This window comes from Lithobates pipiens, unplaced genomic scaffold (assembly GCF_037356315.1).
Source record: "Lithobates pipiens isolate NorthernLeopardFrog02 unplaced genomic scaffold, aLitPip1_a1.2 Scaffold_24, whole genome shotgun sequence".
In the NCBI taxonomy this organism is placed as follows: Eukaryota; Metazoa; Chordata; class Amphibia; order Anura; family Ranidae; genus Lithobates; species Lithobates pipiens.
The window spans coordinates 15,970,664-16,114,842 of NW_027507786.1; the positions used below are offsets into that span (position 1 = coordinate 15,970,664).

General features: G+C 46.0%; 3 protein-coding genes across 3 annotated transcripts; all 3 read left to right on the forward strand.

The window, feature by feature from the left end:
- The first annotated feature begins 13,037 nt into the window (after positions 1-13,037).
- Positions 13,038-54,264, forward strand: LOC143929682 (natural cytotoxicity triggering receptor 3 ligand 1-like). The gene is made up of 7 exons (XM_077453625.1): positions 13,038-13,183; positions 28,710-29,072; positions 31,926-32,258; positions 35,351-35,458; positions 41,498-42,356; positions 51,771-52,124; positions 52,743-54,264. The coding sequence occupies exons 1-5, from the start codon at positions 13,126-13,128 to the stop codon at positions 41,932-41,934; spliced, it is 1,299 nt and encodes a 432-aa protein (XP_077309751.1). The 5' UTR covers positions 13,038-13,125; the 3' UTR covers positions 41,935-42,356; positions 51,771-52,124; positions 52,743-54,264.
- A 23,608-nt stretch (positions 54,265-77,872) lies between these two features.
- LOC143929683 (vomeronasal type-2 receptor 26-like) lies at positions 77,873-115,210 on the forward strand. Its single transcript, XM_077453626.1, has 4 exons — positions 77,873-79,273; positions 108,631-108,843; positions 113,777-113,900; positions 114,114-115,210. The coding sequence occupies exons 1-4, from the start codon at positions 78,536-78,538 to the stop codon at positions 115,019-115,021; spliced, it is 1,983 nt and encodes a 660-aa protein (XP_077309752.1). The 5' UTR covers positions 77,873-78,535; the 3' UTR covers positions 115,022-115,210.
- Positions 115,211-137,297: 22,087 nt separating this feature from the next.
- LOC143929575 (vomeronasal type-2 receptor 26-like) lies at positions 137,298-143,132 on the forward strand. Its single transcript, XM_077453455.1, has 2 exons — positions 137,298-137,652; positions 142,230-143,132. The coding sequence occupies exons 1-2, from the start codon at positions 137,365-137,367 to the stop codon at positions 143,130-143,132; spliced, it is 1,191 nt and encodes a 396-aa protein (XP_077309581.1). The 5' UTR covers positions 137,298-137,364.
- The last annotated feature ends 1,047 nt before the right edge of the window (positions 143,133-144,179 follow it).

Consider the following 144,179-nt stretch of genomic DNA (forward strand, 5'->3'; position numbering starts at 1 on the left):
GATCCACCATTTCCCACCTTAAATTGCTTCGGTGAAGCAAGCACTCCAAACCCTATTTCACATTGAGAAATTGGACAGTATCACCCAACATTCTACATCACTAAAATGCTTTATTGACAGAAGGCATCGCTTCATGGAACTTTCTTTCTTCTCCAGAAGAGATCTCTTTTTACATGACTCCCTTCCGCTATACGGAATGGTACCTACTAGGGATGAGCTTCAAGGTCGAGTCAAACCCATGTTTGACTCGAACATCAGCTGTTCGACCGCTCGCCGAATTGCGAACGTTCGTGCCAAATTCGAGTGGCGCGTCACGGCCCATAATTCACTCACAGTGCATTGCTGGCTGATGATTGGCCAAGCATGCACTATAGGCCAATCACAGCGCCATCTGTACAGCGAGCCGTAATTGGCCAAAGCCAGGGTGGCTTTGGCCAATTATGGCTCAGGGGGTTTAGTACACGCCCCGTACTATATAAGGCCACCTGGAAGTCGGCCTTATGTATTGTGTTCCAGCGTGCTGATAGAGAGGGAGAGAGATAGGCAGTGGGATTTCATTTCATTTGAGTGAGATATAGCAGGCAGGAGGCGAGTCAGTTAGCTGCAGTCAGTGTATTGTGTATATATATGCATCCTGGGTGTTGTATATGTATATATATATATATATATATATATATATATATATATACACTGTATTCAGTTTAGCTAGATTCGTTCCTGTGTACTGTGTTCTTTGCACAGTGTGCACCTAAAGCTACCCCAATTGCTGGTGTTCTTCTGATCCTATACCATAGGCAGGCAGCTGCAGTAATTACAGTTGGTGTACTGTGTCCTCTGCACAGTGTGCACCTAAAGCTACCCCAATTGCTGGTGTTCTTCTGATCCTATACCGCAGACAGCTGCAGTAAATACAGTTGGTGTACTGTGCACTCTGCACAGTGTGCACCTAAAGCTACCCCAATTGCCGGTGTTCTTCTGATCCTATACCATAGGCAGGCAGCTGCAGTAATTAAAGTTAGTGTACATTGTGTCCTGTGCACAGTGTACACCTAAAGCTACCCCAATTTCTAGTGTTCTTCTGATCCTATACCACAGGCAGGCAGCTGCAGTAATTGCAGTTGGTGTACTGTGTCCTTTGCACAGTGTGCACCTAAAGCTACCCCAATTGCTGGTGTTCTTCTGATCCTATACCACAAGCAGGTGTTCTGTTGAATGCTGTCCCCCGTCCGATAGTGTCTACCGTGTACTGCGCTTGCTCAGTACGGAGGACAAGGAGATGGCGAAAGTCTCCGAAGATGAGCGTCACCTGCGCACTGAGTCCAGGTTCAAGCCCCATCATCCAAGTGGACATAGAGTTAGAATAAAAAATTGCAGCACGAAGCGAGCCCATGCCCGAAGCAAGCCCACGAGGGGCCCTGTTACTAAGTGCTGTATTGCATCATCTACCGTATGTCCACTTGTATGGTGGGGCTTGAGCCTGGACTCAGGGCAGAAGGTACTAGCATGTGCGCAGGCGACATTCATCTTCTGAGACTTTTGGGGTCTCCTTGCCCTCCGTACTGCACAAGCTCTGCGCCTGCGCAGTATGGGGCGGACACTATCCGATGGGGGGACACAGGCAGCTGCAGTAATTACAGTTGGGGTATTATGTACTCTGCACAGTGTGCACTTAAAGCTACCCCAATTGCTGGTGTTCTTCTGATCCTATACCACAGGCAGCTGCAGTAATTACAGTTGGTGTACTGTGTACTTTGCACAGTGTGCACTTAAAGCTACCCCAATTGCTGGTGCTTTTACATAGTTAGTAAGGTTGAATAAAGACACCAGTCCATCCAGTTCAACCTGAATAAGTGTCTACAATTGTCCCTATCCCTGTACATTGCACACTCACATCAGTCCCTACCCTCAAGGAGCCCACAAGCCAAGGTCCCCATTCATATACTAGGGCCAATTTTGGACAGAAGTCAATTAACCTACCTGCATGTCTTTGGAGTGTGGGAGGAAACTGGAGTACCTGAAGGAAACCCCATGCAGGCACAGGGAGAACAGGCAAGTAGTGTCATGATTGGGATTTGAACCAGCAACCCTATTTACTGCTAGGTGAGAGTGCTAACCACTACACCACTGTGTCGTCCCCATTGCTGGGGCTCTTCTGGTCCTATACCACAGGCAGGCAGCTGCAGTAATTACAGTTGGTGTACTGTGTAATCTGCACAGTGTGCACTTAAAGCTATCCCAATTGCTGGTGTTCTTCTGATCCTATACCATAGGCAGGCAGCTGCAGTAATTACTAAGTGCTGTACGAAATCATGTACCGTAGGTCCACTTGTATGGTGGGGCTTGAACCTGGACTCAGGGCAGAAGGTACTAGCATGTGCGCAGGCGCAGTTCATCTTCGTAAACTTTCGGAGTCTCCTTGTCCTCCGTAATGCGCAAGCACTGTGCCTGCGCAGTATGGGGCGGACACTATCCGATGGGGGGACGGTTTTTGGCAGAACATAGGTAGCTGCAGTAATTACAGTTGGTGTACTGTGTACGCTGCACAGTGTGCACTTAAAGCTACCTGAAGACAATTGCTGGTGTTCTCATACTAATAATACTATCAGCAGGCAGTTGATTCTGCTAGCTGCAGTATAATCAGTATATATGCCCAAGCAGGACAGCAATCTGGCAGTCATGTTCCCCCAGATGCAGCATACTGCCAGGTTTGCTCCAGTGATGAGGAGGGAGGGGATGATGAGGTCACTGACTCCACGTGGGTGCCTGATAGAAGGGAGGAGGAGGAGGAGGAGAAGGGACATCTCCAATGAGGCAGGATGCCCTCCAGGGGCCAGCTTAAGGGCAGCACACTGACTGCATTATACCACAGAGCTCCGCATTTGCAGGGCGCGGCTGTCTCTGCGCTTTATTCCAGTAGTTCTTTGGTGTGGGCCTTTTTTGAGACAAGTACATCAGGTCGCACCGCTGCTATTTGCAACATATGTCTCAAGCGTATATATCGTGTGGCCAAAACATCAGCCGCTTGGGCACCACATGCTTGACCAGACATATGTCGACCTGCCATGCAGTTCATTGGCAAGCATACCTAAAAGACCCACACCAAAGAACAAAGCGGACCTCTCCTTGCTCCTCATCAGCTGGGATCTCCAACCCCACTATACCTTCAGTCCTCTCTGAAACCTGCACTGAGAGGAATGAAGGTGTAGAGTTAGGTGTGTCACAACCAAGTACTTGTGGGCAATCAGCTATCGGTACACCGATGTCAGATTGTACCAGGCAAATTTGCCCCAGCTGCTTCACCGCCGAAAGAAGTTCACTCCCAGCCATCGACATGCCCAGAGGTTCAATGCTAGCTTGGCTAAATTGCTAGCACTTCAACTGCTGCCTTTTCAGTTGGTAGACTCTGCCCCCTTCCGTGAGTTTGTGTAATGTGCGAGTTCCCAAGCGCAATTTTCTCTCAATGAAGGGGATTCCAGCTCTCTATCGGCATGTTGAAGGCAATGTCTTGGCCTCGATGGACAGGGCGGTCAGCGGTAAGGTGCATATTACTGCTGACTCATGGTCCAGCAGCCATGGACAGGGACATTACCTTTCTTTCACAGCACATTGGGTGACTCTGCTGGCAGCTGGGAAGGATACAGGACAAGGTGCAATAATGTTGGAGGTTGTTCCACCACCAAGCCTCCAAAATGCTTCTACTTGTGATTCTGACACACCTCTCTCCTCCACCCCCTCCTCTTCTTCTTCTGCGTGGAATAATGGACAGGGCACTTGAGGCAGAACAGAGGCAGGAAGAGGAGGACTTCCTTACCTCTCACCTCTTACCTTTATCCAGACAGTGTTCCTGCTGGCCTGCCAATCACACAGGAAGAGGAGGAAGAGGAGGATTGTGTCAGCATGGAGGTGGAGCCTGGCACTCAGTATCAGCAGCAGTCTTTAAGGGATCCTTTACACTCCCAAGAAACACATGGACTTGTACGTGGCTGGGAGGAGGTGACTGCGGATCATGTTGTCCTTAGTGACCCAGAGGACTCCGGACCGAATGCCTCAGCTAACCTACACTGCATGGCCTCCCTGATCCTGCAAAGCCTGCAGAAGGATCATGGTATTCGTTGGATCAAGGAGGGGGATCATTACTGTCTGGCAAGTCAACCCTCCTTGATCCACGGTACAAGGGTAAGGTTGCGGACCTTATCTTTCCACCGCAGAGGGAGCAGAGGATAAGACATCTCCGGGAGACCTTGCAGAAAGGTCTGTGCAGTGCATTCCCAGATACTGGGAGGTTACAAATTCCTGTTCCTGGACAACGTGTTGCTGAAGCTTCGATCAGTCAAAGAAGGAGCGGTGGAGAAGGTGGCCATCTGACCGATGCATTCAGACAATATTTTAATCCGCAGCCCCAAGGTATGATAGGTTCCAGAAACCATCGCCAGCATCTGTTTTACATGGTGCAGGAATACCTAGGGGCAAGATCAGACTTGGACACCTTTCCCACCAAAAATCATCTGGGTTACTGGGTCTTGAGGATGGATCACTGGCCAGAGCTTGCACAGTATGCAATTGAGCTACTGGCCTGTCTTGCATCCAGCATTCTTTCGGAACACTCATTCAGTGCTGCTGGAGGCTTTGTAACCGATCACAGGGTGCGCCTGTCCACCGACTCGGTTGATCGACTGACCTTCATAAAAATGAATCAGTCTTGGATCACCACCAGCTACCAAGCACCTGATGCTGATGTAACCGAATAATTTTCCCTTCAAGACTGCCTATGCTGATGCTGAGTGACTATCCTGTTATGCTGAGTGACTATCCTCTTCCTCCTCAATGATCATGCTGATAGCTTGTAAGAACATTTTTGATTCTGGGCACCGCCACCAGTGGCTAAGGCCAATTTTTCAGCCCCTGTTTAACAGGGGCCTATAATTACAATTTTTGATGCAATACTTTGCAGCAGGGCTCATTCCTGCGCTCCAACTAGAGATTCTGTGAGGTGTTGCAGTGTTGTGGCACCAGCACCAGTGCATAATGCCCAATTTTTCTTCCCCTGTTCAACAGGGACATGTAATTACAATTCTTGATTTAATATTTCACAGCAGAGTCCATTCCTGCGCCCACCTAGTGTAACTGTGAGGGCTTACAGTGTTGTGGCACCAGCACCACCATAGGCCCAATTTTTCTACCACTGTTCAACAATGGCATGTAATTACAATTCTTGATATAATAGTTCATAGCAGGGCATTCCAGCGCCCACCAAGAGTAACTGTGAGGGCTTACAGTGTAGGAAGGGAAATTCTCTCCTGTAAGAGTTGATATGGGAAAAACGTGTCTCCTCTCCACTGATGCTTTATCACCAATCGTTGTTTCACTAAAAAACCCAAATTTTCAAAAAACATTTGTCATTGGGACAGAGAGTGAGGTGCACAGACAGCAATACAAATGTTACAGGGGTGATAACCCTTCCCTATGTTTTCCAAAAAGCTTAAAAATAGATTTTTTTGTCTGGAGCTACACTTTAAAAATGTACCAGTTCAAAATTACAAACAGATTCTACTTAACACACCAAACCTACACAGTCCCTGCCTGTATACTGCTGTTCTGAGTATATAGGGCCTGGGGGCCCCTTTCCTTTTTTTTTATTTGGGTGCAGGGTTCCTCTTAATATCCATACAAGACCCAAAGGGTCTGGTAATGGACTGGGGGGTACCCATGCCGTTTGTCTCACTGATTTTCATCCATATTGCCGGGACCAGACATTAAAATCGCAAGCAGTTTTAAATGACTTTTATTTCTTTACAAATGTCATTTTGTGCAGGGACTGTTCTAAGCACAAAATGACATTTTGTGCAGGGACAGTTCTAAGCACAGGAAACGCGCCACTTTACAGGCACACTATAGAACCCCCCCAGGTACGATATTTAAATTAATATTTTACTTATTTTTTTTTTACTTTAAGCATTATTAACCACTTGTTGCCCGCCATATAGCAGAATGATGGCGGCAAAGTGGTTTCAATATCCTGACTAGGCGTCATATGACGTCCTTGGGATATTAAGCTGCTGTGCGCCCCCGGGGGCGAGCATCGTGGCGATCGTTGTTGCGGTTTGTGTCAGTCTGACACTCCGCAAAACACTGATCTAGGTAAAGAGTCTCTGACAGAGACTCTTTACCACGTGATAAACCACGTCCAATCACTGCTGATCACGATGTAGATAGGAAGAGCCGTGATCGGCTTTTACTCACTCGCGTTTGACAGATGCGAATAGAGGAGAGCCAATCGGCAGCTCTCCTGACGGGGGGGGGGGGTCTGTGCTGATTGTTTATCAGCGCAGCCCCCCTTGGATCCTGCCCAGGACCAATATAATGCCGCCCAGGACCACCAGGGACGCCACCACACTGGATGCCACCACACTGGACCACCAGGAATGCCCCCTAGACCCCCAGTGCCCAATCAGCTGCCAATCAGTGAGCACTGACAATGCCTACCACTGCCAGTGCCACCAAGGATGCCAATCAGTGCCTCATATCAGTGCCGTGTATCAGTGCCCATCAGTGCCACGTATCAATGCCTACCTGTGCCCAGCAGTGCCGCCTATCAGTGCCCAGAAGTACTGCCTATCAGTGCCACCCATAAGTACCCATCTTTTTATCCTTTCAGTGCCCATCAGTATTGCCTATTAGTGCCTATCAGTGCCCACCAGTGCCCACCTGTGCCACCCATGAGTGCCTACCAGTGCTGCCGGTCAATGCCCATCAGTGCTGCATATCAGTGCCAGTCGTCGGTGCCCGTCAATGCCCACTCATTGGTGCCCCCTCATCGTGCCAACTTATCAGTGCCCATCAATGTCGCCTTATCAGTGCCCATCAGTGAAAGAGAAAACCGCAGAGGTGATCTAATACCACCAAAAGACATCTCTATTTATGGGAACAAAATTATAAAATTTTAGTTTGGGTACTGTGTAGCATGACTGCGCAATTGTCATTCAAAGTGCGCTCAAAATTGTCCTGGGCAGGAAGGTGTATAAGTGCCCGGTATTGAAGTGGTTAAAATCACTGCTCCCAAAAAAACTGCAGTTTTTACAACTTTTTTTTGCATTGATCCATGTCCCCTGGAGCAGGACCTGGGTCCCCAAATCCTTTTTAGGACAGTAACTTGCCTATTAGCCATTAAAATTAGCACTTTTGATTTCAAACGTTCGAGTCCCATAGACTTCAATAGGGTTCTAAAGTTCGTGCAAATTTTCGGTCTTTTCGTAGGTTCTGGTGCGAACCGAATCGGGGAGTGTTCGGCTCATCCCTAGTACCTGCATGCAGACCTTGCCAATACACTAGGCAAACTTTCGGATCCAGGACACCTCCAACTCTTTCACCCCCCATATTCCCTTCCCTAGGATTTCACCCCCTCTATGTGATCAAGTAGTACCTTATTATATGTGAAATGTTCTTTATTTCTTCATAACTTTATTAATCTTTCTGCCCGATTCCGGTTGGAATGTTCACTGGCTTCCACTCCTTAGGTCACCTCTTTGATAGAATTATTGGTTAGTTACTATGTTACTAGTTATCATATAAATGTTTGTAGGCTCCAAGCCATGCAGTTCTATCTTGATTACTTTGCCGTACTATGCATTGGCGGCTGGTGCTCAAAATTTGGGGGGGGGGGGGGCAAACACACTGAAAACATTTTGAAAAAAAAAACATCAATTGCAGCCACTGTGCCATCAAACGCAGCCACTGTGCCCATCAAACGCAGCCACTGTGCCATCAAATGCAGCCACTGTGCCCATTAAATGCAGCCACTGTGCCCATCAAACGCAGCCAATGTGCCATCAAATGCAGCCACTGTGCCCATCAAACACAGCCACTGTGCCATCAAACGCAGACACTGTGCCATCAAATGCAGCCACTGTGCCCATTAAATGCAGCCACTGTGCCCATCAAACGCAGCCACTGTGCCATCAAATGCAGCCACTGTGCCCATCAAACACAGCCACTGTGCCATCAAACGCAGCCACTGTGCCAAATGCTTCCACTGTGCCATCAAACTCAGGGATTGTGCCAAACGCTGCCACTGTGCTATCAAACACAGCCACTATGCCATCAAACGCTGCCAATGTGCCATAAAACGCTGCCACTGTGACATGAAATGCAGCTACTGTGCCAAACGCTGCCACTGTGCCCATCAAGCGCTGCCACTGTGCCCATCAAACGCAGCCACTGTGCCCAACAACATCGCCACTGTGCCCATCAAATGCTGCCAGTGTGCTCATCATATGCTGCCAATGTGCCCATCAAATGCTGCCAGTGTGCCCAACTGCCCATCATATGCTGCCATGTGCCCATCAGTGGCAGCTGGTGGTTTTTATTTTGGGGGATGGCAAACAACCCCCCCACAGCACCTCAAATCCCCCCACCCCCCTCACTGTCTGCCGGTTCACCGGCACTTACCCAATCTAGGCGGCGGGCACATCGGGGATCGGCGGGCACATGCGGCAGTATTGGAGATCGGGGCAGCGGCAGACATCAGGCTGTGGCAGGCATTGGCTCCTGTGTCTTCTACACCTCGCTTCTACCAGGCGTCTCCTTCCCTCCTCCTAGGTGTCCAATAGTATCGCCGGTCCTTTCAGCCAATCCGCTTCCCTATTGGCTGGGAGGAGGATCAGTGTTGCAACAGCGTATATTCATTTGCTGCTGCAACACACCTGGGTGGGCTCCAGATGCAATGTTCTGTGCCCCGAGCCCACCCCAATTTGAAGTCAATGGCTCTAATCAGGTGCTTCAAAAAATGAAAGGAGCCGGGCGCATGGATAGGGAGGGTGGCGGTGGTGGATAGGGGAGGAGGTGCCCGTGTGCCCACAATGAATGGGCGGTCCCTGGCTTTTAGAAAGTATATAAAGTTTTGGGGTTTAGAGCAGCCATTCTCAACCAGGGTTCCTCCAGAAGTGGCTAGGGCTTCCTTGATCTGTGGCTGATTTACCTCCTGTTTGATTGTGCCTACATACTTCTGAGCCAATTCCACTTGGAGGAGCCAGTGGTATGACACCATTGATCTTTATAGCTCTCTGTAAGAGGGCCATTCTTACCACCACTGTAAAAAAGGGCATCGTTCTCACTGACCCCCAATGAATGGGTTTTATCAGGGGTTCCCCGAGACCTGAAAATAATTTTATGGGTTTCCCTGGGGTAAAAAGGTTTGGAAAGGCTGGTTTAGAGTGATTTTGTATGCACAAAATGTGGAGGAAAAAAAAAGCACCAGCAAAGAAAAAGTTAAACGATTTCCTGCCAAGAGACAGAAGTGGAAGAACAAGTTTGAAGCTTCAATAACAACAAATGTTTCATATCTTGTTGTAACTGATTATTAAACCTCCTGTGTTCCCAATGTTTAACTCTTCAAGCTTCTCTTCAGGCCAATTTTGACACTTCTCACTAGGGATGAGCTCGGTGTTCGACTCAAACATCGGCCATTCGTCTGTTTGGCGAATTCAGAACTTTGTGGACCGTTCGCACCAAATTCGTGTGGCACGAACGGCCCACAACGCACTACACCATCGCAGTGCATTGCTGGCTCATGATTGGCCAATCATGCACTGTCACCCTGCATGCTTAGCCAATCACAGCGCCGGCAGCGAGGAGAGCCATAATTGGCCACAGGCAGGATGCCCGTGGCCAATTATAGCTCAGGGGGTTTAGTACACGCCCCACACTATATAAGGCCGCCGGCAGCGTGCAGGGAAAGAGCAAGATAGGCAGGGACGGTGTGTTCTTTTCTCAGCATCTGCAGGAGTTAAAGTGGGTGTTGTGTGCCTCCAGCACAGTATACACCTGAAGATACCCTTTATTGCTGTTGTTCTCTAATAAAGGCATCTGCAGGAGTTAGTGGGTGTTGTGTGCCTCCAGCACAGTATACACCTGTATCTACCCTTTATTGCTGGTGTTCTCTAATACAGGCATCTGCAGGAGTTAGTGGGTGTTGTGTGCCTCCAGCACAGTATACACCTGCATCTACCCTTTATTTCTGGTGTTCTCTAATACAGGCACCTGCAGGAGTTAGTGAGTGTTGTGTGCCTCCAGCACAGCACAGTATACACCTGTATCTACCCTTTTTTGCTGGTGTTCTCTAATAAAGGCATCTGTAGGAGTTAGTGGGTGTTGTGTGCCTCCAGCACAGTATACACCTGTATCTGCCCTTTATTGCTGTTGTTCTCTAATAAAGGCATCTGTAGGAGTTAGTGGGTGTTGTGTGCCTACAGCACAGTATACACCTGTATCTACACTTTTTGCTGGTGTTCTCTAATACAGGCACCTGCAGGAGTTAGTGGGTGTTGTGTGCCTCCAGCACAGCACAGTATACACCTGTATCTACCCTTTATTGCTGGTGTTCTATAATACAGGCATCTGCAGGAGTTAAAGTGGGTGTTGTGTGCCTCCAGCACAGTATACACCTGAAGATACCCCATATTGCTGGTGTTGTCTGTTGCATATCTTGCATATTAGCCTTTAAAATTAGCACTTTTGATTTCGAACGTTCGAGTCCCATAGACTTTAATAGGGTTCTAGAGTTCGTATGAATTTTCGGTCCGTTCGAAGGTTCTGGTGCAAACCGAACTGGGGGGGGGGGGGGGGGGGGGTGTTCGGCTCATTCATACTTCTCACTTTCATGTAAAAATCTGCATTTTTTTTTTTACTAGAAAATTTGTTAGAACCCTCAAACATAACGAACCCGATCATTTACTGTATTTTCTGAAAGCAAAGGCCCTGGAGATTAAAATGGTCGCTGTTGCAATTTTTTATGTCATACAATATTTTTGTCACGGTTCATGAAAAAATTTCAGGAAAAAATAAAATTTAATTCATTTTAGTCCACAAAAACACTAAATAATACACAATTTTTTGATTAAAATATAAAACATAATGTACCGCCAAGTAAATATATACCTAATATGTCATGCTTTAAAAAGTTTGCATGCCTATGGAACAGTTGCGGCTGCTCAATTAGGGGAGCAAGGGCGCCACCGTCCTATCCATGCTCCCAGTTGTGTGATAAAAGCGAATAATTATTCACTATTGTCACACTGATTCTTCTCCCAGTCAATCAGGAAGCAGGTCTTGATACTCGTTTCCTGATTGGCCGAGAGGAGGGAGGAGACACACGGCTACCGTGATAGCGAGGAGGAGGCGCAGGAGAAGCCACCATCCATCACCCAGAGGGAAGCGCTGCCCAGGCCATAGATGGGGTAAGTGCAGGGCCCACCAACCACCTGGCGGGGGGGGGTTGTGATTGATCCGACCGACCCAATAGGGGGGTTGTGGAGAGCCCAACCGACGGGGGGGGGGGGGGGGGGGGTGGCGGCAAACAATTCAATCAAATCAGTTGCTGCTAGTGTGCCCCATCAATTGCTGCCAGTGTGCCCCATTTGGCGCTACTATGCCCATCGATTGATGCGAGTGTGCCCCATAAGTGTGCATTGCCCAGGAGTCAGGAATTACCTGTCCATGCTCCTAGATGTCTCCGGTCCTCTATCAGACGTCCAATCACAGCGCCTGTTTCAGCCAATCAGGTGACAGGTAACCAGACTCAAGCACCTGATTGGCTGAGATTCGCTTTTACTAACACAACACTGAGTAAACAGTGAACGCACAGCATTGCGCCCACTGTTTACCATTTTGGACGCCTATTAGAGCCCACAGCTCTAATCAGGCGCTTCCAAAATGTAAAAAAAAAAATGCTGTAATTCAGGGGGCTCTAATAGGCGTCCAAAATGGTAAACAGTGGGCGCAATGCTGTGTGCTCGCTGCTTACTCAGTGTTGTGTTAGGAAGCGAATAAATCGCTTTCCTAACACTGACCCGCCTCTCAGCCAATCAGGTGCTTGGGTCTGGTTACCTGTCACCTGATTGGCTGAAACAACAGGCGCTGTGATTGGATGCCTGATAGAGAGGACTGGAGACATCGAGGAGTGTGGACAGGTAAGTCCCGACTCCTGGGCGATGCGCACTGATGGGGCACAGTAGCAGCAATCGATGGGCACAGTAGCGGCAAATGGGGCACACTGGCAGCAATTGATGGGCACACTGGCGGCAATTGATGGGGCACACTAACAGCAACTGATGGGCACAGAGGCAGCAATTGATGGGTACAGTGGCGGTGTTTGATGGGCACAGTGGTGGAAATTTATGGGTACAGTGGCTGCATTTGATGGCACAGTGACTGTGTTTGATGGGCACAATGGCGGCACTTGATGGGCACAGTTGCTGTGTTTGATGGGCACAATGGCGGCACTTGATGGGCACAGTTGCTGTGTTTGATGGGCACAGTGGCTGGAATTGATGTTTTTTTTTAGTTTGTTTGTGCCCACCCCCCCCCCCCCAAATTTTGAGCACCAGCCGCCACTGCTGTGGAATGGAAACAGACTACAAAAACTTGGATGGTGTAGTGGGTAGCACTGTTGCCTAGCAGTAAAAAGGGTCTTTGGTTCAAATGCCAACCACGACACTACCTACCTGGAGTTTGCATGCTCTACCTGTGCCTGTGTGGGTTTCCTCCGGGTACTCCAGTTTCCTGCCACACTCCAAAGACATGCTGGGAGGTTAATTGGCTTTTGTTTAAAATTGGCCCTAGTATATGCATATGAGTTGTGGACCTTGGGTTGTGGGCTTCTTGAGGGTAGGGACCAATGTGGGTGTGCCATGTATGTGTGGACTGCTGTGTAAATTGAGGGCGCTATATAAATACCTTAAATAAAAATAATAATATAATAGATTAGCATCTTAATGAGATACAATGTACAGGGACAGGGAGATTTGCAGACACACACCCGCACTCACTCAGGTTGAACTGGATGGACTGGTGTCTTTATTCAACCTTACTGACTATGTAAATGAAATGATACCAGTTTAGAGTTACACGGGAGGTCTGGTGCTGGAATTATTGCTCTCGCTCTGATGTTCACTGCAATACCTCACATGTGTGGTGCGATCGCCTTTTACATAGGCGGAGTTACTCTTTATATCCAAGAATGTTGTACTGGGAAGTGATTAACACGCTGCCTGTAAAGTGAAAGTGTAAGAAAGTTCATGTAGGGTCACTCCCTTCTTCTGTCTTCAGAGAAGACCCAACCCGGGTGGAGCAATGAGGAGCCGGTGGAGGGCTCCGAAAATTGTCTTCTTTCTTCTCCTCCTCGGATCAGGTGAGTGTCCCTCTTCTGTATATAATGTCATTGTACCCGAGGATACATTACAGAGCCCTACAATGGAGGTTCTCCGGAAATAGACCTTACCTATGTCTAGGAGAACAGCCCCTCCCCCACCAGCACTGCATATATAAAAGGTTGAAGGGTATGCACTCTCCACCAATCATCTTCTCTTATTTGCTCCCTTTTGGTCCGGCAAACATTCCATTGTGTTCCATTCCAAACATTCCATTGAAGTGTTTTGTTAGTTCTGTGTGATGACTGCAAAGAAAACTGAAAGATGACTGCCAGAAATGTGATCAGCTGACAACTTCTTGATTACCTTCTGTCTGAGGACTACAGAGCCCCTTCTATCTGAGGACTACAGAACCCATTCTATCTGAGGACTACAGAACACTTTCTATCTGAGGACTACAGAACACTTTCTATCCATGTTATTAGGAAAAGGACACGGGGGCTGAATTAATAACAGATATGAAAATAAAAAACTGCTATAGATTGAAAGGGTAACTCACTTTTGGAAAAATAATAATAATAATAATATTGCATATACAATTGTGACACAAGTTATATTGGAATTATTATTACATTTATATATATATATATACACACACATATATACATATACACACATACATATATATATATATATATATAATGTAATATAATAAATCACAGATATATCTATCTATCTATCTATCTATCTATCTATCTATCTATCTATCTATCTATCTATCTATCTATATATATATTATTACGTTATTATTATTACATATATATATATATATATATATATATATATATATATATATATATATATATATATATATATATATATGTATGTATGTATGTATGTATATGTATATGTATATGTATATATATATATACATATACACATATACACATAGATAGATAGATATATGTGTGATTTATTATATTACATTATATATATATATATATATATATATATATATATATATATATATATATATATATATATATATATATATATATATATATATATATCTATATCTATATCTATATCTATATCTATATCTATATCTATATCTATCTATCTATATATATATATATATATATATATATATATATATATATATATATATATATATATATATATATATATATATATATATATATATATATATATATTTCTTGATCATGCATCACGGGACACAGAGCTTCATTACATAGTGGGTTATATAGGCACCTCTGGTGATTGGACACTGGCTAAACCCAATTAAGGAGAATTCCTCCCCTATATAACCCCTCCCATATGGGAGGCACCTCAGTTTTTTCGCCAGTGTCTAAGGTGGTTGGTCACGTAAAAAACATGTGCTATGAAGGAAGCTCTATGCAGGTCCCTGCAGGTGGTCTAAGGGCTATGATAACCGAATCCATATCCCCGGCCGATATATGACTCCCAAGATGATATGGTACCCGGGCCTCGTCATCCGAAGAAACGAGGTTTTGCCTGTAAGTCCTCTCCTTTTGGAAGACTGGGCTCTGGGAAAACCAGACTTTGTGTACTATTTAAACAGTGGCACGAAAGTTTCTGGCAGAGTCTTTTACAAGGTCCAGGTAAGAGGTTCCTCTGAGAAGGAACCCAAAAAATCCTGAAGGTTGGCACAACTCTGCCCGCCGTGATGGGTGAAGGCTGGAATCTGTCTGTTTCAGCACTTCCTGCGGCGGGGACAGGTAAGAGAAGTTAATCCTATATAAATAATATATTATGGATTTCTTCATGTGAGTAGTTGAATGTCTTACCTGGTTTCCGCCACTAGAGGGAGTAAGAGCAGCCTGATGCATACTTACATGCCTTTTCAGTATACACTCTCAGTGAAGCCAGTCTTCGGATGGCTCACATCCTCCGCTGCAGACTCTGCCACAATAAAGGTAAAAAAGAGGTCCCATGTAGTCTGGGGGCTCTTCGCAGCTCAGTAGGTGGTCCTCTTCCCCCCTCGGATGTTGTCAGTCCTCGTGCATGGCGCTTTGCTGAGCAGGCGCCAAAGTGGCAATTTTAAAAGCCCAGAACGCCAGGGGGCTGTACGTGGATGACACAGAGTTGTGGGCAGTAAGCATCCTAAGGGATTTGATCCAGGCAAACCTAAGACACGTACTCAGCATCAGGTTGTGCAATTTAAGCATATATTTTTATTGTGAGACTTGTAGCACAACAGTGATTGCGCTTTTGTACTAGTACCTCTGCTTTGTAGCTTAGGACTATATCTCCTCGTAAGAGGGTCACAGGGGGAGGTAACAAGGGCATTGGTAAATCACCGCCTAGGTCTAGGGGTCCTAAAGATGCCTGTAGATTACCATCCCCCCTGCAAGACTGGAGCCAGCCTCACAGGATGAGTCAGTGCCCCTGTTAGGTTTTGCAGCCCCGGTATATGTCACTAAAGACCCCCTTAAGGCTACATTGGAGGGTTTTGAAGGGAGAATTATGAATTGTATTGCAGCTTCCCTGAAAAAATAGCAGAAAAAGGGGTAGATCCCCTTCCTCTGCTGAAATTCCTCTTTCAGATGACACCTCTGACAATGAGGAGAGATCCCTATCATGGGATAGGGACAGGGGTGGAATGACCATTGGGCCACTCGGGCACTGCCCCGAGGGCCCCATGCCACTAGGGGGCCCCATCAGGGTTGTCAGCCTCAGTAAACCAGGAAGAGTATGCCAAAATTTGTGGGGTTTTTTTACATCTGTTACTGAAATGTTCCTTACTGACATCCTTTTGGTCTAAAAACCCTGAGATTATAGCTGCCCCAACTCTCCAGTACCTTCTCAGCCAATAGAAACATGTCTGTGTATGCTGTGTGATTGTATACTGTGTGTGTGTGTGTTTGTGTCTACTGTGTGGCCCCATAATCTCTGATTGCCTGGGGGCCCCATAATCTCCTATTGCCCGGGGGCCCCATGAGTTGTCAGTCCGCCCCTGGATAGGGATCAAGAGCAGTCGGATGAGGAAGAGGAGAGAGTCCCCTCCTCCCAGGCACTCAGAAAACAGGTGCAGTATTATACTGAATTGGTGCGTACCACTTTCAGAATGCCTGCTGCTGAGGCCGCTACATCTTCTGTTTATTCCCTGGGGGTCAGGAAAATCCCACAGACTGCCTTTTCCTTTCCAATTCATCCCTTAATGGATAAATTGTTGTATGAGGATTGGGGACATCCCGATAAACTGTTTTCTCCTCTTAAAAGATTTTCTATGCTTTATCCTCTGGAGGAAAGTTTCACCAAGAAATGGGGGGTCCCATCTGTCGATGCGGCTGTTTCTTGTGTGAATAGAAACCTGACCTGTCCATTGGATAATGCTCAGGTAATTAAGGATCTAACTGATAAGAAGCTGGAAACGTTATTGAAAGCCTCCTTTTCCATCGCTGGCGCTGTAGAGCAACCTACAGTCGCAGCCGTGGGGTTGTGTCAGTTCCTCAAGGAACAGGTTAAGCAGATGCTTGGCCTCCTTCCCAGTGAGGAAGTGGAGAATTATGCAGAAATTCCTCAAATTCTGTGTTTTATGATTGATGCGATTTTGTATTCTGTCCAACAAGCATCTCGTTTGTCTCTCCTGTTGGTACACATGCGAAGAGCCCTATGGCTAAAAAATTGGGCAGCTGCGTTTTCGTGTAAAAAATATTTGACTGGGTTCCCGTTTAAAGGGGAACGCTTATTTGGGGAGGAATTGGATAAATTCCTCCAAAAGATTACAGGGGGTAAATCTACTCTCCTACCAATCAAAAAGAGCAAACGTCCATCATTTAGGCGTTCTCTTTCTCCCGGAGCATCAAGCTCTAAGCAGTGGTGATGGCCTTCCCAACCTCCCTCTACAGGAAAGGCTCAAGGCCGGGCCCAGGGGCAGAAGAAGACTTGGGGGCGAAAGCCTGCCAAGCAGAGCCCAAAAGCTTCCTTGTGAAGGGCGCCCCCACTCAGCCGAGTGGGGGGAAGGCTCCTGCAGTTTGCAGAAGCCTGGCGAGAAGAGATTCGGGACAAGTGGGTAACCTTCTCAATATCTCTGGACTAGAGTTCCAGGAGATTCCACCATCTCGCTTCCTAAGGTCAAGGATCCCCAAGGATCCAGTAAAGCAAAGACTGCTACTTCTGGCCTTAGATCACTTACTATCCCAGGGGGTGATAGTGGAAGTGGACCCAAAAGATCAGGGTTCAGGTTTTTACTCAAATCTCTTCACCGTTCCAAAGCCAAATGGAGATGTCAGACCTATCCTGGATCTGAAGGATCTGAACCAGTTTTTGCACATCTGGTCTTTCCGAATGCAGTCAATACACTCTGTGGTCTCCTCCCTACAAGGGGGAGAGTTTATGGCATCAATAGATATCAAGGATGCATATCTCCATGTGCCAATATTTCCTGCACACCAAAAGTATCTAAGGTTTGTGGTAGATCAGCGCCATTTTCAATTTGTGGCCCTGTCTTTTGGTCTCGCTACAGCTCCTCGAATCTTCACAAAGATTCTAGACCCTCTCTTGGCAAACCTAAGAGCTCAGGGTATAAGCGTGATAGCTTATCTAGATGATTTGCTACTCATAGAGCAAACAGTTGCGCTCTTGAACCACAGTGTTATCAAAACATTAGAACACCTGAAACACCAAGTTGGATTATAAACCTAGAAAAGTCATGTCTGCAGCCTGCTACCAGGTTGGAGTATCTGGGCATGATCATCGACACCGCTCAGGGCAGGGTGTTTCTACCAAGGCCAAAGGCCATGGCTATAGGGGGTCTGGTGCGCCTAATACTGGGCAGAAGGACTTCCCCCATTCGGCTGTGTATGAGACTGTTAGGGAAAATGGTCGCCTCCTTCGAGGCTGTTCCATTTGCCCAGTTTCACTCAAGGCCTTTGCAAAGATGCATCCTTGCGGCTTGGAACAAGAAGACCCAGGCCTTGGACCTTCCTATGTGTCTATCCCCAGGGATATGCAGGAGTCTCGTTTGGTGGTTACAGACCAAGAATCTGCTGAAAGGCAAATCTTTTCTTCCCCTTCCATGGAAGATTGTAACTACAGATGCCAGCCTGACAGGCTGGGGAGCAGTGTTGGAAGAAGTATGCACGCAGGGGAAATGGTCTGCGACCGAAAAACTACTGCCCATAAATATTCTGGAAATTTTGGTAGTTTATATGGCCCTCATGAATTGGTCCTTCAGACTACAGGGTCACCCTGTTTGAATACAGTCCGACAATGCCACAGCTGTGACTTATATCAGTCACCAGGGTGGCACCAGAAGTCTGGTTGCACAAAGAGAGGTGAATCGCATACTTGCTTGGGCAGAGAGGCATGTTCCATGCCTTTCTGCAGTCTTCATTCCAGGAGTGGAAAATTGGGCTCTACACCCCAACATATTTCAGATCATATGTCGCAGGTGGGGCACTCCAGACGTAGATCTGTTTGAGTCCAGATTCAACAGAAAGCTGGACAAGTTTGTGTCACGGACAAGAGATGCACTTGCTCAGGGGTCAGATGCTCTGACAATTGCCTGGGATCGGTACAATCTAATTTATGCCTTCCCACCATACCCGCTTCTATCACGGTTCCTGGGAAGAGTCAAGAAGGAAACAAAGTCGGTTCTTTTGGTAGCCCTGGCTTCGCCCAGGCAACATTGGTACACAGAGATCATGAAGTTGGCAGTAGGCAGGCCTTGCATCCTTCCTCTCCGGCCAGATCTGCTCTCGCAGGGTCCAATTTACCATCCTGCTTTACACAGTCTGAATTTGGCTGCTGAGACTCACATTCTGAGAGACCGTGGACTCTCTGAATCAGTCCTTTCTACTCTGGTCAATGCCAGAAAGCCGACCTACAGGCTTATTTACTACAAAATCTGGAGGGCATGTTTCCTGGTGTGAACCCAGGAAATGGCATCCTAGAAAGCATGTCGTTAGCAGGATCTTGGCTTTCCTCCAGTCAGGCCTAGAAATGAATTTGGCCATAAGCACTATCAAGGTGCAGATTTCGGCCTTGTCAGTGTTTTTCCAGAAGCCACTTGCATCGCATTCCCTGGTGCGGGCTTTCATCCAGGGGGCCATGCGGATAAGGCCGCCAGTCAAACCTCTGGTATGCCCTTGGGATCTGAATTTGGTTCTCTCGGCATTGCAGGGACAATCATTTGAACCATTGCATCTGGCTTCATTAGTTCTTTTGACTAAATAATTTGTTTTCTTGATAGCCATATCCTCGGCTAGAAGAGTGTCAGAACTAGCAGCTCTCTCCAGCAAGGGAACGTATCTAATTATTCATAAGGACCGGGTGGTTATGCGTCCCAACAGGTCCTTTCTGCCTAAGGTGGTTTCAGGATTCCATTTGAATCAAGATGTAATCCTACCATCCTTTTTTCTGGACCCTCAGTCCGCAGAAGAAGAGTCTTTGCACACTCTAGATGTAGTAAGGGAAATCAGTATCTATCTTCAGGCAACTGCTCAGATAAGAAAAACTGATTGCTTGCTTATTTTGCCGGAAGGCCCGAGGAAGGGCCAGGCGGCATCAAAATCCACTCTCTCAAGGTGGATTAGACAGATTATTTCTCAGGCCTATAGTGTAAGGGGAAGATTCCTCCTTTTCAAGTGAAAGCGCACTCTACTAGGGCTGTTAGTGCTTCTTGGGCAGTGCATCACCAGGCCTCCCTGGCTCAGATCTGTAAGGCTGCAACTTGGTCATCAGTCCACACATTCACCAGATTCTATCAGGTGGATGTCAGAGGGCAAGAGGATACCGCATTTTGGCGCAGTGTACTGCAGGCTGCAGTTTAGATCCTCTGGTCCATGGCGGTCTATAATTCTGATCTGTGTCTCCCTCCCCTCAAACTGAGCATTGCTATGGGACATCCCACTACGTAATGAAGCTCCTGTGTCCCGTGATGTATGATCAAGAAAATAGGATTTTTATATACAGCTTACCTGTAAAATCCTTTTCTTGAGAGTACATCATGGGACACAGAGCTCCCGCCCTTCTTGGGTTTTACGTGGTTTCTTATTGCTTTGCTACAAAACTGAGGTGCCTCCCATATGGGAGGGGTTATATAGGGGAGGAATTCTCCTTAATTGGGGTTAGCCAGTGTCCAATCACCAGAGGTGCCTATATAACCCACTATGTAATGAAGCTCCTGTGTCCCGTGATGTACTCTCAAGAAAATGGGATTTTTATATACAGCTTACCTGTAAAATCCTTTTCTTGAGAGTACATCACGGGACACAGGAGCTTCATTACATAGTGGGTTATATAGGCACCTCTGGTGATTGGACACTGGTTGACCCAATTAAAGAGAATTCCTCCCCTATATAACCCCTCCCATTTGGGAGGCACCTCAGTTTTGTAGCAAAGCAATAAGAAACCACGTAAAACCCAAGAGGGGCGGGAGCCCTGTGTCCCGTAATGTACTCTCAAGAAAAGGATTTTACAGGTAAGCTGTATATAAAAATCCCATTTTCTTGAGAGTACATCACGGGACACAGGAGCTTCATTACATAGTGGGATGTCCCATAGCAATGCTCAGGTTGAGGGGAGGGAGACACAGATCATAAATCTAGACCGCCAGGGACCTGAGGACCTAAACTGCAGCCTGCAGTACACTGCGCCCGAAGGCGATATCCTCTTGTCCTCTGACATCCACCTGATAGAATCTGGTGAATGTGTGGACTGATGACCAAGTCGCAACCTTACAGATCTGAGCCAGGGAGGCCTGGTGATGCACTGCCCAAGAAGCACTGACAGCCCTAGTAGAGTGCGCTTTCACCTGAAAAGGAGGAATCTTCCCCTTTAAGTCATAGGCCTGAGAAATGACCTGTCTGATCCACCTTGAGAGAGTGGACTTTGACGCTGCCTGACCCCTTCCAGGGCCTTCTGGCAGAATAAATAAACAGTCAGTTTTTCTTATCTGAGCAGTAGCTTGAAGATAAAGACTGATTGCTCTAACCACATCTAAAGTGTGTAAGGATTCTTCCTCTGTGGACTGAGGATTTGGAAAAAAGGATGGTAGGATTATATCCTGATTCAGGTGGAAACCTGAAACCACCTTAGGTAGAAAGGACCTGTTGGGACGCATAACCACAACCACTCGGTCCTTATGGATAATTAAATAGGGATCTTTACAGGAAAGAGCTGCCAATTCTGATACCCTTCTAGCCGTGGATATGGCTACTAGGAAAACCAGCTTCTTTGTCAAGAGAGCTAAAGAAGCCAGATGCAGAGGTTCAAATGGTTGGGCTTCTAAGGCCGAGAGAACCAAATTCAGATCCCAAGGGCATACCGGAGGTTTGACTGGCGGTTTTATCCGCATAGCCCCCTGGATAAAAGCCCGTACTAGGGAATGTGATGCAAGCGGTCTTTGAAAAAAGACCGATAGGGCCGAAATCTGCACCTTGATGGTGCTTATGGCCAAATTCATTTCAAGGCCTGATTGGAGAAAGGCCAAGATTCTGCTAATGACATACCTTCTAGGATGCCATCTCCTGGGTTCACACCAGGAAACATATGTCCTCCAGATCTTGTAATAGATACGCCTGGAGGCCGGCTTTCTGGCATTGACCAGAGTGGAAAGGACTGGCCCCGAAAGACCACAGCCTCTCAAAATGTGGGTCTCAGCAGCCAGACCGTCAAATTCAGACTGCGTAAAGCAGGATGGTAAATTGGACCCTGTGAGAGCAGATCTGGCCGCAGAGGGAGGGTCCATGGCCTGCCCACTGCCAACTTCATGATTTCTGCGAACCATGGTCGCCTGGGCCAAGCCGAGGCGACTAGAAGGACCGACTTCGCCTCCCTCTTGACCCTTCCCAGGAACCGCGATAGCAGCGGGCTCGGGGGGAAGGCATAGATCAGATTGTACTGATCCCAGGGAACCGTCAGAGCATCTGACCCCTGAGCAAGTGCATCTCTTGTCCTTGACACAAAGTTGTCCAGTTTTCTGTTGAATCTGGACGCAAACAGATCCACGTCTGGTGTGCCCCACTTGTAACATATGCCTCGAAACACATTGGGGTGCAGAGCCCATTCTCCTGGGCACAACTGCTGGCGGCTGAGATAATCCGCCTGCCAATTCTCCACTCCTGGGATGAAGACTGCAGAGAGGCACGGAACATGCTCTTCTGCCCAGACAAGTATGCGATTCACCTCCTTTTGGGCCACCAGACTTCTGGTACCGCCCTGGTGATTGATATAAGCCACTGCGGTGGCATTGTCGGACTGAATCCGAACTGGGAAACCTCGCAGTCTGTGAGACCACTCTCTGAGTGCCATGTAAACTGCCCGAATCTCCAAGATATTTATGGGCAGCAGACTTTCGGTCGCAGACCATTTTCCCTGCGAGCATGTTCCCTGCAACACGGCTCCCCAGCCTGTCAGGCTGGCATCCGTTGTGACAATCTTCCATGAGAGGGGAAGAAAAGTTTTGCCTTTCAGCAAATTTTTGGTCTGTAACCACCAGACAAGACTTTTGCGTGTCCCGGGGGGATAAACGCATAGGAAGATCCAGGGATTGGGGCTTCCTGTTCCAAATCACAAGGATGCATCTTTGCAGGGGCCTTGAGTGGAACTCGGCAAATGGGACGGCCTCGAATGAGGCGACCATCTTTCCCAACAGCCTCATACATAGGCGAATAGAGGAAGATCTTCTGCCCAGAATCAGGCGCACCAGATCTCCAATGGCCAAGGCCTTTGGCCCTGGAAGGAACACCCTGCCCTGAGCGGTGTCGATAATCAGACCCAGGTAATCCAACCTGGTGGTCGGTTGCAAAGACGACTTTTCTAGGTTTATAATCCAACCTAGGCGGCCCAGATGTTCTAGCGTTTTGGTGACGCTGCGACTTAGGCACGTTGTAGTTCTCTCCACGAGAAGCAAGTCGTCTAGGTAAGCCATGACGGCTATGCCCTGAACTCTTAAGATTGCTAAGAGAGGGTCTAGAATCTTCGTGAAGACTCGGGGGGCCGTGGCTAGGCCGAACGGCAGGGCCACAAATTGAAAATGGCGCTGCTCTACCGCGAACCTTAGAAACTTCTGGTGTGCGGGAAATATTGGCACATGGAGATATGCATCTTTGATATCTATTGATGCCAGGAATTCTCCTCCCTGCAGGGAGGAAACCACAGTGCGTATAGACTGCATCCGGAAGGTCTGGATGTGTAGAAACCGGTTTAAGTCTCTCAGATCCAAGATAGGTCTGACACTTCCGTTTGGTTTTGGAACGGTGAAGAAATTCGAATAAAAACCTGAACCCTGATCTTTCGGGCTCACTTCTACTATCACACCCTGGGATAGTAACTGATCTAAGGCCAGAAATAGCGGTTTCTGCTTTATCGGATCTTTGGGGATCCTTGACCTTAGAAAACGAGAAGGTGGAATCTCCTGAAACTCTAGCCTGTAGCCCAGAGATACTAAAGAGATCACCCATTTGTCCTGAATCTCCTCCCGCCAGGTGCCTCTTGACCCTTCCCAGGAACCGCGATAGCAGCGGGCTCGGGGGGAAGGCATAGATCAGATTGTACTGATCCCAGGGAACCGTCAGAGCATCTGACCCCTGAGCAAGTGCATCTCTTGTCCTTGACACAAAGTTGTCCAGTTTTCAGTATAATACTGCACTTGCTTTCTGAGTGCCTGGGAGGAGGGGACTGACTCCTCTTCCTCTGACTCATCCGACTGCTCATGATCCCTATCCAAAGATAGGGATCTCTCCTCATTTTCAGAACAACTGTCCGAGAGAGGGATTTCAGCAGAGGGAGGGGATCTACCCCTTTTCTTGCTATCTTTTAGGGAGGCAGAAATAAAATTCATTATCCTCCCTTCAAAACCCTCCAATGTAGCCCTAAGGGAGTCCTCAGTGACATAGACCGGGGCTGCGACATTAGGAGAGGCTGCAAAGCCTGAAAGGGGCACTGACTCGTCTTGAGATGCAGGCTCCACTCTTGCAGAGGGGGACGGTAATTTGCATGCACTTTTGGAACCCCTGGACCTAGGCTGTGACTTGCCAGTGCTTTTATTACCTGCCCCTGAAACCCTCTTACGAGGAGACATAGTACTGAGCTACAAAGCAGAGGTACTAGTACAAATGCAACTTGTTGTGCTTAAAGTCTCACAATAAATCAATATATGCTTAACTGCACAACCTGATGCTGAGTAGGTGTCTTAAGGTTTGCCTGGATCCAATTCCCACGGATGCTTACAGCCCACAGCTCCTGTGTCTCCAGTTACAGTCCCCTGACGCTCTGGGCTTTTTAAAACGGCCGTTTGGCGCCTGCACTATAGCATTGAGCACACTAATCGTGCACAGCTGGCAACCACACCCCCCCCCCCCCCTCCTCCATTAAGCCGGGAGCGCGCCCGGCGCGCGTGCACGAGGACCGCGGGATCCGGGGGGGGAAGGAGAACCCAAAGGGAGCAACGTGGGACCCCTGGACTTGCATGGGACCCCTTTTTACCTTAACTTGTGGCAGGAACTGTAAGGGAGACGTGAGTAGCTGGAGAACCAGGCATTTCACTGAGCGTGTTTGTATTGAAAGGCATGTAAGTATGCATCAGGCTGCTCTTACTCCATCTAGTGGTGGAAACCAGGTAAGACATACAACTACTCACAATGAAGAAATCCATTCATATATAAAAAATATATAGGATGACTTCCCTTACCTGTCCCCGCCGCAGGAATTGCTGATCTCAGACCAATTCCAGCCTTCACCCATCACAGCGGGTATTGTTAGCCAACCTTCAGGCGTATCTGGGGTTCTTACGAAAAGATCCTCCTACCTGGGCCATGTAAAAAGCTCTGCCAGAAACTTACGGGCGCCCTGAGTCAACAGTACCCCAAGTCTGGTTGTCCCAGAGCCCAGTCTTCCAATGGAGAGGACTTACAGGCAGAACCTCGTTTCTTCGGCAGATGAGGCCCGGGTACCATGCCATCTTGGGAGTCAAATATTGGCCCGAGGTATGGATCCGGTTTGATGTAGCCCTTCGGCCCTCGCCGGGACCCGCATAGAGCTAAGTTTTACGTGACCATCGACCAGACACTGGCGAAAAAACTGAGGTGCCTCCCAAATGGGAGGGGTTATATAGGGGAGGAATTCTCTTTAATTGGGTCAACCAGTGTCCAATCACCAGAGGTGCCTATATAACCCACTATGTAATGAAGCTCCTGTGTCCCGTGATGTACTCTCAAGAAAAGGATTTTACAGGTAAGCTGTATATAAAAATCCTATTATGATTTATATATATATATATATATATATATATATATATATATATATATATATACACACACACACATAGATACATATACACACGCACACACATACATTTTATATTTATATATATATATATATATATATATATATTTATATATATATATATATATATATATATATATATATATATATATATATATATATATATATATATATATATATATATATATATATAGCTCTGACTTCTGAAGGAGCGGCTGAATTTATTGGGCTTACCGTTACCTTCTTCACCTTGTGCGTGTCTAGGGGGTTCCCGAGGTAGTTGGCCCAAGAACTGCGGAGACTGACGCCAGATCCACTTGAAGGGATTTTTATTTGCAAAAAGTAGTTAACAATACAGTCTCCCAGCATAGGATTAGAGGGTTTAGGTGGAAAGTCCAGGTACTCTTATTGTCAAATTCAGTATGGAACAAAATCTCTTAGTTCAGTAACTCCAGAGAATAGCCATTCACAACTGGATCTTCACCCTAATTGGATAGTCCTTCTCTCACCAGGCCTGGTAGCCAACAAGGTGTTTGAGTTAGGAACAAGTCTCTGCCACCGGCTTTGCTATAGAACACGTGAGGGAAACTTGAAAGCTTGTAGAACACTCGTGTGGTACCAGTATCTTGCAGCCAATCCGGCGATACCGCACGAGATGGGATTCGCTTAGGTCGTTCAGCTTGTCCAGGCTCTTGTTGAGAAGCCAACCCTTGCGTGGCCTTCTCCCGAAGAGTCCTCCCCTGTATACCTTCACAGTTGCTGGGCCTCTCCACTAACCAAAATGGCACCGGACCACCTCTGAATCCTTCTTTCAGTTTCCTTGCCTCGGGCTAGCCAGCCCTGAGAAGTAAAGTCGGGTGGATCCACACCCCAGGCCATGGAAGTCATGGGGCCTGGTCAGGAAGACCAGGAACATGCAGTCAGAACATACTTCTGGACCGGAACCCCCGAAACATGTGACATCTGCACCTTAAGTACCCTCTCCCAGCAGAGTGACAGCGCCATCCATTGCCAGGCAGAACACCCTGCAGTCCAGCCAGACTGATGCCGAGGTAAAAATTTAGAACAATTAAACCCAAACCAAAAACTGCGGTTTAAAGGTGAAATGAAAATTGAAAAAAAACACATAACGCGTGCTCTTCAGGAGCCGGCGCTACATATATATATTTATTATTATTATTACATATATATATATTATTATGTTATTATTATTACATTTATATTATTATTAACCACTTCAGCCCATTTCCCCCCCCCCCCCCCCCCCCCCATGACCAGGCCAATTTTTTTACGACACGGCACTGCACTTTAACTGACAATTGCGCGGTCATACGACGCTGTACCTGAATAAAATGTATGTCCTTTTTTTCCCCACAAATAGAGCTTTCTTTTGGTGGTATTTGAACACCTCTGTGGTTTTTATTTAAAAAACAGTTTTAAAAAAAAAAACAATATTTTTTACTTTCTGCTATAAAACATATCCATTAAAAAAAATAGAAAAAAATCTAATTTGTTAATCAATTTAGCCCAATATGTATTCTGCTACATACATAGTTTTGGTAAATAAAAAAATAAATAAAAAAGCGTATTATTGATTGGTTTGCGCAAAAATGATAGCATCTTCAATCTATGGGATATATTTATTTATTTATTTTATTTTTTTTATTTTTATATTTTACTAGTAATGGCGGCGATCAGTGACTTATAGTGGACTGCGATTTTGCAGTGGACATTCTGACATTAACTTACACTTTGTGGGAACCAGTGACACTAATACAGTGATCAGTGCTAAAATGATGCACTAATAACACTGGCTGGGAAGGGGTTTAACATCAGGGGAGATCAAAGGGTTAAATGTGTGCCTAGCCAGTGGTTTCTTACTGTGGGGCAGGGGCTTTTACTAGGGGAAGTCACGATCCATGTCTCTGCTTTGTAGGAACACAGGATCCCTGCCTTCCCTAATGACAGAATGACAATCTGCACTTTGTTTACTGAGTGATCGGCAGGTCCCGGCGGGCATTTGGGCCTGCCATACCCACCCATGGTTTCCCACTGTGAATAATCACAGTGAGAGCGAGCCTCCACTTGTCTGATGAAGGGACCCTTGCTGTATTTTTTATCATTTATATTGTGACCATGGAATAAAGCTTTGGACCCTTTCGAGGAATCCTTGGTGTGCTGATAACTTTTTTTCACTTTGAGCCCCCCGGCGGCACGCAGTGGCACCCACTACCCCAAAGTCCAGGATCCGTATATTTAAGTGATCCTGGACACTCACTACCCCGTAGTCCAAGATCACGTACCGTATATATAAATGATCCTGCACACCCACTACCTCAAATCCAGGATCACTTACCGTATATTTAGGTGATCCCGCACATCCACTACCCCGAAGTCCAGGATCCGTATATTTAAGTGATCCTGCACATCCACTATCCCGAAGTCCAGGATCGCGTACCGTATATTTAAGTGATCCTGCACACCCACTACTCTGAATTCCCGGATCACGCACCGTATATTTAAGTGATCCTGCATATCCACTACCCCAAAGTCCAGGATCACGTACCGTATATTTAAGTGATCCTGCACACTCACTACCCCGAAGTCCAAGATCACGTACCATATATTTAGGTGATCCTGCACACCCACTACTCTAAAGTCCAGGATCACGTACCGTATATTTACGTGATCCTGCACACCCACTACTCTGAAGTCCAGGATCACATACCGTATATATAAATTACCCTGCACACCCACTACCCCAAAGTCCAGGATCACGTACCATATATTTAAGTGATCCTGCACACCCGCTACCCCAAAGTCCAGGATCACGTACCATATATTTAAGTGATCCTGAACACCCACTACCCCGAAGTCCAAGATCACGTACCATATATATATAAATGATCCTGCACACCCGCTACCCCGAAGTCCAGGATCACGTACCATATATTTAAGTGATCCTGCACACCCACTACCCCAAAGTCCAGGATCACTTCCCGTATATATATAAGTGACCCTGCACACCCACTACCCAGAAGTCCAGGATAACGTACCGTATATTCAAGTGATCCTGCACACCCACTACCCCGAAGTCCAGGATCACATACCGTATATATAAGGGATCCTGCACACACTAGCCACCAGGTAGCAGTAAAACTGCTATAAGGCGGTTGGCGGTTGGCATGCGGTGAACTGAATATTCTGAATAATAAAGCATTGCCTGTTTTCACATACTGACGATTATAGAAGTCCTCTCTAATTGCCTTGACTCATATTGATGGTATTTTTTAGCTGATTCTCAGGTTCAGAAGTTGAGAGTCACGGGGAAAGATTCTCCCGTTAAAGGCCTTGTTGGAGAAGATGTCACCCTCCCGTGTCTGCTGTCTGGTGTCCGAACTCCGCTGAATTTATTAGTGGTTCGAGTTCTCTGGAAACTGAAGTCACCCGATGGAGCCGAGCGCCAGGTTTATCACTTTGAAAGTTTCAAGCACAGTCCATCCAGGTCCGGATCCCACATGGCGGACAGCGACCTTGTACAAGGCAACTTCAGCCTCTACATTCCTCATGTTCAGATCAGCGATGATGGAGACTATATCTGCTCTGTGCTCGTCTCTCCCGATGATGGTTCAGCCAAATTTCCTCTACATGTATCAGGTATGCCATGATAATAACGGTCCAAACACCTATAGCTTTGGATCTGGAAGTAACGTAAAGCTTGACAAATAACATATCTGTAGTGACCTAAAGGGAAACGTATAATCAGAGCCTTGGCCTACTTCCAGTAGAATTGTCTCACTTCATGTACCCTCAAAGCATTCCTCAACCCTACATTTAGCTAAAAACCCAAACCTAGAAATCAGCACAAGGGCATAACTTACAGTGAGTATGATGTGTCCCTTGTGTTGATTCTTTTTGGTTTAGGGGAAATCTTACTCTGTCTTAACCACCCAGCTCCCTCTAACCCAGGGGTCTCAAACTGGCGGCCCTCCAGCTGTTGCCAAACTACAAGTCCCATGAGGCATTGCAAGGCTGACCATTACAAGCATGATTCCCACAGACAGAGGTATGATGGGACTTGTAGTTTCACAGCAACTGGAGGGCCGCTATTTTCCGACAACTTTGTCCCACCGTGTGTATGCAACACCAGTTTCGGACAAAATCCGTTGGACAAAATCCGATGGATTTTGTTGTCAGAATGTCCGACCGTGTGTACAAGGGCTTACACTGTTCAGAGGTGTCATTCATAAAACCTTGCTTAGTTCTGTGATTCTGTGATTTGTCACAGGTACAGCTCTGCACTTTCTCCGATATCTTTTTTGAGAACTGGTGCCCAAAACTGAACTGCATATTCCAGATGAGGTCTTGCTAATGATTTGTACATCTACTAATGATTGTAGATCATCTACTCACAATGCCGCAGTATCATTGGTTGCCTCCTTCTGATCTCCACCGGGCCTCTCCAGTGAAGGAGACATAGACTCACAATTCCACAGGAGAGCTGGACGCTTCTCCCCCAACTTCCTCTTGGTACTCTTCAGTTAACTCTAGAGACCCAAACAGACACCAGGACCAGACCTTGCAAATAGGCCCGTCTCAGCTTAAGCTTCAGCTCGGACCTTGATGACTCCTGAATGGCACCTCCAGCAGCCTGCTACAGGGTCACCTCTGGCAGGACTAGACCCAGGAACCTGTGTCTCTTCCACCAGGACTCATGGGTATTTATGTGCTCTCCAACCACCTGCTGGGCACACATCCCCAGGGATTGGCTGTACCCTCCATAAGCATTTAGTCTGCCTCCCATGTTCTTCCTTCAACTATAATTCTAGAATCCTCTAAAATACAGGGGGAAGCAATCAAAGCAGCTGACTATGAGGTACTGAGCAGGCTAAAGCAATCAACCCCAGCTCATAAACAAAAATTTGTCAACCAAACTAAATTTGTCTAACAGCCTGCACTAACTAGAAGGGTGCTACATCTGTATAATGCATTACTCACTGCTTGGTGAGATCAGGACCAATGGACATCGATTTATTATTGATTGTCTAGGTTCTGAAATACAATGTATGGAGACAACTGCATTGTCCCTTTACAGTGTAGCACCCTCTGGTGTGTGCTAGGTGTTTGTGTAAGACTGTTAGGGTGTGTCAATTTATATAGTACCCCATTGCTGATGTCAGTGCGAAGAATAGCTCCCCATCAATGGTGTCAGTGGGAGGAATAGTGCCCCATCAATGGTATCAGTGGGAGGAATAGTGCCACATCATTGGTGTCAGTGGGAGAAATAGTGCCCCATCAATGATGTCGGTGGAAGGAATAGTGCCCCATCATTTGTCAGAGGGAGGAATAGTGCCCCATCAATGGTGTCAGTGAGAGGAATAGTGCCCCATCAATAGTGTCAGTGGGAGGAATAGTGCCCCATCATTGGTGTCAGTGGGAGGAATAGTGTCCCATCATTGGTGTCAGTGGGATGAATAGTGCCCCAATGTTGGTATCAGTGGGAGGAATAGTGCTCCATCATTGGTGTCAGTGGGAGGAATAGTGCCCCAATGTTGGTATCAGTTGGAGGAATAGTGCCCCATCATTAGTGGGAAAAATAGTGTCTTGTATCAGTGAGAGGAACACTGCCCTGAGGGCCAGATAAAAGCAAGCAAAGGGCTGCATCCGACCCCAGGGCCACAGTTTGGAGACCACTGGTCTAGAGAGTTGTAAAATCTTCTAGAGATAGATGGGGGAAGCTAGGAGGAGCTGTTTGAAATATTTATGAGGGCCTCAGCCAATCCCCAGTAAAGGGCTGGCAAGGGGCAGGCCATCTCATAAATAGGCATGAGTCATGCCAAAAAGGGGAAGATGGAGTGCTGAGGAGGCTGTCGTGACCCTCAAGGGTGACCCCTAGGCTGGGGGGGGGTGACCTTGGGTCAATGCTCAAGTGCTGGAAGGATCCTGCCATAGTCCTTCCTGGATGCATGGGAGCCAGGAGAGAGGACAGCAGGAGCAGGTCTGCACTACCGGGAGATCTCCTGAGAGTCAGCCGGGTGGGGTGATGAGGGTCAGTCTAGAGGACTGTGGAGAAAAGTTAGCATGGAGGGCTAGTGAAAGGGGCAGCTGAGGCCAGTTGGGTTGGCAGTGCCACAAGAGGTGGTTCTGGCATCAGTAGCTACAGGAGGAAATCTGCAGGCTGTTTCTTTGTATTTTCTACTACATTACAAGGGGCCTCCGGTCCCGGCCTGTAATGGACTATCGATCAAACATCTGACTGAGAGCGGTCAGATATTTAAACAGTGATTCAGCTGGGGTCTGCAAGTAAGAGCGTGCTGGAGGAAGAGGTTGTAAACTTTAAATAGACTGTATATAGAGACTGTATATAGAGACTGTATCCCAACTGTGGCTCCTTAGAGGGTGCCCTACAAAAGTGTTGTGCAATACCGTATATTAGCTGTATAAGTACACGGAGGTAACTTTTCTGCTACATCAATAACACTTTTGTATCATCTTTTCTTTTTTATGCAGTTAAACCTCAGACTGCACTGCCACGTTTCGTGTCAATTGATCTCAGCCACGAGAATTCTCTGACAGTTAGTTGTGACGCCAGCATGTTTTATCCAGAAACGATCACGATCCGGTGGGTTAAGTACAGTAGGAGTTCCGGCACCAATTCATCCCTGGACAGAGACACGTGTGCCAGATTGCCATCCAGGAACAGCGATGGGACATTTAATGTGACGAGTACAGTGATTGTGAGTCCATCCAGCATTGGTGAAGATGGAGATAAATACTTCTGTGTTGTCAGCCACCGATCCCTGGATGAGAAAACGGCTCTCACTTTTATTCTGAGTGTATCAGGTAATTATTATTGGAATGAAACCGCGGCTCCAAGAAAACCTGTTCTACACAAATGCTCCCCCACCCCCTTCCTTGAGATCACCCACTGTACGTTATTATTTATGTATACATCTACCTCCTTCAGATGTCTCCAGGCTGGCCATGTGATGTGCGGGGTCCTTTTTCTCTTTTGATCTCCTTCTGCCAGTGGCGGATGGTGCTCAAAATTGTTTGGGGGCCGCAAACAAACTGAAAAATACTGAACCCCCCCCCATCAAACGCAGCCACTGTCCCCATCAAACGCAACTGTTGTGCCCATCATATCCAGCCATTGTGCCCATCATATCCAGCCATTGTGCCCATCAAATGCAGCCACGTATGCCCATCAAATGCAGCTACATATGCCCACTATATGCAGCCACTTGTGCCCACTGACCCCCCCCTACTTGCGGGGTTTGCAGCTCTGGCAGCACCCCTCTACCCCTTCCCTCGTGGCTCTGGCACCCCCCCCCCATGCGGCTCTGACGGAGCCGAGGGGACTTATCGCAGCACTACAGCAGCTACTCTCAGAGCAGCAGCGACCTCCACTCCTCCTCCTAAGGGCTAGGCATCCAATAGGGTGACCTGGCGCTTTGACCAATCAGGAAGACGGTCTGACGTCCTGCCTCCTGATTGGCGGGGAGGAAGGTTAGTGTGAAAATAGCAAAAATGTATTCGCTATCGTCACACAATTTGGTGGGATCAGGGCACACTCTTTGCGCCCTGAGCCTGCCCTATTTTGAAGCCTAATAGAGCCTCTGGCTCTAATCAGGTGCTTCAAAAAGTACCACCCCCTCCCACCCCCACCATAGGAATCCATCTGTCTGGCATCCTGAAAGGGGCTGGGTGCATGGATGGGGGGGCAGCACCTGTGTGCCCACAGTGCATGGGCCGCCACTGCCTTCTGCTATGGGTGGTCCTCAATGATGCAGAGAGCAGGGGTGATGTAATGACACCAGTGCTACTCTCTGTTATTACATTGTGAGAAAGGCGTTTAATGGGGGTGGATCTATGACACTCTGCACTCATGGAATGTCCTCAGTCTTCCAGGTTAAATGGCACAGGGTGTCAGGAGGAGGTGAATGAGGACATCTAGTGGCAAAAACTGATTACAGCAGGAGGACAGTGATAAGTAGATGTATTGAAGCCAGAGCTGCTTTTTTATTTAATTTTTACCACTTCCCCCCGGTAGACGTCATATGACATCATTTAATTTGCGTGAAGATATCTCGATGATGCCTGAAGCTACAGGCATCATCCAGATATCCTTTTTTTTATAGCCAGCGATTCCCTACAATGTAAAAGTCATCATAGTGGCTTGATTGCTTTTATGGTCCCTCCTGCCCCCCTCCGGTGCATCTCTGGTCTCTCCCGTGCGATCAGGGAGCAGGAGAATGAATCCATCGGTGGCAGCGGTTTTACCATAGAACTGATCATGGACCAAATGCTCCCCAGCTGAGAAAGTCTCCATGACCCTCTGAGGCTGTAAGCAACCCCATGAGATCATCACTTCCAGATCTGGCAGATGTAAACGCTGCCACCATTTTTTTGTTGGAAAGCCTGAGATCGATTTTAGTTTTTATTTTATTTTTTTATCTCAGGCTTTCCAGCATAGAGGAGAGATGTGGGGACTTATAGACACAAGATCTCTCTGTAAAGAGGGCCTGCCATGCCCTATTTCCTATTACAAGGGATGTTTACAAGTGTCGAATTTGGGTGTAAGACCAGAATGGGAATGACTTATTTGTCATCTGGGAAAAATGAATGAATGAATAATTGAGTGAATGACTTGTATAGCGCTGCAAATGCAAACTGAATCGCCTCAAGGCGCTTGGTCCGTCCTGTGTTGACTTGCTTCTTAGAAGAGGTGGGTCTTGAGTTTTTTTCTGAAGGCCCGATGGTTTTCTTCCATGCGGATGGTCGTGGGTAGAGTGTTCCATAGCCGTGGTCCTTGGACTGCGAATATTTGTTCTCCCTTTGATTTGTATCAGGATTTGGGGATGAGGAGGCAATTTTGGTTAGTTGATCGGAGGTTGCGATTGGGTGTGTAGTGTTTTATTTTCTTGCATAGGTATTGAGGGGGGTTTCCTTGTGTGCATTTGTGGGTGAGGCAGAGGGTCTTGAATGTGATCCGATCCTTTACCGTTAGCCAATGTAGGGTCCTCAGGGATGGGGAGATGGATTCCCAGAGTTTTTTTCCTGTAACTAGTCTTGCTGCCGTGTTTTGGATGGCTTGTAGGCGTGCAATCTGGTATCTAGGTAGTCCTATGTAGAGGAAGTTTGCATAGTCGAGTTGCAGATTGATGATTGTTCCAACTACTACTGCTTTCTCCTCTTCTGGAATGAAGGGGATGAGTCTACGTAGCAGGAGGAGAAGATGGTGGGATCCTTTGACTACTGATCCTATTTGTGCATCTATAGTCATCTCTGAGTTGAGGATGACTCCGAGACTTTAGGCTTTGGTGCTTAGGGAGATGGTCTGTCCAAGGATGGTGGGTGGTGTCCATGGGGATCTTAGTTTTTTGTATTTCGGTTCGTAAGAAGCTCTGTTTTCGATCCATTAAGTTTGAGGGAGCTGGTGGTCATCCAGTCATCTATCAACGTGAGGCATTTTTCTAGTTACTTATATTGGTCTTTTTGTCCGGTGATACGGAAGTAGAGTTGAGTGTCGTCAGCGTATGAAAGTGATTGCAAAATTATGAAAAAAATTGTTCTGCGCGGATAGCGAGATAGGGGGCAGACGTTTAGGAGAAAGGAGGAGGACATACCTTGGTGGGAAGTCCAGATTGTGGCAAATCAGTGTCGGGGGATCTGGGATAGAGGAGAAAATGGAGAAATTCTTACTACAGACAGTCCTTCCCTCAGACTTTATTGAGGATTGTAGCATGGCAATACAATTGTTGTGATTTATACAACGGGGTTATAACCTGTGGTGGCAGAGATGCTCGGCTGTTATAATTTGACAAAAAAAAAGTTATAAATGCTGTAAAATGTTTTTTGTCAATATATGCAGTGATGTCGTCTGTGGCTTTCCATGCATAAGATGACGTGTCAATTATGTTTTTCTTTTATAGAAACTAAAATGACAGTAGGAACCATGATAGCTATCGTCATCATCGTCATCTTATCAATTCCACTGATGCTACTTTCTCTGATATTATACATGCGGAGGCTCAAAAAAGGTAAGTTACTTGTGTTGGGAACCCCGAATCTGATAAAAAGTGTAATGCCGCGTACACACGACCGGACTTTCCCATGGAAAATGTGCGATCGGAGGCTTGTTGTTGGAAATTCCAACCGTCTGCGGGCTCCAGCTGACTTTTTCCATCGGAATTTCTGACACACAAAGTTTGAGAGCTGGATCTAAAAAAATTTCCGACAACAAGCAGAAGAGCAGTGCTGGTTATTGAACTTCATTTTTCTCGGCTCGTCGTACGTGTTGTACATTACCGCGTTCTTGGCGATCGGAATTTACGACCGTGGGCACACAAGACAAGTTTGAGCCAAACATCCGTTGGAAAATATCCATGGATTTTGTTGTCTGAATGTCCGATCGTGTTGTGTACGCTGCATAAGGAATATCTTGGTCACTGGGACATTTGGACAGCCGGAAGTAGAATAGTATGGAATAGACATGTGCATTCGTTTTCGTCCGAATGCATTTTTGTCCCAATTTCAAGTATTTTCGTTATCATTTTAACGAACACGCAGAATCCGAAAACCGAAAGATCCGACATAAACAAATGCTTTATTTTAGTTTTCGTTGTGACAACAGTTGGATATAGATAGGAGATTCAACATGACGCTGACAATAGCGATCTGTGTCCATCGAACTTGTGGTCGAATGTGCCTAACCTTAGCTCTATTAGTCCAAGATTATTCTACATAGAGAGAAAAGATTCAACATAGAGAGAAAAGATTCGACATAGAGAGAGAGAAAAGATTTGACATAGAGAGAGAGAAAAGATTCGACATAGAGAGAAAAGATTCGACATAAAGAGAGAGAAAAGATTCGACATAGAGAGAAAAGATTCGACATAGAGAGAAAAGATTCAACATAGAAAAGATTCTACATAGAGAGAAAAGATTTGACATAGAGAGAAAAGATTTGACATGAAGAGAGAGAAAAGATTCGACATAAAGAGAGAGAAAAGATTTGAGATAAAGAGAGAGAAAAGATTCGACATAGAGAGAAAAGATTTGACATAGAAAAGATTCTACATAGAGAGAAAAGATTCGACATAGAGAGAAAAGTTTCGGCATAGAGAGAAAAGATTCGACATAAAGAGAGAGAAAAGATTCGACATAGAGAGAAAAGATTCGACATAGAGAGAAAAGATTCGACATAGAAAAGATTCTACATAGAGAGAAAAGATTCGACATAGAGAGAAAAGTTGCGACATAGAGAGAGAAAAAAGATTCGACATAGAGAGAAAAGTTTCGACATAGAGAGAGAGAAAAGATTCTACACAGAGAGAAAAGATTCAACATAGAGAGAAAAGATTCGACATAGAGAGAAAAGATTCAACATAGAGAGTGAGAAAAGATTCAACATAGAGAGAAAAGATTCAACATTATAGAGACAATAGCAATAAAGGTCAAATGTGCCTAACCCAACTCTATTAGTCCAAGATTATTGGACATAGAGAGAAAAGATTCGACATGAAGATTCGACGAAGCAGTCGCCGCGAGCGGACATTTATGGTCAAATGCTCCACCCATAGGCTATAGAAAAATTCTAATGTTAGTTGACTAGGAATAATAATGAATAAATATAATTATTACTAGTGTCATACAACATTAGAATTCTACTATAACTTGTAGGCGGAACATTCGACCAGAAATGTACGACTGCGGGGTCGTACAGTTTAGCCGCTCCGTTGAATCTTCTTAGAACATTCGACAGACACCATAAGCCTTCAATGACAGATTCGACAGTAATTATTTTGGATTTTCGGACGAATGCATTTTTTTAACGAAACAAAGTAAATAAAAACAAATTTTGCGAGTAACTAAATAAATTAAATTTTCAGACGAAAACGAAATTCCGAAAAACAAAATATTTCAGTGTGCACGTGTCTAGTATGGAACACTGTCAGGCAGTGGCGGCCCGTCCATACTGGGCACACGCCCCCCCCCCCCCCCCAATCCATGTGCTCGGCCCCTAATCTAAATGCAGGGCACCGGACACATGGATTCCAATGTTGTTCTTTTTTGTTTTTTTTGATTGGAGCCTGAGGCTCTAATTGGCTTCAAAAAATAGTGGGCTTGGGTTGCAGAGAAGAATGGGAATCTGGAATGTATTTTGGGGGTCCCCATTACATCATTTACAAAACAAGGAATGCTTAACAGCTTTTTTTTTTCTATATGTTAGTTTTGCTTTTGCATGTAAAACAAAAATATGCCCCCCCCCCCCCCCCTCCAAACTAATGCTTGAACCTTGAGATCTAATATACATTCTAATGGAGAACTCCATATGAAAAAAGAATAAAAAATTAATAAAAAAATGGGTGTAGCAAAATACATATTGACCTAAATGTATGAAAATTTAGATTTTTTTTCTTTATTATTTATTTATTATTGGATGTGTTTTATAGCAGAAAGTAAAACTTTTTTATTATTATTATTTATTTATTTTTTATTTTTTTACAAAATTGGCAGTCTTTTTTTGTTTATAGCACAGAAAATACAAAATACAGTGGTGATTAAAAGAGTTGTAAAGTCTCACGGTTTTTCACCTTAATGCATTAAGGTGAAAAGCCTTCTTTGCTGCAGCCCCCCCCCCCCCCCCCAGAGCCTCCCTTTTACTACTTACCTGAGCTCATCGTCTCCAGCCGCTGTCTCAGGTTCTCGTTGGATAGATTGATAGCAGCAGGAGCCAATGGCTGTCAATCAAATCCAGTGACACGGGAGCTGGGGGGAGGGGGGGAAGGGCCAAGTCCTGCTATCTGTGTCAATGAACGCAGCAGCAGGACCCGGGCACCAGTGGCGGAATTATCAGGGTTGCAACAGTCGCACTTGCAACTGGGCACTGTAGTTCTCTGCCACTTCAGGGGGAGCCCACCAACCGCCGGCTCACCAGGGGGACTGTGAGGGGCCCGCCCACCACGTGATGGGCCCACCTGTCTAGTGCGTGACGGTGTCCATTCCTCATCATGTGTCGGTCCATGCCACGGGGAGCTTGGCTTTCACCCACTGAGAGGAGACAGAGAAGGCAGAGGCAGCAAAGCGCTGACCCCACCTATCCAGAGACAGAGAGAATGTAGGAAGGTGGGGCGAACACTGAAAAATAAAGGTCAGCAGACCAATTGAGTGAAGGCGGGGGAGGAGCTCTCTCCTCTGCATGACGTACCTGCTGTCCCGTCTATGGTCTGTCTACCCATGAGGCAAGGCATTCCTGGAGGAGGCACGGTGAAGGATCTTTCTGGGGGGAGAATCGATTGATTGGCGGTAAGTCGTGACATTTTGCACTGCAATCAATCCCAACCTCCACCACCTCTTACTGATCCCATCCCCCCACCATCCCCACTGATCTCATCCCTATCCCCCCACCCCATCCATCACTACTACAACAGAGGTGATAATGGGGGGGATAGGGATGAGATCAGTGGTGGGGGTGTGGGGATCAGTAAGAGGCAGAGGTGGTGGTGAGAGAGGATGGCACTGCCACTGCTGCCACCCCCCTCCAGTACCACCACCCCCTCTCCAGTACCACCACCACCACCCCCCTCCAGTACCACCACCCCCTCTCCAGTACCACCACCACCTCCCCTCCAGTACCACCACCGCCACCACCCCCCCTCCAGTATGCCATCAGGTGTCCCCTGTAGAGTCCCTCCTTATATCTCAGGTGTATCCAGCCGAGTGCTTCCTTACATCTCAGTGTCCCCAGCAGAGTGCCTCCTTACATCTCAGGTCGGTCAGTGTGGAGTGTAGGAGTCCCTCTATGACAGGGGGTAGGTCAGTGAGGAGTGTAGGAGTCCCTCTATGACAGGGGGTAGGTCAGTGTGGAGTGTAGGGGTCCCTCTATGACAGGGGGTAGGTCAGTGTGGAGTATAGGGGTCCCTCTATGACAGAGGGTAGGTAGTGTAGGGGTCGCTCTATGACAGGAGGTAGGTCAGTGTGGAGTGAAGGGGTCCCTCTATGACAGAGGGTAAGTCAGTGTGGAGTGTAGGGGCCCCTCTATGACAGGGGGTAGGTCAGTGTGGAGTTTAGGGGTCCCTATATGACAGGGGGTAGGTCAGTGTGGAGTGTAGTGGTACCTCTATGACGGGGGTAGGTCAGTGTGGAGTGTAGGGGTCCCTCTATGACGGGGGGTAGGTCAGTGTGGAGTGTAGGGGGCCCTCTATGACAGGGGGTAGGTCAGTGTGGAGTGTAGGGGTCCCCCTATGAGAGGGGGTAAGTCAATATGGTGTGTAGGGGCCCCTCTATGACAGGGGTTAGGTCAGTGTGGAGTGTAGGGGTCCCTCTAGGGGTCCCTCTATGGGTCCCTTTATGACAGGGGGTAGGTAAGTGTGGAGTGTAGGGGTCCCTCTATGACAGGGTGTAGGTCAGTGTTTAGTGTAGGGGTAATAGAGGGACCCCTACACTCCACACTTATCTACCCCCTGTCATAAAGGGACCCCTACACTCCACACTGACCTACCCCCTGTCATAGAGGGACCCCTACACTCCACACTGACCTACCCCCTGTCATAGAGCCTCTATGACAAGGGGTAGGTCAAGACACATCCGAACTGGTGCACTCACTCACAGGGCTGCTGTTAGAAATTATTGGGGCCCCCAACAGCCTGAGGAGGGAAAGAAGGAGGCAAGAGAGAGGCAGTAGTGAGGGGGGTGAAATAAAAGGGGGAGGAGGGGAGAGAGGTGAAAGAGTGGGGTCTGACAGAGAAGGGGGTCTGACAGAGAGGAGGGGGGTGGCTGACTGAGAGGAGGGGGGGCAGCTGACAGAGAGGAGGGGACGGCTGACAGAGAGGGGGGCGGCTGACAGAGAGGGGGGTCTGACATAGAGGAGGGGGGCCTGACAGAGAGGAGGGGGGCGGCTGACAGAGAGGAGGGGGGTCTGACAGAGAGGAGGGGGATCTGACAGAGAGGAGGGGGGTCTGACAGAGAAGAGGGGGGTTGCTGACAGAGAGAAGGGGGGTCAGCCGCACATGACCTGCTCGGCCAATCACAGGACACCCACCGCTGCCCATTGCTGAGCTCGGCTCAAACACAGAGCACGTGGATGTTCTGGTCTTCTGGAAAATGACAGCCAGCGGAGACATCATCTCCGCCAGCTGCGGACCTCTACTGAAAAAAAAAAAAAAGAAAAATCGTGAAAAAAGGGATTTCCCGGGAAACACAAAAATTGGGAAAAGGGTCTAAATCCCGGGAACATCCCGGGAAATTCGGGACTATTGGCAACTATGCAGTATCACCACTACCACCCCCTCCAGTACCACCGCCACCACCCCCCCTTCAGTATCACTGCCACCACCCCCCCTCCAGTACCTCCTCCCCCACCGCCCCTCCAGTACCACTGCTACCACCCCCCTCCAGTACCACCTCCACCACCTCCCCAGTACCAACGCCACCCCCCCCATCCAGTATCACCCCCCCCTCCAGTACCACCACCCCCCTCAAGTACCACTGCTACCACCCCCCTCAAGTACCACCACACCCACCCCCTCAAGTACCACCACACCCACCCCCTTAAAAGTTGAAATCAGAAATGTTTTACTTCATTGTACAGTGGAAAAAATATATAGTATCAACATCATGTTTTTCGGAGGGGGGGGGGCCTTCATGATTTCTTGCACCGGGGCCCTGAATTTTCTAGCTACGTCTCTGCTGTGAGCGCTCCCACACGGGTGTCCCCAGGAGAAGCGCTCCTCTGTGGGGGCACCCGATGAAGAGGAGAAGCGCCGCCGGGGGACCCCAGTAAAGAAGGAACGGGGCCACTCTGTGCAAAACCCTTGCACAGAGCAGGTAAGTATAACATAAAAAAATAAAAAAATAACCTTTACAATGACTTTAAATACCACCAAAGAAAGTTATATTTTTGGTGGAAAAAACAACATCAATTTTTTTTGGGTACAGCGTCGCACGACCGCGAAATTGTCAGCTAAAGTAACGCAGTGCCGTATTACAAAAAATGGCCTGGTCAGGAAATGGCCTGGTCAGGAAGGGGGGTAAATATTTAGGAGGTCAAGAGGTTAAACATCTCTATTGTTTTACAGAGAAACCACGTTTATCATGGATCATGAAGGACGATCGGGTTTTTCACAAGGAGAAGGCGACTCTGTTTTGCCAGATCACCGGGTTCAGACCTAAAAAACTCACCATAAATCTATTCCTGGAAATGCCAAATTCTGAAAACGAAACAAACCACAAAGACCTCATCCACTCGTGGAAATCTACGGATCACGATCCTTCGTCTACAAATTCCTTCACCGCCCCGGAATCTCTTACAGCCGGGGGCCGCAATGCCAAAGCCTCCGCCATTATCCCTCTGATGGAGATCGGCCTCGAGCGCAGTTTGCTGTTGTCAGTGTTCTGCCTAATAGTGTCCGCCTATGAAATGCTGTCCGCTCCGTACTGCGCATGCGCAGTACGGAGCAGACGAAGCTTCGGAAAAACTCTGGAGGAGGTAGCCCCACTATCCAAGCGGACATAGGGTTAAGAATTTTAGAGGGCCCCTCGCGGGCGAGCTTCGCTCGCCACGCTTCGGGCTCGGCCTCGCTCCGCTCGGCTCTTTTTTATTCTAACTCTATGTCCACTTGGATAGTGGGGATAGAACCTGGACTCACGGCGCAGGCGCCGTTCATCCTCGGCAATTTTCGGAATCTGTGTTCCTGTGTACTGCGCATGCGCAGTACGCAGGGGACACCATCTGATGGAGGACACTATTTTACAAGACACCGGTAGAAATGAAAGCCGTGATCACAAGTTCAGACAACGGAACCTACAGCTGCGATTGCTCCATAACGGTGACTTCCAGCGCAGATACGGCGGACGGTGCAAAGCTTATTCTAGAGGTCCAACATTCTGCCCTGAAAGACTCCATTTCCATACAGAGGACTCTACAAGTCATCAGATGTAAGCTTCTCATATGTAGGAGAATGGGCAGTATAGTCTTTAACCACTCAAAGACCGAGCCTCTTTCTGAGATTTGGCGTTTACAAGTTAAAAACAGTTTTGTTTTGTTTTTAGCTAGAAAATTACTTAGAACCCCCAAACATTATCCTTTTTTTTTTTCAACACCTTAGAGAATAAAATGGCGGTCGTTGCAATACTTTCTGTCGCACCGTATTTGCGCGACGGTCTTAAAAGCGCAATTTTTTGGGGAAAAAATACACTTTTTTGATTTAAAAAATAAGACAACAGTAAAGTTAGCCCATTTTTTTATATTGTGATAAGATAATTTTACGGCAAGTAAATTGATACCCAACATGCCACGCTTCAAAATTGCGCCCGCTCGTAAAATGGCGACTAACTTTCACCCTTAAAAATCTCCGTAGGCGACGGTTTAAAAAATTCTACAGGTTGCATGTTTTGAGTTACAGAGGAGGTCTAGGGCTAGAATTATTGCTTTCGCTCTACCGATCACGGCGATACCTGACGTGTGTGGTTTGAACACCGTTTTCATATGCAGGGCTCTACTCACGTATGCGTTCGCTTCTGCACGCGAGCTCGGCGGGATGTGGCGCGATTAAAATTTTATTATTTATTATATTATTTATTTTATATATTATATATTTATATTTTATTTTTTATTTATTTAAACTTTTTTTTGATTATTTCTTTTATTTTTGTCTGAAGATGTTCTTTTCTTTTTTTACCTTATTTTCTCCTTTTCTTTCTTTCATGTTCACACTTTTTTTTTTTATTATTTCTTTTTTTTTTGTCTAAAGATGTTTTTTCTTGATTTTTTTTTTACTTTCTTTTTTACTTTTTTTATCATTTTTAATTTTTTTTTTTGATTATTTCTTTTATTTTTGTCTGAAGATGTTCTTTATTTTTATTATTTTTTTTTTAACTTTTTTTTTTTTCATTTTTACACTGTTTTTTTTTTTTTTTTTTTAATGGTGTCACTTTTATTCCTATTACAAGAAATGTAAAGGGCACCGGATTACGGCAGGAAGGGGGGGGGGCCCTCTCCCACCGCCGATAAAAGTGATCTTGCAGAAAATCAGCCACAGAGACCACTTTTATCTTAAACTGGACTGAAGAAGAAGCTAGCTGCTGCCATAACTACGATATCCTCCTTCAAAGTGCCGACGTATAACGACGGTGGGCGGTTTCCGGAAGTGGTTAAAGTAGAACTCATTGAAAAAGTTCCCCCCCCCCTTTCAAAATGTGTATGGGAGTGTTATAACCTCGGTCAGTTCTACTTTTGCCATCTGTGTCAAAAGTAGAGGAGGGGGGGGCTGACAGAAAGGAGGAGGGGCGGCTGACAGAGAGGAGGGGGGCGACTGACAGAGAGGGGGGTCTGACAGAGAGGAGGAGGGTCTGACATTGAAGAGGGGGGTCTGACAGAGAGGAGGGGGAGGCTGACAGAGAGGAGGGGGGGCAGCTGACAGAGAGGGGGGTCTGACAGAGAGGGGGGTCTGACAGAGAGGGGGGTCTGACAGAGAGGGGGGTCTGACAGAGAGGAGGAGGGTCTGACATAGAGGAGGGGGGTCTGACAGAGAGGAGGGGGGTCTGACAGAGAGGAGGGGGGGAGGCTGACAGAGAGGAGGGGGGGCAGCTGACAGAGAGGGGGGGCGGCTGACAGAGAGAGGGGTCTGACAGAGAGGAGCGGGGTCTGACATAGAGGAGGGGGGTCTGACAGAGAAGAGGGGGTGAGGCTGACAGAGAGGAGGGGAGTGGTTGACAGAGAGGGGGGCGGCTGACAGAGAGGGGGGTCTGACAGAGAGGAGGGGGGGAGGCTGACAGAGAGGAGGGGAGTGGCTGACAGAGAGGGGGGGACGGCTGACAGAGAGGGGGGGCGGCTGACAGAGAGGGGGGGCGGCTGACAGAGAGGAGGTGGGTCAGACAGAGAGGAGGGGGGTCTGACATAGAGGAGGGGGGTCTGACAGAAAAGAAGGGGGAAGGCTGACAGAGAGGAGGGGAGTGGCTGACAGAGAAGAGGGTTGGGGGGAGATTCCCCTCCACTTCCTGTTTCCATAGCCATGACAGGAAGTGAAAAGAAATCCCTCCTAAGTGGAGGAATTCCTGGTTTTCACCAGAACTAGTGATTTTCCTGTTTGTTGCCTTTTTCTGGTGACAACACACAATTTGGGATGTTCTTTTACTTTCACTCTCAGTGAGAACGGTCACCGGGACGTAAAGAGAGACCGCAATAAAAAACAAACTTTCCTCTCAACTCTATCCAAAAAAGTTTTTCCTTAGCTATACTTTGAATTAGATATAAACCCTAATAAATCACATTCAGTTTGGGCTCTGTGTCTCCACCCAATTACTAAGTATTGGTGGTATCTATTGCAAAGTGTTTCGGCAGGGAGGTCCCCTTTCTCAAGCCTGGCTTCTAAAACTGCTTTGAAATCCATAAGATAAAAGCAAATACACATAAAAAAAATAAAACTTTTCTCAGGATAGTATATTGAAAATAAGACGTCACCTAAATCTATTTTCTTATCAGTTAAAACCCATTTTTTTTTATCATCTACATTTTTTTTTATTTCTTTAAATCAATTTATGATTTACAGTAAAACCCCAGCATAAAATGCATTAATATAAAAAAAAAAAAAAAAAAAAAAAAAAACCTTCTGAATTTACAATCACTTTAAATGATAGAATTGCAGATTGAACACATTTCTGTTTTTTTTTTTTTGGTAAAAGCAATAATAAGATATATTAGGGAAGAGGCCGGTGTCATCCTGGAGATCACATCCTAAATATGGATAATCAGAACACATCGCAGAAAAGAGGAACTTTCATTTTTATTTTGATTATTTTTTATTATACATTAAAATACGGCTTAACAATCATTTTTCATCCAAGTGATACAAAAAGAATAATAAATATATATATTATCGTAATTGTAGTTCAGTTTACAATAATCTCCCTTGGAGAGTTCAGCGCACTCCCAGCTGCTGAAATATTGTTTGTTTCATTCTTAATTTGAGCTCCTCAATAAGAACCTGTCATAGAAATTGTATTGATTACAGTAATTACAGCACCAGCTGGGAAAGGAAAAGATGGCGTTCCCCTCGACGCGTTTCCCAGAAATACATTTCCAATTCTAACGAGACAGAATTCTAAGATAGAGAAATACAGTAAATCTTTGGATTGCGAGCATAACTCATTCCGGAAACATGCTTGTTAATCCAAAGCGCTCTTATATCAAAGCAAATTTCCCCATAAGGTATAATGGAGACTCAAATGATTCGTTCCACAACCATTTATTCATAAATCCTTCAGTTTATAGTCCATATAAAAATATTAAAGCATGGTGATTGGTTGTGTAACCATAAAATGTCCATCCACAAATGGAAGCCTCCACAAGGGGTTTAGAAGCAAAATCCAGCAGGAGCTCCAGAGTTTAAAAGAGAAGAGAGGAGCCTCTAAGTGTAGCAATATGGTTACATTTAACCACTTTCAGCCCCCGGACCATTTTGCTGGCTTAAAGTGGTTTTATAGTCATTTTTCTTACTTTTACCTACAGGAAAGCCTATAATAAGGCTTACCTGTAGGTAAAAAAAAAAATCTGTACGGTTTAGGAGCTATTCCCCTCGGTATGCGCCGCTGACTGCAGCGGTGCATGTGCACAAGGGGATTCTCGTGCTGAAAGCCCGGCAGTCGCCAGACCCGGTCGGGATGAAATCTCCCGCGTGCATGCGCGGGAGTGATGATATCGCGGCTCCGGCCACTCACACCCGGAAGAAACGCAGAGGGAGCATGTCAGCTCCCTTGGAATGGATGGGGCCAGATGTTGGGGCCTCGTTCTAAGGTAAGTATTTCATAATGAGATAGTATGCAGTGCATACTAGCTCATTATGCCTTTTCCTTTGCAGGTGGCAAAAAAAAAAAAAAACATTAGCGGGTTTACTACCGCTTTAAGACCAGACCACTTTTTGCAATTCGGCACTGCGTCGCTTTAACTGACAATTGTGCGGTCGTGCGACGTGGCTCCCAAACAAAATTTACGTCCTTTTTTCCCCACAAATAGAGCTTTCTTTTGGTGGTATTTGATCCCCTCTGCGGTTTTTATTTTTTTGCGCTATAAACAAAAAAAGAGCGTCAATTTTGAAAAAAAACACATTATTTTTTACTTTTTGTTATAATAAATATCCCCCAAAAATATATAAAAAAAACATTTTTTCCCTCAGTTTAGGCCGATACATATTCTTTTACATTTTTTTGGTAAAAAAAAAAAAATCGCAATAAGCAATTATTGATTGGTTTGCGCAAAAGTTATAGCATTTACAAAAATAGGGATAGTTTTATGGCATTTTTATAATTTTTTTTTTTACTAGTAATGGCGGTGATCAGCGATTTTTATTGTGACTGCAACATTATGGCGGACACATCGGACATTTTTGACCCATTTTTGGGACCATTGTCATTTATACAGCAATCACTGCTATATAAATGCAGTGATTCCTGTGTAAATGACACTGGCAGTGAAGGGGTTAACCAGTGGGTGGCAGTGTAGGGGTTAAGTGTTCCTAGGGGCGTGTTACTAACTGTGGGGGCTGGGCTTTGTTTTAGTGAACACTGATCTCTGCTCCAATCACAGGGAGCAGAGATCAGCGTCACTTGTTGCTAGGCAGAACGGGGAGATGCTGTTTACAATGGCATCTCTTCATTCAGCCTCCCCGTGAGACGATCGCGGGTATGCCCGCGGTGATCGAGTCCGCGGCACCCGTGACCAGACTCACGGGGGTCCCAACCAGCACGCGAGCGCGCCGCCGGCAGCGTGCTCTCGATGGCAGGGCAGAATTTAAAATTGGACGTACCTGTACGCCAATATGCCTGCCCATGCCGGTCGGGAAGTGGTTAATGAAGGTCCAACATTTAGCAACTCACATGGTTGGCGATTAAAAGAGGCACATCTAAGTATGGAGGCATCCGGGGTAAAGCGGTCCACATAGACTGTCCTCCTCACCGCCATCGACATCATCCTTTCCGCGCTGCGATCCACAAGCGTCTCTGGCTTCCACTAGTGCACAGCTGCACTCTCTGGACTCCTCAGGGGGGTGGAGCCAGAACCCTAATCCTGACCCTGCTATAAGCCCAGGACCCACCTGCTCAATTAACCAGCCAGACTCCTGGCTGTTCCCAATTCCCAAAACCCGGTCCCAGGAGTGGAGATTCCATCCCACCCAGAACACTATGGAATCTCCGGGCTCCAGGTCCCCAACTGGATTTTACAAACTTTGGAGGAAACTGATAAAACAGATTCCTCCACATTAAATACCCCTGGAGCCCCTCAACCTGCCCATTTATGAACCCTGGGGGACAATTACTAGGACAGGGAACTGTACTGTCACACAGGACACCAGGATGGTCTCAGCAGCAGTTATATCAGGATCTTGGCTGCATAATCCTGGAATCTTTTATCCCAGCCAGTGATCAGCTTTGGGGTAAAATTGATCCAAGTGGTTTTACAGCCCCCTGATCACTTCTACAGAAGGCGCCCCCCCCCCCCCCCCCCCCCCCCCCCTCCTACCACCGCCTTTCCCATTTTCTGGACCAATGCAAGCAGTCAGGTCCGCTCAGAGCCGGTGCGAGGATTTTATCTATTCAAATGAAGGTGCATTTTGCTGCTCATGACCAGGAAGTGACGTCATATATGTGACTTCCTGGTCTGTGAACAAGAGAGAAGTTCAGCAGACAGAGCTCCGCTGCTATGACTGCACTGGGCCCTGAGGTGGGACAGTGGCGTCTGGTGAACATGACGGGGAGAGGTGGAACATTGCGGCGGTGGTTGTGAAAGTGATAGGCAACTTCACAGCAGCTTCTATCACTTCCACATTAAATCTGGCAGTCAGCTTTACTAAAGGACAGGCACTCCCAGCCAGTATGGCAATGGGGAGTGTGTAAAAAAAAAACACATGTCTGCAGAACGGTTAAAAGATCTGAATCCCCAGCAAGTGACTGGGGATTTAGATTTTACCGCCCCCCTGATGATGACGCTCTACGGTGGCTGTCTATGCCACCTTATGGTTGCGTTGGCCCGGTGTCAGCTGCCCACAGAGGAGAGGGAGGAACATCTATGCCTCCCTCTCCTCGGTGGCAAATGAAGCCAGAAGCAATGAGGATTTTGTCACTTCTCGTTTCAGTTTGGTACTGGCCAGGGAAGCAGCCAATCAAACAGGCCCCTGTGTTGCTGGGGAAAAGAGCTTGCCACGTCACCCTGCATATGCAATTTAGTAAACTCAGAGGTCCCAGGCCAGCAAGGCAGGGGCCACTCAGGCCTATTCCAGGCCCTCTGAGTTTCTGATTTCCCCCCAGTGTCACACTCTCTGTTTAGACCTCCCTCTTAGGGTATTACAACACCTCTCTACCCACCCTGCTCAGCCCTGCTCAACTGTGTGTATAAGATTGCAGCTTTACCTGCTCAACTGTGAGCATGCACACAAGGTGGGGGCAGGCAGACCACACTGAGCTGTATGTGAAACTGGAAGTCAGTGGGCCCCCTGACCCCAGGCAGGGCCCAGGCCGGGCCCTCCAAGTTTCCTCTTTTACAATAGAAGCCCACCGCTTTCCCCCGATGCGTGGTGGAAGCAGGGCCGGTGCTACCACTAGGCAAACTAGGGCGCACTGCTGCCTGGAGCACCTGGCCACTGGTTTCCCTCCGTGTCTGCATGCTCTGCAGGCTGCAGCACGTAACTATATCAGTCTCAGGCAGCTGCTCCATCTGACCGGTAGTGTAATTAGAGGCTCAGTGCAGCATTGGAGCCATCGCTAAAGGAAGCAGAGCCAATGCTTCCTGAAAAGCGCCACCTCCTGTCACTTGGGCAGGGCAAAGGGGGTGGGGGTCAGGGGTGGAGCCAACGGGGGGCAACAAAATGAGGTTTCGCCTAGCGTGTCAAAAATCCTTGCACCATTCCTGGGTGGAAGTGACGGGTGCTAACGGGGAGGCCCCAAATCAACTTTTGTATCAGGGCCTGCAAGCTTTAAGCTACACCTCTGGATCAAACGTGTTACATTATTGCCAAAATATGGCATTAGAGTGGAGTTCCACTTGTTTAAAATTCAGCAGCTACAAAAAGTGTAGCTGCTGACTTTTAATAATCAGACACTTAGCCGTCCCATGGACCAGCGATGCAGGAGTACAAAGCCCCACTCCTCCCACTCTCCTCTCCCTCTCCGCAGCACCGGCATTCTAACTCTGGGCACCTGGCTGTGGCTTCACAGCCAGGCGAACACTGAAGAAATTACACTTGTCTACAATGTAAAGTAGTGAGTGTACAGCTTGTATAACAGTGTAAATTTGCCGTCCCCTCAAAATAACTCAACACACAGCCATTAATATCTAAACCGCTGGCAACAAAAGTCAGTACACCCCTTAGTGAAAATTGGGACAATTTAGCCATTTTCCCTCCCCGGTGTCATGTGACTCGTTAGTGTTACAAGGTCTCGGGTGTGAATGGGGAGCAGGTGTGTTAAATTTGGTGTTATCACTTTCTCATACTGGTCACTGGAAGTACAACATGGAACCTCATGGCAATGAACTCTCTGAGGATCTGAAATAAAGAATTGTTGCTCTACATAAAGATGGCCTAGCCTATAAGAAGATTGCCAAGACCCTGAAACCAAGCTGCAGCACGTTGGCCAAGACCATACAGCGGTATAACAGGACAGGTTCCACTCAGAACAGGCCTCACCATGGTTGACCAAAGAAGTTGAGGTCACGTGCTCAGCGTCATATCCTGAGGTTGTCTTTAAGAAATAGACGTATGAGTGCTGCCAGCATTGCTGCAGAGTTTGTAGGGGTGGGGGGGTCAGCCTGTCAGTGCTCAGACCATACGCCGCACACTGCATTAAATTGGTCTGCATGGCTGTCATCCCAGAAGGAAGCCTCTTCTAAAGATGATGCACAAGAAAGACCACAAACAGTTTGCTGAAGACAAGCAGACTAAGGAGATGGATTACTGGAACCATGTCCTGTGGACTGATGAGATCAAGATAAACGTATTTGGTGTCAGATGGCGACAAGCGTGTGTGGGGGCAACCAGGTGAGGAGGACAAAGACAAGTGTGTCTTGTCTACAGTCAGGCATGGTTGTGGGAGTGTCATGGTCTGGGGCTGCATGAGTGCTGCCGGCACTGGGGAGCTACAGATCATTGAGGGTACCATGAATGCCAACATGTACTGTGACATACTGAAGCAGAGCATGATCCCCTCCCTTCAGAGACTGGGCCACAGGGCAGTATTCCAACATGATAACCACCCCAAACACACCTCCAAGATGACCACTACCTTGCTAAAGAAGCTGAGGTTAAAGGTGATGGACTTCCCAAGCATGTCTCCAGACCTAAACCTTTAGATCAGTGGTCATCAACCCTGTCCTCAGGGCCCACTAACAGGCCAGGTTTGCAAGATAACTGAAATACATGACAGATGATATCATTTGCTGCTCAGTGATTTCAGTATTCTAGTCTGCATCTCCCCCAAGGTAATACATAAAACCTGGCCTGTTAGTGGGCCCTGAGGACAGGGTTGATGACTACTGCTTTAGAGCATCTGTGGGACATCCTCAAACGGAAGGTGGAGGAGTGCAAGGTCTCCAACATCCACCAGCTCTGTGATGTCATCATGGGGGAGGGGAAGAGGACTCCAGTGGCAACCTGTGAAGCTCTGGTGACCTCCATGCCCAAGACGGTTAAGGCAGTGCTAGGAAATAATGGTGGCCACACACAATATTGACACTTTGGGCCCAATTTGGAGATTTTCACTTAGGGGTGTCCTCACTTTTGTTGCCAGCAGTTTAGACATTAATGGCTGTGTGTTGAGGGAAAATTGACACTGTTATACAAGCTGTACACTCACTACTTTACATTGTAGACAAGTGTCATTTCTTCAGTGTTGTCACATGAAAATATAGATAAAAGATTTACAAAAATGTGAGGGGTGTACTCACTTTTGTGAGATACTTTACATCTCTAAGGCCCGGATTTCCCCCATCCAATTTGCATGACAGACAAGGGTGACTGCCTCTCAATGGAGCCAGTTCACACAATTCCGGGGGCGGCCGTTGTCCAGATTGAAAAAAGGGGCCAGTGCGTCTTTGGATCTGATTCAGGTGCTTTTCGGGCTAAAATTTGGGTCCGAAGCGCACCTCAACCAGTGAACAGAAATGCACCAGACCCCAGGCACGAACCGGGGGCCGCACAAACCTGGCCTAATAGTTATGCCACGCCTCTGGTGAATGGCAGTGGCTGGAAGAAAGAACATTCATTTTTTTAATTAGAGATGATACTTTTGCAACTTTATCTCCAGCCATAAAGAGAACTAAATATTGCATTTCATTTTAACCCCTGTTATGTTTTTTCACTCTAGTTACACCAACGGTAGAAGTGACCATAAAGAAGGGACAGAAGAAGGATGACATCAATGTAAATTGCAGTGTGAAGTGGTCTCATCCAAGCTATTTATATATTACTTGGCTAAAGATGAAAGAAAATGAAACTAAACAATCATCGATTTGCAGTTTTCCGAGAAGCGTTGGTCGGGGAATCGACGCCCATTTGTGTCACATCATAGCGGACATTGAAGAACACAACGACCATGTCAGTTTTTGCAGCATTCTTATACTGAACAAATCCGGATGGAAAGGAGCGCAATTCATCTGCACCATCCGACACGTTCATACGGGAGTCTGGAAAGAGGCAGAAATAAAATATACAGATGAAGGTGAGTGGAAATGCTATGACAATAGTTTTATTAGAGGTAGCCACCATAGTCTGCAATATCTAGGAAACAGGTTCCGGTCTTAAAGATTTGTCAAAAACAGCTAGAAATAAGCTTCCTTCCTCCTCAAACAATAATGAATATGTAAAAAGAAAATAAAAGTTGCCATGTTGTAACAAATTTTATTCTGGTGTGGATTAGTGGATTTATGAATTTTGTTGGAAGGGAAGAAAGAAAAACAGAGTAGTCTAGCTTGGAGTCCTCTCAGGACTCAATGATATGATGACATCACAATAAGGGGGAGTGGTCAGCAGGGGGCGCAGACTACAGTGCTGGATCACCGGTCTCCACTCCCAGAAGGGGCACCTGCGAGGGACCTATGCCAACCGATTCAGGTGAGTTAAAAAACCTTTCAAGAAGCATTTTATTTTAAATGATGAATGATAGGCATGGGATCGAAATAGATAGAGAACAACAGCATTCACCCAGAGATTGGCTCCATGGCTGAATCCTTGCAAAACCCATGGAGACTGGTCATTTTCAAGCTATATCCATCTTGTAATGTGTTTTTGCATTTTTTTCAAGTTATTTTGACTTTTAACATATGTTTGCTTACTTCAGATGAGAGCTTATCCTGACTGGAGGACATCAGCAAATCGGAAGGACTATAGAGCTTTCTGGAGAAAAAAAAAAACATAGAGCTGGATCTGAGGATACAACCTCTCCTCCATCATCATAGGACAATCATGAGCAGAATCTTCACTGTACTGCAGAGCCAAACTAATTGGATGGTGTGGTGTCCTGGTACCCAACCTGCAACCCTTTGTTGTATATTGTGGGATTCTAGGATCCCAGTAACCAGTTGTAGGTTATTTCCCTGGCTTGGTGCTTACTCAGACCTGATTGGTGTGCAACCTGAAATAATAAGATGAAGAGTTCCTGTCACATACCTAATAGGAGACTGAAACGCAGAAGGTCGGCCTCTCTTGTATCTCCAGCCCAGGTCCCACTGAAGGGGGAACAGATGGTGCAGAGGGACCGGAGGAATACAAGTGCTGGCGGGTGTAGGTTGCTCTTTGAGGGTGAAGATCACGCTGGACTGAGTCAGTCAGTCGCTGCTTGTGAATATGTGGGAAAGTGGGCAGGTGGGAAGGATTTTTCTTCCGGAGATTGTTGTCCTGCTGAAGAGACAATGGTTTCCTCCATGGGACTTTAAAAGGCAGAGACTTCTTAGCAATCAGATAATATTAAATATATTTATAATTTATTTGGAAGGCTAAAAATATGAAAGTATGACATTGATAAAAATCAAAATTGGATGCATATATAACTCAGGTGTAATATCAAAAAACATATACTAACAACCACTTGAATCCTCTTCTTCAGGGGATAGTGGTCCAATAATTAGTTGTCTACAATTAATAAAAAACTAAGAGCAGTAAGCATTCATCATTTTAATCGTATTAACTGTCCGTTTAAATAATACACACACCTTATAAGTGGCTGATATCAGTGGTGGCTGGTGAAGCTTTAGGATGGGGAGCGCTAGACCCGCCCCTCCTTTTTAATCCCTCCCACTTATAAGCCCCAACCCTTGTAGCATCCACCCACTCTGTCCCCTGTATTTTACTTTCTTCCACCCATAGTATCAGGAGTATACAGCCCAGACTCACAGCAGAGTATACAGCCCCAGAATAACAGCAGAGTATACAGCCCAGACTCACAACAGAGTACACAGCCCAGACTCACAGCAGAGTATACAGCCCCAGAATAACAGCAGAGTATACAGCCCAGATTTACAGCAGAGTATAGAATATAGCATTTCTCACAAATCCTGGTATATAGCATTTCTCACAAATCCTGGTATATAGCATTTCTCACAAATCATGGTATATAGCATTTCTCACAAATCCTGGTATATAGCATTTCTCAGAAATGCTGGCATAAAACATTTGTCACAAATCCTGGTATATTGCATTTCTCACAAATCTTGGTATATCACATTTCTCACAATCCTGGTATATAGCATTTCTCACAAATCCTGGTATATAGCATTTCTCACAAATCCTGGTATATAGCATTTCTCACAAATCATGGTATATAGCATTTCTCACAAATCCTGCCATAAATCATTTGTCACAAATCCTGGTATATTGCATTTCTCACAAATCTTGGTATATCACATTTCTCACAATCCTGGCATAAAATATTTCTCACAATCCTGGTATATAGCATGTCTCACAAATCCTGGTTTATAGCATTTCTCAGAATCACAGCAAAGTATAAAGCTCAGAATCACAGCAGAGTATACAGCCCAGAATCACAGCAGAGTATAAAGCTCAGAATCACAGCAGAGTATACAGCCCAGAATCACAGCAGAGTATAAAGCTCAGAATCACAGCAGAGTATACAGCCCAGAATCACAGCAGAGTATAAAGCTCAGAATCACAGCTAGTGATGGCCGAACAGTTCGCCCGGCGGTCGCTTCGCGGCTAATTTTGGCTGTTCGCGATTCGCCCGATCGGCGGACTATTGCCGCCGTTCGCCCGGCGGACTTCCGTGTTTTTACTGTGTAAAAGAACTTTGACCTGATGACACATCCATCATGGGGTACAGGACAGCCAATTGAGACATTACAGCACATGGACACTTGGACATTCCCCCTAACTTATAAATACACCCGATCCGGCGGCCATTTTACATTCTTTCTTCTGTCACTATAGGGAGAGGTTGCTGTGTGGAGCAGGGAGAGATTACAGTGACCCAAATCGCTAGCTATTCGGTACACAAAAGTTCTTTTCAGGACTGGTATAGGTGTTAGGTGTAGTTCAGGATAGGCAGTGCTGTGCTAGTGATTGTTGCAGCAGCCTGAGTGTCTTTTGTCAGTTTAGAGAAAGGGACAGGACGGTGTGTGCTGCAGGGAGAGTGAGTTTAATCATTAGCTGTTAATATCAGGTCCACAAAAGTGCTATTCCAGTAACCAGTTATTGTTCCAGCAGCCTCTGTTTTGCCAGTTTATATAGGGACAGGCAGGAAGCTGTGTGTCAGGCAGTGAGGGTCAGTTTAATCAGTAGCTGTTACTACTAGTTCCACAAAGGTTCTTTTCAGGACTGGTATCAGTGGTATGGTAATAGGCTTGTACACGTATAATATTCTTTCTTCCAAATATAGAAAGAATATTATACTTGACTGCTGCCCTTCTGCTGCAGTCTGCTAATCATTCACAACTCACTTGTTCCACAAAGCTCTTTATCAGGACTGGTAACTTGGTCTGTCTAGGGTGCTACAGTACATAGGGTTGAGTGCGGTACAGTCTGCTATTCTATAAGGACTGGTATCGGTCCACAATACATAGGGTTGAGGTGCACTACTGCTGACCGCTGCCCTATACTGCAGCAGTCCTTCATTGGTATAGGGACTGACGTACAGTCTGCTAATCACTCACACACAACCTACTTGGTCCACAAAAGTCCTTATAAGGACTGGTAAGGTATATAGGGTGCTACAGTACATAGGGTTGAGTGAGGTACAGTCTGCTATTCTATAAGGACTGGTATCGGTCCACAATACATAGGGTTGAGGTGCACTACTGCTGACCGCTGCCCTATACTGCAGCAGTCCTTCATCGGTATAGGGACTGACGTACAGTCTGCTAATCACTCACACACAACCTACTTGGTCCACAAAAGTCCTTATAAGGACTGGTAAGGTATATAGGGTGCTACAGTACATAGGGTTGAGTGACGTACAATCTGCTATTCTATAAGGACTGGTATCGGTCCACAATACATAGGGTTGAGGTGCACTACTGCTGACCGCTGCCCTATACTGCAGCGGTTCTTCATTGGTATAGGGACTGAGAGTTTTGTCACAGGGTCATTAAAAAAATGACAGGCAGAGGAAGAGGCAGGCCCTTCCGCAGGGGTGGTAGGGGTAGGGCAGGAGCAACAGGCTTGAGCCAAAGTGGGAAGTTGCAGAAGGTGCGTTCAATTACTTTAAAGGATGCACCAGACTTGGTTGAATGGCTCGCTCAGCCTTACTCTTCTGCACCCTCCTCATCCTCTCGATCTGCACCCTCTTCTTCACTCTCTGCACCCCCAAAGACACTACCACCAACAACACCACCACCACCACCACCACCACATACCTTCCGCTTGAGTCACAGGAATTATTTTCCGATCCATATCAAGAGGACATTTCTGATGCGCAGCCACTCTTGGTATTGGATCAGGAAGAGGAGGTAGCAACAACCGCTACTCAGCAGTCTGACGACAGTACCCAGATCAGCCCAAGGAGGAGGTTGGTCCCCGGTGTTGCTGCCTACTCCGAGATCTCTACTTATAGCGGTGGGGAAGGTGACATTGATGATGACGTGTCTAGTGATGTCACGTGGGTGCCCACAAGAGAGGAAGAGGAGGGGAGTTCAGAGGGAGATATGGACCAGCAGATAGGGAGGAGGAGCAGGAATAACTTACATTGCACAGGAGGGATAAAGCAGACTGCAAATGTATCAGGAGCGAGTCATCGACCATGTGCGGTCACATCTGGTGCTCCCAGGACACCAGCACATGGCTCCGCAGTGTGGGCTTTTTTTAACGTGTCCGCTGCTGACAATAGCGTTGCCATCTGCAAACTTTGCAGTCAACACATTAGTCGCGGTAAGCCCAACACTCACCTAGGGACGACCGCCTTAAGAAGGCACATGAGCAGCCATCACCGAGCCGAGTGGGAGCAACGGAACACACAAAGCCACACTGCAGGCTCTCACCGTCCAGCCTCGTCTTCTACTTCTCCTTCTCCTCTCTCCTCACAATTGTCCTCCACTCCATCTTCCATCATGCCAAGCTCACGTTTTATTGCAAAAAGGCCGGCTTCCGTGGGCCTAATGTTCGAGCGTAAAAAAATGATGACGCCGGATAACCCTCTTGCCCAACGGTTGACGGCTGGCTTGTCAGAACTCATAGCCCGCCAACTACTGCCATATAAACTGGTGGATTCGGAGGCCTTTCGCAAATTTGTGGCAATTGGAACACCACAATGGAAGGTCCCAGGAAGGAAGTATTTCTCAGAGAAGGGCATCCCAGAGCTATATGGCCATGTTCAGCGGCAAGTGAATGTATCCCTGGCACACAGTGTCGGTGCCAAGATACATCTGACCACAGACACGTGGTCTAGCAAACACGGGCAGGGAAGGTATATCACTTTTACTGCCCACTGGGTGAACCTTCTGACGGTCGTCAAGCATGTAACCCGTGGCACCCGTGTAGATTTGGTTTTACCACCACGGATTGCATGCAGGCCTTACTCTTCTTCTCCTCCTCCTCCTACTCCATCCTCCTCCCTCTCCTCCTCAGCTGACTCCTCCTTTTCCGCTGCTAGCGTCTCTTCCGCTGCACCGCCCAAGCTCCCCAGAACCTATTCCACATGCCAGGTGAGACATTACCATGCCATGCTGCGTCTGTTGTGCCTGGAAGCCAAGAGCCACACTGGCCCAGCACTCCTTTCAGCTTTGCGTTCACAGGCAGATCAGTGGCTGACACCGCTCAATTTGACAGTTGGTAAAGTGGTGTGTGACAACAGTGCCAATCTGCTTAGCACATTGAAACAGGGCAAAATCACGCACGTGCCATGCATGGCACACGTCTTAAACTTGGTCGTGCAGCGATTCGTTGTCAAATACCCTGGGGTCCAGGACATCTTGCGGCAGGCGATGCATGCAGACTTCTGCGGCCATTTGAGGAGATCACCAAACTGGTCAGTCGCAGTCATGGCGCCATCAGTGACATGGTACCTTATGCCTTCTTTATGGAGCGTGCATTGCGTCGTGTCATTGATCAAGCTGTGGAGGAGCAGGAGCGGGAAGAAGAGGAAGTCACAATGCTGGATGAATTCTCGGGGGGGGGCTACTCTATCTGAGACAAGTGAACAACAGGAGTCTGAAGAGGAGTCAGAGGAGGATGGTGCCGGGGCGGATGAGGAGGAGCAAGAAGAGCATGCTTTAAACCTTTCTGGGACCCCTGTTGTTGTGCGTGGATGGGGAGAGGAGAATGAAGAGGACGACATTATCCTGGATGATGAGCAGGAGCCAGGCCACCACACCGCTTCCAGTTTAGTGCAAATGGGGGCCTTCATGCTCCAGTGTTTTAATAGGGACCCCTGTATAAAAAGCATAAGGGTCAAGGACCAGTACTGGGTGGCAACGTTCTTAGACCCCCGGTACAAACACAAAATGGTGGAAATGTTACCGCCGTCACAGAGGGCTGTCAGAATGCAGCACTTCCAGGCCTTGCTTCGAGAAATGCTGCATTCTGCTTTTGCGTGCGCTGGCAGAGGAGCAATTCCCACTCCCAGAGAAGGAGTTGCGGGTACCAATCCAACAGCGCCTGCAAGAAGAGGCCGGTTTGAAGATGTGTTGGTGACTTCGGATATGAGGTCATTCTTTCAGCCGACCCATCGACAGGTGTCATCCGGATCCAGCATCAGGGAACGCCTAGACCGTCAGGTGTCTGACTACATCGGGTTAACGGCTAATGTGGACACTCTGAGGAGTGATGAACCCCTGGACTACTGGGTGGGCAGGCTTGACCTCTGGCCAGAGCTTGCCCAATTTGCAATGGTTGGCTTGCCCCTCATCCAGTGTCCTGTCCGAAAGGACCTTCAGCGTAGCAGGGGGGATCGTGACCGATAAGCATACTCGCCTAGCTCACGACAGTGTTAACTACCTCCCATTTCTAAAAATGAATGAGGCATGGATCTCGGAGGAATTCAACACATGTGACCAGTAGACCATGTATATGTCTATAAACAATTTTTTTAATCAAGCACACAGACCTTCTTTCTTCATTTGGCTCACTTCCTTGTCCAAAAAAAGCACACCGTACTATATGCCCGTATCCTCCTCTTTGAAGAGGTTGAGCGGTGTCATATTTCTACTGGGGCTGCTTATTATGAGGGGCTCCCACCATCCCTGTGCTGTGCTGACATCCTCCTGGGGCTGTACCTCTGCTGTACATATTATGAGGGGCTCCCACCATCCCTGTGCTGTGCTGACTTCCTCCTGGGGCTGTACCTCTGCTGTGCATATTTTGAGGTGCTCCCACCATCCCTGTGCTATGCTGACTTTCTCCTGGGGCTGCTTACAGTGCAGGTGTCAGTGCTGTATATCACGGTGCTGATGTCAAGTGCTCTCTATCACGGTGCTGCTGTCAGTGCTGTATATCACGGTGCTGGTATCATTGCTGTATGTCACGCTGCTGATGTCAGTGCTCTCTATCTCTATCACGGTGCTGCTGTCAGTGCTGTATATCACGGTGCTGGTGTGAGTGCTTTATGTCACGCTGCTGATGTCAGTGCTCTCTATCACGGTGCTGTTGTCAGATGACTCTATCACAGTGCAGGTGTCAATGCTGTATGTCACATTGCTGATGTCAGTGCTCTGTATCACGGTGCTGTTGTCAGATGACTCTGTCACGCTGCTGGTGATCATCTCCTGCATCCTCTTCTTTGCCTACCCTGGTCCCTGACCTTCCCTCTCCTCCATTGCCTTCATGCGCTCCACAGTCCTGAATTGTCACAACAATTTCCCATATAAAAAAATATAACGTCCCATCGGAAGTTCGTCCATCACTAATCACAGCAGAGTATAAAGCTCAGACTCAAAGCAGAGTATAGCATATAACATTTCTCGCAATGCCTGGTATATATCAGCATCGTCGTGATGTCACCCACTCGATGGAAAGGGCGGGATGGGGCACCCAGGTGACTGACATCTGCTTCAGCAACCCACAGCGCACAGGGGGCACCATGGCAAATGAGTAACCACTTGGCCAGAGACGCCAAATAAAGAGGCCAATCATGCCAAAAGCTGATGATGTGGATGGCCCCCGTGTGCCGAGTGGATGATCTGGAGAGGGTCTGCCATGCCTCACCCCCCGTGGCTGATGATATAATAGCAGACAGCATAGACTAATCCATGATGTTTACAGAACACAATAAAGAGAGAGGGACAATTGAGCTATAATATGGAAGAAAGAAAGAAGGGGGGAAAAGGGAAAAAGCGTTAGCTCTGAACCACATAAATACAATATCCATAAATCATGCATTGATATGCTACAATCAAAGAAATATCTATCAATCTATCAATAGAACAGATGCAGTAAATACACATTATTTATGTTCAAAATATGTTATGGTAACAGACAATAGTTTTTGCAGAAACAGGCGTACCAAAATATGAAAGGCAGTTAAGATATCGGATTTGCATCATCAGGATCCCATTCTTATCCTCCTGATTCAAATCCTTCAAAAAATGACCTGAATAATATAGACTCATTCAGGCCAGGAGGTTTGGCTGTATTTAAGTGAAAAATCCATCTCTGTTCATGTTTTAGAAGGATTTTATTCCAATCGCCTCCGCGCATACCCGAATGTATGTGATTTAGAATCAAAAACAATATTTTTGGAAAATTTCCATCATGGATGGCCGAAACGTGTCTACCAAGGGGAAGGCTGGGGTTGTATGATTTCCTAGATGTAATATGTCGGTACGCTCGCTGCCAGAATTTTAAACTTGTCTTCATGTCTACATAGAGACATGTGGAATCGCAGAACAAAAGGTATACCCCACCAGGAGTTCAGCAATTTGTATAGAGTTTGGGTTGGTACTTTTCTCCATTGGGTAGTCTTATGTGTTTTTTGCAATATTCCTAAATTGGCAATAACCACAGCCCCTACATCTACTTCCCTGGATGTTTGCAGGGGTCTCTCATTCTCCCTCCTCCAATGTAGTCACTCGTGACTAACTGATCTTTTAGTGATTTAGCCCATTTCAACGTGAAAGAGGGAATGTCAGATACAAATAGACCAATAGTTGGATCAAGTTTCAAAACATATCAATATTTTTCAATGATGTTTTTTATAATTTTGTGTTGGTTTGAAAATGTTGTAATGATCCGTTTCGGATTGGTCTTGTTTTTGGAGGACATTGGGTTGTAATTGAGGTCATGACGTTTGCATTCTTCTGCAAGACCTTTTAAAGGCTTTTTTTTAGACATGTGTTTGAATATCCTCGTGCCAAAGGCCTTTCTTTTAAGGAATCAACTTCCTTTTTAAAAACATTATCATTTGAACAATTCCTTCTGACCCGTAGGTATTGACTATGTGGGATGGAGGAGATTAGAGGTTTAGGATGGATGTATAGAATTCTCAGCAGTGGGTTTCCGGTAAAGGGCGCTGGTTAGCAGGCCATCTTTGTCCTTATGGATTGTTTGAATCAAATCCTTTTTATTATTGTTTAAGAAAACAACATTGACACAATACAGACAAAACCACAAAAATAGAAATCACACCAAACCAAAACCCCAACCCCCCAAAAAAAAAACAGACCACCCTCCTTCAACAAACCCCACCATCCCACCACCCACCGCTCACTCAGAGTATACATGACACATGAAAAAAAAGAAAGAATAACAATATCCAGTATCACAAAGTACACAGTACCCATTGGTTGACATGATACCTAAGTCATAGATTGAAGCCATCTAGACCAGGTAACATCAAACTTATTCAGGGAGTTCCTTAGGAAATATGTATGCTTTTCAAAGAGAATGATCCTATTGAGATCTACAATCCAATTGGACACAGTTGGTGGATGTGGAGAGGTCCACCCAAGAGCAATCTGTCTACAGGACAACAAAAAGTGTGCGCCTTATAATATTAACGGTAGGGGAGGTGTAGATAGAGGTATCACAGTAACCCAATATACATACAAGCGGTTCAACAGGAATGTTAATATCTTATACCCTATTTAAGGTACCAATCACCTCCACCCAGTATCTTTGGAGTTTCGGACATCGCCACAAAATATGTATTAATGTTCCTGTGTTACCGCATCTAGCACTGGCTGGCTCAGATTTCAGTCCAATTGCACAGAGAAACTGCAGAGTTCTATAGATCCTATGGAGAATAAAAATCTGGGTCAGTCTGTGTCAATGAGAAAGAGACACCCTGGACGGGGACTGGAGGACATTGCCCCAAATATCCTCAGAGATGGGACCAATATCTTTCTCCCAGCCAGCCCATGAAATGGATGGGGAAGTTCAATAGGAACCCATCAGACAGTACCCTATAAGTAACCGAGGTAAGACCCTTTGTTGACCCTGCCCGTATGGATTGTTACATCCAAAAAAGGTAATAGAGCTGTAGTCAAAAAGCATGTCGAAAGTTATATTGAATATATTAATATTCAATTCTTGAAGGAAGCTTTGCAGTTTGTCAGAGGGTCCATCCCACATAAAGAGAATATCATCAATGTAACAATACCATATGATTACATTTTCCATATATGGAAGCATGTGCTCTGATTGTGTGAGCATACACTCCCACTCCCCCAGGTACAGGTTGGCATAAGATGGGGCACAGCATGTCCCCATTGCTACCCCCTGTACCTGGAGGAAGTGTGCACCATTAAAGGTGAAATAATTATGATGGAGAATAAAGTCCAAAGCATCTATAAAAAATGATTTTTTTTTTTTCAAAAAGACTGTTTTGCAAGATGACATGCTTGATGCATGCCAGCCCCTTTTCATGTGGTATTGAACTATATAAGGCCTCTACATCCACCGCCAGAAGAACTGAGGCTGGTGGAACATATAGCCCATCAATAATCTGTAATAGATGCATGGTATCCTTTACATAACTATGTAAACTAAGGACGTGTGGGCGTAAATGACCATCAACAAACTGGCTGTTTTCTGTCAACTAACCATTGCCTGATATGATGGGCCTACCTGATGGGCGATGCATGTTCTTATGTAGTTTGGGCAACGAATAAAAGGTTGGAGTGCGAGGTAATGTAGTTCGCACATAATCCTGTTCTGATTTGGACAAGATATTGGCAGCCTATGACTCATCAACTAAATTGTAGAATTCCTGATGGAATTTGTCAATTTTTGTTGAAAATATTTTACAGTACCATTGTCTGTTACATAAAATTCTATTGAAATACCCCAAAAACCCCTGTCCTTCACATCCCGCACGTCTCCTGCCAAAGCGGCCAATATGGCGTCCCAGACGGAGGACACAGACCCAGTGCCGAGGGAGCAGAATAACTTTGATGCCCTCATGCAGGCTATCACCACCTGCCAGACCACCCTGACAGGGAAAATTGAGAGCATGCAGCTTATTATAAGCTTAATCCGCAGAGACATCGACTGTTTCCATTCCAGGCTCACTGAAACTGAAAGGAGAGAGGGGGAGGCGGAGGAGGACACGCTGCAAAACCATGGAGTCTCACTCCACACACTGCAGACCAAAATGAAAACCTTGGAAGAGCATGCAGAAGATGCTGAGAACAGAAACCGAAGGAACAACCTCTGGATAGTGGGACTACCATAGGCAACAGAAGGTAAATACCCTGCGATGTTTATTGAACACCTGTTGCATACCCTCTTTCCAGATGCCTGGTTCTCAGACCTCTTTGTAGTGGAGAGGGCACACAGAATGCCTGCTACCCAGGGGCCCCGGGAGCTCCTCCACGCACATTTTAAAACTCCTGAATTTCAGGGATCGTGACTTAGTCTTACGGGAGGCGAGAAAGATTGAAGTGCTCCACCATGAGGGAGCGAATCTCATGATCTTCCCCGACTATTCGATCGATACACAAAAGCAGAGAAGATCCTTCGACCAAATTAAGATGGGCCTCCGCAACCGCAAGATTAAATATAACATGCTGTTCCCCACCCCGACTGAGAGTCCAAGATGGGAATCGGTGTGGTTTTTCACTTCTGAAGAGGCATCCAGATGGTATGAAACACTACCAAGGGGATGACCATGTCGCTTTTGTCATGTCCCCTTTGATATATCCTAAGTTATAGTTCAGCTAAGGCCCGACTTACCTGCCGGCCCCAGGGCCTGCGTAACAGTTAACATTTTTTTTTCTTTAGTGTCTCCATCCACCTGTGACTGAGCTATCCCTGAAATCCCTACAAGATCCTGCATTGTGAGTATATATTGCTACTACTCAGGGATTGTGTGTGGAAATAGGATGGAGTGAGCTTCTTGACCCTGTCACTACTTTTGGCAGTGGGACTAAAGTTTCAAGTTAGCAACTTGTTCCAGTTTAAGAATAATACCCCCGGGACATTCTGGGAGACCCATCATTCTGCAGGGATCATTTATCCTGAATATATATGTCTCACTGACTGGACTCTCTGAGCACAGACTAAGTTGCTCTGGTGTTTCACCGTTCACGTGCCCCATGGGCAGTTGTCGCAACTTGTTATGGGGGACAAGCATCCCAAAGTTTGGGCGGTGGTGCAGGGTTGGGGGAGGGAAGAAAGTTCCGGAGTTGCTGTTTCTAATCCAAGTTTGTTTTTTTCTTTTTTATTATTATTTCTATTTCTTTATCATCTCCTAGGTCTTTATGATGTTTTGTTTGCTGAAAGTAAGACATGTAATATTGTTCTCCCGTCACTAGAGGGAGATATCTACATAACTAAATATGCAGGGATAGCTGCATACACTGTTAGATGTGCTGATATATTGTGCGAGTTATCTATAGAGTTGGGGCTGTACCAATCCTGTCACACATATTTAATGATGGACAAATGACCCCCCTTAAAGAGGAAGTAAACCCTGATGAGCTTACTTCCTCTTTCATTCCCTGCAAAGGTAAAGCATAATGGAGTACTATGCATCGCATAGTAGTCCATTATGTGTCACTTACCTGACTTACACAGGAAGTCACCACTGTCCCCTATAGTCCGGCGCATCCATCTTCTCGGTGGGCCTCGCCGCTCCGCCGCTGTCATTCGGCGAAGCCGCGATGACGTCACTCTCGTGCATGTGCAGGGAGTCGACACGCGCGGCATATCGCTGTTGGCGGCAGCGCGCATGCACCGTAGACAGCGGTGCCTGTCTTTTGGCAAATATCTCCTAAAGTAAATAAAGTCGCGCAACGGACTACCCCCTCTATCTGTGACTAAAATGAAATAAATGAAAAACTGTGAATGAGGATATTAATAAGGGGTTAAAGCTGCCTATGCCTAGATCCTCCACCCCTTAAATGGGAGCAGCGAGTGGTCTTTCTTCCCCACAAAAAATATAGAAGGTAGAAGGTAGGAGGTAGAAGGTCTGATGAATCCCCTTTCCAAGTTCTCATCAATATACGTCTTCAAGGTGCCCAACTCCAGCTCAGTTAGAGGAAAGATCCTTCCGAAGGGAATTTCAGCTCCAGGAAGGAGCTCGATCAGACAGTCGTAAGGACTATGTGGCGGGAGAGTTTCGGCACCTTTCTTGTTAAAAACGTCTAGGAACTCGTGATAGGCCTCAGGGACAGATTGATGAATCTCCTTGTCAGCTTCCAGGCACAACAAAGATGGGGAAACATCGGTAGACTTAATTAAGCAATGCTGGTTACAATAGGAAGAGGAGAAGTTAATCTTCCCGGTGCGCCAGTCAACCTGAGGGTTATGGGCTTTCAGCCAGGGCATGTCAAGGATGATTTGGGAAGAAAGGAGAATCAATAATGTCCAGGCATAAAAGTTATTGATGATTCTCAGAGATGGTGGTCAACAGGGGTCTTGTTTCCTGTGTAACTGGCCCGGACTTAAGAACAGAACCGTCGGCCAGGTGAACTGAGAGTCCCTTCGCCCGGGGTCGTAGGGGAACGTGATTTTTGATGGCAAAGGTCAAGTCCATGAAGCCACTGCAAGCTCCAGAATCAATAATTGCGGTGTCCCAGATACTCCTTCCTGGAAGCTGTAAGAGAGCGGAAACAGCCAGATGAGAAGCGTAATCAGGTAAGGTGGATACAGGAACAGTAGTAGCGGCTTGGCACTTAAGGAGCTTGGCTGGGCAGGTCCTTACATAATGTCCGGGTTCCCCGCAGTACAGGCACAGATTATTAGTCCCCCTGCACAGACATTCTTCTGATGTGAGAGAGGGCCACAGGAGACCAAGTTGCATGGGTTCAGAAGAATCGGAGGAAGAAGACACTGGGGCAGAAGAAGCTGGCTGAGGGTAGCTGGTGACTTGTGGAAGCATCCAAACTGGACGGGAAGGACCGGCAGAGCGTTCTGATCTCCGTTCACGTAACCTCCTGTCGATCTGTATGGAGAGGTTAATAAGAGCTTCTAAAGTCTCTGGGATACCCACTCGGGCCAGCTCGTCCTTCAAGTTTTCAGAGAGACCTGCACAAAATTGTTAGCGCAGGGCGGTGTCGTTCCAGTTGGTATTGGAACTCCACCGCCTGAACTCAGTTACATAGTCCTCTACAGGTCTGCGGCCCTGCTGTAAAGAGTGCAAGGCCGCCTCCGCGGTAGTTGTCGATTGGGGGTCCTCATAAAGCTGGGACATCGCCTGGAAGAAGGAGTCCAAGTTGTCAAGGGAGGCATGCTTCTGCTCAAGAAGACGGTGGGCCCAAGACTGTGGTTCCCCCAGTAACAGGGAAATGACGAACCCCACCTTAGTGGATTCAAGCGAAAAAGTCAGAGGTTGCAGGGCAAAGAATAAACTGCAGGCATTATGGAACGCCCTGAATTTGCTTCGATCCCCCGAGAACCTCTCAGGCGTGGGGACCCTTGGTTCGGGTGGCATCATTACCACGGACGGAGTGGGAGCTGGACCTGATGAAGGAGGTGAAGATGCCGACAGAGCTTGAACTTGACCCTCCAGACGGTTGTACCCTTCTTGCAGGTTCTTCACAGCCTGAGTGAGACCAGCAAGATGACGGCAGAGTTCATCCATCGGGAAGGCTCCCGACGTGGGCTCGGACATGGCTGTCCGGTACTGTCACATACCTGGTGGTTGAGCCCACGGATGCTGGGAGCGGCAACTCGTATTCCTCCGGCTCAGGAACTCCTGGTAGAGGAGACAGAGGTTCAAGAGCGCGGAAGGGGCACAAGTGCCAAGCAGGACACAGGTGTCGGACTTATCCGGCTCCGGGTATTTGAGAGGAGCAGATGCAGCAGGAACAGCGACCAGCAGGAGGTGAGAGCAGTGGAAGATGCACATGCTGAAGCAGCGGGGAAGGTGTCCTGTAGTACGGTTTCTCACAGCAGACCCACAAGCAGGTAGGGCAGGATACTGGAAGACTGGCACCGTAGAGGGACAGCAGACTGGACGAAGTCGAGGACAAGCCGGGTCAGGAACAGGCAGGCAGATAGGTACCGAATCAGCATGCAGAAGAATCGTCAGACAAGCCAGGGTCGTGGGCAGGCAGCAAACAAGTGGTCGCAAGGGTAAGCCGGGTCACAGGAGTAAACGAGTATCAAGCAGGTGCAAAGGGATCTCGACAGGAATGCTGTAGACCGGACAGCAAGGAGGCAAGGCAACAGGTCCCTTTAAGTAACCCCTTTGGCGCCAAGAGCCGTCACGCCGCGCGCGCCCGTGCACCCGCGTTCGCACACCAATCTCTCTGCACACCCGCGTGTGCTCAACAACACCAGCGCGCACCCGCGTGCGCCCATCTGCGTTAACGCGCACCCGCGTGCACCCATCAGGATGCCCGTGCACCCGCGTGTGCCCACCTACGTTAGCGCACACCCGCGTGTGTCCACCTGCGTTAGCGCGCACCCTCGTGCGCCCACCTGCGTTAGCACGCACCCGCGTGTGCCGACAGACACTCTCAACAGGGGCTTTGTGGCCCGGACCTTCGGGGGCAGGCAGATGACTGAGCTGACCTTCTTGACAACAGCAGAATATACACCTGTATCTACCTTTTAATGCTGGAGTTCTATAATACAGCCATATTCAGGAGTTAGTGGGTGTTGTGTGCCTCCAGTACAGAACAGTATACACCAGTATCTACCATTTATTGCTGGTGTTCTCTTATACAGCGTTCTGAAGGAGTTAGTGGGTGTTGTGTGCTTCCAGCGCAGTATACACCCGTATCTACCCTTTATTGCTGGTGTTCTCTAATAGAGCCATCTGCAGGAGTTATTGGAAGTTGTGTGTGCCTCCAGCACATCACAGTATACATCTGTATTTACCCTTTATTGCTGATGTTCTATAATAAAGGCATCTGCAGGAGTTAGTGGGTTTTGTGTACCTCCAGCACAGCACAGTATACACCTGTATCTACCCTTTATTGCTGGAGTTCTCTAATACAGCCATCTTCGGGAGTTAGTGGGTGTTGTGTTCCTCCAGTACAGAACTGTATACACCTGTATCTACCCTTTATTGCTGGTGTTCTCTTATAAAGGCATCTGCAGGAGTTAGTGGGTGTTGTGTGCCTCCAGCACAGCACAATATTCACCTATTTCTACCCTTTATTGCTGGTGTTCTCCAAAACAGCCATCTTCAGGAGTTAGTGGGTGTTGTGTGCCTCCAGCACAGCACAATATACACCTATTTCTACCCTTTATTGCTGGTGTTCTCTAATACAGCCATCTGCAGGAGTTAGTGGGTGTTGTTGGCCTCCAGCGCAGTATACACCTGTATCTACCCTTTATTGCTGTTCTCTAATAGAGCCATCTTCAGGAGTTAGTGGGTGTTGTGTGCCTCCAGCACAGCACAGTATACACCTGTATCTACCCTTTTTTGCTGGTGTTCTCTCATACAGGCATCTGCAGTAGTTAGTGGGTGTTGTGTGCCTCCAGCTCAGTATACACCTGTATCTACCCTTTATTGCTGGTGTTCTCTCATACAGGCACCTTCAGGAGTTAGTGAGTGTTGTGTGCCTCCAGCACAATATACACTAACCAATTGCTGGTTTTCCCATCTCCATGCAGGCCATTACCATGTCTGGAAGGCCAACAAGGAGAGGCAAACAGGCACAAGCCAATAAAAGAGGGCAAGCAGGCTCTTTGTCTAGAGAAAACAGTGCTGGTAGTGGATGCTGTGCATTGTCATCAGCACGTGGCCATGGGACACGCTTGTCCTTATTTTCATCAGCTGGACGTGTTGAGCCACATCATGCCGAAGACTTGGTAGAGTGGATGACCAAGCCCTCTTCATCCTCCTCATCCTCTCTCACCCAGGCTCAGGGTACTAGCAAAGCAGCTGCCAATGCATCCTCTTCCCTCATCTCAATGTCATCATCAGTCACTCCTTCCTTAGACACCATGTCCTCCTGAGGAGTCTCCCAAACTGTTTGAGCACAGTGTTGGGTACATGCTCCAAGAGGATGCCCAGTGTTTTGAAGGCTGTGATTATGGTACTCAGCTAGAGGAAGGCAGTAGCATGAGCGCAGACAGAGGGGATGCTCAAGAAAGAGCACAATCTGGCAGTCATCTTCCACAAACTGCAGCATACTGCCAGGTTTGCTCCAGTGATAAAGAGGGAGGGGGTGATGAGGTCACTGACTCCACGTGGGTGCCTGATAGGAGAGAGGAGGAGGAGTAGGAGGAGGAGGTGGGGGAGGAGGCACATCTTCTCCAGGGGCCATCTTAGGGGCAGCACACCGATTGCATCACACCGCAGAGCTCCGCCTGTGCAGGGTGCTGCCTCTGCACGTTATTCCAAAAGTTCTTTGGTGTGGGCCTTTTTTGAGGCGAGTGCATCAGATCGCACCACTGCTATTTGCAACATATGTCTCAAGCGTATCTCGCGTGGTCAAAATATTAGCCGCTTGGGCACCACATGCTTGACCAGACATATGTTGACCTGCCATGCAGCTCGTTGACAAGTGTACCTTAAAGAGCCACACCAAAGAACAAAGCGGACCTCTCTTTGCTCCTCATCATCTGGGATCTCCATCCCCATTAGACCTTCAGTCCTCTCTGAAACCTGCACTGAGAGGAATAAAGGTGTAGAATTAGGTGTGTCACAGCCAAGTGCTTGCGGGCACTCTGCTAGCAGTACACCGAAGTCCGATTATGGCAGGCAAATTTCCCTGCCCCAGCTGCTGGACCATAGAAAGAAGTTCACTCCCAGCCATCCACATGCCCAGCAGTTGAATGCTAGCTTGGCTAAATTGCTAGCACTTCAACTGCTGCCTTTTCAGTTGGTAGACTCCACCCCCTTTTTGTGAGTTTGTGCAATGTACTGTTCCTCAGTGGCAGGTCCCTAAACATCACTTTTTCTCACGGAAGGCGATTCCAGCTCTCTACTGGCATGTGGAAGGCAATGTCCTTGCCTTGCTGGACAGGGTGGTCAGCGGTAAGGTGCATATTACCGCTGACTCATGGTCCAGCAGGCATGGACAGGGACGTTACCTATCTTTCACGGCTCATTGGGTTACTCTTCTGAGAAGCTGGGAAGGGTACAGGACAAGGTGCAGTAGTGTTGGAGGTTGTTGCGCCACCACGTTTCCAAAATGCTACTACTGGTTGTGACACACATCTCTACTCCACCCCATCCTCTTCTTCTTTCTCCATGGCCTCTTCTAATGCTCTGTCCTCGGAACCAGCAGTGCTCCATAGGCGTTCAAGGGCTACGCAAGTACACAGGCAAAAAGATGCCATGCCGTGCTTGTGCTGGTTTGTTTGGGGGACAGGAGCCATTCTGGGGCAGATATTTTGTCAGCTCTGCAGGGGTAGGCTGAGAGGTGGTTGCGACAATGGCACCAACCTCCTCTCCGCCCTCCGACAGGGACAACTGACCCATGTGCCCTGTGTGGCTCACGTCCTTAACCTGGTGGTGAAGCGGTTCTTGGGCAGGTACCCAGCCTGAAGCAGGCCAGGAAAGTCTGTGTTCATTTCCGCTAATCATTTAATGCCAGTGCTCGGCTGGCTGAGCTCCAAAAAGAGTTGAACCTGCCCAAGAACAGCCTTATATGTGACATGCACACCAGATGGAACTCAACGTTGGCCATGCTACAGCGGCTGCACATGCAGCAGAGGGCCATCAATGAGTACCTATGTGACTACAGTACCAGTACAGGGTCAGGGGAGCTCGGTTTTTTCTCACCACGCCAGTGGGGCATGATCAGGGATGCATGCACTGTCCTGTCACCGTTTGAGGAGGCCACAAGGATGGTGAGCAGTGACAGTGCATGCATCAGTGACACTGTACGTCTTGTCCACCTGTTGGAGCATATGCTGCTTGGAATAATGGACAGGGTACTTGAGGCTAGTTGGCCTGTACAAAGGATGGCACTGTGATGGAGTAGTGCTCTTGGGTTTACCATTACTTGAAGCAGACTGGCTGCTTAGGGCTTCAGGATCCCATTGGCCTGGTGGAGTGTCGGCAGTGCCGGGAGCTACTGAGAATCAAGAGGCCTCTGAAGTCAAGAAGTTCCCTTTCTGATGTTGGACTGAGTAATAATACTGAGTAATAATGAACCATGGATATGACCTGAGTTACCAAACCCCTCTATAACTGAATTTCCGGGAAATCTATTTCAGGATTCTGAGGCTTAGATGATCCTGCTGGAAAGGTGGTTGCAATTTTGACATATCCCAGTCACTAGGGTGAGAGCCTAGGGTTAAGAATCTGCTTATACATTGGGTATAGTTGGCATCAAGATTGACTTGACTGTAAACAGTTCAATTTGTTTATGTTATCACAATGTATGGAAGGCTTAAGAGCATCAAATGGGCAAGAAAACAGAACAAACACGGAATCATGAAAAGAAAGAGAAAAATGCTTTTTATCACATTACATATTTTATTAGAAATGCTTTATTTTCTATTTAACTATTGTTTTTAGAAAATCTTTTCATGTAAATTTTAAGCAAACCAAAGCTTTAACTAAAATACAAAGACCTATTTTCCTCTTTTCTACAACTAAAAAAACTCGAGGATCTAAATCTCTGCACTTCACGTCTTTATAAACCGAGCACAGAGGGCTCCGACCTGCTGCACCGACAGACACGGCAGCTCACACTATGTAATGTGGTGTACAGATTTTTTCCCTCTGCATTTGTTCGGATTTATGGAAACATTTCCTTTTGTAAAACAATGTGGCCTGTTTTATTAATGTGTTTAACATTATGTCTGATCAATATCCACAGTCCATCACCAGCTTGTCACCTCCAAATTGAACCAGCGTACGAGGATTATGAATATGTTCAGGATGGAGACATCATCATCGGAGGAGTCTTCACCGTCAACTGTCTCATGGCCGGGTACAAGATCCCTGAGAAGCCGAATCTTACTAGAATGTTCTGTATAAAGTAAGTAACTTGAACAAAAAAGCCTTTTGATACTCATATCTGTAAGGTAATGAAATAATGATGAACTGAACAATTGCAACAATCACGTCTAACAAACACAATTTATGATGCCAGATTACTGGTTGACGGCTTATGTATTGCTGCATTGTACATATCATTTGCTCCCTTTATTCAAAACAAGTGACTGTGTTGTTTTTACTGATGCAAGAAAATTCTCTCTAAGTTGGTAGAAAAGTCTTTACATTTGTCTATAAAACAATCTCTAAAAGTGACCCTATCAGAAAAACAAATGAAAGTACTCTGCTGTAGAAGAAGAAATCTACTGATCTCTCTGAAGACTCATGTCTCCTACCTCTGCCCTGTTGCAGAAATTACATATATTTCATCAATCAATTGCACTTCTATTGCAGGGACCGTTCACAGTCACTTTAAGCCCAAAAGAGTTTTCCAGTCTTTTGATTTACATGTTTTCTACCATATAGACACTAAGGTGAATCTTTCAATAACTCAAATATCTCAGCAAACAAGCTGTTGGGTTACAACTCTTATCTAACCCGACCTGAAGGTCTTCCCTATTCTCAGGTTTACAGTAATGATACAAAATGAAATCCATCACACATACCTCTGTGGGAAGCTTCTGATTCAAGCTGATTTTTTTCTCACTTTTTGGGTCAGGCTAGTTGTAGGGCAATTAGGCCGTGCATATTATTGCTATTATACTACAACAGAGTTCAACCCAATCAGACTTCACAGATAAATTTTACTAAGTTTATTGACTGGGGAGTAGGGATGGGCCACACACCCCCCTGTTCAGTTTGCAGCAGTACTCCCAAACAGGGGAAATTTTCTAACCTGAATGGCAAATCCCATTCAAGTCTATAGGAGCCGAACAGGATAATTCAAAAGTGACCATTTTGAAGTCTTACATGCAAATAATTGGCCATGAAAGGAGTATGGGGGTCTGGGTACTGACCTGGGAGACATGTATCAATATATATATATATATATTTTTATTTTATTTTTTAAACCAATCTTTTTTCCAGGAGCTTAAAGTGTAGCAATGAAAAAAAATCCTTTAAATATAAGAAATAAACAGAGTCAAATCCCATTTAAATTGACTCTCTATACGCTATAGTCGTTATACATCGGCAGAATGGCTCTCCTATGCAAATGTATATACCTTTACGTCAGTTCACAAAATCAGGATAGCGGGTGCGCCGCGGGAGTGTGCCTGGGAGTCCCACAGATGCTATGTCCTGTGATGTCGGCAAGGAGAGGCAGAACGGGGAACTGTGAACAAGACATATCCCTGTTCTGCCTAGTGACATGACAGGGATCTGCTGCTCCCAGTGACTCCTCAAAAAAATCTGAGAAAAATCTTGCCAGGTTCCCAAAATAGATAAGGGGTAGTCAGATGGGCTCTATTGGTTACAGCAAATTCCACCCATGCAGCCATCAGGTTGTGTTTGAAGTCGTTGTTTACAAGGTAGAAGAGGAAGTGCCACTTGCCCATGGTACGAGGGGATTTGAGCCCCAACAGCTGCAAGATGATAGAACTGTGGTCCGAGATGACCATGTCACCTATGTCAGAGGAGGTCACCAGAGGAAGCAGGGCAGAGGAACAGAAAGGGGATATTTAAAGTCGGTAGGATGAGAAGTGGACCATACATCTAAGATATGTATGCTTGCTCACTAGAGATTGAGTGGGCAAGCATAGTGGAGGCTGTGGTCTGAGGCGTCCGTCAATTGAGGCTCGGGGTACGATCCTTGGTGGGGTGCATAACTGAATTAAAATCACCGCCAAGAAGATTAAAGAGGTGTTAAAGGGTCGTCTGCTACCAGATGAGTCTCCTGAAGTAGAACAATATCTGTCCACAGGTGTTTCAGATGTCACAAAATTTGCATGCATTTATTAGGGGAACGCAGCCCTTAACAACCCACAGAATTACCTTAAGATGATCCCCAGCATCCAAAGGAGCCATGGCCGTTGCAATGAAGTGAAGTGAAACAGCCCAAAAAAGGGCAATACTGCATTAAGCCCTGTTGAGTCCGGAATCATTGTTGTACTGGAAGAATCTTACAAAAATAAAGAAAAAAAAGCAAATAAAAAATTAGGCAAAGCAGAAGCAACAAGGAGGATAGGCCTCCAACAGAACATTATGGAATTTATCTCTTTCCACATGGAGCTAACTCCCAGAATGCTCCCGCAGTGGGTGCTTCCTTTAGGACAAAGAGCATTGAACAGCTCCAAGGAGGGGAAGAGGGTGTAGGGAAAAGATAGTAGGATGGAAGGATAGAAGGAAAGGGAGAGGAGGAGGGGGAGAGCGAGGGGAAGGAGGGAGAATCCAGTAATTTAAGGTGCCTGTGCGGCAGATGAAATGGCAATTGGTGAAGGCAAATATAAGGGAGCTTACACAAGAGAAATAAAATGGGCCAGATCCCTACTTCCCATAATGGGGAGAGCCCATATGTTCCAAGAGAGAAACCAAATTGTAGTATCTAGCAGATAAGAAAACAAACTAAAAACCAACCAGAGAGCGTTAACAAACAGTTAGAGTAAACCAAGTGTAAGCTTAGGTAGAGCAGTTCAGCAGTTTACAGAGATTCTGAGGGCTTTGTGGATTCCATGAGGATAAAGCAGATCTTCGAGGGGAGGAGGGTCCATGAGAGGGGGAATATTCTTCTTGATCCATAGCAGTGAGCTGAGTAGTGTTGAGGTAGTGCTCCACCTCCGAGGGAGATATGAAGGAGAATGTCCAGTGGAGGGTTGAATATGGAGAACAGCCAGGCATGCCAAGGCAAATTTGACATAGTTGTTGTAGAGGGAGGAGCAGATGGATGTTAAGGCTTTCTGTTGGAGCAGCACCTAAATGGAGTAGTCAGCAAAAAGTAGTAGCAGATGATCAATGGAAAGATTACATATCCACAGGATTTTTTAAAGAATGGCATGTTTGTTGGCATAATTGAGGCAGAGGACAATTAGCATTCAAGGCTTGAAATGGGACTCTGAGTGTGCCCAATCTGATGAGCATGCTTCACCAGGCATTTTGAGCCGAGACCCAACTGTTCTGGGGCAGAAGTGGAATGTGTAGGATTCTGGTAGCCCTATGATGCTCAAATTGTTGCATCGTGATTGATTTTCCAGGTCATTAACCTTATCTTGAAGCTCCCTTTGAATGTTAGAGAGTCTAGCCACCACTGCAGATACTTCTGCAGCTTCATCTTCAATAGGGGAGATCAGCTGCTCCGTCTGCCACTGAGGTGCCAGAGTCAATGTAAACAATGGGCGCCATATTGGCTACATTGGGAACTGTGTCCCCTGTGGCTGTTTGAGAAGACATGACTTTGTGAAGGAGTGATCGCTCTGCAAAGCGATCCATAAAGTTCCCCTGGGCAGTGTTGTAGCAGCAGGTAAACGAGGAGTGCAATGTGAGCCAATGCAACCCAGCTCCTCTCCATATGGCGCCAGAACACTTAAGAACAGTTCAGTAATCCTCCTGCAGAACAAACAGATAAATTTTACGCCCCGACAAGTTTACTTCCTGGTGTTGAAAGTAGAATGGTTTGCTATGGTTCAGGATGGTGGTCGCCTGTTAGCTGCCCCTTTCCCATTCCTGTCCAGCCAGGCTACACATAATGGTCTGGAGTTGATTCCAGGAGGACTGCATCCCATATTTTATTTAGTTTTTTGTGTGATGCCCCCTTCAAAATCCATAAGGAAAGGACTGGGCTATGATAATATCTGATCAATGAAATCACCCAGGATAGCTGCTGGATTGGTCACAATTTAAAACAAAGATGGTGGGCAGCCTGAAACTGTCATCGGTTAGTGGCTGTACTGATACCACCATTAAATTACTTCCTTCTGCAGTAGCCAATGATTCAGGTGGTGGGTGAACTGACCAATACTAGCCATTTATTTTGTCCATTCAGCAAATGACAAACAGCTTGGGTTAAGGTTGAACTCATTTCAATCAGCTTCAGGTTCAATCACTTGAATCTGAAGCTCATCCCCATTGGTAAGCCAGTTTATGAGATATTAACTGAAACAATACTGATTTCTGTATCTGTCTAAGTTCAACTTTAATGGGTTGGTATAAGCTTTTTTCATTTCCATTTTGGTATTAGACCAAAAAGTGTTAGGAAACTGATGACTTCTTGTACCCATATTATGAATCCATTATATTAACAGACCTATGCAACATTACTACAAGAATATTCAAATGTTCCTTTTTGCCATTGACCAAATTAATAAAAATCCAACAATCCTGCCTAATGTGACTCTAGGATATCATCTTTATGACTCGTGTTCTGATCCCAGAAAAGCCATAAAAAGTGTTTTACAGATTTTATCCGGACCGGGACAGACTATTCCAAATTATTCCTTCCGAGACCACCAGAAATTAGCTGGTTTTATTGGAGACCAGAGTTTAACCACAACCTTGCCTATATATCAGCTGTTATTTGTATATAACTACATGCATGTGAGTATTATTACATGAATTATGTCTGAAGTCTGGTATATCAGGGCTGTTGTGTCAGTCTCATCTGTTATTTATTTTTTTGCATAAACATTTTCAGAAAACTTTTCAACATTACAGAAGTTCAGCATAGCTGTCATATGCATAAGCATACAGGTACAATTAAAAACCTAAATATATATATAAGTGAGTACACCCCTAAGTGGAAATTTCCAAATTGGGCCCAATTAGCCATTTTCCCGCCCCGTTGTCATTTGACTAGTAAATGTTACAAGGTCTCAGGTATGAATGGGGAGCAGGTGTGTTAAATTTGGTGTTATCTCTCTCACTCTCCCATACCCGTCACTGGAAGTTCAGCATGGCACCTCATGGCAAAGAACTCTTTGAGGATCTGAAAAAATAATTGTTGCTTTAAATAAAGATGGCCTAGGCTATAAGAAGATTGCCAAGACCCTGAAACTGAGCTATAGATAGGAAATTGTTCAGGACAACCAAACTCTGATGCAAAATTCCTTTTATTAAAAAAACAAAATCCAAGAGTACATGTCACAGCAGAACAAGAAAGTGACATGTTTCGCGCTACAAACATTGCTTAATTATAGCTCATGATTGTGTGTGGCTGTCCAGAACAATTTCCTACCTATTGTTATAGCATTGCCAGCACCCGTGGCTTCCAATACTGGTGAAGAGGTTTACTGCTGGTTGATCCTCCTGGAGCGGTGACACTCCCTTTCCCTAACCTGAAACTGAGCTGCAAAACGGTGGCCAAGACCATACGGCAGTTTAACAGAATAGGTTCCATTCAGAACAGGCCTCACCATGGTTCACCAAAGAAGTTGAGTGCACATGCTCAGAGTCATATCCAGAGATTGTCTTTGGGAAATAGACGTATGAGTGCTGCCAGCATTGCTGAAGAGGTTGAAGGGGTGGGGAGTCAGCCTGTCAGTGCGCAGACCATACGCCGCAGACTGCATCATATATATATATATACCTGTACTCTCCACTATATCCATTGCTCCTTCAGAGAGCACAGACACATAAGCAGTGACTAGTAATCAGTAATCATGAATAGTAAACATAATTTAGCTCTTTTCATTTTGATCCCAGCAGAGGATCTGGCATTGGTAAAGATAACTTAAAAAACCTAAAAGGCTCCTAACGCGTCCTTGTGTTTTTCTATGGTGTTCCACACTGTGTATTGCCATATCCCTCAACTGTTGGCTCTCGCATAATGTTGGACCATAGCTGAAAACACCTCCTACAGGTAAAGGAACCTTTACCCTAAAAACAAAAAAACTGTTGGCGTAAAAGTGACAATGGTTAGCTGTAGGCTGAAAGCTTTTTTTTGTCAATGAGGACCATAACCTGCATGTGATCACTATGTCATATTTGGATACTGATCATTAGTTGTATTCCAATTGTCAGTGACAGAAGGGATTGAAAGGCAGTAGTCATGCAAAGTTTCCACTAGTGTCCCTCAAAGGGAGGCAATCTTTATGGCTTTATGGATCTGCAAGAAAAAAAGTTTTTAGGTGGCTATTAAGTGAATGTCACTTTTCCAGCTGAAGTGCAGATTTTGGTGAATGAGGGTATATGTTGCTTGGCCCACTGAATGTGCAGGTTATTCTTTATGTGGATGTATTTCATGGATGCAACTAAGGATTTGTATGTAAATGTTTAGAGAATGTTTAGCAAATCTCATTTTAGAAAAAGTGCTTCTTCCTAAATCCTTTGAAGCTTAGCCATTTCTTGAAAGTTTTAGCCAAAATGTTGAAACACATCGTCCTGTGTTTTAGATCAGTTATGGGGCAGTGGATCATACTTTGACCAACAGAGCTAGCGTTCCCTCTTTTTACCATGCAGTCCAAGATGACTTTATGATTTATCATTATGTAGCAGAATTACTGAGACATTTTGGATGGACTTGGGTTGGAATAATATCATCTGCAGATGAAAGTGGAGCAAGAGAATCATCTTGGTTATTACGTATTTTGTTGAGTCGTAGGTATTGTGTGGCCTTTATGATAACAACTGGTATCAATGTATTAATGCCTGAAAGTCGTAGTTTCGAAAACGCATATAGCACCATTAAGAGATCATCTGTAAAAGTGATCATACTCTGTGGAACATATCATGATACCATGTTTCATTCCTCGCTGAGAAGATTATACAGGGATGTAACATTCATCCTCCCTCCTAATTGGGCCACAAATATTCCTCTCATAGAAAAGTATCCGGAGATTTTGAATTGTAGTTTATCCTTGAACTTTTGGTCTGAAGCTGATCAGAATTTTAAGAATTTTCTTGATGGTTTCCATCCAATGATCCGCCCAAAAGACAAGTTACTTGAAAATCTGTGGATGACAAAACTTTTCTGCTTGTCAGGGAACAAAAAAAAAGATACTTTGTATGAAAAATTGTATTGTATTTCTCTTCACAATTGTACAGGTCAGGAACATTTACCGGACTCCGGAGATTATTCATCTAACATTACTACAGATCCTGTGTATCGTGCGGTGGAAATCGCGGGTAATGCTCTACAAGTTCTGTACTCATCTCAGAATTATTCTTGTCTTAAAGGTCAGGCAGATGATGAAAGAAATTATAGACACAAGGTGAGCAGAAATGTGGCCAAAAATAGATTAGACTTTTATTAGAATCCTTCAGTGGAGATGTGTCAACGAGCCGTGATGTGTGACAGGTGACCAACTTGCAGCTTACTGTTTGTAATATTAGGTATAGCAGATAGCCATCCCAATGGTCAACTAAAGAAGTAAGTACAACAGGTTGACAACACTGCTGAAATTTGTGAAGCATCAGCTTAGTGTTGTCAACCTGAAACAGGAAGTTCTGCTACTTGCTAGGATCTCTGGCTAAGGAACTTTGAAACACATTTACAAAAAAAGAATATTCTTAATAAAACTGTATATAGTGAGGCAGCATATGAAACATATCGAAAAATAAATCTAGGATTCACATACTCTCTTTCTGTTCTCTTGTCTAGATATATATTTAGGTGTCAGGAAAAATGAATGGTGCTATAAACATGTGATATTTAAAGATGGGCCAAACACCCCCTGCCCCCGGTTTGGTTCATGCCAGAATTCTCGAACATCACAAAAGTTCTGCCACAAGCCACTAACCCTATTGAAATCTTCAGGACCCGAACTTGAAAAATGAAAAGTCCTAATTTTGAAGTATTATATGCAAGTAATTGGCCATAAAAAGGGTATGTGGGCCCAGCTACCACCTTGGGGGACATCAATGCAAAAAAAAAAACTTTGAAAAAAGGTTGTTTTGAAAGGAGCAGTGATTTTAACGATGCTTAAAGTAAAACAATAAAAAATGAAAATTTCTTTAAATATAGGGCCTATGGGGCCCCTTAGTCTGCCTGTAAAGTGGCCCATTTGTACCGTGTATAGAACCTGCTGCAGCAAATCTAACATTTATAAAGAAATAAAATTACATTTAAATTGATTTTCCAAGCAAGCTTTCTTCATTTAATAAACAACGGCTTGGGGAGACAGTCTTTATGATGAGGCCACAGTTTAGTGCACACGAACAAGATTATACATTTTTTGGATACATTTTGGTGTTTCTTTGGCAAACTTTAGATGGAAATAACAATGTTTTGCACTACAGTGAGTAAGCCTTATGTGAAGAAGCCAAATTATAATACACTCAGGACAAGATTAACAATTTTTTTTAGATAAAGTCTGGTATCTCTTTTGCAGACTTTGGATAGAAGTAACAGGTATGGAAAAAATTTGGATTTTGAGTGTTGATAATGCCTTCACACCATAACCCTCATAGAGGTACTCTTGATGAAATTAAGTATTGGCCTTGCTGTAAAAAAATGAAATTTGACACCCCTGTCATGTAGCTGCAGAAAAATTGGTCTTTGGGCGATGGTGGTGCCTTCACCAAGTAACTTTCTAGAGGTACTCTTGATGAAAGTAAGATTTGGACTTGCTGTAAAAAATAAAATGTTATGTACCTGTCAAACAGGTGCGGAAAAATTGGTCCTTGGGGGTTAATTGTACCCATGAAACCTATATAAAGAATTACTGCAAGAAAAAAATCAATGCTCACAAAGCTAGGTAGCCTAGACAGTCTTGCAGAGATTTAAGATTGCAATAACACTTAATCAGTGCCATCGGCATCCGGGGCTTGATAGCTGCTGCTAATCCAGGACTGCTTAATTTTGACAATTGTCAGCCGGTCAATGGAGTCTGTGGACAAAAGTGCTCTTTTTTCTGTTACAAAACCACCAGCAGCACTGAATGCCCCTTCAGAAAGCATGTTGGATGCAGGGTAGCCCAGTAGATCAATTGCATACTGGGCAAGTTCTGGCCAGCGGTCTGTTCTCATGCCCCAGACACCCAGTGTATCATCTACTGGAAAGCGCTTCATGTTTATTTCCACCCCTGAATAATCTTCAACCATATTATGCAGATGCTGATGATGGAATATGGAAGCTGACAGTAAACTACCAGAGTCTGGAAAAGCGTTACATAAACTCGTCTTTAAGGTGTTCTCAAGATATTTCATCCTCTTCCTCCTCTGGGCTGGCTGCTCAGCTGTCGGCTAATTGCCAGCTCTCTTCTCTTTCCACAGTTACCAGATGTTCCCGATGATGCTCGTCTGACCTGCCTATTTAAAGCCTTCCAGCTCACTCTTTCCTTTGCCTTCGCGTTGGTCACATCACAAGGAACCATCGCCTGCTCTTTGTTTCAAGACTGGCTTGCTGACATCCCTCCTGGCTTCTTATCCTGCTTGCAGTTGCTCTCCTTGGATCCCTGACTCCTGGTCTGGTTGATTACCTGATCTGGTTTATGAACTTTGGACTGGCTGACTACCCGATCTGGCTACTGGACTCTGGCTATGCTTGACTATGCTTTTTTCTATTTACCTTTTTATTTTTATTAATAAACAAGTGTGATTTGATTGTACTTCTGTCTCAGTCTGTTTTGTGGTTTCTAACAGTACGCGAGGGCCATGAATTCAGAAGATACAATCAATCCACTTGTTGGTAATATTTTTTCCAGATTGGATGAGCAAGATCACAGCATGGATCAGTTTGCCATGGCGTTACAAATGCTCCTGAATCGGACGGCTCACCTGGAATCCCCTACGGTGGCTTCTCTGGTACAACCTGAGTTGCAGGTTGTCCCTGCTGTTGTGCCAGTCTCTGTGCGGGCACCCGCCTCGAGTATTATCTCTATAAGAGGTATGTCTGGTTCTTCTCTGCTTCCCCAGCGATTTGGGGGCGATCCAATTCAATGCAGAGGGTTTCTCAATTAGGTTGAGATATACTTCGAAATGCTGCCCCAGGCGTTTCCCACGGACAGAAGCAAAGTAGGTTTCATGATATCTTTGCTTTCTGAGAGAGCCTTGACCTGGGCTAACCCTCTATGGGAGATGCAAAAACCTGTTGTCTTGAGTTACCCTCAGTTTGTGGCTGTCATGGATCTGCCACCTAGGGGTTAAAATAGTGCAAACTAATTTCAGTGATTGGTAACAGGTTGCCTTATTTAAACACCTCAGCAGCACTGTGTCTTTGCTGTCTGGTCTGCAGCTCATACCTGTTCCCGTGACTTCCTGTTCCTGTGATCCGATCTGTTTCCTGGGTTTGACCCGGCTTGTTTGACTATGATTGATCTCTGCTATCCTGACCCTGGTTTGCCTTGTAACCAAGCTCTACTCTGAACTGCTTGATATCCTGTTGCCGAACTTTGCCTGTATCCTGACCATTCTCTGCCGGTCGTCTATATCTACATCTGATCATCTGTTACCAAACCTGTCTTGTCTGACTACGTATTCAGTGTCTTCCCAGCTTACCAACCTGCTTCCTGTTTCCTGCTGCACCAGCTGAACTGACAAGACCAAAGACGAACCAGGCACCCATACACCGACAGGCTCTTGCGGCCACTGTTGCAACATCGGTGGCCCTTGGGCCGGGGGGGGTACGAGACAGCATTCCCACTGCACGTCAGGCTCATCCAGCAGGTACATAACAGTGGCCTCCTTTAAAAGGGTTTTTGATGTTCCTGCATGCTCCGCTTCTGCTGCCAAGTGCCTCATGTAATTTTTCTTATGTCATTTCCACTGCTGGTTTTTCGATGGACCCAGAGAAACTGTCGGCAGTCCTACAGTGGCCTCGACCCGTGGGTTTACGTCCTCTGCAGCGTTTCCTGGGCTTTGCCAACTACTATCGGAAGTTTATTTGTAACTTCTTGTCTCTGGTCAAGCCTCTGACTGATATGACCAGAAAGGACGGTAACCCACAGAGTTGGTCTCCGGAGTCCATTAAGGCCTTTGAGACTCTCAAGGCTGCCTTTGTTTCTGCTCCTGTGTTGGCACATCCTGATCCTACGTTGCCTTTTATCCTAGAAGTTGATGCTTCTGAGACTGGCCCTTCTGTCTCAACGTCCTAACTAGGGATGAGCCGAACACCCCCCGGTTCGGTTCGCACCAGAACTTGCGAACGACCCCCGCGTTCGTTACGAACGTTAGAACCCCATTGAAGTCTATGGGACTCGAACGTTCGAAATGTAAAGTGCTAATTTTAACGGCTAATATGCAAGATAGTGTCCTAAAAAGGGTTTGGGGACCTGACTCCTGCCTCAGGGGACATGGGTCACTGCAAAAAAAAGTTTTAAAAACGGCCGTTTTGGCAGGAGAACTGATTTTAATGACGATTAAAGTGAAAAAAAAAAGGTGAAATATTCCTTTAAATATGGTGCCTGGGGGGTGTCTGTAGTATGCCTATGAAGTGCCACGTGTTTCCCGTGTTTAGAACAGTCCCTGCACAAAATGACATTAAACGGAAATAACACCATTTAAAACTGCTTGCGGTTTTAATGTTATATCTGGTTCCTGCAATATGGTTGAAAATCATTGAGAAAAATGGCACGGGTAGCCCCCCCTGCCCATTACCAGCCTATTTGGGTCTTGTACGCATATTAAGGGGAACCCCGTACCCATATTAAAAAAAGGAAATGCGTGTGGCCCCCAGGCCCTATATACTCAGAACAGCAGTATACAGGCGGTGCAAACAAGACAGGGACTGTGTAGGTTTGTTGTGTTAAGTTGAATCTGTTTGTAATTTTCAACTGGTACATTTTTAAAGTGTAGCTCCAGTCCAAAAAACTATTTTTAAGCTTTTTGGAAAACATAGGGAAGGGTTATCACCCCTGTATAATTTGTTTTGTCATCCATCTTTTTTCATCTCACTTGCTGCTGTCTCCTTGCGTTTGCAAGTAGGAGATGTTTGTAAATTGGATGTTTGAAAGTAGGGGCCTGCCCTATATTATAGCGGTATGTACTGGGTACAGAGCACGCAGACAGCACGCACTATCTCCTAACACTACTGACTGCAAGCTCTATTATTAACCACTTGACCACTGGGCACTTAAACACCCTTAATAACCAGACCAATTTTCAGCTTTTGGTGCCCTCACATTTTGAATGACAATTACTCAGTCATGCAACACTGGACCTATAGGAAATGTTTGTCCTTTTTTTCACACAAATAGAGCTTTCTTTTGGTGGTATTTAATCACCTCTCAGTTTTTTATTTTTTGTGCTATAAAAGAAAAAAGACCGAAAATTCTGCGAAAAAATGAATTTTTCTTCGTTTCTGTTATAAAATTTAGCAGATTAGTAATTTTTTCTTCATAAATTTTGGCCAAAATTCATACTACTACATATCTTTGGTAAAAATAAGTACAAATTGGTGGATATTATTTGGTCTTTGTGAAAGTTATAGAGTCCACAAGCTATGGTGCCAATATCTGAAAATTGATCACACCTGAAGTACTGACGGCCTATTTCCTTTTTTTTTTTTCCACAAAATTGTCATATTATCAGGTTATTTCACACACACAGCATATGCATACCACAAATTACACCCCAAAACACATTCTGCTATTACTCCCGAGTAGGGCGATACCACATGTGTGAGACTTTTACACAGCGTGGCCACATACAGAGGCCCAACATGCAGGGAGCGCCATCAGGCGTTCTGGAGCACCCAGGCCAATTCTGACATTTCTCTCCTACATGTAAAAATCATCATTTATTTGCTCGAAAATCACAGAGAACCCCAAAACATTATATATATTTTTTTTTTTAGCAAAGACCCTGGAGAATACAATGGTGGTCGTTGCAAATTTTTATCTCACACGGTATTTGCACAGCAATTTTTCAAACGTGTTTTTTTGGGGCAAAAAACAGTTTTGTGCTTAAAAAACAAACAAAAAAAACAGTAAAGTTAGCCCAATGTTTGCATAAAGTGAAAGATGAAGTTATGCTGAGTAAATAGATATCAAACATGTCACTCTTCAAAATTGCACATGCCCGTGGAATGGCGCCAAACGTCGCTACTTAAAAAATCCCCATAGGCGACGCTTTAAATTTTTTTTTACTGGTTACATGTTTTGAGTTGCAGAGGAGGTCTAGGACTAGAATTATTGCTCTCGCTCTAACGTTCTTGGCGATATCTCACATGTGTGGTTTGAACACCGTTTTCATATGTGGACGGGGCTTACGCATGCGTTCGCTTCTGCATGCGAGCACATGGGGACATGGGCGCTTTAATTTTATTTTATTTTTTTTATTGTTCATTTTACTTTATTTATTTTAGTTTGACATTTTTTTCCCCAAAAATATATTTTTGATCACTTTTATTCCTATTACAAGGAATGTAAACATCCCTTGTAATAGGAATATGGGGTGACAGGTCCTCTTTACAGTGAAATCTGGGGGTCAATATGACCCCACATCTCACCTCTAGGCTGGGAAGCCTGAAATAAAAAATAAAAAAAAGATTCTGGCTTTGATCGTACTGGCGAGTTGGTAGAAGCACCGGAGGGCGGTGAGGGGTGGGGGGCGTCTATGGCTGGGTATTTCAGGGTATCACCAAGTATGGCTGGGTATCTCCGAGTATGGCTGGGTATGGCAATTTATGGCAGGGTATTGCAGAGTATTGGCGGGGTACACCAGAGTAATGGCAGGGTACTGCAGAGTAATGGGGGTTACTGCAGAGTAATGGGGGGTACTGCAGAGTAATGGCAGGGTACTGCACTGCAGAGTAATGGCGGGGTACTGCAGAGTAATGGCGGGTACTGCAGAGTATTGGGGGGTACTGCAGAGTAATGGCAGGGTACTGCAGAGTAATGGGGGGTACTGCAGAGTAATGGCAGGGTACTGCAGAGTAATGCCAGGGTACTGCACTGCAGAGTAATGGTGGGGTACTGCAGAGTAATGGCGGGGTACTGCAGAGTAATGGCAGGGTACTGCAGAGTAATGGCAGGGTACTGCAGAGTAATGGGGGGTACTGCAGAGTAATGCCAGGGTACTGCAGAGTAATGCCAGGGTACTGCACTGCAGAGTAATGGCGGGGTACTGCAGAGTAATGGCGGGGTACTGCAGAGTAATGGCAGGGTACTGCAGAGTATGCACTGGTATTGCAGAGTATTGGCAGGGAATTGAGGGGTTAAATTCAGTGAGCAGCGATGTGGGCACTGCAGATGCAGCCCACATCGCTGCTGACACCGATCTCTTTCCCCTCCGCTGTACTGATCGGTACAGAGAGGGGAGGGAGGAACCGGCGTCATAACATGACGCCGGTTTGTTTACAAGTGATCACTCCGTCATTTGACGGAGCGATCACATGGTAAACAGCCGCGACGAGCCGTGGTCACAGATGCTCTCGAGTGCGCGCCCCAGGGGGCGCGCGAGAGCAGAATTCTGGGAGGCCGTTAATTAACGGCCTCTCAGAGTTAAACAACCGCCCTGAAGCCGTTAATCGGCAATGGGCAGTTGTTAAGTGGTTAAAGCTAGATCACTAGCTATATAGGTGAGGTGAATATAGTGGTGTATACTGCGGTCAGGGCACAGACAACAACCACTACACAGCAGCAAGATAGGAAATCAGCCAAAAACGATCGGTGTGTACTGTGTTGAAGGTACACAGAACACCCACTGCTTCAGATGCTAACACACTACACGAGGCCGCCTCAAAGGCGGCCTTATATAGTGTGGGGCGTGCACTACACAGCCTGAGCTATGATTGGCCACAGGCAGGATGCCTGTGGCCAATCATGGCTCTCCTCGCTGCTGGCGCTGCGATTGGCCAAGCATGCGGGGTCAATCATGGGGCCAATCATGGGGCAGCAATGCACTGCGCCACCGCAGTGCATTGTGGTCCGCGCGCGCGCCACTCGAATTTTGACGCGAACAGCCCAAACGTTCGGAATTCGCCGAACAGCCAATGTTCGAGTCGAACGTACGTTCGACTCGAACACGAAGCTCATCCCTAGTCCTAACTCTGAGAGCGCTATGCATCCATGTGGCTACTTTTCCAAGAAATTGTCACCTGCTGAATGGAATTATGAGATTGGTGACAGAGAGCTGTTGGTGATCATTTTAGCTCTGAAAGAATGGAGACATCTCCTTGAAGGTACCACTGTGCCCGTTCTTATTCTTACTGACCATAAGAATCTTACATTCTTGTCTGAGGCTAAGAGACTCTCTCCCAGAAGGGTGCGATGGGCTCTTTTTTTGTCGAGCTTTAATTACATTGTCTAATTTTTACCCGGTACTAAGAATGTAAGGGCTTATGCCTTGTCACGGCAATTTTCCTCCACTTCCAAGTCGGAGTCTGTTCCGGTTTGTATGATTCCTCCTGATCATATCTTGGCTACGGTTCACACCAGTCGTACTTCTCCTTTGGGTGACAAAATTCTTCTGTTTAGGTCCATGCTCCTCCTGAGAAATCTTGTGACCGCTGCTTTGTCCCAGAGAGTCTCCGTACTGCAGTGCTCCAGACTTACCATTCTCCCAAGGCAGCTGGCCATCCTGGGAAGAATCAACTCATTTGGGCCATCTCCCAACAATTCTGGTGGCCTAGTCTACGGGCTGATATTACTGCCTTCATAGCTGCCTGTTCCGTGTGTGCTCAGAGTAAGACTCCACGACACCTTCTAGTGGGCCTCCTACAACCCATACCCAATGGAGAGAGGCCCTGGACTCACCTGTCTATGGATTTCATTGTGGAATTTCCCAACTCTCAAGGCAACACTGTTATCCTTATGGTGGTTGACAGGTTCTCAAAGATGTGTCATTGTATTCCACTTAAGAAGTTGCCCACCTTTAAGGAACTGGCTTCCATTTTTGCTCGGGAGATCTTTCGCTTACATGGGCTACCCAAGGTGATTGTCTCAGATAGGGGCAATCAGTTTGTCTCCCAGTTCTGGCGAGCCTATTGTGCACAGTTAGGAATCCAGCTTGCGTTCTCTTCTGTGTATCACCCGCAGTCTAATGGGGCCGCAGAACGAGCCAGTCAGTCCTTGGAGCAATTCCTACGTTGCTATATTTCTGACCATCATAACAACTGGTCTGACCTATTACCTTGGGCAGAGTTTGCTCACAACAGTGCCTTGAACTCTGCCTCCCGATTGTCTCCATATAAGGCGAATTATGGTTTCCAACCTTCCATGTTGCCTGACTCGTTTGTTCCGCAGAGTATTCCTGCGTTAGAGGAGCAAATCCGTGGTCTTCGTTCCACTTGGGTACAAGTCCAGGAGGCTTTGCGTCATGCTAATGATAGGTACAGACTCCATGCTGACCGCAGACGCTTGCCTGCGCCTTCCTACCAGGTTGGGGACAGGGTCTGGCTGTAATCTCGCAACCTCCGGCTTCGTGTTCCCTCACTGAAGTTTGCACCCCAGTTTATTGGGCCTTTCCGTAACCCAGTAGCTTACGCGTTGGACCTTCCTCCTAGTATGTGCATCTCAAATGTGTTTCATGTCTCCTTATTGAAACCATTGGTCTGTAACCAATTTACCACCTCAGTGCCACGTCCTCACACTATTCAGGTTGGGAACCATGAGGAGTATGAGGTACAATCCATTGTTGACTCCCGTAGGTTCTGTGGATGCATACAGTACCTGGTGCATTGGAAGGGGTACGGTCCGGAGGAACGCTCCTGGGTTTCATCCTCTGAAGAACATGACTCTGTCCTCCTCCGCGAGTTCCATAGCCGGTTTCCCCTCAAGCCCGGTGGCCCTCTGAGGGAGAGGGGTCATTGAGGGGGGGTACTCTCAGGGCTGGCTTAGCCTTTCCTCCTCCGGGCTGACCGCTCAGCTGTCGGCTAATTGCCAGCTCTCTTCTCTTTTCACAGTTACCAGCTGTTCCCGATGATGCTCATCTGACCTGCCTATTTAAAGCCTTCCTGCTCACTCTTTCCTTTGCCTTCGCGTTGGTCACATCACTAGGAACCATCTCCTGCTGTTTGTTTGAAGACTGGCTTGCTGACATCCCTCCTGGCTTCTTATCCTGCTTGCAGTTGCTCTCCTTGGATCCCTGACTTCTGGCCTGGCTGATTACCTGATCTGGTTTATGAACTTTGGACTGGCTGGCTACCCGATCTGGCTACTGGACTCTGGCTATGCTTGACTATTTACCTTTTTATTTTTATTAATAAACAAGTGTGATTTGATTGTACTTCTGTCTCAGTCTGTTTCGTGGTTTCTGACAGTGAGGCAGAATGAGTTCCAAGACTTTCCCCTAACAGTGGTTAACCAATAACAGTCCTTCTCCTTGATGTCACAAATTCTCAGGTCCTTTTGCAGGCTTTGAAGAATAAGGGAGCCCATGCACTGGACATTTGTGGAGGCATGAGAAGCAGAGTCCTTGGGGTCACTGAGGTTAACAGTATCTGTAACTACCTCCTTTCAGCCACGTACTACTCTCAAAGTCTCTGGGGATGGAAAACCTTAATTTAAGGTTTGACGTATGTCTGGCAGACATGGCCGAACTGTTCACCCAGCGGTCGGTTCGCGGTAGCGACTCAGTGCAGGGACTGAGGGACAGTCTGCAAATCACTAGCTACTAGGTCCACAAAGGTCATTTTAAGGACTGGTATACTGTGGTGTGAAAAAGTGTTTGCCCCCTTCCTCATTTCCTGTTCCTTTGCATGTTTGTCACACTTAAGTGTTTCGGAACATCAAACCAATTTAAACAATAGTCAAGGACAACACAAGTAAACACAAAATGCAATTTGTAAATGAAGGTGTTTATTATTAAAGGTGAAAAAAAATCCAAACCATCATGGCCCTGTGTGAAAAAGTGATTGCCCCCTAAACCTAATAACTGGTTGGGCCACCCTTAGCAGCAACAACTGCAACCAAGCGTTTGCGATAACGTGCAATGAGGCTTTTACAGCGTCCTGGAGGAATTTTGGCCCACTCATCTTTGCAGAATTGTCCTAATTCAGTTACATTAGAGGGTTTTCGAGCATGAACGGCCTTTTTAAGGTCATACCACAACATCTCAATAGGATTCAGGTCAGGACTTTGGCTAGGCCACTCCAAAGTCTTCATTTTGTTTTTCTTCAGCCATTCGGTGGTGGACTTGCTGGTGTGTTTAGGATCATTGTCCTGCTGCAGAACCCAAGTTCGTTTCAGCTTGAGTACACGAACAGATGGTCGGACATTCTCCTTCAGGATCTCTTGGTAGACAGCAGAATTCATAGTTCCTTTTATCACGGCAAGTCTTCCAGGTCCTGAAGCAGCAAAACAGCCCCAGACCATCACACTACCACCACCATATTTTACTGTTGGTATAATGTTCTTTTTATGAAATGCAGTGTTCCTTCTACGCCAGATATACTTGGACACACACCTTCCAAAGAGTTCCGCTTTTGTCTCATCGGTCCACAGAATGTTGTCCCAAAAGTCTTGGGAATCATCAAGATGTGTTGTGGAGAAATTGAGACGAGCTTTGATGTTCTTTTTGCTCAGCAGTGGTTTTCTCCTTGGAACTCTGCCATGCAGGCCATTTTTGCCCAGTCTTTTCCTGATGGTGGAGGCATGAACGCTGACCTTAACTGAGGCAAGTGAGGCCTGCAGTTCCTTGGACGTTGTTGTGGGGTCTTTTGTGACCTCTTGGATGAGTCGAAGCTGCGCTCTTGGGGTAATTTTGGGCGGCCGGCCACTCCTGGGAAGGTTCACCACTGTTCCATGTCTTCGCCATTTGTGGATAATGGCTCTCACTGGATTCCCAAAGCTTTGGAAATGGCTTTATAACCCTTTCCAGACTGATAGATCTCAATTACTTTCTTTCTCAATTGTTCCTGAATTTCTTTGGGTCTCGGCATGATGTGTAGCTTTTAAGGATCTTCTGGTGGACCTTACTGTGTCAAGCAGCTCCTATTTAAGTGATGCCTTGATTGTGAACAGGTGTGGCAATAATCAGGCCTGGGTGTGGCTAGAGAAATTTAACTCAGGTGTGGACAACCACAGTTATAGTATGTTTTAACAAGGGGGGCAAACACTTTTTCACACAGGGCCATGATGGTTTGGATTTTTTTTCACCTTTAATAATAAACACCTTCATTTACAAATTGCATTTTGTGTTTACTTGTGTTTTCCTTGACTATTGTTTAAATTGGTTTGATGTTCCGAAACACTTAAGTGTGACAAACATGCAAAGGAACAGGAAATGAGGAAGGGGGCAAACACTTTTTCACACCACTGTAGGTGTACAATATATAGGGTGCTGGTGCAGGGCTGTGCTGCTGATTACTGCCCTATTCTGCAGCAGTCTTTTATCAGTGTAGGGAATGAGGGACAGTCTGCAAATCACTAGCTACTAGGTCCACAAAGGTCCTTTTAAGGACTGGTATAGGTGTACAATATATAGGGTGCTGGTGCTGGTACAGGGCTGCGCTGCAGATTACTGCCCTAATCTGCAGCAGTCCTTTATCAGTGTAGGGACTGAGGGACAGTCTGCAAATCACTAGCTACTAGGTCCACAAAGGTCCTTGTAAGGACTGGTATAGGTGTACAATATATAGGGTGCTGGTGCTGGTACAGGGCTGCGCTGCAGATTACTGCCCTAATCTGCAGCAGTCCTTTATCAGTGTAGGGACTGAGGGACAGTCTGCAAATCACTAGCTACTAGGTCCACAAAGGTCCTTGTAAGGACTGGTATAGGTGTACAATATATAGGGTTGTGGTGCACTGCTGCTGACTGCTGCCCTATTCTGCTGCAGTCTTTTATCAGTGTAGGGACTGAGGGAAAGTCTGCAAATCACTAGCTACTAGATCCACAAAGGTCATTTTAAGGACTGGTACAGGTGTAGTACAGTATATAGGGTTCAGTGCACTGCTGTGCTAGTGATTGCGGCTGTCTTTTGTCAGTGTAGGGACAGGACGCTGTGTGGAGCAGGGACAGTCAGTTTAATCACTAGCTAGCTATTACTACTAGGTCCACAAAGGTCCTTTTAAGGACTGGTATAGGTGTAGTACAGTATATAGGGTTCAGTGCACTGCTGTGCTGGTGATTGCAGCTGTCTTGTGTAAGTGTAGGGACAGGACACTCTGTGGAGCATGGACAGTCAGTTTAATCACTAGCTAGCTATTACTACTAGGTCCACAAAGGTCCTTTTAAGGACTGGTATAGGTGTAGTACAGTATCTAGGGTTCCGTGCACTGCTGTGCTGGTGATTGCAGCTGTCTTTTGTCAGTGTAGGGACAGGACGCTGTGTGGAGCAGGGACAATCAGTTTAATCACTAGCTAGCTATTACTACTAGGTCCACAAAGGTCCTTTTAAGGACTGGTATAGGTGTAGTACAGTATATAGGGTTCAGTGCACTGCTGTGCTGGTGATTGCAGCTGTCTTTTGTCAGTGTAGGGACAGGACGCTGTGTGGAGCAGGGACAGTCAGTTTAATCACTAGCTAGCTATTACTACTAGGTCCACAAAGGTCCTTTTAAGGACTGGTATAGGTGTACAATATATAGGGTGCTGGTGCATTGCTGTGCTGGTGATTGCAGCTGTCTTTTGTCAGTGTAGGGACAGGACGTTGTGTGGAGCAGGGACAGTCAGTTTAATCACTAGCTAGCTATTACTACTAGGTCCACAAAGGTCCTTTTAAGGACTGCTATAGGTGTACTATTTGGTGTGCAGTATATAGGTGTGTAATAGAGATGGCCGAACGGTCCGCCCGGCGGTCGGTTCGCGGCAAATTTCGGCTGTTCGCGGTCCGCCAGTTCGGCGGACTATTGGCGTCGTTCGCCCGGCGGACTTCCGTGTTTTTACTGTGTAAAGGAACTTTGACCTTATGACACATCCATCATGGGGTACAGGACAGCCAATTGAGACATTACAGCACATGGACACTTGGACATTCCCCCTAACCTATAAATACACCCGCTCCGGCGGCCATTTTACATTCTTTCTTCTGTCACTATAGGGAAAGGTTGCTGTTTGGAGCAGGGACAGATAAAACGCTAGCTATTTGGTACACAAAAGTTATTTTCGGGACTGGTATAGGTGTTAGGTGTATATAGGTTTGCTGTGCTACTGATTGTTGCAGCAGCCTGAGTGTCTTTTGTGAGTTTAGATAAAGGGACAGAGCGCTGTGTCTGCTGCTATTTTAGGGACAGCCAGATTAGTCATCATCATCATCATCATCATTAGCTGTTACTATCAGGTCCACAAAAAAGCTATTCCAGTAACCAGTAATTGTTCCAGTCTCCTCTGTTTTGCCATTTTTTATAGGGACAGGAAGGAAGCAGTGTGTCAGGCAGTGAGGGTCAGTTTAAAGGGTTGCTGTTACTATTAATTCCACAAAGGTTCTTTTCAGGACTGGTATGAGTGGTACGGTAATAGGCTTGTACACGTATAATATTCTTTCTTCCAAATATAGAAAGAATATTATACTTGACTGCTGCCCTTCTGCTGCAGTCTGCTAATCATTCACAACTCACTTGTTCCACAAAGCTCTTTATCAGGACTGGTAACTTGGTCTGTGTAGGGTGCTACAGTACATAGGGTTGAGTGCGGTACAGTCTGCTGTTCTGTAAGGACCGCTATCGGTCCACAATAGATAGGGTTGAGGTGCACCACTGCTGACCGCTGCCCTATACTGCAGCAGTCCTTCAGCAGTATAGGGACTGACGTATAGTCTGCTAATCAGTCACACACAATCTACTTGGTCCACAAAGGTCCTTATAAGGACTGGTAACTTGGTGAAGGGTGCTACAGTACATAGGGTTGAGTGCGGTACAGTCTGCTATTCTATAAGGACTGGTATCGGTCCACAATACATAGGGTTGAGGTGCACTACTGCTGACCGCTGCCCTATACTGCAGCAGTTCTTCATTGGTATAGGGACTGAGAGTTTTGTCACATGGTCATTTAAAAAATGACAGGCAGAGGAAGAGGCAAGCCCTTCCGCAGGGGTGGTAGGGGTAGGGCAGGAGCAACAGGCTTGAGCCAAAGTGGGAAGTTGCAGAAGGTGCGTTCAATTACTTTAAAGGATGCACCAGACTTGGTTGAATGGCTCGCTCAGCCTTACTCTTCTGCACCCTCCTCATCCTCTCTCTGCACCCCCAAAGACACTACCACCAACAACACCACCACCACCACCACCACCACATACCTTCCGCTTGAGTCACAGGAATTATTTTCCGATCCATATCAAGAGGACATTTCTGATGCGCAGCCACTCTTGGTATTGGATCAGGAAGAGGAGGTAGCAACAACCGCTACTCAGCAGTCTGACGACAGTACCCAGATCAGCCCAAGGAGGAGGTTGGTCCCTGGTGTTGCTGCCTACTCCGAGATCTCTACTTATAGCGGTGGGGAAGGCGACGTTGATGATGATGACGTGTCTAGTGATGTCACGTGGGTGCCCACAAGAGAGGAAGAGGAGGGGAGTTCACAGGGAGATATGGACCAGCAGATAGGGAGGAGAAGCAGGACTAACTTACATTGCACAGGAGGGACAAAGCAGACTGCAAATGTATCAGGAGCGAGTCATCGACCATGTACGGTCACATCTGGCGCTCCCAGGACACCGGCACATGGCTCCGCAGTGTGGGCTTTTTTTAACGTGTTCGCTGCTGACAATAGCGTTGCCATCTGCAATCTTTGCAGTCAACGCATTAGTCGTGGTAAGCCCAACACTCACCTAGGGACGACCGCCTTAAGAAGGCACATGGCGGCAGCCATCATCGAGCCAAGTGGGAGCAACGGAACACACAAAGCCACACTGCAGGCTCTCACCGTCCAGCCTCGTCTTCTACTTCTCCTTCTCTTCTCTCCTCACAATTGTCCTCCAATCCACCTTCCATCATGCCAAGCTCACGTTTTTCTGCAAAAAGGCAGGCTTCCGTGGGCCTAATGTTCGAGCGTCAAAAAATGATGACGCCGGATAACCCTCTTGCCCAACGATTGACGGCTGGCTTGTCAGAACTCATAGCCCGCCAACTACTGCCATATAAACTGGTGGACTCGGAGGCCTTTCGCAAATTTGTGGCCATTGGAACACCACAATGGAAGGTCCCAGGAAGGAAGTATTTCTCACAGAAGGGCATCCCAGAGCTATATGGCCATGTTCAGCGGCAAGTGAATGTATCTCTGGCACACAGTGTCGGTGCCAAGATACATCTGACCACAGACACGTGGTCTAGCAAACACAGGCAGGGAAGGTATATCACTTTTACTGCCCACTGGGTGAACCTTCTGACGGCCGTCAAGCATGTAACCCGTGGCACCCGTGTAGATTTGGTTTTACCGCCACGGATTGCATGCAGGCCTGACTCTTCTTCTCCTCCTCCTACTCCATCCTCCTCCCTCTCCTCCTCAGCTGCCTCCTCCTTTTCTGCTGCTAGCGTCTCTTCCGCTGCACCGCCCAAGCTCCCCAGAACCTATTCCACATGCCAGGTAAGACGTTGCCATGCCGTGCTGCGTCTGTTGTGCCTGGAAGCCAAGAGCCACACTGGCCCGGCACTCCTTTCAGCTTTGCGTTCACAGGCATATCAGTGGCTAACACCGCTCAATTTTACAGTTGGTAAAGTGGTGTGTGACAACGGTACCAATTTGCTTAGCGCATTGAAACAGGGCAAAATCACGCACGTGCCATGCATGGCACACGTCTTAAACTTGGTCGTGCAGCGATTCGTTGTCAAATACCCTGGGGTCCAGGACATCTTGCGGCAGGCAAGGAAAATCTCGGCCCATTTCAGAAGATCTTACACGGCCATGGCTCGCCTTGCTGACATTCAGCGGCGACACCATGTGACGGTCAGACATCTTATTTGCGATTGCCCGACGCGATGGAACTCAACCTTATATATGCTTGATAGGCTGCTCCAGCAGAAACGTGCAGTTAACGTCTACCTGTATGAACTCTGCGGCAGAAATGGTTCTGGGGAGCTGGGGTTTTTTTCACCGCGCCAGTGGCTGCTCATGCGTGACGCATGCAGACTTCTGCGCCCATTTGAGGAGATCACCAAACTGGTCAGTCGCAGCCATGGCGCCATCAGTGACATGGTACCTTATGCCTTCTTTGATCAAGCTGTGGAGGAGCAGGAGCGGGAAGATGAGGAAGTCGCAATGCTGGGTGAATTCCCAGGGGGGGCTACTCTATCTGAGACAAGTCAACAACAGGAGTCTGAAGAGGAATCAGAGGAGGATGGTGCCGGGGCGGATGAGGAGGAGCAAGAAGAGCATGCTTTAAACCTTTCTGGGATCCCTGTTGTGCGTGGATGGGGAGAGGAGAATGAAGAGGACGACATTATCCTGGATGATGAGCAGGAGCCAGGCCACCACACCGCTTCCACTTTAGTGCAAATGGGGGCCTTCATGCTCCAGTGTTTTAATAGGGACCCCCGTATAAAAAGCATAAGGGTCAAGGACCAGTACTGGGTGGCAACGTACTTAGACCCCCGGTACAAACACAAAATGGCGGAAATGTTACCGCCGTCGCAGAGGGCTGTCAGAATGCAGCACTTCCAGGCCTTGCTTCGAGAAATGCTGCATTCTGCTTTTGCGTGCGCTGGCAGAGGAGCAATTCCCACTCCCAGAGAAGGAGTTGCGGGTACCAATCCAACAGCGCCTGCAAGAAGAGGCCGGTTTGAAGATGTGTTGGTGACTTCGGATATGAGGTCATTCTTTCAGCCGACCCATCGACAGGTGTCATCCGGATCCAGCATCAGGGAACGCCTAGACCATCAGGTGTCCGACTACATCGGGGTAACGGCCGATGTGGACGCTCTGAGGAGTGATGAACCCCTGGACTACTGGGTGAGCAGACTTGACCTCTGGCCAGAGCTTGCCCAATTGCAATCGAACTGTTGGCTTGCCCCTCATCCAGTGTCCTGTCCGAAAGGACGTTCAGCGCAGCAGGGGGGATCGTGACCGATAAGCGTACTCGCCTAGCTCACGACAGTGTTAACTACCTCACGTTTCTAAAAATGAATGAGGCATGGATCTCGGAGGAATTCAACACATGTGACCAGTAGAGCATGTATATGTCTATAAACAATTTTTTTAATCAAGCACACAGACCTTCTTTCTTAATTTGGCTCACTTCCTTGTCCCAAAAAAGCACACCGTACTATATGCCCGTACCCTCCTCTTTGAAGAGGTTGAGCGGTGTCATATTTCTACTGGGGCTGCTTATGAGGGGATCCCACCATCCCTGTGCTGTGCTGACTTTCTCCTGGGGGTTCTTATTATGAGGGGATCACACCATCCCTGTGCTGTGCTGAGTTTCTCCTGGGCCTGCTTATTATGAGGGGATCACACCATCCCTGTGCTGTGCTGACTTTCTCCTGGGGGGGGGTTCTTATTATGAGGGGATCACACCATCCCTGTGCTGTGCTGACTTACTCCTGGGCCTGCTTATTATGTGGGGATCACACCATACCTGTGCTGTGCTGACTTTCTCCTGGGGGTTCTTATTATGAGGGGATCACACCATCCCTGTGCTGTGCTGACTTCCTCCTGGGGGTTCTTATTATGAGGGGATCACACCATCCCTGTGCTGTGCTGACTTTCTCCTGGGGGTTCTTATTATGAGGGGATCACACCATCCCTGTGCTGTGCTGACTTTCTCCTGGGGGTTCTTATTATGAGGGGATCACACCATCCCTGTGCTGTGCTGACTTCCTCCTGGGGGTTCTTATTATGAGGGGGTCACACCATCCCTGTGCTGTGCTGACTTTCTCCTGGGGTTTCTTATTATGAGGGGATCACACCATCCCTGTGCTGTGCTGACTTTCTCCTGGGGGGGGGTTCTTATTATGAGGGGATCACACCATCCCTGTGCTGTGCTGACTTACTCCTGGGCCTGCTTATTATGAGGGGATCACACCATCCCTGTGCTGTGCTGACTTTCTCCTGGGGGTTCTTATTATGAGGGGATCACACCATCCCTGTGCTGACTTCCTCCTGGGGGTTCTTATTATGAGGGGATCACACCATCCCTGTGCTGATTTTCTCCTGGGCCTGCTTATTATGAGGGGATCACACCATCCCTGTGCTGTGCTGACTTCCTCCTGGGGCTGCTTACGGTGCTGCTGTCAGTGCTGTATATCACGGTGCTGGTGTGAGTGCTTAATGTCACGCTGCTGCTGTCAGTGCTGTATATCATGGTGCTGATGTCAGTGCTTAATGTCACGCTTCTGATGTCAGTGCTCTCTATCACGGTGCTGCTGTCAGTGCTGTATATCACGGTGCTGGTGTGAGTGCTTAATGTCACGCTGCTGCTGTCAGTGCTGAATATTACGGTGCTGATGTCAGTGCTTTATGTCACGCTGCTGATGTCAGTGCCCTCTATCACGGTGCTGCTGTCAGATGACTCTATCACGGTGCAGGTGTCATTGCTGTATGTCACGCTGCTGGTGATCATCTCCTGCACCCTCTTCTTTGCCTACCCTGGTCCCTGACCTTCCGTGTCCTCCATTGCCTTCATGCGCTCCACCGTCCTGAATTGTCAGAACAATTTCCCATATAAAAAAAGAATGCTTGTAGTTATCGATCCCAAATTCACCTCATACATGTATTATGTCATTGGCCATGTGGTGGGACTATGTTTGCCCAGCTAATAATTATTTTGTGGCTGCAAATTTGACCTAAAGGTTTGCGAAGTTCCCCTCCCATTGAAGTCAATGGGGCCCGCCGCAAACTTTCCGGTTTGCGAACTATCGGCCTCGTTCGCGGTTCGCGTCCGCGAAACGTCCCGTCGGAAGTTCGTCCATCACTAGTGTGTAATACACGTATAAAATACTTGCACATATAGAAAGCATAGTATAGTGCATTTCCACTGTGCAGCACTGTGACTGCTGAGCGGTTCTGCAACGATACTACAAAGAGTGACAAACGCAATAAAAAAAAGTATTATAACTGGTGTGATAGACCAGTGGCCCCCAAAAACGACAGATTGAAGCGGGGTGTTAAATACCTTCTTCCACATACATACTGCACTTCTCTAGAGACTTTTGTCACAGGGTCATTTAAAAAATGACAGGCAGAGGAAGAGGCAGGCCCTTCCGCAGGGGTGGTAGGGGTAGGACAGGAGCAATAGGCTTGAGCCAAAGTGGCAAATTGCTGAAGGTGCATGCGATTACGTCAAAGGACGCACCAGACTTGGTTGAGTGGCTCACTCATCCTTACTCTTCTGCACCCTCCTCATCCTCTCAATCTGCACCCTCTTCTTCACTCTCTGCTGTGTGCACCCCCAAAGACACTACCACCAACACCACCACCACTACCATATACCTTTCCGCTTGAGTCACAGGAATTATTTTCCGATCCATATCAAGACATTTCTGATGCGCAGCCACTCTTGGCATTGGATCAGGAAGAGGAGGTAGCAACACCCGCCACTCAGGAGTCTGACGACAGTACCCAAATCAGCCCAAGGAGAAGGTTGGTCCCTGCTGTTGCTGCCTACTCCGAGATCTCTAATTATAGCAGTGGGAAAGGTGACGTCGATGATGACGTGTCTAGTGATGTCACATGGGTGCCCACAAGAGAGGAAGAGGAGGGGAGTTCAGAGGGAGATATGGACCAGCAGATAGGGAGGAGAATCAGGAAGAACTTAGATTGCACAGGAGGGGCAAAGCAGACTGCGAATGTATCAGGAGCGAGGCATCAACCATGTACAGTCACATCTGACGCTCCCAGGACGCCAGCACATGGCTACGCATGTGGGCTTTTTTGGCTCCGCTGCTGACAATAGTGTTGACATCTGTAATCTTTGCAGTCAACGCATAAGTCGCGCTATGCCAAACACTCACCTAGGGACGACCGCCTTAAGAAGGCACATGAGCTGCCATCACCGAGCCCAGTGGGAGCAATGGAACACATGAAGCCACACTCCAGGCTCTCACCATCCAGCCTCAACTTCTACTTCTCCTTCTCCTCTCTCCTCACAATTGTCCTCCACTCCATTTACCATAGCGCCATCCTCACGTTTTTCTGCAAAAAGGCAGGCTTCCATTGGCCAAATGTTCAAGCGTAGAAAAACGATGACGCCGGATAACCCTCTTGCCCAACGGTTGATGGCTGGCTTGTCAGAACTCATAGCCCGCCAACTACTGCCATATAAACTGGTGGACTCGGAGGCCTTTCAAAAATTTATGGCCATTGGAACACCACAATGGAAGGTCCCAGGAAGGAAGTATTTCTCACAGAAGGGCATCCCAGAGCTATATGGTCATGTTCAGCGGCAAGTGAATGTATCTCTGGCACACAGTGTCAGTGCCAAGATACATTTGACCACAGACACGTGGTCTAGCAAACACAGGCAGGGAAGGTATATCACTTTTACTGCCCACTGGGTGAACCTTCTGACGGCCGTCAAGCATGTAACCTGTGGCACCCGTGTAGATTTAGTTTCTTGATCATACATCACGGGACACAGGAGCTTCATTACATAGTGGGTTATATAGGCACCTCTGGTGATTGGACACTGGTTGACCCTAATTAAGGAGAATTCCTCCCCTATATAACCCCTCCCATCCGGGAGGCACCTCAGTTTTTTCGCCAGTGTCTGGTCGATGGTCACGTAAAACTTAGCTCTATGCGGGTCCCGGCGAGGGCCGAAGGGCTACAACAAACCGGATCCATACCTCGGGCCGATATTTGACTCCCAAGATGGTATGGTACCCGGGCCTCGTTTGCCGAAGACACGAGGTTTTGCCTGTAAGTCCTCTCCATTGGAAGACTGGACTCTGGGACAACCAGACTTGGGGTACTGTTGACTCAGGGCGCCCGTAAGTTTCTGGCAGAGTTTTTTACAAGGCCCAGGTAGGAGGATCTTTTCGTAAGAACCCCAGATACGCCTGAAGGTTGGCTAACAATACCCGCCGTGATGGGTGAAGGCTGGAATTGGTCTGAACACAGCAATTCCTGCGGCGGGGAACAGGTAGGGGAAGTCATCCTATATATTTAATATATGAATGGATTTCTTCACTGTGAGTAGTTGTATGTCTTACCTGGTTTCCACCACTAGATGGAGTAAGAGCAGCCTGATGCATACTTACATGCCTTTCAATACTAACACGCTCAGTGAAGTGCCTGGTTCTCCAGCTCTCACGTCTCCTTGCAGTCCCTGCCACAATAAAGGTAAAAAAGGGGTCCCACGCAGATCAGGGGGTCCCAGGTCACTCCTTTTGGGTTCTCCTCCTCCCCCCCGGATCCCGCGGTCCTCGTGCACGCGCGCGGGCGCGTGCACGCGCGCCGGGCGCGCTCCCGGCCTATTGGGGAAAGGGGGGGGGGGTGTGGTTGCCAGCTGTGCACAATCAGGTGCTCTATGCTGTAATGCAGGCGCCAAAACGGCAGTTTTTAAAAGCCCAGAGCGTCAGGGGACTGTAAGGTGAGGCACAGGAGCTGTGGGCTGTAAGCATCCGTGGGATTGGATCCAGGCAAACCCTAAGACACCTACTCGGCATCATATTGTGCAGTTAAGCTAATATTGATTTATTGTGAGACTTTAAGCACAAATAAGTGATTGCATTTTACATTAGTAACTCTGCTTTGTAGCTCAGTACTATGTCTCCTCGTAAGAGGGTTTCAGGGGCAGGTAACAAAAGCACTGGCAAATCACCGCCTAGGTCCAGGGGTTCCAAGGGTGCATGCAGGTTACCATCCCCCTCTGCAAGAGTGGAGCCTGCATCTCAAGACGAGTCAGTGCCCCTTTCAGGCTTTGCAGCCTCTCCTAATGTCGCAGCCCCGGTCTATGTCACTGAGGACTCCCTTAGGGCTTCATTGGAGAGTTTTGAAGGGAGGATAATGAATTTTATTTCTGCTTCCCTAAGAGATAGCAGAAAAAGGGGTAGATCCCCTCCCTCTGCTGAAATCCCTCTCTCAGACAGTTGCTCTGAAAATGAGGAGAGATCCCTATCTTTAGAAAGGGATCATGAGCAGTCGGATCAGTCAGAGGATGAGGAGCTAGTCCCCTCCTCCCAGGCACTCAGAAAGCAGGTGCAGTATTACACTGAATTGGTGCGTACCACGTTCAGAATGCCGCCTGCTGAAGTCGCTACATCCTCTGTCTCTTCCCTGGGAGTCAGGAAAGCCCCACAGACTGCCTGTTCCTTCCCAATTCATCCTTTAATGGCTGACTTGATGTATGAGGACTGGGGACATCCCGATAAACTGTTTACTCCTCCCAAGAGGTTTTCTATGAATTATCCCGTGGAGGAAAGTTTCACCAAGAAATGGGGGGCCCCATCTGTTGATGCGGCTATCTCTTGTGTGAATAAAAACCTAACTTGTCCTTTGGATAATGCGCAGGTATTTAAGGATCCAGCTGACAAAAGGCTGGAAACCTTGTTAAAAGCCTCCTTTTCCATGGCCGGCGCTGTGGTGCAACCTACAGTCGCAGCCGTAGGATTGTGTCAGTTTCTTAAGGAACAGGTCAAACAAATGTTTGAACTCCTCCCCAGCGAGGAAGTAGTGAAATATGCAGAGATGCCTCACATCTTATGTTTCATAATTGATGCGATTTTGGATTCTGTCCAACAAGCATCCCGTTTGTCCCTTATGTTGGTACACATGCGTAGGGCTCTATGGCTAAAAAATTGGGCCGCTGAGATGTCATGCAAAAAGCATTTGGCTGGGTTCCCATTTAAAGGGGAACGTTTGTTTGGAGAGGAACTAGATAAATTCATCCAAAATATCTCAGGAGGTAAATCTACACTCCTTCCAGTCAAGAAGAGTAAGCGTCCCTCATTCAGGCGTACTCTTTCTCCCGAAGCGTCAAGCTCTAAACAGTGGCGACGGCCTTCCCAGCCCTCCGCTGCTAGAAAGCCTCAGGGCCGAGCCCAGGGACAGAAAAAGACTTGGGGGCGGAAGCCTGCCAAGCAAACCTCCAAGACCTCCTTGTGAAGGGGCGCCCCCGCTCGGCCGAGTGGGGGGAAGGCTCCTGCAGTTTGCAGGCGCCTGGCGGGAGGAGATTCAGGACAAATGGGTGATCTCTTCGGTATCTCTGGGCTACAGGCTAGAATTTCAGAAGATTCCACCCTTTCGTTTTCTAAGGTCAAGGATCCCCAAGGATCCAATAGAGCGGAAATCGCTACTCCTGGCCTTAGATCAGTTACTATCCCAAGGTGTGATAGTAGAAGTGAGCCCGAAAGATCAGGGTTCAGGTTTTTATTCGAATCTCTTCACCGTCCCAAAACCAAACGGAAGTGTCAGACCTATCTTGGATCTGAGAGACTTGAACCGGTTTCTACACATCCAGACCTTCCGGATGCAGTCTATACGCACTGTGGTTTCCTCCCTGCAGGGAGGAGAATTCATGGCATCAATAGATATCAAAGACGCATATCTCCACGTGCCAATATTTCCCGCGCACCAGAAGTTCCTAAGGTTCGCGGTAGAGCAACGCCACTTTCAATTTGTGGCCCTGCCATTCGGCCTAGCCACGGCCCCCCGAGTCTTCACGAAGATTCTAGACCCTCTCTTAGCAACCTTAAGAGTTCAGGGCATAGCCGTCATGGCTTACCTAGACGACTTGCTTCTCGTAGAGAGAACTATAACGAGCCTAAGTCGCAGCGTCACCAGTACGCTAGAACATCTGGGCCGCCTAGGTTGGATTATAAACCTAGAAAAGTCGTCTCTGCAACCGACCACCAGGTTGGATTACCTGGGTCTCATTATCGACACCGCTCAGGGCAGGGTGTTCCTTCCAGGGCCAAAGGCCTTGGCCATTGGAGATCTGGTGCGCCTAGTTCTGGGCAGAAGATCTCCCTCTATTCGTCTATGTATGAGACTATTGGGAAAGATGGTCGCCTCATTCGAGGCCGTCCCATTTGCCCAGTTCCACTCAAGGCCCCTGCAAAGATGCATCCTTGCGATTTGGAACAGGAAGCCCCAATCCCTGGATCTTCCTATGCGTTTATCCCCCCGGGCACGCAAGAGTCTGGTTTGGTGGTTACAAACCAGAAATTTGCTAAAAGGCAAAACATTTCTTCCCCTCTCATGGAAGATTGTCACAACGGATGCCAGCCTGACAGGCTGGGGAGCCGTATTAGAGGGAACATGCTCGCAGGGAAAATGGTCTGCAACCGAAAGTCTGTTGCCCATAAATATCCTAGAGATTCGGGCAGTTTACATGGCACTCAGAGAGTGGTCTCACAGACTGCGAGGCTTCCCGGTTCGGATTCAGTCCGACAATGCCAACGCGGTGGCTTATATCAATCACCAGGGCGGTACCAGAAGTCTGGTGGCCCAAAACGAGGTGAATCGCATACTTGTCTGGGCAGAAGAGCATGTTCCGTGCCTCTCTGCAGTCTTCATCCCAGGAGTGGAGAATTGGCAGGCGGATTATCTCAGCCGCCAGCAGTTGTGCCCAGGAGAATGGGCTCTGCACCCCGATGTGTTTCGAGACATATGTTACAAATGGGGCACTCCAGACGTGGATCTTTTTGCGTCCAGATTCAACAGGAAACTGGACAACTTTGTGTCAAGGACAAGAGATGCACTTGCTCAGGGGTCAGATGCTCTGACGGTTCCCTGGAATCAGTACAATCTGATCTATGCCTTCCCCCCGAACCCGCTACTGTCACGGTTCCTGGGAAGGGTCAAGAGGGAGGCGAAGTCGGTCCTTCTAGTGGCCCCGGCTTGGCCCAGGCGACCATGGTTCGCAGAAATCATGAAGCTAGCAGTGGGCAGGCCATGGACCCTCCCCCTCCGGCCAGATCTGCTCTCGCAGGGCCCAATTTACCATCCTGCTTTACGCAGTCTGAATTTGACGGTCTGGCTGCTGAGACCCACATTTTAAAAGACCGTGGTCTTTCGGGGCCAGTCCTTTCCACTCTGGTCAATGCCAGAAAGCCGGCCTCCAGGCGTATCTATTACAAGATCTGGAGGGCATATGTTTCCTGGTGTGAACCCAGGAGATGGCATCCCAGAAGGTATGTCATTAGCAGAATCTTGGCCTTTCTCCAATCAGGCCTTGAATTGAATTTGGCCATAAGCACCATCAAGGTGCAGATTTCGGCCCTGTCGGTCTTTTTTCAAAGACCGCTTGCATCACATTCCCTGATACGGGCCTTTATCCAGGGGGCTATGCGGATGAGACCGCCAGTCAGACCTCCGGTATGCCCATGGGATCTGAATTTGGTTCTCTCGGCCTTAGTAGCCCAACCATTTGAACCTTTGCATCTTGCTTCGTTAGTCCTCTTGACAAAGAAGCTAGTCTTCCTAGTAGCCATATCCACGGCTAGAAGGGTATCAGAATTGGCAGCTCTTTCTTGTAAAGAGCCCTATCTAATTATCCATAAGGACCGGGTGGTTATGCGTCCCAACAGGTCCTTTCTACCTAAGGTGGTTTCAGGTTTTCATCTGAATCAAGATATAATCCTACCATCCTTTTTTCCAAATCCTCAGTCCATAGAGGAAGAATCCTTACACACTTTAGATGTGGTTAGAGCAATCAGTCTTTATCTTCAAGCAACTGCTCAGATAAGAAAAACTGACTGCTTATTTATTCTGCCAGAAGGCCCTAGAAGGGGTCAGGCAGCGTCAAAGTCCACTCTCTCGAGATGGATCAGACAGGTTATTTCTCAGGCCTATAGCTTAAAGGGGAAGATTCCTCCTTTTCAGGTGAAAGCGCACTCTACTAGGGCTGTCAGTGCTTCTTGGGCAGTGCATCACCAGGCCTCCCTGGCTCAGATCTGTAAGGCTGCGACTTGGTCATCAATCCACACATTCACCAGATTCTATCAGGTGGATGTCAGAGGGCAAGAGGATATCGCCTTCGGGCGCAGTGTACTGCAGGCTGCAGTTTAGGTCCTCAGGTCCCTGGCGGTCTATGCTTATGATCTGTGTCTCCCTCCCCTCAACCTGAGCATTGCTTTGGGACATCCCACTATGTAATGAAGCTCCTGTGTCCCGTGATGTATGATCAAGAAAATGGGATTTTTATATACAGCTTACCTGTAAAATCCTTTTCTTGAGAGTACATCACGGGACACAGGGCTCCCGCCCCTCTTGGGTTTTACGTGGTTCTTATTGCTTTGCTACAAAACTGAGGTGCCTCCCGGATGGGAGGGGTTATATAGGGGAGGAATTCTCCTTAATTAGGGTCAACCAGTGTCCAATCACCAGAGGTGCCTATATAACCCACTATGTAATGAAGCTCCTGTGTCCCGTGATGTACTCTCAAGAAAAGGATTTTACAGGTAAGCTGTATATAAAAATCCCATTTTTACCGCCACGGATTGCATGCAGGCCTGCCTCTTCTTCTCCTCCTCCTACTCCTCGCCCTCTCCTCCTCGGCTGACTCCTCCTTTTTCGCTGCTAGCGTCTCTTCCACTGCGCCGCCCAAGCTCCCCAGAACCTATTCGACGTGCCAGGTGAGACGTTGCCATGCTGTGTTGCATCTGTTGTGCCTGGAAGCCAAGAGCCACACTAGCCCTGCATTCCTTTCAGCTTTACATCCACAGGCAGATCAGTGCTAACACCGCTCAATTTGACACTTGGTAAAGTGGTGTGTGACAATGGTACCAATCTGCTTAGCGCATAGAAACAGGGCAAAATTACGCATGTGCCATGCATGGCACACGTCTTAAACTTGGTCGTGCAGAGATTCGTTGTCAAATACCCTGGGGTCCAGGACATCTTGCGGTAGGCAAGGAAAATCTCGGCCCATTTCAGAAGATCTTACACGGCCTTGGCTCGCCTTGCTGACATACAGCGGTGACACAATCTGCCGGTCAGACGTCTTATTTGCGATGGAACTCAACCTTCTATATGCTTGATAGACTGCTCCAGCAGAAACGTGCAGTTAACGTCTACCTTTACGAACTCTGCGGCAGAACAGGTTCTGGGGATCTGGTTTTTTTTTTCACTGTGCCAGTGGCTGCTCATGCGTGACGCATGCAGACTTCTGTGGCCATTTGATGAGATCACCAAACTGGTCAGTCGCAGCCATGGCACCATCAGTGACATGGTACCTTATGCATAGTTGTACGTGGATGGGGAGAGGAGAACGAGGAGGGCAGCATTATCCTGGATGATGAGCAGGAGCAAGGCCACCACACCACGCTTCCAGTTTAGGGCAAATGGGGGCTTTCATGCTCCAGTGTTTTAACAGGGACCCCCATATAAAAAGCATAAGGGTCAAGGACCAGTACTGGGTGGAAACGCACTTAGACCCCTGGTATAAACACAAAATTGTTGAAATGTTACCACCGTCACAGAGGGCTGTCAGAATGGAATACTTCTAGGCCTTGCTTTGAGAAATACTGCATTCTGCTTTTGCGTGCTCTGGCAGAGGAGGAATTCCCACTCCCAGAGAAAGAGTTGCGGGTACCAATCCAACAGCGCCTGCAAGAAGTGGGCGGTTTGAAGATGTGTTGGTGACTTCGAATATGAGGTCATTCTTTCAGCCCACCCATCGACAGGTGTCATCCAGATCCAGCATCAGGGAATGCCTAGACCGACAGGTGTCCGACTACATCGGGTTAACGGCCGATGTGGATGCTCTGAGGAGTGATGAACCCCTGGACTACTGGATGGGCAGGCTTGACCTCTGGCCAGAGCTTGCCCAATTTTCAATGGAACTGTTGGCTTTCTCTTCGTCCAGTGTCCTGTCCGAAAGGACGTTCAGCGCAGCAGGGGGGATCGTGACCGATAAGCGCACTAGCCTAGCTCACGACACTGTTGACTACCTCACATTTCTAAAAATGAAGGAGGCATGGATCTCGGAGGAATTCAACACGTGTGACCAGTAGACCATGTATATCTCTTTAAACGATTTATTTAATCTAGCACACAGACCTTTTTTCTACATTTGGCTCACTTCCTTGTACAAAAAAAGCACACCATACTATATGCCCGTACCCTCCTGTTTGAAGAGGTTGAGTGGTGTCATATTTTTGGGGCCCAGCAGCGAGTTGCTGGTATCAGTGCTGGTGTCAGTGCTCTCTATCACGGTGCTGGTGTCAGTGCACTCTATTACAGTGTTGTTGTCAGTGCTCTGATGGGTGGCACTGATATGTCTTACTGATAGTGGGCGCTGGTAGGTGACACTGATGGGCACTGGTAGGTGACACCAATGGGCACTGGTAAGTGACGCTGATGGGCACTGGTAGGTGGCACTGATGGGCAGCACTGTGGATGAGGCACTGACTGGTGACACTGATAGGTGGCACCGTGGGCACTGATAGGGGGCACTGTGGGTACTGATTGGTGGAACTGTGGGCACTTGAAGGCGGCACTGTTGTGCACTGGTAGGTGGCACAGGTGGGAACAGATAAGCTGGTGGCAGCTCTCCTTGATTGGGACCGATGTCCCTCTGACAGCCGCTGGTGAATGGCTTTTTTGTTTTGTCCTCACGCTATTAGCGAAATAGCCGATTATCGGCTCTGTTTACATCACATGATCAGCTGTCATTGGCTGACAGCTGATCACGTGGTAAGGGGTCAGGATCACCCCTTATTTCGATCTGTGATCAGCCGAGTCTCATAGACTCGCTGATCACAGAGTTCACCACTGCAGGCCGCTCAAGAATGGGAGAACATCTTTTGATACCCTTCCTGCAAAGTAGGTCCACAATGTGCCCATCATTCAGCTATAGTGCGGATCTGAAGAAGTTAAATGTAGTAATTCAGTAACCGTGATATATAATATATTATGGAATGTGTTTACTCTGCAGTTGAACTTGTGCTTAAAAATTATATCAAATTGGAATGTCGGTACAAGGAAAGGAAATGAAGACCTTTTTCTACAGTTCACTGTTGAGAACCATGTTTTTGTTAATGGGAGTTTGTTTACAAGATCTGTCGGGAATATCCTTAGTGATGGGATTGATTATTGGAAACTTACAATTAATTCTACTTTAATTAAATGGAAAAATAAGAAAAATCAGGTAAAGCTATATGAGATTCTCTAAGGTCCTACAGAAAAAAGTCTTAAAAATGTGGGTCATTCATATCATAATTATCAACTATCAGAACTATTACCTCCCAGGAAGGACTCTTCTTTTCCCAAGCTATAGCAAGAATTATGTAAGAGTCTTTTCTCCAGCATTTCTCTCCAATGCCGCGTACACACGATCAAACAATCCGGTGGAAAAGTCAGACGGACTCAAGTCCGCCGGACAATCCCCCCGTGTGTGGGATCCGGTGGACTTTTTTTACCCAAAAGTCCGGCGGATTAAGAAAGTAGTTTTGCACCAAAATATGTCCGCCATGTGTGTGCTAGTCTGCCATACTTTTGAAATGAACAGACTTTTCCTGCACAGAGAAAAGTCCGTTCATTTTGAGCGCGGCTCCAGGTAGCCGGGACCAGCGAATGAGGCGTCGCTGGCCTCGTCACCTGGTATGGAAGCTCTACGCCCAAAAAACAACATGGGGGTCCTCCCCCTAGATCCATATCAGACCCTTATCCAAGCACGCAACCTGGCCGGTCAGGAAAGGGGGTGGGGACGAGCGAGCGCCCCCCCCCTGAGCCGTATCAGGTCGCGTGCCCTCAACAAGGGGGGGTGCTTTGGGGAAGGAGTGGGCCACGCGGCCCCTCACCCCAAAGCACCTTGTTCCCATGTTGATGAGGACAAGGACCTCTTCCTGACAACCCTGGACGTTGGGGTCTGCGGGCAGGGGGCTTATCAGAATCTGGGAGCCCGCTTTAATAAGGGGGACCTTGGATACCTGCCCCCCACCCTATGTGAATGATTATGGGGTACAATGTACCCCTACCCATTCACCTGTGAAAAAAAATGTAAATAAAACACAACACACAAGGGTTAAAAATAGTTTATTGCACAGTTCCGGGGGTCTTCTTCCGTCTTCGGGAGTCTTCTCGCCGGACTCCTCTATATTCTGCTCTTTTGCTAGCTCTTTTACTAGTGGAGGAGCCCGGCTTTCTTCTTTGCTGCCGTTCGGGGGTCTTCTTCCGACTTCGGAGGTCTTGTCCCCCTCTTCGGGGGTCTTGTCCCCCTCTTCGATTCTTCTTGCCGGGCCTCCACACCTTCTTCTAGCTCTTTTACAAGCGGTGGCTCGGTCTTCTGTCGCCGCTGTCTTATTCTTCGTCACCGCCTTCTGTTCTTCTGTTCTTCTCTTCTTTAGCTGTTGCCTCATCGCTGTTTCTGGCCACGATGACAGGCACGCGGCGACTTATATAGCGACATCGCCGGAAGATGTCCCCGCCCATTATGACGTCACAGTCCCAGAGGATGCTATGACTGTGACATCATAATGGACCTAGGGGGGGACCCCACGCCTTTTTTTGGCGTAGAGATTCCCCTTTAACTCCATACCAGATGACGGGGCCAGCGACGCTTCCTTCTCTTCTCCCGGCTACCTGGAGCCGCGCTCAAAATGAACGGACTTTGCTCCATGTGTGTGGGCAAGTCCGTTCATTTCAAAAGTACGGCGGATAATCCGGCCTAGTCCGCCAGAAAAGTCACGTGTGTGGGCAGACCTGCTCGTTCGGACGGTCCGGCGGACTTTACGGCGGTTTGTCCGCCAGACTAAGTCCGCCGGATAGTCTGATTGTGTGTACACGACATAAGGCCTCATACACATTATTCGATTTTCTGCAAATTTTTGTCAGATTTACCAAAACCATATAATATGAGGTCAAACCTTAATGCCGTGTACACATGATCAGATTTTCCACCAGCAAAAGACCGATGAGAGCTTTTGGTCGGAAGTTCCATCTGACTTTTACTGGCGGAATTCCCACCAGCAAAATATTGAGAGCATGTTCTCAATTTTTCGGTCGGAAAAAGTTCTGAAGCATTGAACTTCATTTTCTCGGTTCATCATGTTGTACGCCATCGCGTTCTTGACGGTCAAAAGTTCAGAGAGCTCTTGTGTGACCATGTGTATGCAAGTCAAGCTTGAGCGGAATTCCGTCTGAAAAACTTGGATGGAAAATCCGATTGTGTGTATGCGGTATAAGAGTTTCAATTTGTATGCAATCAGGCAAGCCCTTGTGCTACATGGTTTTGGTAAATCTGAAGACAAAAATCTGCAGAAAATCTAATAGCGCGTATGGGGTCTTAAGCCTTACAATGCGATTGTTGTCCAGCTGAGCGTCTGATTTTTGTCAAAAGGGCGTGTGCCAGGATCTTGTCTTGTATACTAACGTGACTCAATTGTCGTGCCATAAACACGAACATAGTGACATACTACGAGGAATTTGAGATCTTGCACGCCACCCTCTTGGGCTCCTTTCATGTTTGGTGAGCATTGATTCTGAGCATGCATGTTTTTACTTTTCGACTTTTGTGTGACGGATTTGTGTACTGATCATACGAAAATAAGACACCAAGCCGTTGTCCGACAAAAATTTACTAGCATGTCACCCAACATTTGGTCATCCAACATTTGTTAGCTGAAAATTGGACAACAATTGTAAAAGGAGCACACGAATGGTAAGATTTTAGGACAACAGTCTGTCAACAGACCATCCCCTGCCAACAATCGAACCGTGTGTACAAGGCTTAAGTCCCTTTCTGTCTCCTGTGGGATTTCTGGAAATCATGCTATCAACTGATAAATAATATTAGGATCAGAGATTTGTGCAGGCCACTTGAGTTCCTCAAAACCAAACTCATAAAATCTGATTATGTTGCAATAGAACTATATCTCTCCCAAACTTTGACATTGATTCTTTGTGGGATGATGGTAATATATTCAAGGGATCATTGATAGGCAAGGGTAAGTTTTCAAATAAACATAAAAGTAAACATATAAATAAAAATAAGCGTGGAGATACAAGATGCATCATGAAAAGGTTGTAAGTGGCAAGAATGGGGTACCAGGGGGAATAGAGGCAATGGGTGCTAACAACACGTGCCCTTTGGGTATATCCACTATGTAAATCTCTCCATTGTGAGCTACATGGACCAACCCCTAGGAATGACAATGGCAACTTCCACTTGGACACTCCTGGAGAGGAGAAAAATTGATGTGAATCCCATAGGGTCACTACCAAGGAGCAAGAAGCTACCACACTTAACTCCTGTACACACTATACAAAAATCAGATGTGAAAATTTGTAAGACGAGCTGTTGTGCTGATTTTGGATCATTAGTACAGTGCTTTCGACAGCCGATTTCACTTTTTCATCAGACAAATGCTGGATGAGCAGACTAGTACATTTTTGATGAAGGACAGCTCAACGTCTGATTTTTGGATGGTCAGTACAGAAATCGTCACGCAAAAGTCGAAAGTACAAACACACGCATGATCGGAATCTAGGAAAGACCCAGAAGAGTTCGGTCTGGTAAACCAGTGGTCATCAACCCTGTCCTCAGGGTCCACTAACAGGCCAGGTTTTATGTACTACCTAGGGGAGATGCAGACTAGAATGCTGCAATCACGGAGCAGCAAATGATAACCCTTGTGATGTATTTCAGTTATTTTGCATACTTGGCCTGTTAGTTGGCCCTGAGGACAGGAGTTGATGACCACTGTTGTAAAATACCATTCGTAACCTAGAATTACCATTTGTGGCGCAGCAATTGATGAAATGTCAAAATACAATGCACATTCTCATCTTCTTTAATAGGATAATAGCTAATTTGCTGGTGATACCGATGTAGTTATGCCAAATGTATTTTAAAAGGCATTTGTTTTGTATGATCTGAAAATCGCAAATCAACGCTCACCAAACTTCTACTAACACAAAATTTGCAGAAGGGGACCAAAGGATGGCGCTCGAGAAATTAACTTTTTCTTTATACTCTCGTAGTACGTCACGAAGTTCGTGTTTGTCAACAAAATCCTGCACACGCACTTTTGACAAGAATCAGATTCTAAGTCGTACGACAATCGAACCGTGTGTATGAGGCTTTACATTTTATTTGGGGGCCAAATATATGTATCAGTCAACCTCAATCACCTTTTCTAATGGGTAGATCCCCAAGTGTAGAGGGGGGTGAAAAGAAAAAGAAGAGGAGTGGGACCAGATGAGGAGGAGAGAGAGCCCAAAAAAGGAAAAATCTAGCAATCAGTCACTCAACTATTGCAATTTTTTGTATATTTAGTTGGGTTTACAGAAGTGGAAGAAATTTTTCTCATGTAATAGTGTACCAATGCTCCATCTTGAACCCCACCCCCATTACATCTGTATGAATTGTTTATGGATCTAAAAAAAATCATTAGAAATCTTACTGTGAAAATGTATTATGCCATGATGGGTGGAAATAACACCAGGGAAGCAGAAACACTGGCAGAAAGTGAAATAGGCTATAATGAGATGTTAGCTTTGGATATTTTGGAGGAACACTGGGAAGAAAGGAAGTTGGAGGAAATTGAATTGCTGGAGAAGGCGATAGGAGGAAACTTTGAGGGTGAACTATAATGCCCCGTACACACAATCAGAAATTCCATCAGAAAAAAGTTGAATGGTTTTTCCAACAGAAATATTCCCCTCAATCTCGCTTTGCATACACACGGTCACACAAAAGTTTATTTTTTTTTTTTCGACCGTCAAGAATGCGGTGATGTACAATACTACAACGAGCTGAGAAAATTAAGTTCAATGCTTCCGAGCATGCGTCAAATTGTTTCCAAGCATGCGTAGGAATTTTGCACGTTGGAATTTGTACAGACAATCGGAATTTCTGATCGGAACTTTTTACCTGCCAAAAAAATAAAGAGTTGTTGAAGTCCACAGTCAGCAAATGGTTTCCAAGTTGAAGAATCTCAGCACAATAATTGCTCTCCATAGGAGAAGAGATTTCATCTGAGAAAGTAGGATAGAGATGAGATTACATCTCTTCTAAAGTGTGAATTATACATTTGAAAACTTATAAAAAAATATAAAACATATATTGTGCTTTCTGTTAGGTTCCAAAATCTCAGTGCTCAATAAGTTGTCTCCCAGGATACCGGAAAGTTCCCGGCTTCGCTGTGTCTCCGTGTTGTCATAGCTGTGTCCTGTGTTCATATGGAGAAATATCAAATATTACAGGTAATGGCTCTGAAATATTACTGTGGGTATGCTCTTATTGTATGTATTGACTCTACAGAACATTAAAAAGGCCAAATTGTAACCTAGAAATAAACAACTTAGCTGATTTGATATGTTGACACACATTAATATTTGATTATATTAATATATATAAACCAAACAAGATATCTTGTAAGTGATCACAGTGTTCATTGATTTTATTTTGTTTGCCAGATAGTGAAAACTGCATGAAATGCCCCGACCATGAATGGCCAAATGAGGACAGAACTCGCTGTATTCCCAAGGAAGTAGAATTTCTTTCCTTCACTGATGACACACTCTCACTAGTATTTATAATCCTCTCACTGTTGTGTTTTGGGAAGACTCTTCTAGTTCTCGTCATTTTTATTTTACACCAGGACACTCCAGTTGTGAAAGCCAATAACAAGAGCCTCAGCTTTGTCCTCCTGGTCGCCATCATGTTGGGTTTCCTCTGTGTGTTCCTCTTCCTGGGTCGTCCTGTGGATGTAACCTGCTTGTTACGCCAAGTTTCTTTTGGAATTCTCTTTACAATAGCCGTATCTTCTGTATTGGCCAAGACTATTATGGTTTGCATTGCCTTCAAAGCCACCAAACCCAACAGCATGTGGAGGAAATGGATTGGAGTAAAACTGCCCATCTGTATAGTCTTAGCTTGTTCTTCTGTTCAGGTTATAATCTGTGTTAGTTGGTTGTCCATCTTTCCTCCCTTCCAGGAATTGGACACACACTCCTACCAGGAGAAGATCATCATTCAGTGTAATGAAGGGTCAGTTATCGGGTTCTACTCTGTTCTGGGATATATGGGGATCCTGGCTGCTGTCAGTTTTATTATAGCTTTTTTTGTCAGGACATTACCGGACAGTTTTAATGAAGCCAAATACATCACCTTCAGCATGCTGGTGTTCTGCAGTGTCTGGATTGCCATGATCCCGGCCTATCTGAGCACCAAAGGGAAATACACGGTGGCTGTGGAGATATTCGCCATACTGATTTCCAATAATGGTCTCTTATATTGTATATTTCTTACAAAATGCTTTATAATTCTCTGTAGGCCAGAACTGAATACAAAAGACTATCTGCACAGTAAAGGAAATATATAAAAAAACTCTTTTATTTTAAGATATCACAAAATGTGTAAAGTTATGCAAATGATACATCACTTTTTGATTTGGCAAAGTTGAAAAAAGTAATATAACATTTTAAATCCTACTTATAGTGTAAGAAAACATCATGCAAAAGTAAAAAAATCTAATATAAAGTATGTCAACTAAATTTAAATACGTAATAAAGAATCCAATCATCCAGATATGCATGCTTCCAAATCATTAAAAACCACAAAAAAAATAAACAAACACACAGCCATAAAACCAGACATTTGTACTGGTACCATAAAACCTAAAGTGTGAACTCCACACAGATATGAAAGACACACATGATTACATCTCTGTAATAAATAATACATCATTAAATTTCTTTTCAATTGCTAGAAGTGTAAGTATCTGAATCTGATGTAGTTTTGACCTCTTTTGGTCCCCTGACTGCAGATGTCCAACCGGGAAAGGGGGAAGAAATACAAGTAGCCAATCGCTTTTACTGAATTATAATTTGAAAACCAGCTATTTAGGATTGGGTTAGGTCTTGGCCATTTTGCATCTGTGATTTATTAGTACCTTTTTCAATTCCTGATCAGTTTTACTGAATTATACGAAGTAAGCTGATAGAAGTGATATGTATGTACACAGCATTTGGCACGCAAGTCCGAGTACAATCCTCCTCACTCCTCTTTCCCTCTGTAAAGCTAAGCAATAGGTTTCAATTATAGGCGGAGTGTCTGAAGAGATGCAATCCCATCCTTATAGCTGTCTAGGCGGGGGAGACTCTTATTCTATTACTATGCATGATAGCAGAGTTATTAAACAGAAAAATATTGATTATTAGGCCTTCATTCCCAATTCCAAGATGGCGGGAGGAGCCAAGGGCCCATGCTAAAGATGGCAGGGGTGCTGTTGGTTACCTGATAAACATGTGGTGGCAATATATACAGGCATAGACATCCCATTTCCCCATAAGTAAGCCATGATGGGTGTGGTGAAATGCACTGGGGGTAGAGCTACATGCTTTTTGCATGTTTGTTTTGTTGAGCCCAGCAATATATATATTGTAAGGTTTGCACATACTGTAAAACCTTGGTTTGAGAGTAACTTGGTTTGAGAGTGTTTTAAAAGACAAGCTAAATGTTTTAATACATTTTGACTTGATATACAAGTGATGACTTGATATACAAGTAGCGTCATGTCACAACTAAGAGAAGATAGGTGCCTCTAAGTGTAGCAATATGGTTACATTTAATGAAGGTACAACATTTAGCAACTCACATGGCCGATGATTAAAACAGGAACATCTAAGTGTCATGGTTATGCAACAGTTTTTCTGCTTACCTGTTCTCATGTGTTTATCTAGAGACCAGCCGACCCTCACCTGTCTGCTTTTGTAGTCCATCCTCTGGCTTGGCTCCACCCTAGCTCCTATCAGGGAGCTCTATATTAACCTGTGCACTACAGGCCATCCCTGCTGATCAACCATTGTGTATTCATTGTGTGTTTGTCTTCCTGGTTCCTGCTTGCCGTGTGCTCTTCGTTTGTCTCTATTACCGACCTTGCGTGTTCTCAACGATTCCTGTCTGCTTGTGGCCCCGACCTTGGCTTTGTCCCTCACTTTCCCTATCCTCCTGTTGTCTGCTGTGGGTGTGAGCTGGGGGACCCTGGGGGTCGCGACCTGGAGCCAGTTGCAGCCAAGTCCATCCTCACCACTGGAGGCGCTGGTGAACACCTGCTGGCTCTTAGACTCCGCGCCCCAGGGAATCCTACGCTCTAATCCCAGTGGGATCTGACTCCCGTCCGCAGCAGTCAGCCATAGGGTCCACAACCTTGCGGTGCACTCCTGATCTCTACGGTGTGCATCTGTCACCTCGCCTCAAGGTGACCTGGCACTAAGTATACACGCATCCGGGGTTAGGCTGTCCACATAGACCATCCTCCTCACCGCCATAGATTTTTTCTCTTCCACGCTGCGATCCATGAGCCGTTCAATCGCTCTACTGCGGGGTAGTCTTTCTGGTCACGATTGCAGACTCACAGCCGTGAGAGTTGGCAGTGAGAACGGTCTATGTAGACATCTTTACCCCGGATGCCTGCATACTTAGATGTGCCCCTTTTAATCATCGACCATTTGAGTTGCTAAATGTTGGACCTTCATTAAAAGTAACCATATTGCTACACTTAGAGGCACCTCTCTTCTCTTTTATACTCTGCTGGATTTTGCTACTAATTCCCTTGTGGAGGCTTCCATTTGTGGATGGACATTTTACGGTTACACAACCTATCACCATGATTTAATCTTTTTATAGGGACTTTAAACTGAAGGATCTATGAATAAATTGTTGTGGAACGAATCATTTGAGTTTTCATTATTTCTTATAGGGAAATTTGCTTTGATATACAAGCGCTTTGGATTGCAAGCATGTTTCTGGAACGAATTATGCTCGCAATCCAAGGTTTTTACCTGTAGTTACAATTTGAGATTGCAGCGGACATATGCGTTTACATTGTGAAAGAACTTTGACCCATGATGACACATCCATCATGGGGTACAGGACAGCCAATTGAGACATTTCAGCACATGGACAATTGGACATTCCCCCTACCTTATAAATAGACCTGATCTGGTGGCCATTTTACATTCTGTTTTTTTTTCAGTGTAGGGAGAGATTGCTGTGTGGAGCAGTAATAGACTGTAATGACACAAATCACTAGCTATTAGGTGCACAAAAGTCCTTTTAAGGACTGGTATAGGTGTACAGTATATAGGGTTCTGATGCACTGCTGCTGACTGCTGTGCTGCTGATTGCCGAGTGCACTGCTGACCAATTCTGCAGCTGTCTTTTATCAGTGTAGGGACTAAGGGACCGTCTGCACATCACTAGCTACTAGGTCCACAAAGGTCCTTTTAAGGACTGGTATAGGTGTACAGTATATAGGGTTGTACACGTGTAAGAATAGTATACTGCTCTGCACTGCTGTACTGCTGACCGATTCTGCAGCTGTCGTTTATCACTGTAGGCAGGAACAGCTTGGTTTTTGGAGCAGGGACAGTCTGCAATTCACTAGCTACTAGCGAGCTACTATTAGGTCCACAAAGGTCCTTTTAAGGACTGGTATAGGTGTACTATTTGGTGTGCAGTATATAGGGGGGTAATACGAGTATAAAATACTTGCACATATAGAAAGCATAGTATAGTGCATTTCCACTGTGCAGCATTGTGACTGCTGAGCGGTTCTACAGCGATACTACAAAGAGTGAAAAACGCAATTAAAAAAAAGTATTATAACTGGTGTGATAGACCAGTGGCCCCCAAAAACGACAGATTGAAGCAGAGTGTTATATACCTTCTTCCAGATACATACTGCACTTCTCTAGAGACTTTTGTGACAGGGTCATTTAAAAAATGACAGGCAGAGGAAGAGGCAGGCCCTTCCGCAGGGGTGGTAGGGGTAGGGCAGGAGCAACAGGCTTGAGCCAAATTGGCAAATTGCAGAAGGTGCATGTGATTACATCAAAGGATGCACCAGACTTGGTTGAGTGGCTCACTCATCCTTACTCTTCTGTACCCTCCTCATCCTCTCGATCTGCACCCTCTTCACTCTCTGCTGTGTGCACCCCCAAAGACACTACCACCATCACCACCACCTTCATATACTTTCCGCTTGAGTCAAGGGAATTATTTTCCGATCCATATCAAGACATTTCCAATGCCCAGCCATTATTGGCATTGGATCAGGAAGAGGAGGTAGCAACAACCGCCACTCAGCAGTCTGACGACAGTACCCAGATCAGCCCAAGGAGGAGGTTGGTCCCTAGTGTTGCTGCCTACTCTGAGATCTATGATTATAGCGGTGGGGAAGGTGACGTCGATGATGACATGTGTAGTGATGCCACGTGGGTGCCCACAAGAAAGGAAGAGGAGGAGAGTTCAGATTGAGATATGGACCAGCAGATAGGGAGGAGAAGCAGGAAGAACTTAGATTGCACAGAAGGGACAAAGCAGACTGCTAATGTATCAGGAGCAAGGCATCAACCATGTACGGTCACATCTGGCGCTCCCAGGATGTTGGCACATGGCTCCACAGTGTGGGCTTTTGTTAACGTGTCCGCTGCTGACAATAGTGTTGCCATCTGCAATCTTTGCAGTCAACACATAAGTCGCGGTGAGCCCAACACTCACCTAGGGATGACCACCTTAAGAAGGCACATGAGCTGCCATCACCAAGCCCAGTGGGAGCAACGGAACCCACAAAGCCACACTCTAGGCTCCCACCGTCCAGCCTCATCTTCTACTTCTCCTTCTCCTCTCTCCTCACAATTGTCCTCCATTCCACCTTCCATCATGCCATCCTCACGTTTTTCTGCAAAAAGGCAGGCTTCCGTGGGCCAAATGTTCGAGCGTAAAAAAATGATGATGCCGGATAACCGTCTTGCCCAATGATTGACGGCTGGCTTGTCAGAACTGATAGCCCGCCAACTACTGCCATATAAACTGGCGGACCCGGAGGCCTTTTGAAAATTTGTGGCCATGGGAACACCATAATGGAAGGTCCCAGGAAGGAAGTATATCTCATGGAAGGGCATCCCAGAGCTATATAGCCATGTTCAGCAGCAAGTGAATGTATCTCTGGCACACAGTGTCGGTGCCAAGATATATCTGACCACAGACACGTAGTCTAGCAAACACAGCCAGGGAAGGTATATAACTTTTACTGCCCACTGGGTAAATCTTCTGACGGCCGTCAAGTATGTAACCTGTGGCACCCGTGTAGATTTGGTTTTACCGCCACGGATTGCATGCAGGCCTGCCTCTTCTTCTCCTCCTCCTACTCCATCCTCCCCCCTCTCTTCCTTGGCTGACTCCTCCTTTTCCGCTCGGCCAATTTCAGAAGATCTTACACGGCCATGGCTCGCCTTGCTGACATTCGGTGGCGACACAATCTGCCGGTCAGACATCTTATTTACGATTGCCCGACACGATGGAACTCAACCTTCTATATGCTTGATAGGCTGCTCCAGCAGAAACGTGCAGTTAACGACTACCTGTACGAACTCTGCGGCAGAACAGGTTCTGGGGAGCTTGTTTTTTTTTACCCGTGCCAGTGGCTGCTTATGCGCAATGCATGCAGACTTCTGCCGCCATTTGATGAGATCAACAAACTGGTCAGTCGCAGCCATGGCGCCATCAGTGACATGGTACCTTATGCCTTCGTTATGGAGCATGCATTGTGTCCTGTCATTGATCAAGTCATGGAGGAGCAAGAGCAGGAAGATGAGGAAGTTGCAATGCTGGATGAATTCCCAGGGGGGCTACTCTATCTGAGACAAGTCAACAACAGGAGTCTGAAGAGGAGTCAGAGGAGGATGGTGCCAGGCCTTGTTTCGAGAAATGCTGCATTCTGCTTTTGCGTGCGCTGGCAGAGGAGGAATTCCCACTCCCAGAGAAAGAGTTGCGGGTACCAATCCAACAGCTCCTGAAATAAGAGGGCGGTTTTAAGATGTGTTGGTGAATTCTCATATTAGGTCATTCTTTCAGCTGATCCATCGACAGGTCTCATCCGGATCCAGCATCAGGAAACGCCTAGACCATCAAGGGTCTCACTCCATCAGGTTAACAGCCGATGTGGATGCTCTTAGGAGTGATGAACTCCTGGTCTACTGGGTGGGCAGGCTTGACCTCTGGCTAGAGCTTGCCCAATTTGCAGTGGAACTGTTGGCTTGCCCCTCATCCAGTGTCCTGTCCGAAACGACGTTCCGAGCAGCAGGGGGATCGTGACCAATAAGCGTACTCGCCTAGCTCATGACAGTGTTGACTAACTCACATTTATAAAAATGAATGAGGCATGGATCTCAGAGGAATTCAACACATGTGACCAGTAGACCATAAGTATGCATAACTCTATAAACTATTTATTTAATCGAGCACACTGACCTTTTTTCTACCTTTGGCTCACTTCCTTGTACAAAAAAAAGCACACCGTACTATATGCCCGTACCCTCCTGTTGGAAGAGGTTGAGCGGTGTCATATTTTTGGGTCCCGCAGCAAGTTGCTGGTATCAGTGCTGCTGTCAGTGCTCTCTATCTTGGTGCTGGTGTCAATGCTCTCTCTCTATCTCGGTGCTGGTGTGGTGTCAGTGCTCTCTAGCTCGGTGCTGGTGTGGTCTCAGTGCTCTCTATCACGGTGCTGGTGTGGTTTCAGTGCTCTCTATCACAGTGCTGGTGTCAGTGCTCTCTATCATGGTGCTGGTGTGGTGTCAGTGCTCTCTATCTTGCTGCTTGTGTCAGTGCTCTCTCTCTATCTCGGTGCTGGTGTGGGTTTCAGTGCTCTCTATCTAGGTGCTGGTGTGGTCTCAGTGCTCTCTATCACAGTGCTGGTGTCAGTGCTCTCAATCACAGTGCTGGTGTCAGTGCTCTCTATCTTGGTGCTGGTGTGGTGTCAGTGCTCTCTATCTCGGTGCTGGTGTGGTCTCAGTGCTCTCTATCATGGTGCTGGTGTGGTGTCAGTGCTCTCTATCTCGGTGCTGGTGTCAGTGCTCTCTATCACGGTGCTGGTGTCAGTGCTCTCTATCTCGGTGCTGGTGTCAGTGCTCTCTATCACGGTGCTGGTGTCAGTGCTCTCTATCACGGTGCTGGTGTCAGTGCTCTCTATCACGGTACTGGTGTCAGTGCTCTCTATCACAGTGCTGGTGTCAGTGCTTTATATTATTGTGCTGGTGTCAGTGCACTCTATCACGGTACTGGTGTCAGTGCTCTATATCACGGTGCTGGTGTCAGTGTTCTATATCACAGTGCTGGTGTCAGTGCTCTATATCACGGTTCTGGTGTCAGTGCACTCTATCATGGTTCTGGTGTCAGTGCTCTCTATCACGGTGCTGGTGAGAGTGCACTCAATCACGGTGCGGTTGTCAGTGCTCTCTATCTCGGTGCTGGTGTCAGTGCTCTCTATCACAGTGCTGGTGTCAGTGCTCTATATCACAGTGCTGGTGTCAGTGCTCTATATAACAGTGCTGGTGTCAGTGCTTTCTATCATGGTGCTGGTGTCAGTGCACTCAATAACGGTGCTGTTGTCAGTGCTCTCTATCACGGTGCTGGTGTGGTGTCAGTGCTCTCTATCATGGTGCTGGTGTGGTGTCAGTGCTCTCTATCTTGGTGCTGGTGTCAGTGCTCTCTATCTCTGTGCTGGTGTCAGTGCTCTCTATCTTGGTGCTGGTGTCAGTGCTCTATATCACAGTGCTGGTGTCAGTGCATTCTATCACGGTGCTGGTGTCAGTGCTCTCTATCACGGTGCTGGTGTCAGTGCACTCAATCACGGTGCTGTTGTCAGTGCTCTCTATCACGGTGCTGGTGTCAGTGCTCTCTATCATGGTGCTGGTGTGGTGTCAGTGCTCTCTATCTTGGTGCTGGTGTCAGTGCTCTCTATCTCGGTGCTGGTGTCAGTGCTCTCTATCTCAGTGCTGGTGTCAGTGCTCTCTATCATGTTGCTGGTGTCAGTGCTCTCTATCTCGGTGCTGGTGTCAGTGCTCTCTATCTCTATGCTGGTGTCAGTGCTCTCCATATCAGTGCTGGTGTCAGTGCTCAGTCTCTATCGCTGTGCTGGTTTCAGAGAGTGAGGTAGATAGCAACAGATAAGCCAATCAGCAGGCAGTGCCAGCACCATGGCTGAGGATCAGCACTGGACTGGCACCTCTGGACAACTGCAGTGGAGCCCTGCATAGGTGGTGATAAGGGCCGGGCAGAGGGAGGGGCTCAAGCACAGGTTGGCACACTGGGACACTGGCACAGGACTGCGCTGCCCTGACTGTGGCACTGATCATTTCTTGCACCCCTTCATAGCCTGCCCTGACCTTGCCTCTCCTCCATGGCCTTCATGTGCTCCTGAATTGTCAAAATTTCACAAATAAAAAAAGAATTCTTGTCGTTGTCGATCCCAGATTCACTTAATACTTTTTTTTATGTCAGTGTCCATGTTGTGGGACTATGTGTGCACAGCTAGTAAGTATTTTGTGGCTGAAAATATGACCTGTAGGTTTTTAAGGTTCGCCAGCCATTAAAGTCAATGGGTCTGCTGCAAACTTTGCGGTTCACGAACTTTTGGCCGCGCCAGCAGTTCGTGTTCGCGAAACGTCCCATATGAAGTTTGTCCATCACTATGGATTACCTTGGTGACCTTAAAAGGCGCCAAAGGAAATTTTTGTTGAAACTTTTAGATTATGCAATGGGCCACAATTACTTTTGGTTTGAGGACATTTATTATTTGCAGAATAGGGGGGTGGCCATGGGGGCTAAATTTTCTCCATCCATGGCAAATGTATTTATGGCCAAATGGGAGGAGGATGTCACCTATATGAATCCCAGACCAGAGTTTGTTCTGTGGAGACACTATATAGACTACATCCTCCGCCTTTGGGATGGCGACTTAGAGTCGCTTAATTCCTATGCGACTGAGCTCAATCTTAATGAGGCATAATTCTGAAACACTAGTCTAGTAAATCTGAAATTCATTTTTTAGATCTGAATATTAAAATTATGGAGGGTAAAATTACTACATCTACTTTTTTAAAGAGACAGATCATAATTCTTTCATTAGTATCAATAGATGTCACCACTCAGTCTGGTTAAAATCGGTTCACTAAAGTAAATTTTTGAGACTTAAAAGGAACTTTACTGGCAGGAATGACTTTCTTCATGAGGCCTCAATGCTCAAGTTGAAATTCTTGGAGAAGGGTTGTCAGACATTGGAGTTGGAGGATGCTATAAGATCTGCAGATGAGAAATTCCGGGATGACCTTTTGGTGCCCAAGATAAAGGACCGTAATGATTCCTTTAGATTTTCCTTTTTAACCACCTATTCCAACCAACACTATTCAGTGAAATAAATTATGAAAAAACATTGGGATATACTTCTTAACGATAAGGTTTTGGGTCCTCACCTACCAGAACAGCCGCAGGTGATCATTAGAGGTGTTCCACCACTATGACTACAAATAGCTCCTAATGCTATTGAGCCCCTAAGAAACTATACTTTTTCCAGAATATGGGTGATTTTTTTCCTTGCAGGAAGTGCCCTTTATGTAAAATCAATGCTAACAAAAGCAGAACGACTGACTCCTTTGAGTCTAGCTCCACAGTTTTCTATTAGGCCCTTCATCACATGCACTTCGAAGAATGTTGTTTATGTTGTTCATTGTCCATGTGGACTTCATTATATTGGCCACACGATTTTCATGCTCCACATTAGGCTTAGTTAACATGTGGCCAATATCAAAAAAGGCTTCCCGAAACATAGTTTGTTCAAACATTATGACTTATGCCACAATCGACCCTAAGGGCACTGTGTTCTTTGGGATCAATAAATTCAATAACAATCGGAGAGGCAGCAACATGATCAGAGAAATGTTGTGCTTACAGATCAAGTGGAATTATCAGGTCAGGTGCTATTCCCCATATAGGATGAATATAGAGCGGGACGTCAATTATTTTATTAATAATAGTTGATTGGCATTATAAGTCAATAGATTCTAAGTTCAGTCTCCTCATATATTTTTAATAAAGTTTTTTTATATATATTTTTTACGTATATTTGAATAAAAAATTTCCTTTGATGCAATATGTTCACTTTCCTGTGATACTATTGTTATCAATGTATTTGGATGTATTAACCACAAGATGGCGCTGCCTCCTGGTGCTGTTCTTTTATTATTTATATACATCATGGATTTGCGATGCAGTACTTTGGACTAACATCTTTGGATTTGTTACCTGTTTGCAATGTCCTGGTCTGCGTTAATGCTCACCCTGTCCTGGAAATTTAGTCTGTACGCAGAGCACACAGCCAAATCTCCTGTTTCTAATAATAACATTTCCGTCTTAATGATATAATACTTTAGCTTACTTTCCAACCCACTCATCCAAGTATTCAGACATCACCCGCATTCCTACATCCTCATCTCAGCCTGACTGCTCTTCAGCCAGGCCCCTCTGGTTCCCCATTAAAGAGACATCACCAGCATTCTTACATTCTCCAATCGGTCAGCATGTGTGACCTCTCTGAGCTGAACAAATCTTTTCTTTACATTTCAACAGGAAGCTTTGCCTCCGACAGCTAAACACCTCCTACAAAGCTTGTGACCTCACAGAAGCAACACAGGATGTGAACGACCATATAAGGACAATACAATGCAATACAATACAGAAGAAAGTGGTGTCTTCACAGACAGCCAATCAGACATTTGTTTTCCTTCAAAAGAACCAATCACAGACATGTATATATTCAAATAGTTAGTGACGCAAACTGACTAAATGCTTTCAATGATGCGAACCATACAAAACCAAAGAACGATGACTACAATTCCATTGATAGAAATCCTTAATATACATTGTTCCAGAGAACAATGTATACCTGGATTATTATACACTTCCGTGTGGATGGAAGGTTATCCACAGATGCACACTGCAATCTCCACATATGGTGATCAGACACAGCAGAGACACTGAGCGCACATCCACCTACAACCAATCCCTGCAGTGCAAGCATATGCCCCCAGATGATCGTTTGTATAATGTACAGAGGTCCTTTTGCTGGCGGACATACTCCCACTCCGCAAACACCTCTTTCGAATCCCAGGATGTTATCCACTACCTAACAGATCTCAACAAGCTTCAGTCTGCTTCAGTCAGCTCTTTTAGAGCGGGCTAGGGGAGAATGAACACAGGGGGACTCTTATGACAATACATATTAAAATATATCCAATAAAATTTTCCACAACAACCCCCCTTTTTATGTATATTCTGTTTATCTAATTGTTTCTGTTACTCTAAACCTTTAGATCCTGTTTTGTTCCTTTAGGAACAGTTACGGTTTGCTCCTATGGCCACTTCCAGACATTGGAGAGCACGTAAACTTCCTGTTTCCTGTGTTTGGTCTATTGATCGATCTGCCCATCATTAAGCCATCCTCTTTATAAACTATAGCTCAACACACGTTCGGCCACACCCCTGAAGACATCTACAATGACGAAACACGTAGGGATGAGCCTTTTTTAATGTGTGACACAATTGTATTGCTGGGACGCAGTGGCCATCTTCTTGGTTTGAAATGCTGGACGTTTCTCCCATTCACATGCTTAATACCTGTCATTTAAATGTGAGTGTAATCTCCTTTTTAAACTTTGCAATAAATTGACTTACTCAGGATGTCTGTACTAGGAAGTGTTCCTTTCTCTTTCATTGGATTATTGCATTGGTAGTAATTAAAAAAAAAAATGTTGGTAAGTACCTGCCATTGAGAGGCATCCAGTCTTACTGACATTCAAGTGGAGGAGCTGTTGAGTTTATCCGCCTTACTGCCGAGGAGTGGTTGCTGGAAAGTTTACCTATGCCTGTGTTATCTACCTGCTGGTAAGAGGCAGTGTGTTTGGGTGTTGGGTGTTGGTGGAGTTGTCCTCATAAACAGATTTATTTACTTCATCTTTCTTGATCGATGTTTATATTACATTTATCTGAGCATTCTATTGTCTTATTGTAGCGCTACACCATTCGCTATATCAAATAAGGTACTACTTGATCACATAGAGGGGGTGGAATGCCTAGGGGAGGGAAATGGGGTGTGAAAGAGTTGGAGGTGTCCTGGATCCTAAGTTTTGTGAGGGTATTGGCAAGGTCTGCAAGCAGGTACCAGTCCGTATAGCGGAAGTTAGACATGTGAGAAGAGATCTCTTCTGGAGAGAAAGACCGTTCCATGAAGTAATGCCACCCTGGCAATAAAGCATTTTAGTGATGTAGAATGTTGGATGAGAGCGTCCAATTTCTCAATGTGAAATAGGGTTTGGAGTGCTTGTTTCACCGAACCAATTTGAGGTGCCGAAGGGTGGATCCAAGCTCGCATTAGGGCCCTGCGAGCTGTCAAAAGGCAGATATGGACCCATTGAGGGAGAGAGTCACAGGTAGACATTGACTAGGAATCATGCAAGGTGTCGCAGGGAAAGGCCTCTTTATGAGAATAAGATTGTTTGATGGCAGTTGTGTTGCATTAAAGTTGTTAAAATGCTCCCTAAACAAGCTGAATGTTCTGTGTCTGTAATGTACGGGGGTGAAGAGTGAGTGAAACTGCTAATGGGCTCTGTGGGGAAAGAGTAGTTGGCCTTTACAAGGGATGGCACTGTGATGGAGTAATGCTCTTGGGTTTACCATTACTTGAAGCAGACTAGCTGCTTAGGGCTTCAGGATCCCATTGGCTTGGTGGAGTGTTGGCAGTGCCGGGAGCTAATGAGAATCAAAAGGCCTCTGGAGTCAAGAAGTTCCCTCTCTGATGTTGGACTGAGTGATAATATTAAGTTACCAAACCCCTCTATATCTGATTTTTTGGGACAGCTGTTCCAGGATTCTAAGGCTTAGATGATCCTGCTGGAAAGGTGGTTGCAATTTTGACATATCCCAGTCACTAGGGTGAGAGCCTGGTGTTAAAGGGGTTGTAAAGCTTTGTTTTTTATTTTCTAAATGGGTTGCTTTAAGCTAGTGCATTGTTGATTCACTTACCTTTTGTCATGGTTATGCTGTGATCTTCCTGTGTTTGCTTACCTCCCCTCATGTGTTCAGAATAAGATGTCAGCCACTTCCACCTGGTGGTTTTTATAACCTCTCCTCTAAGCATGGCTCCACCCCAGGCCCTATCAGGGAGCCCTATATTAACCTGTGCACTGCAGGCCATCAGTGCTGATCAACCATTATGTATTCCTTTGTGTGTTTAGCTTCCTGTTTCCTGCCGTGTGCTCTTCTACTGTTTTCCATTACCGACTTTGGCGTGTCTTCGAATATTCCTGTTTGCCTGTGATCCTGACCTTTTGGCGTGTCCCCGACTATTCTTGTCTGCTTGTGGCCCGGACCTTGGCTTTGTCCCTCACCATCCCTATCCTCCTGTTGCCTACTGTGGGTGTGAGCTGGGGGACCCTGGGGGTCGCGACCTGGAGCCAGTTGCAGCCAAATCCATCCTCACCACAAGAGGCGCTGGTGAACACCTGCTGGCTCTTAGACTCCGCGCCCCAGGGAATCTTACGCTCTAACCCCAGTGGGATCCATCCCCCGTTTGCAGCAGTCAGCCGTAGGGTACACAAGGTGACCTGACACCTTTTCCTTCGATTTCCCTTCTAAATGTTTTTTTTTCTTTGTCTGAATTTCTCACTTCCTGTTTCTCCTTAGTAAACTTCACACCATCATCCGAGCGGTGTGTTTAGTCAGCTAGAACAGCTTACTGAGGAGGAACAGGAAGTGAGAAAATTAAACAAAGAAAACAAAAACATTTAGAAGGGAAATCGAAGGAAAAGGTAAGTGAACCAACAATGCACTAGCTTAAAGGAACCTATTTAGAAAATAAAAAATGAACCTTTACAACCCCTTTAACAATCTGCTTATACATTGGGCATAGTTGGCCTTAAGAATGACTATACTGTAAACAGTTCCAAAAATAATGAATTTTTTTATGTTATCATAATGTATGGAACGTTAAAGAGCATCAAATGGGCAAGAAAACAGAACAGACACGGAATCATGAAAACAAAGAGAGAAAAATACTTTTTATCACATTACATATTTTATTAGAAATGCTTTATTTTCTATTTAACTATTGTTTTTAGAAAATCTTTTCATGTAAATTTTAAGCAGACCAAAGCTTTAACTAAAATACAAAGACCTATTTTCCTCTTTTCTACTACGAAATAAACTCGAGGATCTAAATCTCTGCACTTCACGTCTTTATAAACCGAGCACAGAGGGCTCCGACCTGCTGCACCGACAGACACGGCAGCTCACACCATGTAGTGTGGTGTACAGATTTTTTCCCTTTGTTCAGATTTAAGAAAACATTTCATTTTGTAAAACAATGTGGCCTGTTTTATTAATGTGTTTAACATTATGTCTGATCAATATCCACAGTCCATCACCAGCTTGTCACCTCCAGATTGAACCGGCGTACGAGGATTATGAATATGTTCAGGATGGAGACATCATCATCGGAGGAGTCTTCAACGTCAACTGTCTCATGGCCGGGTACAAGATCCCTGAGAAGCCGAATCTTACTAGAATGTTCTGTATAAAGTATGTAACTTGAACAAAAAAATATTTTGATACTCATATCTGTAAGGTAATGAAATAATGATGAACTGAATAATTGCAACAATCACGTCTAACAAACACAATTTATGATGCCAGATTACTGGATGACGGCTTATGTATTGCTGCATTTTACATATCATTTGCTCCCTTTATTCAAAATGTGACTGTGTTGTTTTTACTGATGCACGAAAATTCTCTCTAAGTTGGTAGAAAAGTCTTTACATTTGTCTATAAAACAATCTCTAAAAGTGACCCTATCAGAAAAACAAATGAAAGTATTCTGCTGTAGAAGAAGAAATCTACTGATCTCTCTGAAGACTCATGTCTCCTACCTCTGCCCTGTTGCAGAAATTACATATATTTCAGCAATCAATTGCACTCCTATTGCAGGGACCGTTCACAGTCACTTTAAGCCCAAAAGAGTTTTCCAGTCTTTTGATTCACAAGTTTTCTACCATATAGACACTAAGGTGAATCTTTCAATAACTCAAATATCTCAGCAAACAAGCTAAGTTGGGTTACAACTCTTATCTAACCCAACCTGAAGGTCTTCCCTATTCTCAGGTTTACAGTAATGATACAAAATGAAATCCATCACACATACCTCTGTGGGAAGCTTCTGATTCAAGCTGATTTTTTCTAACTTTTTGGCTCAGGCTAGTTGTAGGGCAATTAGGCCGTGTATATTATTGCTATTATACTACAACGGAGTTCAACCCAATCAGACTTCACAAATCAATGTGACTAAGTTTATTGACTGGGGAGGAGGGATGGGCCAAACACCCCCCTGTTCAGTTCACAGCAGTTCTCCCAAACAGGGGAAATTTTCTAACCTGAATGGCAAATCCCATTCAAGTCTATGGGAGCCGAACAGGATAATTCAGAAGTGACCATTTTGAAGTCTTATATGCAAGTAATTGGCCATGAAAGGGGGGGGGGGGGTCTGGATACTGACCTGGGGGGACATGTATCAATGTTGTTTATTTTTTTTAAAGCAATAATTTTTTCAGGAGCAGTGATTTTAATTATGCTTAAAGTGCAACAATTAAAAAAAAAAAATCCTTTCAATATAGGAAAAAAACTGAGTCAAATCCCATTTAAAATGACTAATATATACTCTTTGCAATTTTTTTTTACCAAATATATGTAGAAGAATACACATCATCCTAAACTGAGGAAGAAATTAGTTTTTTTATATTTTTTTGGAGGATATTTATTATAGCAAAAAGTTGTCAGTCTAAATTTTTTTTTTTAAATTGTCGCTTTATTATAGCGAAAAAAAAAAACGCAGAAGTGATCACATATCACCAAAAGAAAGCTCTATTTGTGGGAAAAAAGGAAGTTTTGTTTGGGTACAGCATCGCACAACTGCGCAATTGTCAGTTAAATCAACGCAGTGTCATATCACAAAAAATGCTCTGGTCATTAACCACTTCAGCCCCGGACCATTTTGCTGGTCAAAGACCAGACCACTTTTTGCAATTCGGCACTGCGTTGCTTTAACTGACAATTGCGTGGTCATGCGACATGGCTCTCAAACACAATTGACGCCCTTTTTTCCCCGCAAATAGAGCTTTCTTTTGATGGTATTTGGTCACCTCTGCGGTTTCTATTTTTTGCGCTATAAACAAAAATAGAGCGACAATTTAGAAAAAAACGCATTATTTTTTACTTTTTGTTATAATAAATATCCCCCAAAAATATATAAAAAAACTTTTTTTTCCCTCAGTTTAGGCCGATACGTATTCTTCTACAAGTTTTTGGTAAAAAAAATCACAATAATCGATTATTGATTGGTTTGCGCAAAAGTTATAGCGTTTAAAATATAGGGGATAGTTTTATGGCATTTTTATTAATAATTTACTTTTTTTTACTAGTAATGGCAGCGATCAGCGATTTTTTATGACTGTGACATTATGGCGGACACATCTGATTTTTTTTAAACATTTTTGGGACCACTGTCATTTATACAGCAATCACTGCTATATAAATGCAGTGATTCCTGTGTAAATGACACTGGCAGTGAAGGGGTCAACCAGTGGGTGGCAGTGTAGGGGTTAAGTGTTCCTAGGGGTGTGTTACTAACTGTGGGGGGTTGGGCTTTAATTTAGTGAACACTGATCTCTGCTCCAATCACATGGAGCAGAGATCAGCATCACTAGTTGCTAGGCAGAATGGGGAAATGCTGTTTACAACAGCATCTCTCCGTTCAGCCGCCCCGTTAGATGATCGCAGGTATACTCGCGGCGATCAAGTCCACGGGACCCACGACCAGACTCACGGGGGTCCTGACCGGCACGTGAGCGAGATTGGACATACCTGTACGCCATTATGCCTGCCCGTGCCATTCTGCCGACGTACATCAGCGTGCGCCGGTCAGGAACCGGTTAAGGGGGTAAAATCTTCCGGCTGAAGTGGATAAAAAAAGAAAAAATGGCATGGGGTCCCCCCAGTTGACTGAGGGGGAATTGCCGGCGCCCCTGGCTATTAAAATAAAAATAAAATGGTGTGGGGTCCCCCCAAAATCCATACCAGATCCTTATCTGACCATGCAGCCCGGCAGGTTAGAAAAGGGGAGGGGATGAGCAAGTGTCCCTCCCCGAACCATGCCAGGCCACATGTCCTCAACATTGATATTGGGACAAGGGTCTTTGGGGTGGGGTGGGGGGGCAGAGCACATATTGTTTGCTGTGTCCTTTTATTTGTTTTCTTCCCCTGCCGCCTTTAAAAAAAAAAAAACCTACAGGTCATATTTTCAGGCACAAAATACTTACTAGCTGTGCACACATAGTCCCACCACATGGTCAAAACAAATGTATGAAGTGAATCTGGGATCCACAATGACAAGCATTCTTATTTTATCTGTGAAATTTTGACAATTCAGGACTCAGGAGTGCATGAAGGCAATGGAGGAGAGGAAAGGTCAGGGTAGGCTATGAAGAGGGTGCAGGAGATGATCACCAGCACTGAGATAGAGAGCACTGACAACAGCACCATGATAGAGAGAGAGCACTGACACCAGCACAGAGAAAGAGAGCACTGACACCAGCACCGAGATAGAGAGTACTAACACCAGCACCTTGATATAGAGCACTGACACCAGCACCGTGATATAGAGCACTGACACCAGCACTGAGATAGAGAGCACTGACACCAGCACCGTGATATAGAGCACTGACACCAGCACCGAGATAGAGTGCAGTGACACCAGCACCGTGATAGAGTGCACTGACACCAGTACCATGATATAGAGCACTGGCACCAGCACAGAGATAGAGAGCACTGACACCAGCACCGTGATAGAGTGCACTGACACCAGCACCGTGATATAGAGCACTGACACCAGCACCTTGATAGAGTGCACTGACACCAGCACCGTGATAGAGTGCACTGACACCAGCACCGAGATAGAGAGCACTGACTGTTGCTACCTTCTCTTCCTGATCCAATGCCAAAAGTGGCTGCGCATTGTAAATGTGTTGATATGGATCGGAAAATAATTCCTGTGACTCAAGCGGAAGGTATATGGTGGGGGTGGTGTTGGTAGTAGTGTCTTTGGGGGTACACATAGCAGAGAGTGAAGAAGAGGGTGCAGATTGAGAGAGTAAGGCTGAGTAAGCCACTCAACCAAGTCTCGTGCATCCTTTGATGTAATCGCACACACCTTCTGCAATTTGCCACTTTGGCTCAAGCCTGTTGCTCCTGCCCTACCCCTACCACCCCTGTGGAAGGGCCTGCCTCTTCCTCTGCCTGTCTTTTTTTAAATGACCATGTGACAAAAGTCTCTAGAGAAGTGCAGTATGTATGTGAAAGAAGGTATATAACACCCTGCTTCAATCTGTCGTTTTTGGGGGCCACTGGTCTATCACACCAGTTATAATACTTTTTTTATTGCGTTTTGTCACTCTTTGTAGTATCGCTGCAGAACCGGTCAGCAGTTACAATGCTGCACAGTGGAAATGCACTATACTATGCTTTCTATATGTGCAAGTATTTTATACGTGTATTACACCACTATATACTGCACACCAAATAGTACACCTATACCAGACCTTAAAAGGACCTTTGTGGACCTAGTAGCTAGTAATTTGCAAACTGTCCCTCAGTCCCTACACTGATTAAAGACTGCTGCAGAAACGGGCAGCAGTCAGCGGCAGTGCACCAGCACCCTATATACTGTACACCTATACCAGTCCTTAAAGGGACCTTTTTGGACCTAGTAGTAATAGCTAGCTAGTGATTGAACTGACTGTCCCTGCTCCACACAGTGTCCTGTCCTTACACCGACAAAAGACAGCTGCAATCACCAGCACAGCAGTGCACTGAACCCTATGTACTGTACTACACCTATACCAGTCCTTAAAAGGACTTGTGTGGACTTACTAGCTAGTGATTTGTGTCACTACAGTCTCTCCTAGCTCCACATAGCGTCCTGTCCCTACACTGACATAAGACAGAATGTAAAATAGCCACCAGATCAGGTATATTTATAAGGTAGGGGGTATGTCCAATTGTCCATGTGCTAATATGTCTCAATTGGCTGTCCTGTACCCCATGATGGATGTTTCACCATGGGTCAAAGTTCTTTCACACTGTAAACACATATATCCGCCAAGCGAACAGCGGCAATAGTCCACTGATTTGGCGAATCGCGAACACGCAAAATTCGCCGCAAACCGACAGCCGTTCGTTCGTCCATCCCTACTCGACAGTTAGCAGGGGTATGGCTCTGGGTCAGGGAAAGATGAGCTAAACAAAGGGATTTTCTGGCCTGTTGGTATTTAAAATGAGATTATATTTTGAATTGGGAGGTATAGGAGATAATGAGCTCTCTGAGAAAAACCTTGCCAGTTTCCCAAAATAGATAAAAGATAGTCAGATGGGCTCCATTGGTTACAACAAATTCCACTCACACAGCCATCATGGTGTGATTGAAGTTGTCGTTATTTGCAAGGTAGGAGAGGATGTGCCATGTGCCCACGTGATGAGGAGATTTGAGCCTCGACAGCTGCAAGATGATAGAACTGTGGTCCGAGATGACCATGTTATCTATGTCAGAGGAGGTCACTAGAGGAAGAAGGGCAGAGGAACAGAAAAGGTATATTTAAAGTCGGTAGGATGAGAAGTGGACCATACATCTAAGAGATGGACTGTAGAGATCAAGTGGGCAAGAATAGTGGAGGCTGTGGTCTGAGGCGTCCGTCAATTGAGCCCCGGGTACGATCCTTGGTGGGGTGCATAACTGAATTAAAATCACAGCCAAGAATATTACAGAGGTATTAAAGGGTTGTCTGCTACCAGATGCATCTCCTGAAGGAGAACAATATCTGTCCACAGATGTTTCAGATGTCACAAAATTTGCATGCGTTTATTAGGGGAACGCAGCCCTTAACACAAAATTATCTTAAGATGATCCCCAGCATCCAAAGGACTCATGGCTGTTGCAATGGAGGGAAGTAAAGCAGCCCAAAAAAGAGCAATACTGCATCAAGCCCTGTTGAGTTCAGTATCATTGATGCACTAGTAGAATCTTACGGAAATAAAGAAAACAAGTAAATAACAAATTAGGCAAAACAGAAGCAACAAGGAGGATAGGCCTCCAACAGAACATCATGGACTTCACTTCTTTCCACAAGGAGCTAACTCCCAGAATGCTCCCGCAGTTTGTGCTTCCTCTAGGACAAAATCATTGAACAGCTCTAAGGGGGGGAAGAGGGCATAGGGAAAAGATAGTCGGATGGAAGGATAGACGGAAGGGGAGAGGAGGAGGGAGGGGGAACCCAGTAATTTAAGGTGCCTGTGTGGCAGATGAAATGGCAATTGGTGAAGGCGATTATAAGGGAGCTTACACAAGAGAAATAAAATGGGCCAGATCCCTACTTCCCATAATGGGGAGAGCCCATACGTTCCAAGAAAGAAACCAATTTGTAGTATCTAGCAGATAAGAAAACAAACTAAAAACCAACCAGAGGGCAATTAGAGTAACAATTAGAGTAAACCAAGTGTAAGGTTAGGTAGAGCAGTTCAGCAGTTTACAGAGATTCCATCTGGAAGGCCAAAGTTAACACACTTGAGAGAAGGCTTCTGGGGGCTTTGTGGATTTCATGAGAATAAAGCAGATCTTCTAGGGAAGGAGGGTCCATGAGAGGGGGAATATTCTTCTTCATCCATAGCTGTGAGCTGAGTAGAATTAAGGTAGTGCTCCACCTCCGAGTGAGATATGGAAGAGATGCAGTCTCCAGTGGAGGGTTGAATATGGAGAAGAGCCAGGCATGCCAAGGCTTATCTGACATAGTTGTTGTAGAGGGAGGAGCAGATGGATGAGAAGGCTTTCCGTTGGAGCAGCACCTCAATGGAGTAGTCAGAAAAAAGTAGTAGCAGCTGATCAATGGAAATATTACATATCTACAGGAACTTTTGAAGAATGGCATGTTTTTGGCATAATTGAGGTAGAGGACAATTATCATCCAACGCTTGAAATGGGACTCTGGGGGTTGCCCAATTTAATGAGCACACTTCACCAGGCATTTGAGCAGAGACCCATCTGACATGCAGGTAGGTTAATTGGCTTCTGTCCAAAATTGGCCCTAGTATATGAATGGGGACCCCCGAATGTGGGTTCCTTGAGGGTAGAGACTGATCTGTGCCATGTACAGGGATAGGGACAATTGTAGACACTCACTCAGGTTGAACTGGATGGACTGGTGTTTTTATTCAATCTTATTAACTATGTAACTATGTAACTATGTAACTGCTCAGGGATAGTAGTGGAATGTGTAGGTTTCTGGTAGCCCTATGATGTGCAAATTGTTGCATCTTGATCGATTTTCCAGGTCATTAACCTTATCTTGAAGCTCCCTTTGAATGTTAGAGAGTCTAGCCACCACTGTAGATACTTCTGCAGCTTCATCTTCAATAGGAGAGATCAGCTGCTTGGTCTGCGTTATTCGCAAAGACTTGGATTTGTAGATCCCGATGTTGTTGCTTTAGGCCTTTAAGAACCGATTGGTCCACAGCCTCAGTGATCATGGGGGTGAGAAGTGCTACCACTGCTTGGGCAATGCCAACTGTAGAAGCAGAATCCATCAGTGATGGCGAGCCAAGTGTCTGAGGCTGCTGACATGCCGCTGAGGCGCCAGAGTCAGTGTAAACAGTGGGAACCATATTGGGTACATTGGTAGCTGTGTCCCCTGTTGCTGTTTGGGAAGCCAGGACTGTGTGGAGGAAAGATCGCGCTGCAAAGCGATCCATGAGGTTCCCCTGGGCAGTGTTGTGGCAGCAGGGGGTATACCTTAGGCGGTGGTAGGCTTTGAAAAGCAGGTAAACGAGGAGTGCAATGTGAGCCAATGCAATCTAGCTCCTCTCCATCCCGCGCCGGAACTGGAAGTCTCAGTTTTAGTTTAATGTTCAGAAATTCAGAACAGTTCAGTAATCCTCCTGCAGAACAAACTGAGATACATTTTACTCCCCGCCAAGTTTACTTCCTGGTGTTGAAAGTGGAATGGTCTGTTATGGTTCAGGATGGTGGTCGCCTGTTAGCTGCCCCTTTCCCATTCCCGTCCAGCCAGGCTGCACATAATGGTCTGGAGTTGATTCCAGGAGGACTGCATCCCATATTGTTTTTAAAACAAAAGGGGAAAAAGGGGCATAATAATGTTTTAACTTATTAGGGATGGAGACCTAGGTACGTTAGGTTCAAGGCCTCACACAAAGTCCCAACAATTCTTTTTCTTCCATATTTTTTTTAGTTTTTTGTGTGAAGCCCCCTTCAAAATCGATAAGGAAAGGACTAGGCTATGACAATATCTAATCAATGAAATCACCCAGGATAGCTGCTAGATTGGTCATAATTTAAAACAGAGATGGTGGGCAGCCAGAAACTGTCATCAGTTAGTGGCTGTACTGATACCTCCATTAAATTACTTCCTTCTGAAGAAGCCAATGATTCAGGTGGTGGGTGAACTGACCAATACTAGCCATTTAGTTTCTCCATTCAGCAAACAGCTTGGGTTAAGGTTGAACTCATGACTGACTTGAACCTGAAGCTCATCCCTATTGGTAATCCAGCTCATGAGATATTAACTGAAACAATACTGATTTCTGTATCTGTCTAAGTTCAACTTTAATGGGTTGGTATAAGCTTTTTTCATTTCCATTTTGGTATTAGACCAAAAAGTGTTAGGAAACTGGTGATCTCTTGTACCCATATTATGAATCCATTATATTAACAGACCTATGCAACATTACTACAAGAATATTCAAATGTTCCTTTTTGCCATTGACCAAATTAATAAAAATCCAGCAATCCTGCCTAATGTGACCCTAGGATATCATCTTTATGACTCGTGTTCTGATCCCAAAAAAGCCATAAAAAGTGTTTTACAGATTTTATCTGGATCTGGAAAGACTATTCCAAATTATTCCTGCCGAGACCACCAGAAATTAGCCGGTTTTATTGGAGACCAGAGTTTAACCACAACCTTGCCTATATATCAGCTGTTATTTGTATATAACTACATGCATGTGAGTATAATAACATGAATTATGTCTTAAGTCTGGGATATCAGGGCTGTTTTGTCAGTGAATGAATGAATGAATGAAATACTTGTATAGCGCACAATGCGAACTGAATCGCCTCAAGGCGCTGTGGCGAGCTTCGATCATCAGCTAGACGAGGAAGGTCTTGAGTTTTTTCCTAAAAGCCAGGTGATTTTCTTCCAGGCGGATGTTGATTGGTAGAGCATTCCATAGCCGAGGACCTTTGACAGCGAATCTCCGATCCCCCTTGGATTTATACCGGGCTTTGGGCACGACGAGGAGGTTTTTGTTGGCTGATCGAAGAGTGCGGTTTGGTGTGTAATTATTTATTTTCTGTATTAGGTATTGCGGAGCTTCTCTATGCACGCATTTGTGGGTGAGGCAAAGGGTCTTGAACGTGATCCGATATTTTACCGTTAGCCAATGTAAGCTCCTCAGCGAAGGAGCGATGGATTCCCAGGGTTTTTTTCCTGTTATCAGCCTTACCGCCGTGTTTTGGATCAGTTGTAGTCGTGCAAGTTGATATTGTGGTAATCGTATGTAAAGCGAGTTTGCGTAGTCCAGTCGTGAATTAATGATTGTTCCAACTACCACTGCTTTGTCATTCTTTGGGATAAAAGGGATGAGTCTGCGAAGCATGCGCAGCAGATGGTGAGATCCACTGACTACTGCTCCTATTTGCGCATCCATTGACATTTGTACATCTAAAATAACCCAGAGACTCTTGGCCTTGGTCTTTGGGGAGATGGTCTGCCCAAAGACTGTGGGTGGAGACCAGGATGTTTTGGTTGTAAGATAAGAAGCTCTGTCTTTGATTCCTTGAGTTGGAGGGAGTTGATGGTCATCCAGTCCTCTATTGATTTGAGGCAGTTTTCAAGTTGTTGTTGGTGATCTTTTTTCTATTGATCCGGAAATAAAGTTGCATGTCGTCAGTGTAAGAGTGGAAGCAAAGGTCTGAGCATCTGATGATTTGGAGGAGTGGGCGGATGTAAATGTTGAAGAGAACGGGTGACAAAGGAGAGCCTTGAGGGACTCCGCAGGTGACTGCCTGGGATTCAGAGAGGAATTTTCCTAGTTTCACTGTCTGTGACCGATTTCCTAGGAAGGATGCGAACCATTGGAGATCTACGTCTTGGACTCCGGCTACTTCTGTGAGGCGGACGAGTAGAGTATTATGGTCTACTGTATCAAACTCTGCGCTTAGGTCTAGCAGTACGAGGAGACACGGCTCTCCATCATCCGCTGCTTCAAGGACATCGTCCCAAATCTTGAGAAGAGCTGTTTCTCTTCCATGACCCGGGCGGAAGCCTGATTGCAACGGGTCCAGGAGTTCGTGAGTATCCAGGTCGAGTTGTAGCTGATGTATTACTGCTTTCTCCATGATCTTTGAAATGGTGTTGAGGCTTGTAATTGGCCTACGGTTGTTTGGGTCCTGAGGGTCCAGGTTTGGTTTCTTGAGTAGAGGTTTGACGGTGCCTGGTTTGAGGATGCTGGGAACAATCCCTTCTTGGAATGATCGGTTTATGAGGTGGGTTATGGTTGGAGCCACAATGTCAGAGCATTCTTTCAGTAGTTTTGTGGGGATAATGTCAATTGGTGAGGTACTGTCACGAAGTTTACTAATGATGTTTTCTGTGGTGTCTACGGTAATTGGGGTTAGTGAAAATTTCGGCGGTTGCGGAATGTTGGTGCAGACATCCTCTTTGTGTATTTGCTGAATGAGGTTGGATGTTTTCTTGTGACAAATTGATTCCCTGATGGTTTTGACTTTATCAATGAAAAAATCCGACAGTTTGTCACAGTAATCCTGGGATTCATTTTCCCTGGGTTCTAGGCACACCGGGTTCATTGACTGATTGACTAGTTCAAACAGTTCCCGTGTTGGTTTGTGGCCATTGTGATTGTATATGAGAAGTGATCCTTTCTGGCTTTAAAGATTGCTTTCCGATAATTCTCTGTGAGACCTTTGTAGTTAAAGTAGTTTTCCTCGCTGGGATTTCTTCTCCATGTTCTTTCCGCTCTTCTGCATTCTTGCTTTAGTAGGGAGAGTGAGCTATTAAACCATCCAGAATTTTTCTTACTGATCAGAGCCCTGCGTTTTGGAGCTAGCGAGGCTGCTGATTGCAGTAATGCCCTGTTCAGGGAGTTGAGTGTTTCCTCCACAGAGTGGTTTAAGGTTATTGTAGTTATCTTGTTGGATAGAGTGGTTTTGAAGAATTCGGAGTACAGTTTTTTATGTGATCTGGTCCAGTGTGTTGTTCTTACAGGTTTCCGTTTTTCGTGGGTGATGTTGGATAGCGATTTTGAATTTGATGGCGTGGTGATCCGTCCATGGCAATGTAATGTTGTTGAGTATGTTGAAGTCGATGTTCTGTTTGAAAATGAGGTCCAGGGTGTGTCCTGACCCATGCGTGGGAGTCTTTATCAGTTGCTGGAGACCCAATTCTTCAAGTTGATTGATGCAGGCAGTCGCAATTGGGTCTTTGGGCTCGTTTGATATCTCTGAGTGCCAGGAAAATTTTTAATTTTAGGGTGTGTATTTCGAAGGATTCCGTGAGGGGTGAAAGAAGATTGGACTGGTCCCGGTGGTCTGTAATACAGTAGAATATGAGTGGTGTCATGGGGTGTTGATTGGAGATGTAGCATCAGGGTCTCCATAAAAGGCACTGGGTTCTGTGATGATGGTTTGGTGAGCCCCAGGTGAGCTTTAAAGATCACTGCTAGGCCTCCTTCTTTTTTCCCTATCCGCTGTTCGGTTAGGATCCTGTAGTTTTTTGGCACCAATTCAGTCTCATCTGTTATTTATTTTTGCATAAACATTTTCAGAAAACTTTTCAACATTACAGAAGTACAGCATAGCTATCATATGCATAAGCATACAGGTACAATTACAAACATAAATATATATATAAGTGAGTACACCCTTAAGTGAAAATGTCCAAATTGGGCCCAACTAGCCAGTTTCCCTCCCCGGTGTCATGTGACTCGTTAGTGTTACAAGGTTTCAGGTATGAATGGGTGTGTTAAATTTGATGTTATCACTCTCTCTCTCCCATACTCGTCACTGGAAGTTCAACATGGCAGCTCATGGCAAAGAACTCTTTGAGGATCTGAAAAAAAATAATTGTTGCTCTACATAAAGATGGCTTAGGCTATAAGAAGATTGATGTGTTTTGCACTACAAACAGTGCTTAATCATAGCTTATGATCAAGCACCGTTTGGATTGTGAAACACATCAGCTTCCTTGTTCTGCTGTGGCATGTACTTTTGGATTTTGTTTTTGGAATAAAAGGAATTTTTTTTTGGAGTGCAGCTGTCCAGAACTGCATTACCAGCACCTGTGGCTTGCGATACTGGTGAAAAGGTTCACTATTGGTTGATCCTGCTAGAGCAGTGACTCTCAATGGCTATTTATACACAGACACTAATTGTGATTTGAGAAGCTGTAAATGTGGGAAACCTTTACTTGCCCTTTTAACCTGTGTGTGCTACGTTCTGTGTCTGTACCAAGGCCAAACAATCCAGGGTATGTAAACTTTTTATCTGGGCCATTTGGGTGATTTCTGTTATCATTATGATTTAAAACGGATCAAAAAAAAATGTGATAATAAATAGCTTCATGTGATTGTTATCCTTAATTAAAAGACAGTTGTTTGGCATGATCAGTCATATTTTCAATATTAATGTTAAAATTTCACTTTTATTTCATAATTTCTGGCAGGGTATGCAAACTGTTGAGCACAACTGTATATATACCTGTACTCTCCACTACATCCATTGCTCCATCAGAGAGCACAGACACATAAGCAGTGACTAGTAATCAGTAATCATGAATAGTAAACATAATTTAGCTCTTTTCATTTTGATCCCAGCAGAGGATCTGGCATTGGTAAAGATAACTTAAAAAACCTAAAAGGCTCCTAACGCGTCCTTGTGTTTTTCTATGGTGTTCCACACTGTGTATTGCCATATCCCTCAACTGTTGGCTCTCGCATAATGTTGGACCATTGCTGAAAACACCTCCTACAGTTAAAGGAACCTTTACCCTAAAAAAAAAAAAAACTGTTGGTGTAAAAGTGACAATGGTTAGCTGTAGGCTGAAAGCTTTTTTTTGTCAATGAGGACCATAACCTGCATGTGATCACTATGTCATATTTGGATACTGATCATTAGTTGTATTCCATCTGTCAGTGACAGAAGGGATTGAGAGGCAGTAGTCATGCAAAGCTTCCACTAGTGTCCCTCAAACTGAGGCGATCTTTATGGCTTTATGGATCTCCAAGAAAAAAGTTTTTAGGTGGCTATTAAGTAAATGTCACTTTTCCGGGTGCAGTGCAGATTTTGGTGAATGAGGGTATATGTTGCTTGGCCCACTGAATGTGCAGGTTATTCTTTATGTGGATGTATTTCATGGACCCACCTAAGGATTTGTATGTAAATGTTTAGAGAATGTTTAGAAAATCTCATTTTAGAAAAAGTGCTTCTTCCTAAATCCTTTGAAGCTTAGCCATTTCTTGAAAGTTTTAGCCAAATTGTTGAAACACATCGTCCTGTGTTTTAGATCAGTTATGGGGCAGTGGATCATACTTTGACCAACAGAGCTAGCGTTCCCTCTTTTTACCATGCAGTCCAAGATGACTTTATGATTTATCATTATATAGCAGAATTACTGAGACATTTTGGATGGACTTGGGTTGGAATAATATCATCTGGAGATGAAAGTGGAACAAGAGAATCATCTTGGTTATTAAGTATTTTGTTGAGTCGTAGGTATTGTGTGGCCTTTATGATAACAACTGCTATCAATGTATTAATGCCTGAAAGTCGTCTTTTGGAAAGAGCATATATCACCATTGAGAAATCATCGGTAAAAGTGATCATACTCTGTGGAACATATCATGATTTCATGTTTCATTCTTCACTGAGAAGAGTATACAGGGATGTAACATTTATCCTTCCTCCTAATTGGGCCTCAAATATTCCTCTTATAGAAAAGTATCCGGAGATTTTGAATTGTAGTTTATCCTTGAACTTTTGGTCTGAAGCTGATAAGAATTTTAAGGATTTTGTTGATGGTTTCCATCCAATGATCCGCCCAAAAGACAAGTTACTTGAAAATCTGTGGATGACAACACTTTTCTGCTTGTCAGGGAACAAAAAAAAAGATACTTTGTATGAAAAATTGTATTGTATTTCTCTTCACAATTGTACAGGTCAGGAACATTTACCGGACTCCGGAGATTATTCATCTAACAGAACTACAGATCCTGTGTATCGTGCGGTGGAACTCGTGGTAAATGCTCTACAAGTTCTGTACTCATCTCAGAATTATTCTTGTCTTAAAGGTCAGGCAGATGATGAAGGAAATTATAGACACAAGGTGAGCAGAAATGTGGCCAAAATTAGATTAGACTTTAATACTTCGGTGGAGATGTGTCAACGAGTCGTGATGTGTGACAGGTGACCAACTTCCAGCTTACTGTTTGTAATATTAGGTATAGCAGATAGCCATCCCAATGTTCAACTAAAGAAGTAAGTACAGCAGGTTGACAACGCTGCTGAAATTTGTGAAGCATCAGCTTAGTGTTGTCAACCTGAAACAGGAAGTTCTGCTACTTGCTAGAATCTCTGGCTAAGGAACTTTGAAACACATTTACAAAAAAGAATATGCTTAATAAAACGGTATATAGTGAGGCATCATGTGAAACATACTGAAAAATAAATCTAGGATTCACATACTCTTTTCCTGTTGTCTTGTCTAGATATATATTTAGGTGTCAGGAAAAATGAATGGTGCTATAAACATGTGATAATTAGAGATGGGCTGAACACCCTCCCACACCCCCCAGTCTGGTTCATACCAGAACTCTTGAACATTGCAAAAGTTCAGTCACAAGCCACTAACCCTATTGAAATCTTGGGGACCCAAACTTGAAAAAGTCCTCATTTTGAAATCTTATATGCAAGTCATTGGCAATAAAACTTTGAAAAAAGATTGTTTTTAAAGGAGCAGTGATTTTAACGATTTTTAAAGTGAAACAATATAAATGAAAATTCCTTTAAATAAAGGCCCTGCTGGGCCCCCTTAGTCTGCCTGTAAAGTGGCCCATTTGTACCGTGTATAGAACCTGCTGCAGCAAATATGACATTTATAAAGAAAAAAAAATGACATTTAAATTGATTTTCCCAACAAGTTTTCTTTATTTAGTAAACAATGGGTTGGGCAGCCAGTCTATATGGTGAGGCCACAATTTAGTGCACTCAAACAAGATTAGAGATTTGGATAAATTTTGGTGTCTCTTTTGCCACGTACACACGATCAGACAGTCTGCCAGACTTTGCAGCGGAGGTCCGCGGACTTTCCAAATGAGCGGACTTGCCCACACATGTCCACACACGATCGGACTTTTACGGCTGACAATCCACCGGACTTTTGAAATGAACGGACTTGCCCACACACGGAGTAAAGTCCGTTCATTTTGAACGTGACTCCAGGTAGACGGAACTAGCG

Coding starts and splice junctions, on each gene's coding strand:
- LOC143929575 (XM_077453455.1), top strand. CDS start 137,365: ATGCAACATTACTACAAGAATATTCAAATGTTCCTTTTTGCCATTGAC. Junction 137,653..142,229: donor TTGTATATAACTACATGCAT/GTGAGTATAATA, acceptor CCTGTGTTTTAG/ATCAGTTATGGGGCAGTGGA.
- LOC143929682 (XM_077453625.1), top strand. CDS start 13,126: ATGAGGAGCCGGTGGAGGGCTCCGAAAATTGTCTTCTTTCTTCTCCTC. Junction 13,184..28,709: donor TCTTCTCCTCCTCGGATCAG/GTGAGTGTCCCT, acceptor GGTATTTTTTAG/CTGATTCTCAGGTTCAGAAG. Junction 35,459..41,497: donor CATGCGGAGGCTCAAAAAAG/GTAAGTTACTTG, acceptor ATTGTTTTACAG/AGAAACCACGTTTATCATGG.
- LOC143929683 (XM_077453626.1), top strand. CDS start 78,536: ATGATTTATCATTATGTAGCAGAATTACTGAGACATTTTGGATGGACT. Junction 79,274..108,630: donor AAAGAAATTATAGACACAAG/GTGAGCAGAAAT, acceptor TTTACTCTGCAG/TTGAACTTGTGCTTAAAAAT. Junction 113,901..114,113: donor AGAAATATCAAATATTACAG/GTAATGGCTCTG, acceptor TTTGTTTGCCAG/ATAGTGAAAACTGCATGAAA.